Source organism: Microtus oregoni, unplaced genomic scaffold, assembly GCF_018167655.1.
Source record: "Microtus oregoni isolate MIOR12 unplaced genomic scaffold, Mior012 000002F_ref0000024, whole genome shotgun sequence".
In the NCBI taxonomy this organism is placed as follows: Eukaryota; Metazoa; Chordata; class Mammalia; order Rodentia; family Cricetidae; genus Microtus; species Microtus oregoni.
In genome coordinates, this window is record NW_024543061.1 from 7,727,623 (window position 1) to 7,871,801 (window position 144,179).

The window sequence follows — 144,179 nt, forward strand, 5'->3', positions numbered from 1 at the left end:
ACCTCCATTAAATGGAAATGTTAAGAAGGGAATCTAATACACACACACACACACACACACACACACACTACCATGTAACTCAAGGAAAAGTTCCATCCAGTTTCCAGAAGCAAGGGTGTTCCTAACCTACTTACCTTGCAATTAGTCAATTCCTCCAAGGAGGAATCAGTAGGTATTAATCCCAGTGGCCACTGAGTTCATGCCTCTCTGCCACCTGTAACATCTTTGGTGTAATGTTTCTGTGTGCATCTTTCCTTCCTGTTCCCATGGGAACCGTGCCCTGAATACACACTGTCTCACTGCATGCTCACTGGACATGTTGGCTCGTACCTGTAATTCCTCTATATAGTGAATTCTTGGCTAGCCTGGCCTACAAAGAAAGATTTTTGCCTTTAAAAAAAAATATCCTCCTGGAAACAATCATGGTCTCTCTCTAGCTTACTTGTCTACCCAGTCGGGCAGCCTGGTTGTTCCAGATAAAGTCAGCCTCCACTCTACAAAAGAGGATTTCCTGCTGATTTACAAGTCCAGTTTAGCTAAGGATATACTCTGGTTTTCTGTCTGTTAATTGTTGATCTTTAGACTTGTAGCTCCCTCAGCAGGGAGTCTTCTGTGTTTGAAGCACCAAGCTTCACTCTGAGTTCCCTATACAACCTGCCCTTTTAATTTGCTAGCTGCTCATTCAAGCAGTCAACCACAGATCAAAGCATTTGTACTGAAGACCCACAGACTTTTCTTCTATCCTACAAGCAAAAGAGTCTAGGAACTATTTTTTACAACATTTATAAGATTTGATCCATGTTGTAAGCTTAAAATACATAGGAAGAGATGCAAATCTGTTAAACAAAAGTGTTACACTATTCTACATTGAAATTTGAGTAGTCACAGAAATTGATGTCTTCATGAGGATTCTGGAACTATCCCCTGTTCACATTGATCACACTCTGAATACAGTTTCCATGTAATTATTTTGGGGCATAAGCTAGCCAGGCAGCCGGGAGTTGCTCCTCAACCTCTCTGAGCTAGTAGGTTTTCACTCCAGCCTCTGACTCCTGTGTCTTTATTGGTAAATAGAATGATAGATATTTAGTTAAAAACTACATTTGGTAGCTAAAGCAGGAGGTGGGCCCAGGGGGGATGTAGAAGTCCCATTAGGCTGCTGCTTGAGAAACAGGCCAATAACTGCACAGTCACAGTTATGGCTAATACAGCGGTAGATTCAAGTGCAGCCACTGTGCTAGTAGAAAAACAACAATCCCCCAATAATACAGCAACAGCAAATACATTTTATAACTTTACCCATTTGCTGTAAGACTTGTATCAATTATTTCACATATAAAATTAAGATGATTGAGGTTTCAATTCATGAAATAACATGTATAAAGCTTTTAGAACAGTGCATTACTCAGAGTAGGGTCTTAATAAATTTTAGCTCCCAGCATGCTTACTATTTCCTTCCAGTGCTTTGAACAATTTTTAACAAAATGCAATATGCATTTGTAATGAATAGTTCAATTTAAAATATTTTATGAATATCAAAAAACATTAAACTTAATACTAAAAGAAGAGAAAAATGTGACCTAAAAGACAGAAACATTAAATAAAATGACTTTTAAAGTGTGATGGTTTAGATAAGAATGTCTCCCCCATAGGCTCATATATTAGAGTCCTTGGTCATTAGGGAGTGGCGCGACTTGGCAAGGATCAGGAGGTGTGGTCTTGCTGGAGGAAGTGTGTTCCTAGGGGTGGTTTTGGGGGTTTCAAATTATCAAGCCAGGCTCAGTGTCTCTGTCTTCCTGTTGCCTGATAATCCAGATGAAGAACTCTTAGCCACTTCTCCAGAACCATGTCTGCCTGTGTGCTGTCATCCTTCCTGCCATGATGATAATGAACTAAACCTCTGAAACTGTAAGCCAGCCCCAATTCCATGTTTTCCTGTATAAAACTTGCTGTGGTTATGGTGTCTTTTCACAGCAATAGAACACTGCCTAAGAAATAAAGGGAGAGGTAGAAGAGGAAAAGAGGAAGGAAATGAAGAGGGAGGAGAGGTAAGAAAGGAAGGGACCATGATAATGAAGTCTAAAAACATGACTTTATTCTAATTCAAGCAATACAATTTTACAAAGATGTGCTTGTCAGAAAATCAGAACCTGGTAGAACTTGAGGCCTTGAGAGACCCTGTCTTAAAGTAAACAAGCAATACAATGAATCATAACACATGGAAAAGAAGAATAATGAAAACTCAGAGCGATGAGAAAGACTTGATGTCTGCTGTTCAGTAACATGAAGGAAAGGAACCTCCTATCTGCAATAACCAAAAAGCAGGTGCAATGTTTAAAACAAGCTTGTAAGGTTTTGTACATCAGGTAGGAAAAGATGTGATCCCTGAAAGATGGAAAGCGAAGGAGATGAGACCACCCCTCCTTAATGAACCTTCTAAGCATGTTGTTGGAACCCACAGATGTGGATTCATTCCACCTTGACCAAAGGTCAGAGAATTCAGGCCTTTTCTTGCTCTATCAAGGTTATTGACAGGAAGTTTGACCAAGGGTGTGGCTACTAATGGGATGTTTTGACCCAGAGTCTGGTTACTTGCTGCTTTGGGTATTTGAGAGGATGATCTTTTTGTTTGTTCCTTGCATTTTGCTAAACAGGTCTTTTATCTTCTCCTCCTCTTTGGTTTGGGGTATATAAAGTCTATGAAAAACAAATGTGGGCATATTCATTATTCACTGGGTTGCCCTCCTGACTCTACCCTAAGTTTCTGTCTTTTCTTTTGTATTTCCATTTTTTTCTGCCTAAGATTTCTAATCCACACACCCCTACCCTGGAATGTATGAACCTGTTGAGGCTGCACTCTGACAGATGGCTTCTCAATGTGGGACCTGAAAATGGGGGATAGACATGAAGCACCCTGACAGCCTATCATAGAGCAGAGTATAAGAAGGGTTGGTGACCTTGAATTGTGGCAGAGACAGAAAAAAAGATTAAAGCACAGAATTCAGAGGTCTAAGAACTAGAAAGAAAGAACTGTGTAGAAAGAGAACAAGTAGACTTAAAAGGGTTTTCTCAAGGACCACTTCTTCTAACAAGGCTCCACATCCTAATCTTTTAATCCTTTTAAATAGTGCCCTTCCCTAGCTATTAAACATTCAAATATATGAGACAATGGAGGGCACTTTTATTCAAATCACCATAGCCAATTTCCAGCTTCTCTGTCTGGGTTCTGAAAATGGACAAGGGCCTATACTGTTGCTCAAACTAGCATCAGTTTCCCTGCTTGCATGGTTCCTGAAAGTAGAGTTTTAATGCTGGCTATACTGACTGTGAAGAAAAAAATCTCTAACATCATCCTGTGAATCTAGAGGTTTGTTGAGTTATGTGAAAATTGTATCATGAAGGCATGGAAGAAGAGAGAGATTTGCCTGATATTTAAAATTCCACTAAGAAAGTCACTTTTATTATTTTGCCAAATATCATTAAAAATATATTCATAAATCAATCATATATGTTTATGTACCTGAAATCTGCCTTCTATGCTCAAAAAATAAAAATACATTCATGGCATCTTTTCCATGTACCTTTTCCTCGCAGGATACTGGAAATTGAGGCACTGCTACAACAGACATTTTATCTGCTTCTGTATATCATTTGGTCTCCATTTCTTGATTGGCCATTGATTGACTCCTTCAATTATGAGAAATTCATGAACTGTTGAGCCAATATATTTACCCTCTAGACAATAGTACTGGGGATTTCCACCCTCTAGATCAATGAAACCAACTTGATAATGATGCAGAAAACTCATATTGAGTTAGTAATCGATGACCAGGTCTCACTTAAGGATGGAACTATATTAAATTGCCTTCTGATCTATAGTCATCTTTGGATCATAGTTCCTTCTTGTGGCCACCCGAGTTACAACAGGTTACCTAAGGATTCTCAGGACAGTGACTGCTTCTCCTTTAGCTAATTTCTCCATGAGGTTATGGCAATCTCTGACTGAATAGAAAAACCAGTTTGTGGAACACTAACCTACTCAAAAGAAGGTAGTTCTTCATAACATCTAGTGCAGGTTCAGAGGGTAGCCATGTGCAACAGGACAAGTTAAAAACCACAAGAAGTGAAGCTGACTCCTATACAACCGTGGTTGTTCTGGTCTATGGAACCTGAGCACAGAAGGGCTCTGTTGAAGGGAGCGCAGGCTGTGTTCCTGCAGCCCGGCTCCTGCCCGCCAGCTAGCTTATGCCCCGAAATAACAACACACAAACTGTATTCATTTAAACACTGCTTGGCCCACTAGCTCTAGCCTCCAACTGGCTAATTCTCATATTTTGATTAACCCATCTCTAATAATCTGTGTGGCTTACCAGGAAAGATTCAGCATGTCTGACCTGGCGGCTAGCTGCATCACGTCTGCCCTGGAGAGCCATGGCATGGTGTCTGAGCTTACTTCCTCTTCCTTTCAGCATTCTGTTCTGTTTACTCCACCCACCTATGTTCTAACTTATCAGGCCAAGCAGTTTCTTTATTAATTAACCAATGACCTTCCTCCATCAGGGCTCACTGGCTGGCCTCACTTCCCCTACTTTTCAGAATCCTTTCCTACTGATGCTTTAGTTACAAGGATGTAATAAAAGCTTACAGAGTACTGCTATTGAACAGCAAACAAAAATCCACAATAGGTTCACATATAAACTACAATCAATTTTAAAGAGTAGCTCTCTTGGGTTATAATATCATTTATCTTGTTTGTTTCTGGAAGGGGAGAGAGCTATACAGGGGAGAAAGCCACCTCGTATATAAAATTTGGTTTTCATAGACTTGGGACTTTAGAAGTCATTCCCTTAAATGACCCCCTTTTTGATACTTCATGATGATTTATTGATTTATTTACATCCTGACAGCAAGCTCACCTCCCTCCTCTCTTCCCAGATTCCCCCCCCCAACTCCCCATCTGTCTTCACCCCCAATTCATTCCTCCTCTATTTCTCTTCAGGAAAGAACAGGTCTCCCATGGATATCAACAATGGTGTATCAAGTTGCAGTAAGACTAAGCAACTCCCATATATTAAGGCTCAGCAAGGTGACCCAGTATGAGGAGTAGGGTCCCAAAAGCCAGGAAAAATGTTGAATACAACCCCTGCTCCCACTGTTAGGAGTCCCACAAAAAGATCAAGCTTCACAACTGTCTTGTATATATAAAGAGCCTAAGTCAGACTCATGCATGCTCTCTGGTGGTTGGTTCAATCTCTATGAGCCCCTATTTGCCCGGGTTAGTTGATTCTGTGGGTTTTCTTGTGGCGTCCTTGACCCCTTTGGCTCATATAATCCATTCTCCTCATCTTCTACAGGATTCCTTGAGCTCCACAGCCTCTCCAGCATGAGCTGTCATTTGTTTTTGATCTTAGCCATTCTGACAGGTATAAGATGGATCCTCAGAGTTGTTTTGACTCACATTTTCCTGATAACTAAGAATGTTAACCATTTCTTTAGGTGTTTCTCAGCCATTAGAGATTCTTCTTTTGGAAGTTCTCTGTTTACATCTGTACCCCATTTTAAAATTGGATTATTTGGGGTTTTTTTTGATATCTAGGGTTTTTTTTTGTGTTCTTTATATACTTTGGAAATCAGCCCTTTGTCAGATGAGGGGTTGGTGAAGATCTTTCCCCATTCTGTAGGCTACTGTTTTGTCCTATTGATGGTGTCCTTTGACTTATAGAAGCTTTTCAGTTTTATGAGGTTCCATTTATTAATTGTTGATCTTAGTAGCTGCATTATTGGTGTCCTGTTCAGGAATTTGTCTCCTGTGCCAATATGTTGAAGATTATTTCCCACTTTCTCTTCTGTCAGGTTCAGTGTATCTTTATGTTGAAGTCTTTAGTCCTCTTGGCCTTGAGTTTTGTGCAGGGTGATAGATATGGATCTATTTGCATTCTTCTGCATGCCAACATCGAATTATGCCAGCACCATTTGTTTAAAATGCTTTCTCTTTTCCATTGAATAATTTTGGATTCTTTGTCAAAAATCAGGTGTTCATTGGCGTATAAATTTATGTCTGGGTCTTCAATTGGATTCCATTGTTCCACCTGTGTGTTTTTATGCCAATACTATGTGGGTTTTATTACTATAGTCCTGGAGTATATGGAGCTTGAGATCAGAGATGGTGATGCCTCTGGAAGTCTTTCTACTGTACAGAATTGTTTCAGCTTTCCTGGATTTTTTGTTTTCCCATATGAAGTTGAGTATTGTTCTTTCAAGGTCTTTAAAGAACTGTGTTGGGATTTTAATAGGGAATTGTACTGAATCTGTAGATTACTCTCTTTCAACTCCTTTATGTACACACTTAACCCCCAATCCTCCCCAATAAGACTGACTTCACCCTGCACCTCTACTGTTCTTTCACAGAAACTGATTCTTTTACAGGCAACTTATTTATTTGCTTTATTTTAGAGCCAAGGAGGGGAAGGGTGGAAAATAAAGATAACAAATGAAGGGAAAAGTTTAAAGGAAGCCTGGAAAAGAACAAAATAGAAATTCAGTTGGCCCATGATACCAGAAAAAGAATAACCAGCAATTGCCCCAGTGTGACAGAAAAATCTGAGGTTAGGCAGGCTGTTGAGATGGCTCGGAAGGTGAAGACACAGTACCTACATTTGATATCTGGAACCCATGGAAAGATGGAAGAAGTGGCTGCACACTCACCAGAGTACATGTGCCACAAACAAATAATTAATTTAAAAAATCTAAAGTTCAGCTCCATACTCCTATTATTCCTAGTCACAAACCCAAGTAGAATCTGGGAGATGTCCCACCGTGGAACCTCTCCACGGCCCTGCTGTTGGCTGGTACAGCTGCTCCCAGTTACTGAGCATACCTGTCAGTGGGCACTTCCCTAGTAATCTTCTTAGTCAAGGTGCTGCTTCTTTCTAATGATGTAAAGTATAGAGACACACAGGTCAACCCCTGCCCATACTCAAACAAACAAACAAACAAACAAACAAGCAGAAAAGTAGAACACAAAGGTCAACAGCGTGATTCAATTCAGGCCAACTCTGAAGGCCTGCCAGTTTCAGTCAGACTAGACTGTAGGCTCAGCTGAGGTTCCTACTGTCCCTATATTGAGGGGGGCTTGTCTTTCCAACCCGAGCCTCACTTCCTTCCAGGAACCTCTGTTAGCCAGTCACCATTCGAACTTCTTCAGGAAAGGTATTTCTGGGATACTCCGTCTATGACACGGCACAGAGTCACGGTGCACTTTTGTGTCAAGTCAGAATCATGACTGAAACTCATTTTCCACCTCATTCTTAATGACTATAGCTCTTTCTGCAGCCAAAGCTCTACCTATGAGAGCATAATTCTTCTTCCTATGAGGTGTGAGACACTGGTGGCTTAAACAAACAGGTCTGGAAGTAGCTAGCTGAGATTGCTGTGACGATACCAGCTGTTGTTTTTTGCTTGAGATTCTCTAGAAGTAGAGCCGGAGATGAAGAAAGACTCAAATGAAAATGATGAATCAGATCAGGCTAGCTTCACTAATGTGCAAAGGACAGTCACACACATGTGCAGTACAGGGAAACCGATGCTTGACTAATGCTCTGCTATAACATTTTGAAATTCTTAAATAATTGTGAGCATTTTGTCACTCTGTATTGAGTCACATAAATCCTATTGCAGGTACTGGTTGGGACTTACTCCCTAGAAAATGTGACAAGAGAGTTGAAAGTAGAAAAGGGAAGGCTGAGAAGGACAAGGGAAGCCGCACTAAGCAAAATACTGGGGGAAAGGGGAGACTGATGCCACTCTGCAGAGAGTGCCACCCACAGCACAGACGCAGCCTCACCACTGTCCTATTTAGGGTCAAAATGCAGTACTGTCACCTCCACCCTCCGGTCGCTGGTTATGTTAGCTACCTGGCACTTCCAGCTGTCCCGTGGCCAGCAAAGGACATCCGGAAACTGAACGTGGTAGTCTGACCATGAGATGTAGATGCTGGCAGGCAAGAAGTACACTTAGAATCAGTGTTCTTGAAACTGGAGAAGGATCATAAGGGATACCATCAAATGCTCACATAAATCACTGAAGTCGAGCATATGCTTTAATAGGAACAGGCAAAAAATGAAGGCTTTTTGATCAAACTATGTATGATTTCATGAGCAGGATTACTAACTGGAAAAGCTATATACTCATTTATATGAGACAAGGGATTCTCTATATATTATATATATATTCTATGTATATAGAATACTACACACGTGTATATCACATATATAAGATTTCTATAATATATGTAATAGGAGGCACAAACATATGGAGATGGAATGTGAGTCAGCAGAGTTCAGGGAACAGGTCCAGAACCATGGGTAAAAGCGCAAACTGTGCAAACACCCTGCGTTGAAAACTCGACCCCGGCACTTTCAGACTGAGTGGGTTAACTTTGCTGTGCCTACCTACTAGGGTTGCTAGGAGAATGAAGAGATTTAATATATGTAGGGCTCTTAAAGCAACATCTGCCACACAGGAAGTGCTAGTTAAATGTTAGCTCTGACTGCTCTTGCCTTTTGGCTACTATGATCGGAACTTCCTACCTCTCTGTAGTGCATACAGCTGTCCCCCAGTGCCCAGAGGGGACTGGCTCCAGGACCATCCTCCACTCATATACTAAATTCTAAGGATAGAAAAGTCTCAGATAAAATGACATAGTTTGTGAATATAATTTACCTACATCTCACATATGGTAATGCTTTAATTATTCCTAGATTATCTATTATGTAGTCCTATACAATGTAAATATTAATTTTGTTATACTGTATTATAAATGAAACAAAGATAAGAAAAAACATACTTGTCCAGTACAGACTCAATTTTGTCTTCAAATATTTTTAACCTGAAGCTGACTCTGAGGGTGCAGACCCCACAGACACAAATGATCAACTGTATCTTAGTCTTAATTTGTTGCAGGCTGATGAGAGAGACCGAGCAGAGACAGAGAGAAATACAAAATGGAGGACGGGGGACAAAATAAAAGGCCACACTTCAAATGACTTGATTTTAATAGATCATTTCTGCAAAAGCTTGTACAGGATCTCAGGTTTCTGTTCTCTCCTTGTGCGGACAGCTGTTTATAGATTGCTCTATAGTTCCAGTTGAAGAACACTAAACCAGGCACTCTTCACAAAGCGACTGAGGTTGTTTTTGTCATAGGCTAATGGGAGGAAAACTAAAAGGACACGAAAACAACTGAGCTCTATAATGATCAAGAGATGGAAATCACTGGAATGACCGTGATAGACACTTCTTGTGTCAGGCCATTCTGTTTAGGGTACATCTTAGAACTGTCACTATCTGAATCAGCTGAGTGTTTGTTTCCTAACCCTGTACAAAGTACGAAATAAAGGGCAGGCTGTGGTTTGCACCTCAACAGGAACATTCTCTGGAGGCTGCTCAGACCACACTTGCCAAGCAAGGCATACTTGAGTAAGTGTAAACAGAGTGAATTTAATGCTAGCTGTGGGGTTCGGTGCCTAGATCCCAGCATGCAAGGACTCACTTCTCTTCTGCAGGTGAACTCCAGCGAAAGACTCACCCAAAACTTGGACTTATTCTTTGATTTTTGTCTGATGTCTCATTTTAAAGAATATCTTTCATTTATTCTTTGGCAATTCATGCATGTACCTTTATCACACCCAACTTCCCCTCCCACTCTCCCACCACACCCCTCAACACGTTTCCTTCCTTCCTTCCTTCCTCCCTCCCTCCCTCCCTCCCTCCCCTTCTTCCTTTCTTCCTTCAACACATTGAATCCAATCAGTGCTCCCTGCTCTCACCCAATACTAACATCATTTTAAAGGGCCTGCCCATGTTGGTTATTGGTGACCTACTTTGCCTTCTATCTTGATCCTGCTAAAAGAGAAAGCAGATATCTGGGAGTGCTCTAGCAGACTGCTAAATCTTACCATTTCTGCACAACCATCTCTATTGAACTCTGGCTTTTTGAAAGCAAGCTCCCTTGGGTTGGTATCTCCTATCACGTTTAGCATAATGCTTGACACGCAACAGGTGCTTGATTTCTTTGAATGACTGTAAGCAGCAATTGTGGAAGCAAAATTGCCCCTTCAATCTACCAAACTAAATCCATACAAAACGGCGGGGGGAGGGGGGCTAGCCTGAATCAATTACTTTATTACGCTCATTTCTGTCAAGTTTGGGGGATTCGGAAGCACAAATTTCACGGAGATCAAGGGGCAAGGCATGGTAGGTGATGTACTTAACTAACATTTAGCAATCTGGTTTTACCTTCATTTCTGAGAAACAACATCCCCGTGGCTCCAGAGCCCTTTAAATATGATGGTGGCCATTTCCTCAGACTTTTCTGGATCAGAGCCTCACTTTTGTTTAGGGGTTTGGCAGAGCTAATCTTCGCAGCCCGCGGACTGCGGAGAACTTGGGTGGCGTGTGGCGGTGGCCGCGCGTGGTTGCCCGCTCGCCGCACCGCAGCAAGCTGCACCGACCATGCCACGGGCACGGGAGTCCACACACCCGACTGCCCCAGCAGAGCGGGGCGTGGGCGTCCCGGGCGGGTGAGCCGGAGCAGAGCGGGTGGCGGCAGCTGCCCCGCCCATCGGGCCGTGCGCCCCGCCCACGCGTGCGGGGAGGAGCCGGAGCGGAGTGGGGAGGAGAGGTCGGGCGGTCCCGGAGCGCAGAGAGACCGGCTCCTTGGCTGCGGCGGAGGCGGCAGTGGCAGCGGCGGGTGAGTGAGTGCCAAGCGATCGCCGGGAACCGGGCCGCGGGGACCCAAACAGGACGGGACGGGGCGCCGCCACTTCGGGGCCACGAGCGGGTCCCGAGAGTCGATTGCGGGCTGGAGCGAGGGAGCGAAGGAAGGAAGCGCGGGCTGCGGGCACCCCGGGCACCCTGGGCCGCGGGAGGGGAGTGGGAGCGAGGCCCGCCGCGGCCCACAGACGCGAGAGCCCGGGACACGAGCGACCCCCGAGGCTGTGTCTCTGCTGCCACCCAGCCCGACTTGGACCCGCCGGCGGGAGGTCACCGGGAGTCACTGCCCAGCTCGCGACTGTGCGGGAGGAGCGGCTCGGGGCGGCCACGCATGCCCCTCCTCTCCCCGCGCGGGTCTCCGGACGCGCGTGGGCTGGCAGCCTCGGTGCTCAATCCGCACAGAAGGGTGGCGGCGGGGAAGGAGAGGATCGTGGAGAGACCTCGGGTGACACTCCACGAGGGACCCAGCGAGGGTGACTCAAACAGGAAGGTCGGAGTTCATACTTGAGCCCTGCGTGATTTATTTCTTTTTTAAATGTAGCGCCGTACGCTTAGCCTGTGGGTTAGAGAAACTCGTTTTTATTTTAGTAAGGGCCTGCCAATTAAACCTCCTTTTAAGACGCCATTGCTATTGTCTGCTGACACTCATTTATCCTGGCTGTGGATATCTTGTAAACTTGACTTAAATCATTCATAACTTTCTCAAATGGAGCCGTGATTCTTGTTAAACTTTAAGCAACTGGAAATCAGCTGGAAGGATCTGCCGAGGCCTGTGGTCTCGTGGTCCTATGCGGGCGTGGCTGTGCACAAACAAGTGGGTAGGAAAGGAAGCAGCCCCATGCCTGTGCTGGAGGGGAGGTCTATGCCCATGTGCCAGGGCACGTTTAACCGCGGCTCCCAGTGGAAACACTGGGGATGTCTTAGGCCTTGTTGGACAGACTTCACATGATTCGCCTCATTCCGGTCAGTTATTTCCTCTCCCCCTCGGCTGTCTTTGGACACTGTTTATATTTCCTGGGGCGGTCGTAGCGTCTCCTGAATAGATTGTCTATAATGAATCTTTCGGATGTTGTCAGAGCCAGGCTCTGTGTCTGTGTGTTCTCAATTTTTAAAGCAATAGCTTGGGTTTGTTTTTAGAATGCTGGTCACCCTGCTGCACCAGTGCTTGGCACTTCAGACCATGGATGTAAATTACCACTGGATACAAGCCCTTTCCCAGGGAACGGGGAAAACAGGCCCCTCTAAAATGGTGGAGTTAAATCTACTGTTGTCAAGCAGTCACTTTCAAGTAAGGAGGTTCCCCGTGTTTTAGAGCAAAAAATGTATATGTCAGAAGACCATTTTTCCAGTAAATAAACTCATGGTTCTCACATATTTTAAATTTCTCTTTATTTTTGCGTGTTTCATACATGTGTACCCCCTTACTCTCTTTCAGCCTCCTCCCACTGACCACCCCTTCCTCTCAACCACATTTTCAAAAGCGATCAATTGCTGATTGCTAAGTGGAGTTTTAGATAAAATGTTCCTTAGCAGTCAACTAAACACCAGAAAGCTGTGGGTCAAGGCCAGTGAATGCTGAACAGTAGCTAAGGCGACGCGTTTGTATTCAACACAAGCGTTTGTATTCTGTTCTGCTAGGTGTAGAACCCCAGGACGGTGCACAGCACTTAGATTTGTATAGAACTGTGTGAAAACGAGGGTTTGTGCCTCACAAGAGACGGCAAGTGTGGTATGGAAAGGCAGTGTACTCACCTGTGCAGAAAGTTCTGAGCTTATTTGAAAGACAAATTCTCGTGACGGTTGGGTTACTGTTGTCACTTGTCACAGAGCATGCCTGGTGATTTGGTTGTGAGAGTGAAGGGCTTCAGAATAAAAGAGAACTCCAGAAAAGTTAGCTATGACATCTCTTACCATGCTGGGTTTTCATCAGGTGGCTTTTTTGTTATTGTTGTGTGTTTGTTTGTTCCATTTTAGTATAAGCCTTACCTAGAAGGTCAATTCTAGAAGCAATTTTTTCTGAGCCCTGACTGGAAAAAGAAGCGGTTTCACAGAGGCTTACTGTGTAGGATTTCTTGTTAGGCCAGCATGAGAATAGTATGTAGCCCTTTTCAGTCTGGCTTATAAAATAGGAGTAATAGTGGTCTCGATTTCTAGGGTGTCGATGAAAGTGTTGCAGCTAGTCTTTGGAAAACACAGTCTGAAACTAACCTATGGTAAGTGCTTAGAATGGCCACTTTTTCTTTTTTAATCTAATTTACTCAGCAGGATACTGGGTAAATTATGATAACTAGAATCTTCTGGAAATGCCAGTTATCACAGTTTTAAGTTCCAAAGAATGATGAATGTTGGCATGGTAACTCAGGAGCATCTGTAATCTTATTGGCAAAAAGGAGGCAGGAGAATTGCTGTGAGTTCACACCCAGTCTAGACAACATAGTAAGTTACAGGCTATCCTAGACTAGAGCAAGATCTTGCTCAAATAATTAGAAAGTTGACCAGATATTTGTGTGTGTGTGTGTGCGTGTAAATATGTTTTAAGCTTGTCCTGTTTCTGCCATAGTAGTACAAATAATAATGATTGATGGATCAATAATTTTCATATGCTTTTGGTGTTGTTAAATGCATACTATTTTAGGGCTAGACAATTAGAAACATAAGTTAATTTTTAAATTTAAAAAGAGTTTTTATTTCAAATAGTTATATTTATTAACCTTGGATAGGAAATGAAGTCAAAAACAGAAGCGGCATTTGTCTTTAACTAAGTATGACTTTTAAAGTCTGAAGAGATGTGATCCAAGAGTATGTTGATGTTTGCTCTTGTGTGCATGACTGTCCAAGGCCAGCAGATAAACCATGAAGAAGTGGGGACTAATTGTGTTTATTTTTGTCACAGTGCTTGGTTAGTTACTTCAGGGAATGAACTCATGAAGTCACTAAATCAGTTGCTAAAATTTGCAAAATTGAAAAAAGTTTTTACTTTAAAAACAACCCCCCCCAAGCACCTGCTTTTTCTTTAATACTTATCAGATGCATAGTGTCAAATTAGTCCGGGTTGTAGCTCATGTCAGTGGTAGTGACACGGAGATACTAGTTTATAATGATTTCAGTATAAAGGGTACAGTGTTCATTATGAATTGTTTGGGGCCCGTGACACTGTGCCCTGTTGTAGTGAAAGACTTGATTGAATAAATTATTGTTTGCTTTTATCCCTAGAACATTACAACATAATGATGGGTTGATGATCATGTTTTATTCCTAGGTGTGTAGATCAGATGAGTTGGTCAACTTCTCTGTGCTTTTATTACGGTTGTGAGGAAAAAATAAATTTGTCTACATAGACCTTGTGGAACATTGCCTGACATATAGACTATATTCAATAAGTGTTAATATTAATACGTTTTTGTACAGATAATGAATGTGTATTACTTTTAAAACAGGAAAATGACCTTACAAAATTTTCATATTTCTCTCAAATCCAAAAAGGCTATTATTATTCAAAACATCCTGCCAAGTTGTACTTAGAAAATAAGAGACTATGCAGTGATTAGGCAATAGTGTTAGGTCTCTTAAATATGAAATTGGTTGTGTTATCAACCTATTCAGCAAATGGATTTTAGATCTTAATTTTATTTTCCTTTCTAATTGGTAATTCATGCGTGAAGTCTTTTAGGTTGCACAGTTGGAAGACAGGTACAAATATAGCACATTACTGACAATGGCAGCTCGATGTATATTTTTGAAAAGGCTTGAAGGAAATCCAGACAAATGATGCCTCCTTTTTCTCCCAGTAAGCATGCACATATAACAAATCATCTGTGATAGTTGCTCAAAATAAATTCTGCTCTATAACCACATTTAGCAGAATGTTGTTGTCCCGGGGGGGAAAAAAAAACAACAACTTTTGTGACATATGAATGCCATCAAATTAAGTGTCCAAGTCTTTGCAGTAAATGGGAAGCCCTTCAAAAGATTTTAGGTTTATCTTCATAAGAGATACTCTGTGTGTGTGTGTGTGTGTGTGTGTGTGTGTGTGTGTGTGTGTGTATACATGCTTGTGCGTGTTACTGGTGATTGAATCAAGGCCTTATATATGCTAGATGGTTCTGTATACTACTACCCAGTCATGGGCCTTGTACTGCTACCTCCCAAGTACTGGGGTGATGGATCTCTGCTGCCCTAAGAGAGATAAGAAAGAGCTGCATATACACCAAGTCTGAATTCACAGAAGTTGGTACCTTCTACATCCAGGTCTTCTGCCTTGACAAGCTGCATCTATAGAGCACCTCCAGTCTGTCCTGAATGACAGGAATGAGGAAGGAAACAGGAACACTGGATAAACAAAATATTGTGTTTCTTGCCGTTGGCTATACACCCTGGGCCCTTTCTAGATCTTTTCTGAGTCCAGAGCTTGCTCAGTTCTCACCAAGGTCCACACGAATCTAGCGTTCCTTAAGTGTCCAAACCTCCTGTGGTAGAGCAATTTCCCCCAGAGTTGCCGTAATCCCATATCTGATTCAGCACTTTGCCAAGAGTCGTAGGAGAGACCCATACAGGTGAAGGAGAGAGCAGAGGACTTAATGGCGTGTGTGTGTGTGTGTGTGTTTACATTGGTAAGATGTAAATCAAGTCAAGATGGGGGGACATCTTACACGAGAGAGACTAGCAACCAGAAAAGAATTATGGGAGCCTCACCAGTGGGGCTCGCTGCCTCTTCAGCGGTTGCAGTTAGTGCCCCATATAACATCTGAGACTCAGCACGCCCGAGGTACAATCACAAGCTAGTCTTTCTGAGGCCTGTGAAGCTGTCTTCCCACAATTCCCAGCTGAAGTTTTGGCTGGGCAGGAAAGAAAATTGGCCAGCAAAGTCCCAGTGCAGAGCAGCTCCTGCCAGCAGGTGCATGGCACCCTACATTTTCTCCCAGAGGCAGGGGAGCAGTAGGCCAGCAGCTTGGAGCTGGGCAGAGGGTGGAGGTGATTTAGCTCAAGATGACTTCCAGCTGGATTCTTTCATGTGTGCCAAATCTCTCCTGAAAATCATTTCTAGTGTCACTTAAATGTTTGGTTTGTCGTGGCAGGTTTTATTGGGGGTCATAAAAATGCTTAGCTCCAGTGTCTGGTTGCTGTCCTAGCGCAGGGAGGGATTTTTTTTTTTTTGTCTTTTTTTAATAGGTCTGTATTTCCGAAGGTTACTGAACAATGAGAGAATGTTGCAGGCCTTTCAGACTTGATATTTTGAGCTGCTCCGAAGGTTGTAGCTAAAAGAATTCCATTTCTGGGTCTGTCTGAATGAGTCAGTTGTTAAGAACTTCTGCCTTTCACATTTGTTGATTTTAAGTTTGTGACTTTGGGGCCAGGGATTCAGAAATTCGTATATTCTGTATCCTTCCTTGCAGAATAGTCTGTTGTCTGGCATTCCTCTTGCAGGCAAGGTCATTTGGCTGAGAAGTGTGAGCCCAGGTTGGATTTGAGTGGCTATGGTCACCAGTGTTCACTGAAGCGTGGGCTTCATTGCTGTCATCTCACGGGAGTTTTCTCTGGAGAGCTTTCATTCAGCACGGTTGTGTGCAAGCCCCCTTGGGACAGTCACGGGGACACTTCACTGACTGAGATCTGTGCATTTCCATTGAGCTGTCGATGCTGCTGGCCAAGATATCCCTGAGCACCGGACACTAAGCCATTAGTTCCCACTGGAGTACACTGTCTCAGTTCTCAAATTCATGGTAACTTCAGATTTCGTTCCCAGAATCTCTAGCAAATTAGGAAAAAAAAAATAGACCAAACTGGGCATGACGGTATAATACCCACATTCCAGCACTTAAGGGGCAGAGGCAAAAGGATGGCTAGAAAATTGAAATCAGCCCTGTCTCCATAGTGATTTCCAGGCTTGGCAGGGCTGCACAATGAGACCCTGAATCCAAAACAAACCTCCACACACCATTAAAACAAAAGAAAGCAGAAACGGCAACAGGACAAAGCCATGTCCTGGCGCAGGGCTGCTCTTCTAGGATGGAGAGGTATCACTTTCCAGTCCACTTGGGGGTTTTGGCTAGTGGTGATGGGCTTTGTTCTCCTAAGTGGATAAGTGCAGTGCCTGGCAAGAGCTCTGCCTCTCAGAGCCTGTTTAGTTACAACAACCTTCTAAGTGCTCTGAGCTGTAGAGTGTGGCACATAGTAGGAGCTTAACAGATGCCGGGGGAATGAAGAAATAAGGCTATGGTCCCTGAATGTGTACCAGCAAGGTAAGAGAGCCACTGTCTTTTTTTTTTTTTTTTCAAACCATTTACTTGCTGGGAAGACGCTGTCAGTGGTACACAGATCCTCTAATGACTCTCGGTCTTGGGTCTTGGATTCATCATGCTAAAGGCTTGGGTGTCCTTGACATTGTCTAGCGTTGATGGCACAGTAGTATTCCAGGGATCACCTAACACTTTCTGAACTGGGGACAGCTCATACGTTCCTCTGCAATAATTTCTGCCCCTAAAGCACCCCAGTGTATGTCTGACACAGGGAATGGAGTCCTGTGAACTGCTGGGGATGTGGAGAGGGAGGGATTCCTCTAAGGTGTTACAGATGTGGGCCTCCTCTTCGGGATAAGAGGGGGACTAGGGGAGCCTTTGGGACTGCGTCTTTCAGGAAAAGCCTCTTAATTTGGGAGAAAAGTGGGGAATGCTGGTGCCAGAGCCTCCAGAAGCTAGAAAGAATTTATCTGAGTTTCCCTTAGTGCTCACTGGCTCTTAACAGTTTCTCATTGAAGCAGCTTCTTCAGGTTTTGTGTCAGAGTTAGCTTCCTCTTTCTGCATGTTTCGGGAGGCATCTGAATAGCAGCTGGGGGCAGAGCCCTAACTGATGGGTCTAGCTGTCAGGCCTTGGTGTGTGAAGGAGAAGGGGCTGGTCAGTACTCTGCTCTTCATCTCTCTTGGTTTACAGACTGACCACCTTGTGAAAAGATGCCAGCACGTTCACATGTCTAAAGTACTGAATACCTTCCACTTTTAGTTTGGCTAAACGGAGTGAGTCGTCTTCCCTCGAACTTGGATTCCCAAAGCGGACATAGCAGATGACAATTCCTCATAAAAATTTCCTATGGACTTCCTTAGAGAGCAGACTCATCGGTTGCATCTCAATGTGATCTCAGTTTTTAAAATCCTGGGAAATTCCTGTGCTACGCATCTGCTTGTGTTTTGCTTCTTGTTTAACCTACTTACTCTCTGAACAGAATGCCTCAGCTACCACTTAATCCAGATTGCAAGCAAACACTCCTGGCATGCTCCCTGGGCAGCAGGGCTAGCTAGCTTTCTGCTTTGCCTCCCATTTCCCTATGACTTCCTTCAGGCTATAATACATTAACAGAGACTCCAGGCCACCCACACCCAGAAGGACAGAAGTCGCCCTGTCCATACTCACTGTGCTCACCAGCTGAACCCTGGACTGAGTTTCTTTGATTTAAGAGAGTTTGGCCTGTGAATTTATTGCCTACACGCAGGTCCCCTAGTCCCCTTCTCAGCTGAACTGCTTGAGTTGATTTTTTGTTTTGTTTTTCTAAGCTGATTATACCCCAGTTTTTATACCTTAGGTTGTCCTCCTAAGGACAACCTCTTCATTAATATTAACAATAATAATTTATTTGTATTCCCCAAGTTTAATATTCGTATTAGAAAGAAAAAATATTGAAACTTGCTTCCATCCTGTTCTAATATAGGCCTTTCCAATACCATCCACAGGTATTAGCTTGTAAATATAAGCTATTATGAACGTATATATTGTGTTTTTTCCATTCTTTCATACAGGTGTTTTCTATACTGTTTTAAATTAGCAGTATATAAACTGCCGTGGTGCATCAGTAAGTGCCTAAAAATGGCTTCTCTTTCAGTAGCCTCCATTTGCCATTGTGTGGATTTATCTCAGACCATTGTCTGCCCCCAGAGCTGTGGGTTGTATCTAATCCGTTGATCAGACGGTGCTTTGAAGATCACTTGTTTGTCATTCTGCTTACTAAGGACAGATTCTCAGAATCTGTGGTCTGCTGAACCACGGGGCTCAGGGACCACCTTGGGTAAGTATGGAATCAAATGCTCCACATAGCCCACCAGTAAGGGGAGTGACAGCTCTTCTCTAGTCTGCTAATCTGGGTGGTGAAAAATGACAATTTAAGAGTAGTGATTTTTTTTAATAAGTAGAAATGATGTGAAGTTTGAATTAACTGTGGGTCTTTTGGACAGTGTGTAGGCTGGTAGGTTCTCCTGTAGGCCTTTCTTTGTAATCTTTCTTCCTGTGTATAGTCTGTCAGAATTTCTTAAATATAGACTTAAGAATGAGGGCCTGGGTGGAGTGGGCTGCCAAATCATTAGTACAGAATCAAGGCAAGTACAAAGTAGGGTTTTGCTGCATTTGCTAATGTCAGAGTTACAGTCTTCAGCTAATGGTGTTATTAACTTGTGGTTTCTTCAAAGCCGTGAAAAAACTATCTTCTAGCCTAGAATTTTTCCTCCTTCTATTGCTACTACTATTACTACACACACACGCACACACAAAACATATACATGTACACACATAGCTGTGTGTGTGTGTAGGAAGATTGGAAAAGAGGTTTAAACATGTAGATTCCAATGATTTCCTGCAAAATCTTTTCAGAGGTCTAGAATTCTCCACATATTTGTGTCTCTGGAAAGGTTATACAGGTCAAATTTATTTGTTTCTTTGTTCTGTGTATTGGGCTGTTCTGTTTGATTTTTGCAACCAGCAAGTTATTCAGTCCTTCCTAGGAGAGGAAAGTAAAAATGGGTTAAGACTAGCAGTCTAAAAAGATGAGAGACCAGAGCTGAGTTCTGCTTTAGAGGTGCCCCTTTTAAAAAAATGGTTCTTATCTGTTTGTCTTTCCATCCATCCATCTGCCTGTCTATTTGTGTGATAGTGGCTGTGTGAGTGTATGTCATGTGTGCACCTTGAATCTTATGGAACTGGAATTACAAGTGATGGTGGACCCTCTGGTGTGGGAGCTGGGAACTGAACTCCCATCATCTGAAGATTCATCTTAACCCCTGAACCATCTCTCTAGTCTTGTGAGATCTTCTCTTTAGTCACAGTAACCTTTTTGGGTGTTGTTAATATAAAATTAAATTTCATTTTTTAAAAAGACGGAACTCTATTGAAAGAACGGGAATCTGATTTGGTAAAGAGAAAGCATGGTCCTTTTTTTTGTTTTAAAAATTCATAAAAGGCAGTCCTATATAAAGCTAGTTTACCACTACATAAAGGATAAGCCAGCCGGGCGTGGTGACACATGTCTGTAATCCTTCAGGAAGCTGAGGCAGGATGATCGTAAGTTCTTGGTTATCCAGGGCCACAAGAGAAATTGAAGCCACTGTGAGCTGTCAGCAAGACTGTTCTCAAAAACAAACAAGAAACCTCAGGCAATGCACTTCTTCCTCAGTGTCCCCACACTAGCAGTAGTGAGGAGTGGCCTGCGAAAAGATCTCTCTCTCTCTCTCTCTCTCTCCCTCCCTCCCTCCCTCTCTCTCTCTCTCTCTCTTTCTCTCTCTCCCTCTGTCTCTGTCTCTGTCTCTGTCTCTCTCTCTCACACACACACACACACGTTATGTATTTAATATGTGCTCTAGATGTTTAGCTTTTCTTCTAGTGCTTCCTGCAATGTGACATTCTATCTCTGTGACACTGATGTGCTCTATGGTGTCCCCTCCATAAGGAAAAGGATGTGGCCTATTTATCATCCCAGTAGCTAGAAGGATACTTGGCACCTTTGGGTGTCCAGTCCTTGGTAGATGAGTGTTTCTGAGTGTAAGTACCTGTGGGTGTTTGTGTTCAACTGTATCCGGGATCCCATGTTAGATGCTGGCCTGGGCAGCTGCACTGATCATCCTTTGGCCTTTATGGTGTATCCAACCCTTGGGAGCTTTGTGGAGAACTCAAGCCTGCAGTCGGAATTACCTAATGGCTTAAACGACGGTCCGTTTACAAAGCAGTTGTGTTTCAGCTCCTCTAAGATGCTATCAGTTGTGAAATACACCTCTGGACCACTAGGGAAAGAAAGGCTGTCAGTTAAACTGTATCAGACATCAGCATGAGACAGGTAGTCTGATGGCTGCTCTAACAGATTATCATAAACTGAGCTTAAGACAACCCAGATGCTTTCTCTCATGGTGTGATTAGTGTCTCGTTGTTGGCCAGCTTGGCTCTTATTGGAGGCTCTGGGAAGAATCCACCATAGGCCCTTTTGGGCTATTGGTAGACTTCAGTTCCTTGAAGTTGGTTTCTTGATGTCTCTCGTTGGGGCCACCCTCATTTCTTAGAGACTTTTCTGGTACTTGCCATTGGACTTGACACCTCAGACCTTCCATTAAGAAACCCTTTTTTTACTGGGACTTTCCCTGCCCGCCCTCCTGTTCCCTTTTCTCTAACTAGGGAAAATTCTCCATTTCTAAGGGTTATTTGGTTATGTTGAGTAGATTTGGTCCACCTGTAGCATACTTTCTTTGCTTAAGGCCTGAGGCAAAGTCTCTTTTGCCCTGAAGCAACATTCACAGGTTCCAGGGATGAGGACTTGAACATCTGGGGAGGAATGCTCCCTGAAGAATCATCCTAGTATCAGAAGTGGCAGATGACCGTCTCTGTGTCAGGTGTGCAGGAGTGACTGATTTGTCAAAGGTGCTGGGCATGTTAGAAAGCATGCAGAGTGTTAAGTACGCTGTTACCACTGTGGTCCCACTGTGCCTTTCCCCTTTAATCTCAATACCTTTGTCAAACCCTAGTTGAGAGCATATATTTTGCTGACAGTAAACTTGAAAACTTGACAGTAACAAAGGTTACTCCTAAGTGCCAGTGGTAGGCGTGTGCCAGGGCTCTTTCTTACTCCTTGTGGGAACCTGAGGAAGGGTACACCAGCTCCATTTACAGCGGAGGAAGTAGGTTTGGAAGGGTACAATAATCAGTGATAGTGACATTCCTGGTATGAATCCACATCTATAGGATTCTGAAGTTGGTATACTTTTTATGGGTCTGTTGCGTGGTTCACTGTCCCTGACAGTAGCATATGAATAGTGCCACTGGAGAAGGTGCTCTGCTAGCTATGGAGGAAAGTAAAGGGAGGAGACATTTTCCTCTGATGTCTCCCTTGTTCCTCTACTATCAAGTGTCTGTGACAAAGGCCCCAAGTTTTCATTCTGTGAAATACCCAAATGACCTTTCCAAGTCTGCAAAGCAGTTGCCTGTTCTGTAGGGATATGGTTTTAAACACGATATGAACAGTGCCTTAGTAAAACCACACTAACAGTACTGATTCACGTCAAGATAAGTACTGTGAAGGCCGGAGACCTGGGAGTGAGGGGTAAAAGAATAGAAGGGCTGCCTGAGTGAGGAACCTCAGGGAAGACCTCTGTGCAAAGTGGTGCTTCTGCCAAGACCTGGGTGAGCAAAAGGCAGCCTGAGTAACAGTAAGCTGGGGGCAGCTGAGCACAAAAAGAAGCTCTCTCTCTCTCTCTTTCTCTTCCCCTCTCCTTCCCTCCCTCCCTCCCTCCCTCCCTCTCCCTCCCTCCCTCCATCCTTTCTCTCTCTCTCTCTCTCTCTCTCTCCCTCCCTCTCCCTCTCCCTCTCCCTCTCCCTCTCCCTCTCTTTCTTTCGAGTGCAGGAGGAGAAGTCCAAAGAGCCTGGTGTCAAGATAGGGCTGAAGCTCATTGAGACTGCCAGCCCAGCATACACAAGGCTCTGGGTGCAATTATACCACCCAAGTGGTAGCTTGAATGAGAATGGCTCCTATAGACTCATGTTTGAATTCTTTGACCCCAGTTAGTGGAACTGTTTGGGATGGATTAGGGGGTGTGGCCTGTTGGAGACGGTGTTTGGGGTGAGGGTTCTGCGGTTTCAGAAGCCTATGCCAGTCCTGGTATCTTTCTCCCTGCCTGCTGCCTACGGGTCAGGACTAACCCTCCAGAACTGTAAATAAGCCCCCAATTCAGTGCTTTCTTTTGTAAGTTTCCTTGGTCATGAGGTCTCATCACAGCAAGAGAACAGTAATGAAGATACTGGGTTTAATGAAAAGGCCAACAAGGTTTCAATAAAGAAATCGCTGTTCACTGATAAACTATAGTGATCAGGGAGCCTATATCGGGGGCGTGAGCTATGTGTTACCAAAAGGGAGAAGTTTTTGAACTGTTTTACTCTTGCCTTTAAAACTATTTTAAATGTACCAAAAGAGAGTGTATGAGTAGAAGAGCAGTTTGTAGAGCCAGATAAGAAGAGGGGATACCTGAGCTCAAAAATCCTCAGGGATCCGGGCACAGATTTTGCCGAGAGAATTACTTTCAGGTAAACATTGTTGAAGCTGATCTCATTTCTCCCCATTGAGCCTGCTTTTCTTTTCGCCTCTTTCTAGGTCATTTCAGGACCTTCCCCTCCCTGCAGGGTGTCAGGCTCTAACTTCCGGGAGTTCTCTGCATCTCCTCTCTCCCTGCACCTCTTTCTGTCTCACACAACCCTGTCCGTGTAAAACAGAGGTGACCATCGCACCTAGCGCACAGGTAGACTGTAGATTTGAGAGGAGTTAGTAGTGAGATTTAGCAGGGCCTGCTGTACAGACTCCCCGAGACCATTACCAGCAAGCTGCCCTCTGTGGGGCAGGCTCAGCTGGTCTAGCCTGCTGCTTTCATATCAGCCTCACACAATCCTTCCAGCAGGCAACAAGGTAAATACAGAAATTGAGAAGATACAATTGGTAACCTCTGTAGCAGATTCACCAGCAGTTTTCAGCTGTGAAATCCAGTTTTTTTTTAAGAACTGGATGTGCATGTTGTCCAGCTTATAGGAATTAATTTTGATTGCATTTTACAAAAATATTCTTCCATAGTGAGTTGGAAATAATAAGCGGGTCTGTTCTGTGCCTTCTGGCTCGCTGGAGTTTATTCCACCTGCATTCTTAGCACCTATCACAAAGTTTGAGTACACGAGGATAGTGCATTGCTTTTGAGAAAGTTTTCCTTAAGTTAACCAAAGGGTTCCTGCCTCTTTGACCAGCCTAATTTCGTGGATTGTTGACCCATTAAAAAGATGCGTATGAAACACCTGTGTTTGTTTGATCTCCTCTGTCCTAAGTTAGGGGAGATGAGATCTAGAGTAAGGAGTGTAAGGACAGCACAGGGGAGACTGAGCCTGGAAACCGAGGGAGAGGCTGGGGAAGGGGTTGGAGGAGTCAGGAGTGCTTTTCCAGGTGAGGCAGAGGCAGAGTGATGGAAGATGCACATGCATGTCTTAGCGCGAAGCCAGTGCAAAAGCCCTGCTGTAACACGCTAGTCATGTGTGGACCCAGTGACTTCCTCCCTCACCTTGAGACCTTTCATTTGTGCCCCGAGGCTAGCAGCATCTGCCCCTCTCTAGATTGTCCTGAGTCTCATGGGGGGGGGGGGGAGGGTTGGGCACGCGCGAGCACCTGACATAGAATTTGTAAATTACTGAATGTGACTTTGGTCTGTTTTACATTTTCTCTTGTCATATTAATATTTTTTTCTAGTCTGTGTTTACTGTAGCAAGCTAGTCAACCAGTTTGCTAATGATTACCTTAGGCTAGGTAGTTTTGCCTATATTTCTTTCTTTCTTCTAGACTTCTTTTTATCTTGAATTCAGTGCATTTTTTTTATTAATCTTTCATTGCTATTGACAAGCTGTATTTGTAGAATATAAATCTATAGAATATAAAGATAAATTATAGTATCTAGAAGTTTCTGTCTAGAGAATTTGTATTAAATTAAAATTATAACATTATTTGATAAAAGTTTCAGGAAGAATTGGGTCAAAACATTAATTTCTACTTTACAGATAGAGAAATTGAGGCACTTCTAAATAACTAAAGTAATAAAACTAGCAAGTAAATGGCAGAGAGATTACAGCCCCATTCCTCTTCTTTTCCTGGCTTTGTATTGTCTTTTCCATTCAACCCCCAGAACTAGGAGCTTTGCAGAAGCTGGTTGGGCTCTGTCCCTCTTTGTCACCTGGCTTCACCCTGCCTGGGATGGCTGAGTGGGCAAGAGCCTGGCCTGAGGGAGAGCCTTAGGAAACACTGTCTCCCCACCCAGCTCCCTGCCTGCTGCCCTGAAGGTATTTATGGGTGTGAAGGTCCACCTGGAAACCCAGGGAGAGGCTGGGAAGGGTAGCCAGCTGCAGCTGCCAGAGAGTGGAGGAAGGGAGCTGAGCCGTGGTCCCTGAGAGTGAGAGATTTGTGTCTAGGAGGAGCCAGGTGGAGCTCTGGGGATGGGAAAGCCATGTTAAGAAGTCCAAAGGGCAGTGGATCCTGTCACAGCCGACTTGGTAGTACACAGCCGTTCTGACCCTTTCAAAGCAGTCCTTTTTACCTTCTGCTGGGAGGTGTGTTCTGTGCTTACTCACTCTGTGTTGTAATCAGCATTGTGTAGGCAGACAGAGGGAAACTTGCACACAGGAAAGGCTGACCTTAACCCTCTTGTCTTGAACAAAGTTTAGCGGTTTTAGTCTGTGTTCTTTTGAAAGTATTGGTTGGTTAGAAAGAAAACAATGCTTGGAGGGCCTGGGGTCTAACAGCTTTAAGGAAGCAGATGTTCCCAGGGTGTGAGACAGACACTTGTCTGGGTGGCAGGATCAGCTGGGAGGGGCTGAAAATCATAACACCAAGCCACACCCAGACCTGTGGAGTCAACCCTTCTGGGTGTGATCCAGAGGCAGTGCCCCTGGGAAGCTCAAGCAAAGTGCGGTGTGAGAACCCTGTAAAGTCATCATGTGTAGTCTGTGTATCGGGGATCATAGACAGTGGAGTTGCCAAATGCCATTTTGTTTTCCTCGTCTACATTTGAGGTCTAAGAGGAGCCTTTCAGCCCAGGTCCACAGTCCCTGCAAGCCCCTCCCTGAAACTTATGAGCATTGTACAATCCGACCTTTAAAAGGGGGTGGAGTCAAACCAGAAACGTCCACATTTAAATTGTTGCTGCATCCTGTTGTGTGTAAACACAAAGCACAGTGCCCTCAAGAGGAATCCCTCTGTTCCCTTTTCCACAGTGTCTCTCTCTCTCTCTCTCTCTCTCTCTCTCACACACACACACACACACACACACACACTAGTCAGCATAAGTGAGGCTCATGGCTGCAGATGCTATTGGCTGAGGCCAGCCTGGGAGGTGCTTCTGCAGAGAAGTCAGGATCTTGGAATTCTGGGACATTGTTACTCTTGACCACCTTGTTGTGACATGGAGCCTGGGAGCAAACTGTGCTATGAGGGACATGTGGACCCTAATTTTTAATAGAAATGCCTTTCTTGCTCAACATATATAATTCATCCGTGGCTGCGAGGAAGGGAGCTTGGAGCATTTGTGTTCACAGGAAATCCACAGTTTTAGGTTCAGAGCCAGGTAGGCTTATTTTGTTTTCCTTAGGTTTTGAAACAAAAGTTATGCCTGTCTTGAGTTTCTAATTCATATGTGTTTTTTCCTCTCTCTGGGGAGCAAGAAGTTTCCAGAAGAACCTGAAAGTGGGCATTCCTTGAGAAATTGTATGATCATAAACCTGTTAAAAATTAAAAATGAAATCTCAAGGATATAACTTGGTTTTGAAATTTTTTATGACAGGTGATTATGAAAAGGTGTGTCATTTATTTTATCCCTCCTTCCCTTTCTCCTGCTCACCGTTTCTCCCCTCCCCCCCTTCCTTTGTCTCTGTAGCCCAGGTTGGCCTGGAACTGACCTTGTAGTCCAGGCTGGTCTTAAACTCTTGATTTTTTTTTTTTTTTTGCCTTGGCCTCTCTAATTCAAGGATTCCAGGAATGAGCCACTGTACCCATCCATGTGCCTACTCTTGACCAGCTATGTCAGTCTTCTGAAGAAAGTACAATAGATTTCACAAAAGAGAAAACCAAACCTAAGAAAGGGGCAGTAGCTTGCACAGATAATGAAACATAGTTCATGAAGAGCAGACCCCCTCAGACTTTTTGTATTGATTTTGTTGTTGAAGTTTGTTGTAATAGGAGCGGCGGGGCTGTGTCCCCAGCACCCCGGCCGCCTGCTAGCTTATGCCCCAAAATAACAACACACAAACTATTCTTTTAAACACTGCTTGGCCCATTTCTATCTAGCCTCTTCTAGGCTAATTCTCACATATTAATTTAGCCCATTTCTAATCATCTGTGTAGCACTGGTCTTACCAGGAAGATTCTAGCCTATGTCCATCCTGGGTCGGAGCTTCATCGCGTGTGTCTGCCCAGGAGCGGGGAGCATGGCGTCTCTCTGGGGCGTCTGCCCCCGAGAGGAGAGCTGTCGAGTCTGAGCTCACTTCCTCTTCCTCCCAGCATTCTGTTCTGTTTACTCCTCCCACCTATGTTTTAACCTATGAGGCCAAGCAGTTTCTTTATTACTTAACCAATGACCTTCCTCTATCAGAAGTTCATTTATTTTATTTTTGTACCTTTGAAAGACTGTCTTTTTCTGCTCACAAGATTGTTCTGAGAAGTGTATAAAATATAAAAAGTGTTTTCAAGCATTCTAAAGCCCAGAGATCAGCAGTATCAGTCTCTATAACACGGTGCCCACGGAAGAGAAAGTAGAACTGTTTCCAACAGGTCGCATGTTCCTAAGAGCCCAGTTCGTGCGGTCACATGTAAGCTGGTTTATAACAATGTGAAGGACTGGAGTTACCAGGACCCACTTGGTCTCTGTTCCCTGTAAAGTGCCCTTGCTAAGAACCCAGCTGGAATTGCAGTTCTTCTGGTGGATAATGTCCTTAGTTGATTGTTACCATGAATTCAATGGGGTTTTTTTTTTTGGTGGTGGTGGTGTTGGTGGTGGTGGTTTGTTTGTTTTGGTTATTTTACCATGCTGAGGGAGATTAAGAGTAAATGTTGAGAATATGGCAAAATTAAAAGATTGGCATTCTCTAGAACTTCTCAACAGAAAAGAGTCAAAGCTGGCAGTCTGGAAGAGTGTTAGGGACAAGTCTGCAAGCTGTTTGCTAAGCGAGCCCAATTGTTTTTTTCTTTTTGGTTGCATGTCCCTGAAATGTTTTTCAATGATTTTTTAAATGTTCATCGTCAGTATTAGAAAGGAGCTTGTATACTGGCAACATAGAAGCCTGACAGATAGGACCTAAGTCCCAGCCCTGCCACATTCTACTTGTGTGACCTTGAAGAAGTTACTTCATCTTTCCATGCCTAGGTGGCCTCTCCTGCAAAATAGAAATAATTTACTGTGAGGTGTGAGTCAATTACCAATGTGCTGTGACTGACTTGGCACTTCCTATTGCCATTTTAATTAATTAAAGCTAATTAATATAATTGCAGGACCCAGTAGAGATAATGGGGGGATGCTAAAATTGTCACAGTCCAGCCTCTTTGAATTCTCCCAGGATAAATAATTCCCTTTAGCCCAGTGATTTGAGGTTTCTGTTTTCCTTGGCCCTGAACTCTGCTTTTGAATTTCCTCAGTATAGTATGGTGAGAAGATCACCAAACCACATTAACCCGTGCTGTCCTGGAACTCACTGTGTAGACTAGGCGAACCTCAAGCTTATGGCAATTCTCCTGCTTCAACTTCCCAAGTCCTGGGATTATAGGCACAAGCCACCATTTGCCTCTTAAAGCATACTCTTGTGTAGTGATGAGGCAAGCAGGCCTGCTTTTCATCCCGCCTGGCTCCTGCACGGCTAGCTTTACACCCGAAATAACAACACACAAATTGTATTCATTTAAACACTGCCTGGCCCATTAGCTCTAGCCTCTTACTGGCTAATTCTCACACCTTGATTAACCCATTTCTGTTAATGTGTGTAGCACCACGAGGTGGTGGCTTACCGGGAAGATTCTAACCTACATCCATCTTGCGCCGGAGCTTCATGGCATCTGCCTGACTGCTTTTTTTCTCCCAGCATTCTGTTCTGTCTTCCCTGCCTACCTATGTTCTGACCTATCAGGCCAAGCAGTTTTCTTTATTAATTAACCAATGAAAGCAACAGATAGATAGAAGACTCTCCTACATCACTCTTGGCTTAGTTACTATTCTATTGATGCAAAGAAATATCATGACCAAGGCAACTTATAGAAGAAAGCATTTAATTGGGGGGTTGCTCACATTTTCAGAGGGTTAGTCCCTGATCATCATGGTGCTGGAGCAGTAGCCAAGGCTTTATATCCTGATCCATAGACAACAGGCAAAAGAGAGAGACAACTTTAGCATCCTCCCTTCCCCCCATTATCTCTCCTGGCTCCTGGAATTGCATGGCTCTATGTTTATCATCATAATGAACTGTCTGTGTCTCAGTTTCCTCATCTATCAGCTGAAGTTAACACCTAGGATGTGGGATTTTTAAACCTCAAAGGCCACCCCCAATGACACATCTCCTCTAACAAAGGCCACACTAATCCTTTTCAAACTACTAACTGGCAACCAAGCATTCAAACATATGAGCCTATAGGGGCTGTTTTCATTGAAAACATCATACTCTTATATTAATCTTCCAAGAGGTAGTAGACATAGCCTCTGCTTAAGATGTTTACCATATGTGGAGATAAAGGCCAGGAGGTCACAGCTCTGTGCTAGAGAGAAAAAAGATAGAGTTTCTGTGGAAAGGGGCTTCCTATGCTTAGGCATTGATTCATACATATATCTTACAGCCATGTTATTTTCATTCTGTGACAAATGGAAACAGGCTCATTCATCTTAACAAGACCGTGTTTTGTTTATTTTTCTGTGTATGTGTGTTTGCTTTCTTTTGATTTGTTTTGTCTTTTTCTGACCCTAAATTGTAACCTTTTCCTCCTAGGTTTATATGGAAAGGACATTGGGGTGAGCTGAGCCTCATCTCTATTTCTAGCTGGTCTTCCTGGTGAGTAGTCTTTTTGGTTTTTTTTTTTTTTTTTTTTTGACTGTTTCATATGTTAACCCTTGAAATAATTAAAGCACATAAATTTGGATTTAGTGACTGATGCTTCCGGAAAGTAGTCAACACCTAATGGCCTTTGGTCTGATTTGACAAAGGGCCCAGCATGGATCGAAGGCTAGGAGGATTCCACAGTCTCCTGTGTGGGATTGTGAGCAGAATCCTAAAATGCTCCTGCAGAGAGGCCTTTTGAAAGAGAAGAGGGAATGGAGGCTCAGATTTGCCTGTGTTCTCAGAGCTGCTTGCAAGCAGTTGCTGGACTCCCAGTCTGGCTGCAGGTGCCAGCATTGCCAGCCTTGTACCATAGGGTGCAGGCTGCCACATCTGCCTAGGAGGGCACCCTCCAGGCTTGAACTGTCCATTCTGCCTAGTGTGCTGAGAGCTGCCTGCCACACGTGGTTCTTGAACACTACAGATATGCCCAGTGTTACCAAGACATTGACTGCTTTCTTTCACTCAATCAATTTAAAATTTAAAGTGTATGGTTGTATGTCCATGCTGGACATGGCAGAGGAATGTGTCCTGCCCTCGGCTGCCTCACTGTGGTCAAGTGAAAGGCTGAACCTTCTCCCCCTTTCAGAAGGCAGCTCTTACCCAGTGAGACTGGACTAGGACTCTCTCTGAGGCCCCCACTTTGAGTGCTTTCTGAGTAGACTAGGCTTTCTACCTTCATCGTAATGACTGTTCTGTGCCTCAGTTTCCTCCTCTGTAAGCTCAAGTTAACACCTACTCCATCCCTCGGGTGCTGGGAGAAATGTGAGCTTCAAAAGTCATGGAAGGAGATTCCTTCATAAGTGTCCTTTCCTTTTCAGTGATCGTCTGTGGTGTCTGGAAGCGCTTTCATCTGGGTACTAGTTATCACTTCTCTAAGACGCTGTAGTTGTATGAACTGGGTGTTTCAGGTTGGTCCCCATTGTGGGACCAGAGATACAGCTCTGCTCTTGTGAAACATGAGCTGGAAGGCAGAGTGCTGATGAGATACAGGTCTACTTGACCAGTGAGTGCTTGTGGTCAGGCTAACACTCCTGAGCTAGGCATTCTCTGACCTGTCACCCCCATGAGCTGGTTCATCTAGAAACCAAAGCAGGTATCCTTCTACTGGGGACTTTCTTAGGGTTTCTGATGCTGTGGTAAAACATCATAGCCAAAAGCAGCTTGGGGAGGAAAGCGTTTATTTCAGTTTATAGCTTCTATAGTCATCAGGGAAGTTGCTGCAGCAACTCAAGGCAGGAATCTGGAGGCAGCAACCGATGCAGAGACACGGGAGCAATGCTGCCGACTGGTTTGTTCAGACTGCTTTCTTATACCATCCCAAACCACCGTGTGCTGTGCCTTCCAGTATTAATCATTAATGAAGAAAATGCCCTGCAGGCTTGCCTACAGACCAATCTGGTGGGGACATTTTCTCAACTACGGTTCCCTCTTCCCATGACTCTCTTTGGCTCCCTCATCTTTAGCCTTGCCAAGTCCCAGTTTCAATATTTGGTGCTGTGTGTTCTTCAGTAAGAAAATCCTTCTCTTGAGTGTCAATTTCAACAGAGCCTCAATGGCTTTCAGACTTTTATTCCAAAACAGTCATTTTTTAGTGAGTAGGACACAGCTTCACCTCCCTTCAGGAATGTGCCGCTCAGTTTTCTCTTCATAGAAGCTGCATAGACAGCTTCCTCTGCAAGGCAGGGCGGCAGCAAGCTGGGGCCAGGGAAACAGCTCTGTTAGCCTTTCTGACATGTTTGCTCTAAGTGGTAAGATAATGTAAACAGGTTTTTGTGGGAACCCTGGAGTGCTGCTCAGTGTGAAATGACAAAGTCAGGGGTGCTCCTGGAAAACCCAGGAATATTATTTTATTGCATCAGAGTCTTTTGTGTTATGTTTTATGGGTATCTGAGCTTTTTTAATCCTTCAGATGCCACCACCAAAAGTTGTAGTATTGGTTAAAAAAATAAAAAGACAGAGAAATGTTAGCGTTCACGTTTGGTGTTGCATTTTCTATGTGTTTTGAAAAAACTATAGTCTGTATTCACTATTGAAGTATTCTACACAATATTTGCATAACCCTGGAAGTACTTTGTTCTATGTGTTCATCTTCCCTCAGCTCATACCCTTACAACCACTAGCGTTTCTACTGTCTTAGGAGTTTGCCTTTTCCAGAGTGTCCGCTAGTTGAGATTGCTGTAATCTATAACCTTTCAAAATGGTTTATCTCACTTAGTAATATATGCTGGATATTTATCACCTACTAGAGGACATTCTAGTTGCTTTCAGAGTTTGGCCCTTATGGGCAAGCTGTACGGACACCTGTATACACATTTTCTTCTAAACATAAGTTCTCAGTTCATTTGAGTGAACACCAGAGAGCACAGTTACTGGAATGGTGTGGTAAGGAAGTCTGCATTTCATTCTGTGAGAAGTTAGCAAAGGGCTTTCCAAAGAGTCTGGGCCGCGTTGCATGCCCTTCATCGGCTCCTGTTGCAGGCAGGCATCCTCATTGGCATTTGGTAGCGTTTGGTTGTGGATTGGGGACATTTTAGTAGGTGTGCAGTAGATCAGATTAGTTATCTTCTTATTGTTAAAAGGTTTTAACGTTAGGACCAAATCCAGGGCACTGGACCCCTATGTAAATGTTGTACGCTTACTGTCAATTTTTAGGAGTTTTGGTAATAATCTTTTATCAGAAGTTTCTTTTGCAAATATTTTCATTCAGCCTGTGGTTTCTCTTTCCATTCTCATGACATAGTCTTTAGCAGAGCAAAAGTATTTTCTTCCTTCCTTCCTTCCTTCCTTCCTTTTTCATTTTAATGAAGGGAAACTCATTCGTTCTTTCCCTGGGTTGTCTTTCCGTTATTTCCGAGAAGCCACTGCTGCTCCTGCCATCATTGGTTTTTGTTGCTATGGTAGTCCAGCATGGCACAGAGGTAGGGGTGGCAGGTTCTCCCAGCCATAGGTCACAGCGCCCCCAGAATTTGGACAGTGAATACATGTGGAAGACCCATACAATCCAGGATCCTAGCCCATGAGCCCTCTGCAGTGGGCAGGTCTTCCCACTTGATGTAACTCAATCAGCATAGCCAAGATAATTCCCCACAAATATGCCCGGAGGCCCTTCTCCAACATGATTTTAGATTCTGTCAAGTTCTCAATTGGCATTAACCAGTATGATACCCAAGTCTCTCACATGTTCCTAGGTTATCTTCTAGTTCTGTGGTCTCCACTTTCCTAACGCTGCAACCCTTTCATACAGTTCCTCATGTTGTGGTGACCCCAACCATAACATTGTTTCACTGCTGCTCCATAACTAATTTTGCTACTGTTATGAATCACAATGCAAACATCTGATGTGCAACCCCCAGAGGTTGAGAACTGCTCTAGTTTCTAGTTTGTAATTCTGTGGTTAGATCTGCCGTTTGTGCTGAATTCTTGTGAAGGTTGTGAGGCCTGTGTCTGGGTTTGTTTTTTAATGATTTTATTGAAAAGATGCCCATGCCATTGGCTTACTTTTCTTCAGTTCTGCTGCAGTTTCCACAATTCTTGTTATTCATCTCTTGTAAGCTAGCGGTTTTATCATTTCTGCTTGTAAATGTGTTTAAATTCTGTTAAAGCAGACAATAGCTACATCATCTTCAGTTCTGTTGCCTAACACTTCTAGGTTGATGTGCAAAACATACCAATTTAGAAATATCATACGTTCTTTATTGATGAAACCCTAGGGCCACGTCGTCTTTAGTTACGTTTATCCATATTTCCAAACACTTAGAAAGTTAAATCACATACTTAGCAAACATAAAACCAGCTGGGATACCAAATGGTAGAATCCCCCTCCTAAATATATGACCTCTTCCCTTATATTTCTGTTTTCCCATTTTCTCCTAAAAATCTCAAGTTGCTTGATGTTAGCGAGGGTATATATGTTTTGAGGCTGGTTTCTGTGTTGTGTATGGGAATGGTTTCCCATGTTCTTACTCCAGGAAGGGCTTCTCAAACCACAGTGGGCTGTGCTGCATGCGTATATGAACATAGGACGCAATGGGTATCCTCACTGTTTTGTAACTGTGGATGTGACTGGATCAGTTGCTTCCCTTACACTGTCTACCTTGATTTCCTGTCATGGTGAGCTACAATCATGAACTATGGGACAAAATTATCCTGATCTCCTTTAAGCTGCCTTGGTCAGGGCATCGTGCCACATCAGGAGCATGAACTACGTGGGGTGAGCAGGGGTTCGGCAACGTGGGGAAACCCTGTCATAGGTCTCAGGGTTGACATCCTTAGGTAGAGACTGGCGGTCTGCTAGGAATACATTGTAAACGTTTCCATAGTCACAATGATGGGCTCTAACTGGCTTTCTGGGGGACTAAAAGTTCCTCTAGATGGTTTGGCTCTGATCTGTAGCATTTTAACATTTCCACATTCACGAAGTTTGGTCATTTGGCCTTGTAGAATCATTGCCCCAGGTGTGTCTTTTTTTTTTCCCCTGGAAACTTGCTTATGACTTCATAGAGTTGTGAGGGTAAAATAAATAATGAGTACAAAGCACTTTCCTTGGACGGACTTGCGTGCTGTGCCTCAGGCTTGCACACGGAGTAGCGGAGGACCGACCGCTGCTTCTTCGGCTCTTGGATGTTCTCCCACCTACTCCATAGACAGAGATTAATATGTACCTCCCTCAACATCAGTGCTTTCAGCCCGCTTTTTCATTCTTATTACACAAGGAGAAGATTTTAAAGGAATTTGAATCCAAAATTTAAATAGAAATATCTCCCTTAAAGGTGAATTGAATATTGAAAGAATAAGTAATTGTAACTGAGTCAGGTTGTGCTTTGAAAAGCTGTGCACCACAGGGATGCCTGGGACTGAGTCGGGCTGTGCTTTGGAAGGCTGTGCACCACAGTGATGCCTGGGACTCTTTGTGTCTATCCCTCCAAGAACCAGTCCTCTCCATGGTATTATAGTCCCATGCCTCTAAGTCTGGTTTCTGCAATCCACTTTGTTCTTCTACCAGCGCGAGCCCACTTTTTGCCCTGTGTGCATCAGGTGGCTCTTCCCTCTGCTTCCATCTGCTTCATTGAGCATGTACTTTGTAGAGAGCTACACATAAGGAGAGAAGGACACACAGTGGCAGCTGTGGGAGAGTTGCTGATGCTGCTTAGACTGGGCCGAGGGGAGTCTTTGGCTGGATGTGGAGGCCGCCTGGGGCAGAGCTATCCTACAGGCTGTGAGGGACCGAGACCTTAAAGGTAAATGGGCACTATTCGCTCCAGTCTGACTCATCTTTGTATATGCAGGAGTGTTTATGCATGTGTATGTATGTATTCTTCTGTGTGTGCATGTAGAGGCCGAAGGCTGATGTTAGCTGTCTTCATCAGTTACTCTCTGTCCTAGTTCGGGTTGCTGTTACAGTGATAAAACACTGTGACCAAAGCAACTTGGGGAAGAAAGAGTTTATCTGGCTTACACTTCCATAGCACTGTTCATCATCAGAGGAAATGAGGGAAGGAACTCAAATAGGGCAGAAGCCTGGAGGCAGGAGCTAATGCAGAGGCCATGGAGGAGTGCTCCTCATTGGCTTGCTCCCCATGGTTTGCTGGGCCTGTTTTTTTAGAGAACCCAGGACCTCCTCCTCCCCAAGGGTGGCCCATATCAATAAGTAAGAATCCTACAGAGGCGTTTTCTCAACTGAGACTCTAATTTGTGTCAAGCTGACATAAAACTAGCCAGCACATTCTCCATCTTATTTTTTGAGACCAAGTCCTACACTTCTGTTTGGCAAGACTAGCTGTCCAAAAAGCTCCAACAATCCTCCTTTCTCCACCTCCCAGCACTAGGATTGTAGGCATACCACCATGCCTGCTTGTTACGGGGGTGCTGGGGATCTGAACTCAGCTCCTCCTGCCATGTGGCAAACCCTGATCCACTGGTGAGCCATCACAGCCCGTTTTGCCATGCTCACATGATCTTAACATGCCACTTTTGGGTAAAGGTTGATTCTAGAGAAGAGTCGCAAGGGCAGAGTTTGGTGCCAGAAGCATCAGCCGTGGAATGGCTGGCTAGGTAACAGGGTGGGGCCTAAACACACCCAGCTGGTGAGAGTGTGGGAGCTGAGTGGTTTTACAGGTATATCTTGAGCATCTCGCCTCTCGTTCTCCATCTGGCCTCATTATCAGTGCCCCGTGTCACACAGGTGTGTCTGTCCTTGTATTCTGTACCTTTCTGTGGCTTAGCTGTTCCTTTTCTACTGTGGACTTGGGCATGCTTTTCAGAGTGCTCCTCCTTTGCAACCTCAGCACTAGCTTCCTCGGTACCTTGGACTGGATGCCCTGTGGACACCTTCATATCAGGTCATTTTTCTGATCACCTGGACTTGGACCCTTGGAATGACATGAGACTTCTTTCTTCCTCTATTAGGACAGCTCAGCAGGGCTGGCAGGTCTGCCTTGATTCACTCCTGTAGTCTGTAGAAACGCCTCCTCCCTCTCTGCCGTTTTCTTCCTTCCCCTCACCTGTTTCCCCCTTCTTCCTTTTTTCTCTCTTTCCTTTTTAAAGCAATATCTATGAAGCCAAGAACTGTATTCCTTTCCCTACATGCATTATTGCATTAAGTGCTCACAAAAGTCTGTGGGCAGTTAGTGTTGGTATCACTCTGAAACTCTGTAGTGCGGGAAAGTAAGGACCAAATGGAATAAACAACTTGTCCAAGCCCATGCAGTTCATCGTCGGAATTTGGGACAATCTGTGAGTTGGTCCAGCACCCTTCCTCATGAGCAGCCGAATCACTCCACTCCAGATTGGTCTCCTCTTGTCCCTTCTGTGCAGCCTTGGAGCTGGTTTCTTCTCATCTTCCCACAGCACACTTGTGACCCTGTCACTTCCCAGAGGACCTGTATGAACGCCCACCTCTCCCCGCTGTGTTTTTGCCATTATCTGTATTAATACTCACTCCACTCCATCCTGACTATGTTTCCTACCATTTTGAAGACATTGATTTATGGGAAACAACGTGGGCTTGGTGCCTTAGAAGGCCTGAGCTCAGCCCTGGAATTACTTCCTGTCTGTGCTACTGTAAGAGGTAGTTCATTTCTCTGAGTCATGTGTCTGTTCATTTAGTGGGTATTGACTGCATGTGTTCTCCTGCAGTCCTGCATGAGGGACTAGAATGTTCAGATGTCCCAGTCTGGCCTTCTGCTCACCTTTGACTTCTTGCTGGACTGTCTTGGGTGATCCATGTGGAGTGTAGTTTGCCTGGTACAAGGTACTCATCTCCCCAGAGCTGTTTTCTTCCCCTTCACAAAGCTCCCTGCCTCCTGCAAACTTCTTATTTCAGCTTCTTCCAGCCTTCTGTCCCTTAAAAATTACAGGCAGTCTTTACACGTATCACACAGTCCTAGCTGGCCGGAAGTTCTCTGTGAAGTCAGTTTTTACCTCCCACCTCTATATGGGTTCTGGAGATCAAACTCAGGTTGTCAGGCTTGCACTGTTGGGTGACAGAGCCACCTCACTAGCTCCATCTTGTGTTATCTACGGTTCAGCTGAAAGCTCCCTTATTCATTAAAGCTTTCTGGACCTTCTTTGCTGAGTAGAACTGTGTCATGTATGAGGGAGTTCAGCTGTTCCTGCTAATCGCTTAAAAGCAGGTGTTTGCTGTGTGTGGTCCACCAGCCCCGAGGAGTCCTAGATCATTTCCGGTGATTCACAGGTCAGATGTGTTTCTATAATAATAAGATATGACTTGGTGTTTTCACTGTTGACATTTGGAATATGATGCAAAAGAAGTGGTGGATAAACTTCTATTGCTTGATTATTAATCAGGCAATAGTCACATTCCTTACAACTGTATGCTCAGAGTGAAAAAAAAGTGCTACTTAAGGATGTCCTTGAAGCAATAAAAATTATTTATCTAAGCCTTATTTCAAGACACATCTTTTTAATTTACCCTGCGACACAATCAAGGAATAGTGCTCTTCTCCTGACCATCAAGCCTGGTGCCGTGAGGAAACACTGATTATTTTATTGCACAATTAACTATCCCCCCACCCCTTTTAAACTGGTTTCTCTGGTGAGTTCTCTTATTCGCATAGCTGATGCATCCCAGACTTGACTGAGGACAGTACAGCACTGGGTAGGATCTTCTTGCCCATCAGACTTTGGACCTAGAAGGGTGGTGCACTGTCCTAGGTCACAGTGAACAGCAGCAGAGGAGTCAACCTCTACTGAGGCATTTCGGTGACTACAACTCTTAGCATGCGTAGTCATACGGTATATGTTTCTTTTTTTTCCCTTTAGTCTCTCAAACCTTCTGACACTCCTAAAAAGTGAGAATCCCACGAGGCTTTTATTTGGTTTAATCTCTTGACATATATAATAACCACTGGCCTCTACCATAGGAAACTGAAATTGGGAAGTTTAAAAATGTTTAGTTCATTACAAATATATTTATTCCCATGGGGCCCCACCCATAGACAAAGAACTGCAGGCAGTTAAGGAATACTGAGAATGAGAGAAAGTCTTCCCAGAGATGAGCCCCCTGGTTTCTCATCCCATAATGAGTGGTCAGCCCTGGATTGTAGTGTTTACTATGCTGATGAGGAAGGCAGCCCCTAGGTAGATTCAGGATGAGGGCTGGCTACATGAAACAACAAAGCAGAACTCTACGGCAAGAACAGAGGGCTGTGGTAGAAGTCGCAACATTCCAACCTCCTTGGAGGGAAAAGCTTATGTTGGCTCATGATTTTAATTGGCCAGCCATGCCTGTGGAATGGAGACTCCACAAAAAACTGAAAAGAGTGCGTTTTGGAGAGCTTCCTGGTAGTTCCTAGAATTTGATGCTCCTGGAAAGGGCATGATAGCTCTTTGTCTCTTCCCGCAGGCCCTGTTGTAGCTCCCCATCCCTTTGTCTGGTCTTCATCCATGTCATTGTTAATATCCTGTTATATAAACCAGAAATGTTTTCTGAGTTCTGTGAACTGTTCTAGCAAATTAATTGAGCAGAAGATGGGAGTTCTAAAAAACCTGTCTTTAGCCAGTCAGTCAGAAGCATGGGTAAAAAGTCCCTGGGACTTTTGCCTAGAGTCTGAAGTCTTAGGGGATGTGCCGCAAGTATGGGATAAAATGCTTTGTCCAGATAAGACAATCTGAGAGTTAAATTGAAGGGCATCCAGCTGTATCCATCTTGTTTGCTAGTGCACACAGGAAGACCTGTACACATTTGCTTGCAGACATCTGGGCTGACCACTCAGAAAACCGAGACTGATTCTCTTCCCTGTATTTCCAGCATCCCGCTGTACCACCTGAGAGAAAGGCCCCCTTTGTGCTCTGGACGTTCAGGAAGAACAGTGGCTGTTGTCCTAACTAGTGTGTGTCCTTAGTCTACCTCTACTCCAAAGTCACAGCTGATGGAAGCTGATGACAAGGACCCTTAAATCCAAGTCGGCTCACCCCAGTCTCAGCACCAACATCGTGTACTCAAATTCTTCATATGAAGTTGAAATAGGGGATTTGCTTGTGAAGATGAAAGACACTGAGGTCAGAAGCCAGGGGACAGCTAGGGGAGAGTCACCCAGTTTCTGGGAAGACTGTTAAAGAGGCCACCAGGCAGGCTCTGAGTGAATAGAGAGAAGAAAAATTCAGCTGTAGCAGGGGCTGTAGAAGCAGTTTGAGAAAGCCTTAGATCCTCTTCAGTGTGGTCTGGCTCCTCATGCTGCCTGGAGAGCAGAGTCCAGACCTTTTATTTTTGATACCACTTAACTGTTTTTAGTTTTTGCGGGCCTTGTTGTCATGGATATTTTTATGATTCCAGTAGGGAGCCGGAGAGATGGCTTGATTGTTAAGAGCACTGGCTGCTCTTCAGAGGATCTGGGTTTAATTCCCTGTACCCACATGGTAGCTCACAACTGTAACTCCAGTTCCAAGGGCCCCGGTGCCTTCTTCGGGCATCTGTGGTCACTGCACAACCATGGTGCACATACCATACATACATACATACCTACTTATGCAAAGCATACAAATAAACTAAAATAAAATTTTGAAAAAAATTGTAATAGAAGGCTTTTCCCTTCCATAAAAGTTTAATGTATATGAAGATAAGTAGGAGTTAGTCCAGGAGAAAGAAATGTCCTTAGAGGACATGGAGCTAACTAGATCTGGCAAGACTACAGTAGACCAAGGCACTCCAGACCACAGCAGGACCAAGCCCAGAGGCAGGGGTGAAAGGAAAGGAGATCATCAGAGCAGAGTAGGAGCTAGGTTGTTAGCTCAGGCTACCTCATTGTGGAAGTGTGCTAGAAAGCACACAAAAGAGACTCACAGAGTCGTGGAGGGGAAAGAAACCCCTCAAGGTTTTTGAAGAGGGGACTGAAAATGGAGCTTGGGCAAGAGTGGACTGGTCCGGGTGGCAGAAAGGAGGTGAGGAAAGACTGGGATAGTTTCTAGGACAGCCTAAAAATCCACTGGTGACCATGACAGGGCTCCTCACCTCAGCTTTGTTTACAGGAAGTGTGGGGATCTGGGGCTGCCTGTCGCCTGGAAAAGGCCATGACTCAGGGAAAGGCTTTATAGCTAGTGATGTGTGTGCACACATGGTATGTGCCTCCCACAGGTAGCCCTGGAGCTGGACCCATGTTTCTTTTTCCCATTTCCCAACCCATTTCAGGGTTAGAACCTCTTCTGATAAAGTGTGGAAAGTCTGACTGGGAATTATTTATACAATCAGTTTGGGGGATTTTTCCAAAATTCAGAACTTTAAAAGGGGACTTTTTGCGCAGGTCACCGACCCCTTAGTTGGGCTCCCGTGGGTCCTGGTGTGCTGTTTATTTGTGTGCTTGTGTCTTGTTTTCATATTTATCTAAGTTGCTGTTTTGTGCGGCCTTAGTTGTGGTTGTCCTGCAGCCGGATGGCCGCCTACTGACTGCTCTGATACCCACGGAGATCTTAACGGAGAGAGTTTCCTTCCCCAGTCTTGGACTTCATGGCAGGACGGATTAGGTATTATTAGAAAAATAATCTGAGAATTTACTTCTAGGAACGTGACTTTTATACTTTTATCTGATACTTTTTAATTCATGAAATTGTCCAAGGGAGAATAAGCCAGAATCAGAGAACAGTGAGCCGAGAGTGGGGCTGATCACCTGTTTCGGTCAGCCCTGGCAAATTTGTTAGCTTAAAGCAACTGACTTTATCTCCATAAAATGACTGATAATTATAATGCTTCCATCAGTGGTGTGGGCATGAGAGGTACGTAAACTAAATTGCCATGCAACTAGTACCGTGTTTAGAACTTATTGGCTAAGCCAGAGTTAACCAAGAGAAGGGTGAAGAGATGCACATCACTGGCAGAAAGCATTCTGGGTGTGCCAGCTCAGCAAGGCAGAGAGCTGTGGAGTAGGCTGTCTGCATCTGGAGTGCAGTAACGTCCGGGCTTCCGTACAATGTTCATTCTGGTGAGCCTTTCGCTATTAGAAACAATGTAGCATGGCTAGTCTGTCTGTAAATGGATGTCTTCTGTCAAGAAGGCACCCTGAACCAAAGAAGAAAAAGGGAACATTCATCATGCACACAGAGACACGTCTTTTCAAGACTGGTCAAATGTTTAGCTGTGAGTGTTCAGTTTGTAAGAATTTGCAGCACTGATACATAATGACTCTAAAGATAAGCAGTAGAAAGAAGAGCCAGTTTCCATTGTTGTGTTACGTTCTAAACTTGCATTGTACACTGAAGTGTTCTTATAAGTCCGGATTCACATTTTCATGTAGATAGGAGCCTGTGTGTGCCTGTTAGTCTATCTTCATATTGACTCCTTTGTATATTATACTTCTCCTATGTCCTGATGCTCCAAATCCTTCTTTTAATGGCAGTAAAATAAATCCTGCCATGGTAAGTGACTGTCGGTTTAGTTTTTCATCAGGGTACTGGATATGTGGGTGGTTCTGGGATTTCACATCGTGCAGAGAGCTTAGTCGGCAACTTTATAAACACCTCTGGAACAGGATTCTGCCAACGCATTAGAAATGTTATCAGATCATTGCTTTAAGAGTCTCAAGACTCTTAATTTTCTCCTCATACACTTAGGCATCTGATGTGTGAAGATCTAGGAGAACCACCATGCTCCCAGGGAGTGTCCCACAAAATGGTGAGCAAGGTAGAAAAGCGCCCCACAGGAGCACGAGATGAAGCTGTTATCCCCAGTTGTCATAGCACTGCCATTCTGTAGGTATGGGTTGGTCTGAGTGCCAGGTGGAAGGAAGCCTGTGTTCTAAATGGGCCACATGTCTAGAAGTGATGAAATGCAGCTTGTGATTAGAGTAGCTGTGGGCAGTCAAGATTTAGAATATCAAAAGCAGTACAATCTCTTGTTAAATGTAAGTTAGGCAAGCAAAGCAGTGGCTCACATTTGAAGCATAGTGAAAAGCGGGAAACTTATGCATTCAGATGCTGTAGATTTGAATCCCAGCAAGGTTGCATACAGATTTTTAACGTAGAAAAAAAAATATTTAGACACTGAGAACGTCGGTGTCTTTGTCTCTAAAATGGGTATGATTGTTTTATGCCCCTGACGTGGCTTGTCTCACTTGCGCCTAATGCAGTGTCCTTTATCAAGTACTGACTCAGCCGTTAGCTGTTGGCAGAAGAGCCTGAAAGGAGACAACACTGATTGGTGGGCAAATGGTTCCATTGATGGATGGAGCAGCTGCTCTAGATGGAGGACGCCCAGGGGCTTCTGTGTGAGATGACATAAACACACCCAGAGTACGCTGTCAGCTGCAAGTGTGCTAAGCAAATGTTAATTAAGAATCTGTAAACCTCTTACATGACCATTAGGACGAACGTATTAGAAAAGCAAACTGACCAGCCATGACCCTAAACAGCTAGGGGATGTGTCATGGAGGAAGCAGCTCTTCTGTTTGTCGTTAAAGGTCTGTGCTTGTCTCAGCCCACTGAGTCACCCTCTTGGTTGTATCGCTTTTTAATTTTTGATTTCTCCTAGTCACCAAATGGCTGGCACAGCCTTCCAGCCGTTTCCAAGAACCAGTCATATGCTGCCATTTTTTGTTGCTGAGGAAATAGACTCCTTCCCTGCATCCTCCTCAGGTTTCCTCTCAGGTGTCACTGAATTGACCTCAGCTTGGTCGCCTCTCCAGAATTCCCAGCATCCTACACAGGAACCAAGGGCATGTCAGCGGGACACATTGGGAACTGTCTGCTGAGTGACTAGTAGTGGCACTGCACATAAATCAGTGGAGGAAAAAAAAAAAGACCAAAGATTGGTGTTCACCATACAGGATTTATTTGTGAGCTTCTGATGCCCATGTTAAGGGATTTGGGTGTTGTAAGTCCTGAAGAATGGCTTTGGGGTTCTCTTAGTTGTGAGGGTAGAAGGACCACTGTGTGGTCGCTCATGCCTATGATCTATCCCCCTAAAAGGGTGAGGCAGGAGGATTGCAATAAACTTGAGGTCAACCTGGGCTGCTATGTAGCAAGACACTCTCTCCAAAAAAAATTCAGAGGGGAAAACTAAGCCGTGTGAACAGAGTGATTATTTTCAACACAACTTGCATTGCCTAGAGAACTCCAGTAAAACTGGAAGCTTTGGGTCTTTTTTAAATAATTCTATTTAAGTGTGTTGTACTTTCACACTGTTTAATTAAGAACTGGGTTGGCTAGCATTGCTTTTTGTCAGAGAACAGCATCGAGGCTCACACCCCTATTCATTCTCTCTTCTTCCCAGAGAAGTGGAGCTAGATAGCGTTTACTAGGCTTCCTGGGTTGCTGCATTGGAACTAGGATTTAATAGCAGGCTGTTGGCCCTGAATGTCTCAAAAGCTTTCTGCATCTCCTTCTGGAAAGTCATTTAACCTGTTGCACATTTTACTCACTACCCTGTTGTATAAAAAGGAATACACTTGAATAGTTCTGCTGCTTTAGTTAACAGCCCTGTACCTACAGCCCAAGTCTATCCTCCATCTTATACAGAGTCCAATCAACCCAAGCTATTGGGTTGAGTACCTGGCTGTTAGTGGTTTCCTTGATCACCATTGTCTTTTATAAGGTTTCAAAATGAGGATACTAGAGATTGTGGGTTACTCCATTGCTGCAAAGTTTGCACTATGGTTCACTCGATTTAGGTTCTGCCTGATTAGTGTTTCTTAGGTAGTAAGACATCTCTCTCATCCTGACTCCTCACGGTAATCTCTTTGCAATCCCAGGAGTTTCTAAGAACTCCTTCCCTTTTCTCATTAGCTCTGGTCACTCATCACACCGTTTCCTCCCAAAAGCTTCCCATGAGCATTGTGGACTGGTACAGGCACTCTCCTGACCTTAGAAAGCATCTTGTGCTTGCTGCAGTAAGAGCGAAACCATCCCTGCTGTCATGTGACAGGGTCCTAATTGGATATCCAGGTGATTTACTGAAGCTTCTCACAGAGAAGGCTTGGAGGTTTTCTCTGTCTCATATTCCCAACATTTTTCTGCCAGGCATATAGAGATAACAGATATGCTTAGAAGAAGCCAGATAGCGGGAGAACCAACAAGCTACAAACCTTCTGCTTCTCCAGTGTGTCTGTTGTTCTCCTTCCCCTTCTCCTTGGGAGCAGATAACACTAGATCTTCTCTCAGAAGGACTCGTCTTCTCCATCAGGGGCTACTATCTAGTTCAGTTGGGTTTTCAGTTTGGCTTATAAAGCACTGTAGATTTTATGAAAATGCACACAGCCAACCAAGCCTGCCAAAGTGACATGAATACCAATGGGGGCGGGTGTAGAACCTGAGAGCCTGTTGTGTACGGTGGGTGCAGTCTTTAGCTGTATGTGCACAACCAACCAAGCCTGCACACAGCCAACCAAGCTTGCCAAAGTGACATGAATACCAATGGGGGCGGGTGTAGAACCTGAGAGCCTATTGTGTACGGTGGGTGCAGTCTTTATCTGTATGCACACAACCAACCAAGCCTGCACACAACCAACCAAGCCTGCACACAGCCAACCAAGCCTGCACACAGCCAACCAAGCCTGCACACAACCAACCAAGCCTGCACCAACCAACCAAGCCTGCACACAACCAACCAAGCCTGCCAAAGTGACATGAATACCAATGGGGGCGGGTGTAGAACCTGAGAGCCTGTTGTGTACGGTGGGTGCAGTCTTTACCTGTATGTGCACAGACTAAATACATTCTGTGGTGACAAATATTTCGTGAGATGTGACATCATCCCTTCAGTTCTGAAGATGAAATGACAGAGCAGACTCTGCTCTGTTCAGTTGTGAATTTTAAATGTTTTCCTTTCATAGATTGTTCCAGATTCTTTTGTTTTCTTGTCAGTTAATGGTAATTGCTTCCCATGAATTTTGCTTTGTTAGGAAACAGATGTTCCTATTTCTGTGAGTTCTTTCCAAATACTAACCAGGACTTTAGTACTTGTGGGATGTGTGTGTGTGCGCGCATACACACACAGACACACAGACACACACACACAGACACACACACACACACACACTGGACTTTTGAAGAACGGGTTAGATACAAATTGCAGATGAAAGTACAATAGATATATTCACAGAAAGGCACAGGTTGGGGCCAGGTTGTAAATATCTTGACACACTGTTTCATAGAACTTAGTGTTGTTTAGCTAGTGCAGACTTTGGGCCTGAGGGGACTTCAGAATTATCTCATTATAGGAGCTGGTTTGTGATGTAGCAAAGAACATACGGTTAATGTAACCTACACTTAATGTTTCTCCTTTAACTCAACTCTGCTCTTTCTATTAACCATTGCCACTTAACTGTCTAACATTCTTTTCCATCTTTGTAAAACACTGAGTTAAAATTCTTATGCACAGAGCAAGATGCTAGACAGTAGGGAAATAGAACCATAGAAACAATGGACCCTCAAGTCCCTCCCCTCCAGTTTAAGTACAGTGTGTTTTGAATTACGGTTGATAGATCTTCAGGGGGTGGAGAGGTTCCACTGCACAGAGAATGAGGAAACCCTTGTGAGAAACAGATGTTTATGCCGGGTGTGGTGGGGCATACCTGTAATTCCAGCACTTGGGAGACAGAGACAGTAAGTTCGCTGCCAGTTCTAGACTAGCCAGAGCTACATAGTGAGACCCTGCCCCTAAAGAAATAAAATAGAATAAAATCTAGATTCTGTCTAAATTATTTAAACTGTTAACTTTGTAAAAGCCTGGGTTAGGATGATAATCATTTTGGTAGACTTGCTATGTTTGCTGACATTTCTTTCTGTAATTTTCAATCTTTTCTCATTTTACCTACCAATCCCAGTTCTCTTTTCTTCCCCTCCTCCCACTCCCCCCACCTTCCACCTACCCCACCCCCCATCCACTCCTCAGAGAGGGTAAAGTTGACCTCTTCAGTACATAACATTCTCTGCTCTTGTCAAATGTGTTTATAGCCACCCTTGCTTAAAACTGACTTCTTATTTTGTCTGCATATTATTACCCTCTACAGGCCTTAGGTCGGAAACAGCATTTATCTCATCAGAACCACTTCCCTTATTCTCTGCTGCATCCCTAGTGCCTCCAGCTAGGCCCAGCACAGTATTTGCTTTATACACCTGCCAGTAAAGTGTTGTGATAGCAGAAATCAAAATAGAGATGCATGATTTGGTCCCAAGTACCAGATGACACTGATACTCATATACATGAGCAGGGAGTGCATAGTGTCCCTTCCTCGAATGGGCATCACAGTTAACTGTGTTTGTCTTTGAATGATGCACTGATGCGGTCTTTGGGATAAGCTAGAAGGAGCTCCTTCTCCTGGGGGTCTTTGCATGTCTCTGATCCTGAAGAGGAAGGACCATGTCCTTATACAAAGTTGCTTTCTGTGATTATCCAGGAGGAGTTTAGAAAGATGCTGTAGAACTCTGGGCCATTTCCTAGCAAGCAAGGAGACTTTTCATTTTGGGTCTCTTTTCTCCAGTTAAAACCGTTTGCCGGGCGGTGGTTGCGCACGCCTTTAATCCCAGCACTCGGGAGGCAGAGGCAGGCGGATCTCTGTGAGTTCAAGACCAGCCTGGTCTACAAGAGCTAGTTCCAGGACAGGCTCCAAAACCACAGAGAAACCCTGTCTCGAAAAACCAAAAAAAAAAAAAAAGCCGTTGTATGCTATTTAGGCATACTTTCCACGGAAGACCCATATGTAGGGCCAGGGAGATAGTTCAGTCTATAAAGTGAGGACTGAAGTCAACCACAAGCATGCATGTACAAAAGTTGGCTATAGTAACACACAGTAATCCAAGTGCTGCACAGAGAGTACAGCAAGGCCCTGGTGGGTAACCTCATTCAGAGTTCTAGGTTAGAGAGGGACTGTCTCAAAAATAGGTAGACAGTGCCTGAGGCACAGCACTAAGCTGCTCTTTGGCCTAGACACATGCATACACACATGCACCATATGCAAAGTAGAATCAAACGGATGGATCTCTTAGAGATATGCTTGAGTCATTGACACTCTAGTTGTTTTGTTCCCTCACGTACTGACTAGGCCTAGGAGGTAATGGCTGGAATAAAAAGATAAAGAGAAAGTATGCTTTGTTAAGGTAGCTCTCCAGTCACTCTGTATACTTTTAATGTGTTCCTGTGTCCCTTCCCTGCAGTGCTGTATATTGAACTTTTATTTATTATGTATACAACATTCCTTCCATGTATGCTTGCATGCCAGAAGAGGGCACCAGATCTCATTATAGATGGCTGAGAGCCACCATGTGGTTGCTGGGAATTGAACTCAGGACCTCTGGAAGAGCAGTCAGTGTTCTTAACCTCTGAGCCATCTCTCCAGCCCATATACTGAACGTTCTTATGATGGTCTTGGAGACACAAAATTGTGGTATAAAGGTGGTTCTTAACCTTCTAGGATTCTATAAGTCTTTAGGGAGACCACCACATCACCATCTAAAACCTAAGAGCTCCCTGTGGCAATAGGTGTAAGGGTGGTGAGAGGAGGGCCATGGAACCTCGTGGGTGGAGCTCCAGTGAGGCTGTTAGAGCGCAGGCAGGCTCTGGTGACGATGGACGCTTAAAAGAAATCCCACACTAGCTCAGAATTGAGACTAATCGAGGGTTATTTATTTAGGGGATAGACTCACAAATTAATATCTTCTGCTGGAACGGCAACAGCAACTGAATCCCACAGCCAAAAAAGAGGCCACGCCCAAGTGGGTGGGTAACTTAAAGGCTACTGGCTATAGGAATTCCTACAGCACCTCCCCTTTTTGTTTAAACAAGAGAGTTCTAAACATAATACAAAATTATATACAATAAGAACAAATATATCAAGCAAGAAACGTGTGATAAATGTTTCAATAATTATCCTATCCTAATGAGTTTAAGTCTTGTATAGTAAATAACTTAGCAAAAAAAAAAAAAAACAACTTAGCCAAGTCATGAGAGGAAAGTAACTACAACTATCTAGTCTTCAACCCCATCGAAGATCCAAGAAGGGAAATAATATTACTTGAGTAAGAAGGAAGTGCAATCAAGCAACTTCCAAAAATGTACAACAAATGACAGAGACAACTGGCTACTTGGGCAGTCACCCAAAGTCTCATTTGCTATGTTGAAACAACCGAGTTTGGCTAAGGCCTACCATAACTGACAGACCATTTCCAGAAGCAGGAAAATTTTCAAAACTGTCTTACCCTGTCTTGGCAAGATTTGACAGTCAGTCTTTTTCCTTGTGTCTTGCTTATCCATTTCCTGATACCATGTACCTTGTCAATGGTTGAGACATGGGCAGTTCCTTGCCCAAAGGCCAATTTCGCCAAGAAGAAAACAGGCTCCAAGTGGAGTGTCTTTGGTGCTCAACAATTCTCTAGGGAATAGATTAGTGCTGTCAAGAGCAATTGTGTCTCATATCAACAGAGCCCTACATTATTTAAATGCCATATTGTACAGTTCCTTGAAGTGGTTGAAGATTACCTATCTATGCAGAATACAATCTCTATGTATCTAAAGAACCTGATTAATCTAAGTGTAACTATGACAGATATAGATGACTACTGATCTATAATTCTTAATACCTATATAACTTAAAGACTAAAACTTCATATTAAAAAGATTATACAGTAAACAACTGTGCAACAAATGAGGACAATGATCTCAAAATGTAAGGAATGTATAAATATCTAGATTAGAGGTAGAAATGTATATTGCAATATGATAAATATATCCTAAAATTGTATCAGTATACAAAAATGTTTTAAGCAGAGGTAGAAGCATGCATTCATACAATATGACAAAATAACTTTGCGTAGGTATACAAATATGGTGGATGAAAATAGGAACATATTCAATATAATTTAAGTTTGTATCAATATACAAGAATCTATACTAATGCCTATAAATAATAGCTCAGAAGCATTCACTCAATTACTTACTATTATTAGTGTAAGTTCACACTAATCTATTATCCCATCCAATTCCCTCCCTTTTTTTTTCAAAGAGATCCCTAAGTCTACAAAATTTTGCTCCCAACTGCCAACTTTATACCAATTATAATCAACCCTTAAATGATGTCCCTAGTCCTGAGAACAAACTTTGTCCTTCTTACTACAATCTGGGACCAGATTGTCTGACTTTACCACCTGATGCTGTTAACCTACAAGCCCTATGACATTAGGCTTATTTATGCTTGTTTACTACCTGCTAAATGGGACAATAAAGGGTGACTTAGAATTACTAACAGTATTAAGGAATCTTGTGGTGCACTGGTACCTGGCTCCCGAAAGATCAGCTCTGACTCTGTGTGCTGGTTCCTGGGCTCAGATCAGCTGAATTGAGCAAATGCTACTGCGGCAGTGACCACAGTTAGTGCTGGGTTTGTTGGCAGGGAGGTCTCTGTGACAAGTATAACATGCCCATGGGGAATGGGAGGAATGAGACAAGTGGGAGGCTGGGTGAGTCTTCTTGCAGATCTGGGGCCCAGTGTGTGACTCTGGTGCAGCCTTAGCCTGCAGGTTCTGCAGTGTCATGGGTGAGCTAGCCGATTCATCCTGTGGATCTAAGTTTCTTCACTGCATGTGATTTCTGCCCATGCATTAATAAAGATGTATTTTTTTTTCTGCCTTAACTCTCTGCTATTGGTAAAACAGCTGCATAGATACAGAGTTGTGATTTCTTGGAGAAGGATGGAAGTGATGGACCTTGAGACTGATGACAGAGACAAAGTGTTCTGTAGATCTCATATGATCTCCTCCATTCCCTCCCTCACTTCCTCCCTCCTCCTCCCCTTCCTCCTCCCCCCTCACCAAAACAAATGCCAAACTCATTGCACTCTACTAGATTCCAGGCCTGCTTGTGGTTTTCATGTTTCAAATTGTTTTTAATTTTCAAGCATAAAGTAACTCCCATTTGCCATTGCTGTTATTTTATCATGAGAACTGATTTTGATAGTTTGTGGTTGTTATTAAAAATGAAAGGTATATTTTATTTTGAGATGTTCGGATATAATTGAGAGTGACTTGCTACAAGCATGGACTCTGGAGGCAGACCCTGCCACCCTCTTCAAGCCTTGGGTAAGCTTCAGTGCCCCGTGACATTCTTACCATGTAAAGTCACCTTGAGGATTAGTTGAGGTAAAATGAGCATGGGCAGGTCCTGCAGGCCCCTGAATGTTGCTCTGTAATATTTGCTGCAACCGATTTCTACTAAAATGAGGTAGTGGTGGATTATTTCTAGAAGGAAATAGTGGCTGCTGGCTCTCTTTTGGCAGCTGGAGAAATGTCCCTGGATAAAAGTCTTGGCTGCATAAGCTTGAGGACCTGAATTTCAGTTGCCAGCACCACATAAAAACTTAGTATAGTCTGTTACCCTAAGTTTTGTAGGGCAGAGATAAGCAGATCCCAGGGGCTCGCTGGCCAGACAGTCTAGCTGAAAGGCTCAGCTTAAGATTTGGTAAGAGAGCTTATTTCAAAAAGTATGGTGAAGAAGCTGGAGAAGTGGCCCAGAGGTTAAAGAGCATTTGCTGCTCCTGAAGAGAAGGCAGTGGTGCACATATCGAAACATAGTAAAAACATTCATATACAGAAAATAATTAATGAAAAGAATCGAGAACAATAGAGAAAGACAACTCACATCAACTGCTAATCTCAACACATGTATGCATAGGTGTGCATTCCTTTGCATAATTACACATATATGCATACATTTGCACGCATACATCCATACATTATACACACACACACACTCACACACACATTCAATTTCAGTAGATTTGCCTGGGTTTCACTGAAAGCCAAGAATATCTCTCTCAATCTGTTGTGTTCTGTGTGCAGCCACTGGCTCTCATGGACTCACGTTGTACCTTTTCTGAGTTTAGAGGCACTGGATCTTGACGATTTAATTTTGAAAATAGAGCAGGGGAGGATTGAACAGCTGCAAGTCGAAGGGCACAAAGAAGCAGATGTAAGGTGAGGAAGTAGGAGCTGTAAACACAGACTCAGATGAGTAATTTGTAGGAAGGATTTGAGCTGTTCTTATTACGAAGTAACTATGGGGTAACAGGTTAATCAGCGCTGCTGTGGGGACCATGTTCTCTGTTTATATAATTGTCAAATGATGTCATCTATAACTTCAAATATACAAAATAAAGTTTACTTAACTGAAGAAATGTAAAGTATTTAATTTTTATGTGGACTTTATGTTGCAATAATATTTTTAATCATTTAAACCTTTTGTAAAAACTTCTGTCCATTTCTTTTTACTTTTCATGTAGCTTGTATTATTTTTCTCCTGGGGCTTGCCATTATCAGTAAAGCAAAATTTTGTTATTTAATGTTCATTAGAAGCCTGGCACATCCCTTCTAGTGTCCGTCAAGTGTGTTAATCCTAGCATAAGGGGGTTGTGGGACCAGGGCAGGAGTGACAACTGAGGAGGCTTCTGCTCACTTGGAGAGTTTGGATGAAAACACTACCATTTATAGTTATGCTGGCCTAGGCCTCCAGCCACTCTGAAGCAGAGGAGGGAATGCCTTCTATTCAAGAAGTTGAAGTATGTAGGCAAAAAATCACTCCCTCCTCTAGTAGGAGCCAGGAACAAGCTCCATTAATCTTTAACTGGAAGAAGAAATACTTAGCATTACAGTCACTTGGGATAAAAGCAGATCATTTGCACATATGATTCACTGCCGGAATGTCTGTTTAATTCTCTTTCAGATTCACCACTCCCCTTTAAACCTGGAGACATTGGACTACACAAAGCCTTGTTGGTAAGGTCTCATTCATTCACAAAGTGACTGCGTGAAGTTCCTTTTGAAACGCTAGACACACTTTAAGTCAAATGCATCCCTAAACATGGCTAAATATTTGTTTTCATTTTTTTTCTCTAAATGATTTATGTATTTTCCATGCTTTAAAAAAGTCTTTTGTTTTGTTTTTGGCTGAGAATTGAGGCAAGAAGTAGATCTGTGACTGCATGCCAGATGCTAGCTATTAAAATAAAAACCCCTGTATAATGAAACCGTTCCCAGGACCGTGCTGATGTTCTTGTTTCATATAGTATCGTAAACAACAAGCTGTTCCTTGGCTGAGGAATTTGCCTTGAAGTATATTGTCGTGAAAGTGGGTGCACAGCCGCACACACTGGGCTGTATCTCTTTAATACCTTTTTATAGTTCTTCATTGTATGTGTGCATGTGTGTCTAAGGGGAGGTAAGTGCACATGAGGGCAGCTGCAGAGGCCAGATGAGGGCATTGTGTCTTCTGGAACTCTAGTTGCTGATGGTTGTGGGGACTGAGCTGGGTCCTCAGACCCTTGCAAGAGCAGCCAGTGCTCTTAACCATGAAGCCATCTCTCCAGCCCCAGGTCATCTTAGTGCTTTGTATTCTTTCCCCTCTAACCCTAGTGTGCCTGACTGTTGTACTGACAGTACCTCAGTGGTAGAAATAATTCTCTTAAGTGAACGTCTGAGGACTAATCTGGTATCACTTCCTGGTCTTGCAGCTGTATTCTGTTTGTGGTGTTAGCATTTGCTCTATAATAAGCCGCCCCAAATTTACTCCTCAAATAGCAGTTGTTTATGTATCTGCAAGTTCTGGGGGGGGGGGGAGGCGTGTTTGGGGCTCAGCTCAGTTATATGACTCTTCCGGTTCAGTTCGAACTGAGACTATTTATTCATGAGGAAAGTCCAGGTGAATGGGGCTTTGTTTCCGGCAGACACGTGGGTATTGGCTGAAGTGTTTATAATGCCTGAGCTGTGGATCCGTGCCACATTAGCTGTCCTTCAGGATGTCCCTGCTCTGAGCACAAAACATTTCTTCCCCTCCCCATCACACCGGCCCAGGCATCTCTCTCTGGTTTCTATATTCCCATGACCTAAGCCCATCCTCTCTTGCTCACTCCTGACTAATCTTTTTTTCTTTGTGTGTGGTTTCTGTGTCCAAGCCAGAGGTCAACCATGGGTGTGAGTCCTCAGGTGCCGTTGACCCTTGTGTTTTGGTTTTTTGTTTGTTTGTTTGTTTTCCTCACTGGGACTTGTAGGTGGACAGTTAAGCTAGCCTCGCTGGTCAGCTAGCCCAGGGGCCTGACTATCCCTGCATCTCCAGCATTGGAATACAAGCACATGCTGCTGCAGTGGCGTTTGACATGGTTGCTGAAGACTGACTAGAGGTCATCAGGTTTGCACAGCAAGCATTTTATCTACTGAGCCATTTCCCTAGCCCCTATGCCTTTTAACTTTGTTAGGCTAATCTGTTCACCATCACATAAGGTATCTTGTTTCATTCTGCTTCCCCCTTTTCCACCTTAAGAGCCTTTATTTTCCTTGTGTTGTGTTGTTGTTGTGTGTGTATGGTTTTGGTTTTGGTTTGCTTTATTTTTTAAGGGTCGGTTGAATCCTGCCTTATTTTAGCCTTCTGTGTGATCTCACCCGCTCCAACCTCCTCCCAAGCCAAGTAGTGCCCTCTTTTCTTTACCCTGCCTACTCTACCCTTTCTGGTGCTTTGTTAGTTTTTTGAAAGCAGTAATTTCCATATGTCTTCCATGTAGTCCAGCAGCACAAGCAGAAAATACAACAGATGCTTAGTTAACCAGAAAGCAGGAATTTCCATATGTCTTCCGTGTAGTCTAACAGCGCAAGCAGAAAGTACAACAGATGCTTAATTAACCAGAAAACAGCCCAACCAAGCACTCGTTCACACCACCCTGCATCCCAGGTTATCGGAGTCACACTAGGTTCATGTTGCTTTCATTCATCAGGCTGGGGAAGACCACAAGTAACGCTTCACAACTGGCAGCTGCTGGTTAGTGCAAGAATGAGACACTTGGGTAAAGCTTGGGCTTCGGCGCAGCTCTGGCAGTTCCCTTACAAAAGCCACCTCTCCGAGCTGCAGTCACCCTCTCTGGAAAGTGGGGGTGCTGCTTAACTCAAAGCTTACTGGAAATGGGGAAAAATAAACAAATAAGGATTGTGTGTAAAAACGCTGTGTAGACCGTAAAGTAGAACTGAAAGACATTAGCTGCTTATGGACCTCTGACTACTCAGTAGTTGAAGAGGGAGGTTACCTACAGAGTAGTAGTAGAGGGACAGACAGTGGGAAGTGGGTAGAAATGGCGGGAGTGAATGGTTTCCTAACAGGGTCAGCGGTAGAAGGTAGGGAGGGTCTGCTGTTCACTGGGTGGTACCTGTGTGCCAGGCACTGTGCTGTCTGCTTCCACACACGTTGCCTGGAACATTCCCAGCTATGTGCAGAGCCATCTTTCTCTTGAGACAGGCTCCCACTGTCTAGCCCTAGCTGAACTGGGACTCAGAAATACTGCTTCAGCCCACACATGCCAGAGTGGAGTTGTAGGTGTGGCCACCACCTCCTGCTCTCACGTGGACCATTTTTAATTTTTTTTCTTTGTATTGGTGAGTTTTTTGCGCATTTTCTTTTATATCCTTCAAAATACTGCATCGATGTACCTATCTCTGGCAAAGGTGTGATGTTGAAGTTATTGATCATTGACAGCTAGACATTCTGTAAGAATTTCATTCAGAGAAGTGATTTTACTTCAGTCAGGATTAGTATCAGAAAGGGGCCCCTAATTCCACAGTGACTGATCTACTCGTGGAAGGAAATTTACTTTGGGACTTTATTTTCCCTTCAATAAGGTTTATCGGTTACAGTTACTCTTCTCATAATCAGCAGAACTCCAACTTACACAGGTGTGACTGGCATGTTTGTCCTGTGTGAGCTTTCAGCACAGCTGTGTCGAGGAACTCCCAGAGCATGAATCCAACCATGCATGCTCTCTCTCCTGTTCTCCTGCCACCTTACCTCCGTCAGCTTCACCCTCCTCCGGGTATCACGCTCCATTGCTGTATCATGGCGGCAGACATAGCCACCAGCACCAGTGTTATAATAGGAGCGGCGGGGCTGCGTCCCCAGCACCCTGGCCTCCTGGCTAGCTTATGCTCCGAAATAACACACAAACTGTATTCTTTTAAACACTGCTTGGCCCATTTCTATCTAGCCTCTTCTAGGCTAATTCTCGCACCTGGACTAGCCCATTTCTAATCATCTGTGTAGCCCACGAGGTGGCTTACCAGGGAGATTCTAGCATCCTGGGTCGGAGCTTCATCGCGTGTGCCTGACCGGGAGCAGGGAGCATGGCGTCTCTGCTCCAGAGAGCAGAGCTGTCAAGTCTGAGCTCACTTCCTCTTCCTCCCAGCATTCTGTTCTGTTTACTCCTCCCACCTATGTTTTAACCTATGAGGCCAAGCAGTTTCTTTATTACTTAACCAATGACCTTCCTCCACCAGCACCAGCACCGTTCCCGCAGCGGAACAAGTTACAAGAGTAACTCTTCGGCCATGGTTCTAATAGTAGTACCTTGGTATTTTGACTGGCCTTCTCTGGATGGCCTATTGGAATTGGCATGATTAAAAGTGGGGAGTAGACCGCAAGCAGTATCTCTTTGAACACACTGTTCATGTGTCCCATGACCAAAGGCAAATCTACCAATACCAAATGTAGTGGGTTCCCTATGAGGGAATTTTTATAAGAGTTTTTCCCAACAGGGAACGAAGATACCAGGCAGACAAAAATCTCTAAGCACTGGTCCGATTTAGAAACTTACTAATTTGAAATCAAACTCAAAAAGTTAAAAATTTTAGCTGTAGCCTTGGTGGCACTGCTGCTAGCTTCAAGTTTGGTGTCATGATCTTGGCTACCAGTAGTAAACATAGGCAAAGACAAGATGGGTGGCCTCACTAGAGGCTTGGATGTCATGTTGGCATCCCAAGGAACCATAGAGTAGTTGGTACCTGGAGGCAGTGGTTGAGCTTCAGTGGCTCTGCAGACCTTCTGTAATGACTGCCAACTTCTATGCATGAGGGTGTGTTCCATTACTCTCGCATTGGGCCCAGCTGATAAACCATTGTTTGACTTAACTGTGGCTGTTTTAGATTTGGCTAGTTTAGTCTCTGGCATTAGTCTCTGCTGTTGGCTCACCTATCAAAATTTAGTGTCCATTGTAAACATGACTGCTTGTGGAACAGACGGTGATGTCAGTGGCTGAGCATTCTGCCTTAAATTATATATTGAGATTTTCCAGCTTTACAAAGTTTTGACAGTCATGACTGCCATTTACCTAATGCCGGGTTCCACTAAATACTTTACGTTCATTATCTGAACTGCATACTTACGCACATGACTAATTCTGGGAACCTTAAATCTGTCCCAGTACATCCTGCTGCCACTCCAGAGGCATAGGACACTGATTCTTTTCTCTCTCCCGTGTTTGCTCCTGTCGGCCCCTTCTTCACCTTCCCACCCACAGGTGACAGGATCAGAATCCCAATGTTGGAAGACACGGCTAAAATTGTGTGGTCCATTGCTTTCACAGTCTGCTCTAGACATACATTCTACACAAACCTGCTCAGCTGAGAGAATAAATAGTTTAGGCTTAGCTCTCAGACTTGGTCCGGTGCATGATCTGAGTACTCTACTTGTTTCGTGTGTGATTCTGGGCAAGCTACTTGCCTCTGAGCCAGTTTCCTTATTGGTCAGATTGTCCATGCCTGCCTTATGGAATTGTTAAAGGGGCTAGGTGAGGTTCATACCTCACCCCTAACACATATGCACACACACACATGCGTGCACGTACAAATAGAGACATGTACACATTCATTTAGTACTCTCTAGGAAAGGCCACCTGCTCTTCTACATGCATGGCTTACGGTCTCTCTGGGTGCCGTAGGAGGAAGAACACAGTATTGTCACAGTTGGCCTGAACCTAAGGACTGTGTTGTGTTAACTTTTCCTGGGAACAACAAACGAAATATAATTCCATCAGAATCCAAGTTGGCAAATTAGTGAGTTTATTGGGCTTATTTACAAAACACAAGGGAGGTACTGCTTTCAGGGCATGTTTATCCTGAATGTCCTGTGTCAGAAACAGACAACACATTTGTGTCTTTCTACAGTGACAGGATTTCTTGAATAATAATACATTCACAGGGTATGTTGGTTTCGATGAGGCAAACTGAATCTTTAATTCCAGTCTTAATTACTACTAATACTAATTCTCAGATCACACACTACATATCACACGGTAAATATCTCTCTGCACATGCAAATTTGTAGGTTATAGAGTGACTACAGAAGATTAACGAGGCAGGGAGTGGAAGGAGCTTTGGAAACTGATAGGAATACACAAGCATCTGTTGATAAAATAACCACAGAAAGATGCAGAGAAGCTGCAGCAGCAGCAGTTTGAGTGTCAGAAGCTACCACTGTAAAGGACCAAGGCCAGACAGCCTCACAGGATCATGAGCAGGTGGCAGTGGAAGAAGGTTGTGATGGAAGTGGGGCCCATGTCAAGCTGAATCGACTGTCTGGAGTCGCTGCCTGTGGGCCTTGATGCACGCATCCGGTGTCAGCTAACAAGTCACTGGGGTTATTGTTACTAACACTGCTAAATATCTTGTTGTCCAGGTTGGGGAGTTTGGTCTGTCTTGTGTGTCTGTTAAGTGTTTGGGCTTGTTTTTTTTCCCCCGATAGGATTTTAGCATGCCCATGGATGCCTGTAGTCTCCATTTACTCTGATAGATTTATAGGTGGTACCCCCTCTACTCCCAGGAGTAAGTTGGTTATCAGTAGGTGCTGTTGGCCACATAGTGCTACTCTTGTGCACACTCAAGTAAGAGTCATCTTCTGTCCTCAAAATAGAGTGAACACTGCCTAATGCAACCCAGTCTCTGCCTAATACAACAAAGTTCATCTGAATTCACACAGTGTGGGTACACAGTGCAGAGCAGAATCTTGACAGCAGCTGAGCCCAAACAGCTGCATCAGCGAAAATTCCCACCTCATCATAAATAACTGCTTCCCAGAGCCCCTCCTTCAGACAACCTTCCACTTCCTGTACACTCCAGCATCTCTCAAGATGCTTGGTAGGAATGTGGGAAACCGGAAAGAGGATCTCGTGACCTCCTGATTCTACTACGGCACAGTCAGTAGCTGTATTGCCAGTAGCATGGGCCCAGCTACCACTGTTTTGCTTTGTTGATCTCGTGACCTCCTGATTCTACTACGGCACAGTCAGGAGCTGTATTGCCAGTAGCATGGGCCCAGCTACCACTGTTTTGCTTTGTTGATCTTGTGACCTCCTGATTCTACTACGGCACAGTCAGGAGCTGTATTGCCAGTAGCATGGGCCTAGCTACCACTGTTTTGCTTTGTTGATTAGTGGTTCTTGGTACCTCCCCAAGAATAGTCTACTCCAAGATGGCATGCATGAGCTGAACATGTTATGTCTGGTGGGGGAAAAGAAGCCATACTACAGTAGGCTGATGGAGAAAGGTGATCTCTTTATTGCTTTCTTATGTGACTTTGTCCAGGACTCCCCAGGGAACCTCTGTACCTCCCAGGATCCTGCAGCATCCTCCTCCACAGCTTCTGCTTTCCAGTACCTTCATTCATCTGCTGTAGGGGACACCCAGGCTGCCCTCTAGTGCTCAAGTTCTTTGTGTTCCCTGATTTGTGTTGAACAGGGGACAAAGCCATTTAACTCTGACATTTTGAACAACCCCACTCACATTTGGTTCCCTTGGGTAGATGTTACACCCTTGTCCTGGGATTCTGGCTGAAGCTGCCTTTAAAACCTGCCTCTCTGAACTTGAATCAAAAGACCAACCTTGTCCACACCGCTTTGGGGTGGTAGAAACTGGAACATTTTCAAGGACTCTTCCTCCAACAGTATTGTCTTTTCCACTGCCCTGTTCTGTTTATGCCCTTGTTATGGCCCCTAGAACTAGCTAGATTGACTTCTTAGAAATTTCCATGTTATGGTCTGTCCGCCCCTTCCCTTGGAATTTCTTATCTGTCGCATCTTGATGCCTCAGTGGAAACTTCCACTATCGTGTCTTGTTATATTAACTCAGCTCCTGATTCAGGGCAGGAAACCCCGCTCTGGAAGCCTAAAAGGGGCCTTTTGCTCCATTCTGCCTTTCCAGGTAGAAGAGTCAAAAGCAAGGGGTGTGTGTGTGTGTGTGTGGTGCCTTATTTGTGCAGGAGGGTTCCAAGGTAAGGGTCGGACACCCACCGTGTTCTCAGTGACCACGTAGAAGCTTTTGACAGATGCCCCTGGGTGGGTGTCACTGCCCTCATATGCTTGACCTACCCTAGAGTGAGCTAATGTTCCTGTTGAAAAGGCTGTCACCATTTCTCATGCTCAGCACCTTGGCGTAGTTTCTCTTGATCAGAGATGTGATTTGCTGCAAATCATGAGGGTGTTTTGATGAGAGCTCCATGCAGCGCTTATCTGTTCCACAGAATCAAGCCTTGTGGAATATTCCACCTCTTCACTGGAAAGGAGATCCTTTTGTCGCTGCAGAAATAGCTCTCCCTCTCTTTATCGTCAGCTTACAAAGTAGTGGCGTTCATTGTATCTTTCATACACGGATTATGCTTTGTTCATACTCACCCCAGATTACTTTCCCCTGTTCTCTTTCCTTTTCCCAGGGGTCTCCTTCATCTCTCCACATACTGTTCTTGAGTGAGCTGCAGTTTCTCTGTCCTCTAGCTGAAGCACTGGGAACTCAGCCTTTTGTCTGTGACCCTGCTGCTGGATTCTCCTCAGAACTGGGAACACAGTTTAGTGGCCCCTCCTACAAGGAAGGGAGCAGCTCAGTCCAGTAAGTGACATATGTCACTGAGGTTTTCAGGTCAGCTAAAGTTGGAGTCACTTAGGGCAGAGTGGTCTAACACTCTATTAAATGCATTGTGAATGAATTCCTTCCATAAGGCTGAACAGTATGACATTCTGTGTGTGAATCATGTTGTATTCACTGGCTGTTGACAAAGGTGACACGGGATATAGTTCTCCACATCCTTCCCAAAGATCCCCCCCAAGCTGATTCTGGGAGTCAGGAGTCAGCTGAGCTGAATCTGGGAGTCAGGAGCCCAGAAAGAAGAACTGAAGTCCTCCTGGACTGCTTCCCTTCTTCTCTTAGCCTGAAAGCCTGTGGTGGTTTCCACATGACTATTTGAAGACCTGGGTACAGACGTGAAATATCACAACTCTTAGCTGAAACAGGCTGTTTATTGTAGACACAATTCCCACAACAGTTTATCCATGCTCTCGTTACTTTTCTAATGCTGTGTTAAAGCACCATGACCCATGCAGCTTACTGAAAGAAGAGTTGATTTCGGGTGTACAGTCCAGAGTGTTAACAGTCTGTGATGGCAGAGAAGAGGTAGCAGGCAGCCGGAGACTGGGGCAGCCTCGGGGAGCTCCAGCCTGCAGTGGGAGACAGTGAGTGCCAACTTAATGCTGCCTTTCAGAGCCTCAGAGCCTGTCCCTGTGGCACATGTCCTCCAAGAAGGCTGCACTTCCCAATCCTCCCCAAACTGCCATCAAATGGAGACCAGGTATTTGAATATATGGTCTTCGGGATCTGCTCTCATCCAAACCTTCACACAATGTACCTTTGAAGCAGGGAAGGGGATGCCAGACTAAGAGGTCATGAATTTCTGTTGTCTTTGGTTACTGAGACACATGAACAGTGACTTGTCCTTGTTGAGTCAGTTGCTTCATCTGTCAGTGAGATAAGTGCATAAAATACAATCGGCCGGGCGATGGTGGCGCACGCCTTTAATCCCAGCACTCGGGAGGCAGAGGTAGGCGGATCTCTGTGAGTTCGAGACCAGCCTGGTCTACAGAGCTAGTTCCAGGACAGGCTCCAAAGCCACAGGGAAACCCTGTCTCGAAAAAAACCAAAAAAAAAAAAAAAAATACAATCTCTCCACTAAAAGAAGCGCTGCCCTTCTGAGCTCAGTATAGTCGCCATCTCTGTAGTCGGTAACCAGTGTTCAGCAAGCAGTTTGTAGTATTATTGGCATGTGGCTAGTAAGTCAATTTTGAAAACCTTTAAAGTCATTTTTAAAGTAGCCCACTTCACCAGATTGTTTCTTTAAATCAAACAGGAATTTGAGAGTAGCGTAAATTATGTATGTAGTTTAGAAAAAAAAAGAAAAATCAAACTAACAAAACCTGTCTTAGGCTAGATTCATGGCTCAATGGATTAAGGCCAAAATTGATAACTTAATTTCTATCACCAGAATCCACATCGAAGGCAGAAACTGGTTCCTGAACATTTTCCTTTGACCTCCACCCAGGCACCACGATATGCTGCGCACTGTCACAGGAATAAGTGTTATTTTTAAAAAACATCTGTTTTGTGAAGTTTGCTAGTCATTTAAAGCATGAGTAGAAAGTGCTGAGATTGTAAGGCTTCTCCTCCTAGGTGAGGTGTACACGGGACAGTAGTGTCCGGTGCCATGGAAAGGATTAAATAAAACTGTTCCATGCTTGGAACAGTCATGGCACACCGGGGCATTCCAGTTGTGATGGCCATTGTGTTCCCATCACGGTGTCATCTCCGTTGTAGAGACAAGCATTTGGAGAGTGCTCTGTTCTCTGTGAGACGCTTTTATGTCTAAGAAGCTGCTGTCTGTTTTGTTTGAGAAAGATTTGGCAGTTGAGAAGCTGGTAGTACATATAAAAAGCAGCTGCACTGACCTAATTAAACAGCTTTCTGGTTTTTTTTTTTTTTAGACCTCATTTTACTTTTAAAATCTGAGAAGTTGATTTTGCTACCATATTAGGAGAATTATTGATATAATTTACCAAGATTAGGAAAATATATATTTGCAGCTATATGTAGCTGACTGCTCTAAGTTGAGATGTTTTCTTACTTTCTTTCAATAAAAGAACAGGTGCCAGCTAAAGCAAGATGAGTAGGGACTGTGGCTTCCCTTGGGAGGAAAAGGGGAGGAAGCAGGGCCTGGAACTATGGGATGATGCATACTCACCAGGACTGATGGCTGGGCAGGAAGGTGTGAGAGATGAGAGACAGATCAGAGCAGAGATGGGCCAAGCACGAAGGTGCCTGTTCACACAGCAGGTACTCACTTCCGCAGCCTGTCTCCAGGCCAGTCCAAAGCAGATGGAGTCCAGCACCATCATCCTCTGTCCTCCTGACCGGGTGCCAGTGCTGTGTCAGGTACAGGGAATGTGTGGAGTGAGGGCGGCATTATTTGGGGCTGAGCTAATTTTGTAGTTTGTGTTTTCTTACACATGCCTGTGCACTTTTGGTGAATGAATAATCAGATGAGCAAGAAAACCACGCCTGTGCTGGTCCTGACAACGCCTTTTGAGCAATAATCCTCCTTTATATGGAAGGTGAAATATGGCTAGGCAGGGAAGCGGTGAATGGGTCAGTGGCGAACTCCTGCTTTAAATGGTTGGTTAGCAAATGTGTAATGAGTATCCACCTTATACTTGAGCCTGTGGGACTTTCCAAGCTCCTTGGTGTACTCTGAATGGCCTTAGAGAAACATGAGGCCTATGGGGAATCCCTGGTCTGCATATTCCTCCACCAGCAGGCTCCACCATGAGCTGACTGGTTTGTGGGTCTAATCTCAGGTCATGTGACCTGACAATGTTGGACTCCTTGACTGTTTAGTTTTGGTGTCTGCTCTGTAGACCACACTGTCCTCAAACTTGTAATGATCCTCTACCCCTGCCTTCCAGGTCCTCTGATTGCAGGTATGCATCAACATGCTTTAATTTTATATTCTTTATTTAAAGAAGACTCTCAATGTAAAATTCAGAGCCTACAGAAACTGCATCTGAGTTCAAGTGCAGCGCAGTGGGGCCAAGTGTCAGGCCTCCAGGCCTTTCCTCTTCCCTCTGCTGTGCTGTGTGGGCGGTCACCAGCATGCCAGGACTCAGCCCTGCCTCATACCCAACAGGCCTTGGCCCTGTGTGTGCAGCTAAATCTAGATTTTCAGTGGGGATACCTGAACATTTTATAAAAGAAGAACCACCCAGTGGGGAACTGCTTTCTGAGTCATCTTCCACCCTCAGCTCGCCACCAAGCACCTTCCATGCGTCCATGGTGTGATAGAGTCCACCACTCCTCCAGGAAGAGAGGCCTTCACTCTCAAGCCTCCGGAGTAGCTGTGGTTGATTAGAAACTCCCCAGAGGAGGCTTTGCGAGGGAACCATGGAAGCATCCAGTGATTGAAACAAGCACTGTGAAAAGATTTCCTTCAAAAACAAAACCGTAGCTGCTGTGGTAAAACCATCGCCCCGACTCAAGCTTTAGAACAGTCTAGCCTGCAGGACTGTCCAGGTAAACTGTTAAAGTGGGCCTGCTCACCCTCAGCCCTTAGTTGTCTCTCCCCTTTCTGTGTAGAAGTGCGGAGGCTCTTTGCTAATCAGTCCAAGTGGTGTGTATTGGGAAGAAATGTGTTCATGACTTTGAAGCACTATGGGGAACTGGTACGACAGTGACTTTTCCAGTGCAACACTGGCCATCCTTGCCCCCTGCAGGAGGACTAGAGTGGTCTAACACATCCCAAGCATAGAGTTCTCCTTCTGCATTCTTTGAGAGTTTTATTAGAGTTGGACTCGCTTTTATAGTAGAAAAGAGTAAAATGATTAAGATGCCTTAAGTTGACGTCCCATACTTACTAAATGAACACTTAACAAAACCTCTGTTGCTACCAGAGTATCACTACTGGGATCACTACTCTCCCTCCTTAAGACTTTGCCCAAGGGGCCGCAGAGATGGCTCGGTGCTTAGGAACATGAACTGGGCCACTGGGAGATTGACCATGCCCCACTGAGTATGTGGGCAGCACAGCGTGGACTTGTGGTTTCTTTAATTTTGTTTTTTTCCTTTCTTCTTTCCTTTTTTTTTGGGGGGGGGGGCAGGGTAGGGAGGTCACAAGGGCAGGAGAGGGTGGACCAGGGAAGACTGGGAGTGAGTGTGATTGGGTACATTGCTTGAAATTCCCAAATAATCAAAATACATATATACTATGTTAACAACAACAACAACAAAAAGAACATCTGCTGCTCTTGCAGGGGGCCTGAGTTCAGTTTCTACCATCCATATCAGGTGACTCACACCTGTCTGTAATTCTAGCTCCAAGGCATCCAACCTTTGGCCTTAGCAGGTATCTGCACTAACAAGCAATTAAAAATGAAAGTAACTATTTTTAGAAGATAATTTGTCAGAGAAAGGGAGTCAGTCAGAAAATAGCAATTTTCAACTATGAATTGAATATATATATTCGTAGTCTTGAAAACAAAGTCAACAACACTGTCCTAGTTTAAATTGTTGGTATTGCTACTAGCAAATGCAGGCTCAGATTCCAGTCATAATTAAGGAGTAATCTCACTACAGCTCTCTACCTTTGTGTATTCAAAGAAGGATTCCGAATAAGCCAGGGGTGTGGATGCCTGCTATCTCATCACTTGGAGGTGAGGTAGGACCATCAGGGTTCAGGGCCATCCTCAGTTATATGGTGATGTCAAAGACAGCCTGGTCTATAGAGGCTGAAAGAGAGGGGGCAGAATTACAAAACTATTCAGAAGGATAAGGGTTAAAATACAGCAGCCTTCTCATTTATTCCTTCCTTCTTTACACTGTGATTTTGGATCCTCATAGCCACTTACCAGCTGCTTTTTTGGGGTGAGATTTGGACCGATCCTTTGGCTCTTGTTGGGTGTTTTATAAATGGAGAGCCTCCATGGTAAGAATCTCACCTATTGTCCTTTGTTCACTCCTGTACTTCCAACCTCTGGGACCATGCTGTCATCGTCATCCCCCCAAGTGAAGGGCACAGTGATGGTGTTCATATGTGTGCATGGCTTTGTTTCCTTTCCTTTAAACCTTCTTTCTCCAGAACACTGAGGTACACTTCAGTATTTGAGGGCATGGTATTGTTAAGAGATTAGGTAGTATTCCTGTATCCAATCAGATGTTTCTCTGGGTCTCTTTAACTTAAAAGAAAACGCACACACACACACTGGGAATCCCTCATGGGTACTGCAATTCTTTGTATAAGATGGCATGTATGTACCTGCATATATTGTATACACTGCTCATGTGTACTTTTTTGATTTTTGAGACTGAGCCTTGCTTTATATCTCAGGTTGACCTTGAACTCAAGCTGTTCGTGCATTGACTTCCTAAATGCCAGAGTTATAGGTATGTGTCACCACACTGGTCCCTTTCTGGATACTTTAAATCATCTTTAGATTACTTTTACTGTCAAATATAACAGAAATCCTATGTAAAATGTTTTTATGCTATGTTGTTTAGGGAATAATGACCCCCCCCAATAAAAAAGCCTGAACATGTTCACTACAAACACAGTTCCCCACGTGAAATACTTTTGCTGTCAGTTGGTCAGATCCACAGATGTGGTAAGCACTCATGGATACAAAGGCCTGCTGTGATGTAAGAAGAAACTAGTCATGCCTCAGAGGTCTCACCCTCTTCCTCCTGGGCTCCAAGCTGAGGCCTTACCTGCTTATTGGTCTTTCTTGAAGAACTAGGCTCTTCCATGTTGGTTTGGGGTACTCCTCCCAAGTATTCAGAAATCCTCGCCTATGTGTTTCATATGCCCGATCCCATTCTGTATTCCTTCGTGTTGATGCTGGAGCTCTTTGTCCCATTCCTAGAACACGTGTTCAGAGTAGACACTCGGTAAATATTAACTGGGTAAGCAAGCAAGAGAACAGACAGATGGATTCAGGGTCATGAGGGGATAGGACTTTTTGTAGCCATACTTTAGGTTAAAAAGTCACTAAAACAGCATTGTACCAGGCATAGTGGCACACACTTTTAGTCATAGCACTTGGGAGGCAGAGCCAGAGGCAGGCAGATCTCTGTGAGTTCAAGACCAGCCTGGTCTATAGTAGAGTTCCAAGACAGACAGAGCTACATAGTGAAACCCTGTCTTAAAAAAACAAACCTAAAACAAAATACATAAAAGAAAGTAAGCTGGTTGTGGCGGTGCACACTGGTAGGATTTGCCAAAAGAGGTGAAGGCAAGAGCATCATCAGTTCAAAGCCAGCCTGGGCTACACATTAAGAAAAAAGAAGAAAGTTAAAAAAAAAAAAAAAAAGGCTGGGTGATGGTAGGGCATTCTTTAATCCTAGCACTCTGAGCAGAGACAGGTGGATCTCTGTGAGTTCAAGGCCAGCCTGGTCTACAGAGCTAGTTCCAGGACAGCTAGAGCTGTTACACAGAGAAACCCCGTCTCGAAACTAACAAATAAATAAACAAAAAAGTAAAACAGCATTGCAATACTCCTTTTATAATTTTTTATCTTTCTACTTAAAATATATTTTATACCATGTCAGTATTCAGGACTAAGAAAGTACCCTAAGACAAAACTCCTTGCCAGACTGCAAACTGAAACCTACTTTAAAAAGTTGTTAATAAAATGAAATAACAGCCTTGAGCCTGATATGATGGCACATGCGCATAATCCAGCATCTGCCAGGTGAAAGGGTTCCAAGGCTAGCCATAGGGACCTCATAAATTTAAGTCCAGTCCGGCCTAAGTTAGAAACACTGACAACAATAACAAAGTAATTAATAGCCTTTAGTCTTTTAAGAATAGATAATGTTAACATCGTTGTTGTTACAGAAAGGCCAATAGATAAATACTTGATAGAGGATTCAGTTTAGAATTACAGAGAAATTATAGCACACTCTGAGATTTTTACAGGCAGGAAATATTTATCCAAACAGAGTCTCACATGCCCTTAAAAGTGATGCATATTTGAGTCTGTAGTATCCCTGCCAAAGGTGCAGGGATATGTCCTATAAGAAACAAAGCTCTGGCCATTTCAAATTGTGAGACATTCTACTTGTAACAAATATCAGCATTGTCAAGCACAAAAAAAAAAAAAAAAAAACCCACCCAGGAGGCACCCTCAGTGTGGTGGCTGAGAGAGAGTGGCTCCCATAGGCTCAGGTATTTGAGTACCTGGATCCCAGTTGGTACTATGCAGGAAGGATTAGGAGATAAAGGCCTTGTTGGCAGAGGTGTGTCCACTGTTGACCACACCAGGCCTGCCTCCCTCCCCTACTTCTCTCCCTCTCCATCCTCTTTCTCTCTCTTCCTCCCTGCCTCCCTCCCTCCTTCTCTCTTCCTTTCTCTCTGCCTGCAGCTTGCAGAGGAGCTGTGAGCTCTTGGCCACTCTCTGGCACCTTGCCTGTCTGCTCCTCGCCATGATATTCATGGAGCTACTCTCTGAAACTGTAAGCAAGCCTCCAGCTCAATGCTTGTTCTAGAAGTTGCCTTGGTCATGGTGTCTCTTCACTGCAACAGAATAGTAACTAAGACACTATTGTGTTTAAAAAACAAAAACTAAAGAGGCGTGGCAAAGGAACATATCATATAATTTTGGATTTTCTTTTTCTGTAGTAGATATTAATGGGACAGTTGCCAAATATTGGAATAAGGCTCTAGGTTAGATCTCCATTAATTTTCTGAGTTGACTAATTAAAATATGGCTATATAAGAGAAGTCCTTATTAGTAGGAAATAATGTCTGTCTGCCTGCTTGTGTTTCTTCCTTCCCTTAGGAGTAGGTTGGGATTAAAATAAGTACAGTAAGATACTGAAGGTGGAGGGATCCAACTAAGTAAAAGGCATAAACTAATCTTAGTGGTGAATACCTGCAGCTCTGCTCCTAAAGAGACGAGGTGGAAGGAACACTTGAATTGAGGCGTTTCTCCACCCTGGGCAGTATAAGGAGGTTTGCACCTCAGAAAAGTCCCATATCATGGTGTTTATGAATAATGTATTATAAAGAATCTCACATAGAGATGTCTTGACTGAAGTAAAGTAGCAAAGGAAAGATTTAAAAAATTATGTTTTGAGACAGGGTTTTGCTGTATGTCCTATATTGGCCTTGAACTCAATTCTCATGCCTTGATTTCCTAAATATTAGGATTACAAGTGTGTCTTCATCCATGGCCTCCTCCTGTGTACTTCTGTTACTTTTTTCCACTTTAATATGTTTTGCACATTTTTCTCTAATAATGTATTTCTTGAAAATTTAAGAGGAGAAATTTTATTTTTAAAAGATAAAAGAAGGGCCGGAGGGATGGCTAAGAGTTTAAGAGCACTGGTTTCAATTCCCAGCACCTACACGTTTGTGACTTTAGTCCCGGGGCTTCTGGCCCTGGCTCTCTCACACAGACACACATGTAAGCAAAACACCAGTGAGAATAAAATAAAAGTAAATATATTATTTTTTAAAAAGATAAAAGTTAGAGTTGGAGATAAATCTCTGTGCAGTGTTCACTTAGCATGCTTAAGGCCAGAGTATGATCCACAGCAAGTTAAAGAAAAGGCTGTGTCACGCAAAAAAAAAAAAAAAAAAAAAAAAAATCAGAGTGACCTGTGATCTTTGCTTCTTTTTCATTTTATTCTCCATCCTACTAAATGGAAATCATATATATACATATGTGTGTATACAAAAATTGCCTGCACATGTATGGGGTCTCAGAACCCAGGCTAACCTCAAAAGAGGACTTTGAGCTTGTGCATGAGTGGCCAGCCACTAGGTGGCACCATTGGTCAACTGATAGTTTAAAAAAAAAGACACTGCCCTGAGTGCCTGAGCCTGTGTAATTATAATTAGAGGCTGGTTTCCTCTGGTTGAGTTTGCTGGCTCGCCTTAAAGAAAGAGGCAGGAAGTTGTTTCAGGATTTGCATATGTGGACTTTCCAGCTCCGTCTGATCTAGAGCCCACAGTTCTACTTGGGGAACCTCACAGGCCTCTTGGCAGCAAATGCAAGCCCTGTGTTCAGGTCTTTGCTGGATGATAGAAGAACTGTTCATGGTCAGCAGTAATTCGGGTTACCCCTGGAGTCTGAAGTCTGATACTGTAGAACAGAGCTATTCTGGTGCCTGCCAAGTGGGCCTGCCAAGGGCCCAAAGGCTTCGGATCCTGTTCTTGTTTTGCAAAGCCAGCTTTTCAAATAGTGTCTCAGACAGTAGTGTGGTGCTGTGTCAACGTGAGGGCAAAGGGCAGCCTGAGGTAAGCAAACAGACACCCCAGATACTTGGGTGTCACCGTGTGGAGTGTAATTAGCACCCAACAGTGCTTTGCAGATAATTGGAACGGGGGGGGGGGGGGGGGGGGAGTTAATGTCTTTGGTGAAATCATTCAAGGACAGGTTCCTTTTTTTTCCTTTTGGGATGAACTATCATTTGTATCTGGACATTGGAGTTCTTTCTAATTCTGTGTCTAAAAGCTACTAGTATTTATTGCAAACTTAACAACCAGAAGGTGATACACTTATTGCTGCACGTGGTTTCTTCCAGCTCCTCCTCACAAGTTCACCCTTGGCAGAGATATAATTATCATGTTCATCTTATGGATGAGGAAACTGAGGCCTAGGAAGATTTTATTAGGTCCCATACGTGCTGCAGGTCAGCTGTGGTTCCAGGGACTTTAGCTGCCGTCCTCGTGACAACTCTGATGCTTGGGCTAGCGCTGTCGTCGTTTTAGGATGAGGAAACCCAGGCCCAGGAAGGGCGGCTTTCGCAGGATCACCTCAAGAAGGAATGGTTCAGAACACAAGTCCACATTTGACTCCAAAGTCCTTTTATAACAAACGCTTGCCACATTGTTCTTCATATGCAGTAGACACTTAACTTGGTAAATGTTGTGAAGGGAGTAGTTAAGGACCTAGAATTCCTCAATGCAGAAAACTACCCATGGAGAAGCTGTACAGGCTTACTGCACTTCTGTCTGCCACGTCAGTATTCCAGGACACAAATGCCATTCCATGCACTAGACTCCACTGTTCAGTGTCTCTTAGAAACGGCATGTCTTTCAAGTAGAAGTCAGGAAACAGCTTCCTCGCGAGAAACCTTAGCTCGTTTTATTTTATTTTATTTCTGACACAGCTATTTCCTGGACTTGTTTGCTCTGGGTTGTTGTGTCCAGCATAGTCTGTGTAGCCTCCCAGAGCCAGGGCTGGAAAATTGCCATGGTATCAGTCCATCTCTCAGTATTGCACCATCTGTGTCTACTACCACGTGCACAAAGCACCTTCCAGCCCTTGTGAGCATGTTCCATGCTTCTGGTACCATCCCAGTGCCCGGGGAAGGTTCGTTAAGGGTCATCGCTCAGGTCAGTGGGCCAGGTCTTGGTGATGCTGGGCCTGAGGAGGGAGAGGAGGATGCAGGCTTGTTCATCATTCTCAGAGTGCTCTGGTTCTTTTGATTGTGCTGCCATAGTGGGTAGTTTAAATGAAGCTGGGGAAAAACCTCATCAGGGCCTCAGGTCTGAGCCCCAGACTCGTTTGTGTGACCACTTGTCCCTGTAGCATGCTTATTTTCAGCAAACAGCCATCAAATCTGCCTCAGATCTCAGCATTTCTTTGACATCTCGGGGGACCCTGACTCTACCCTTTCAAGAAAAGCCGTACCTGTCTTTTAGAAGTTCTCCCTGTAAATGCAAGAATGCCTTCCACTGTAACCAGAAGCATAGCTGTCAGAAGTGGTAGGGAGAGTGTGCAGCTGTTGGGAGGCAGGCAGAGGAGTGTCTCCATGGAAACAGGAGGAGCAGGGTTGACAGCCCAGGTTTGATCATCACCACCTCATTAGCCCAACTGATCATTGCCCTCGAGCCCCCCTGGCCACTGTTTACCTTCCAGTATGCATAGAGAATCAGCCTCTGGGGAGCCAGTAGACGCAGGAACTGAAGGACAGACAGAGGCCAGAGGGGAGTGGGGGCTTCTGTGGATGTTTTCCTTCCTCCTTGTCTTTTCTCTCCAGATGATACACTTAGAAAATCCATAATGTTGTTTGGAGGAAGGTGCCCATGTTCTGTCTGAACTGGGCTGCCCAGGCCCTGTCCAGCCATCTGTGGCTGAGGTACATCAAAACCCACGCAAGGTGTACTGCCTGAAAAACTCTGGTCCAGAGAATTATTAAGAAAGTGTGGCGAGTTCAGTCAGCCTCGGAGGTGGACTTCTATATTGATAAGGACATGATCCATATTGCAGACACCAAAGTTGCCAGACACTACGGGGATTTCTTTATCCGGCAGATTCACGAATTTGAAGAGCTTAATCGAACCCTGAAGAAGATGGGACAGAGGCCCCGAGGATGCTCGTGCAGGAGTCGAGAACCTGTTTGATAATAGAGAGGGAAGCACTCTTGTCACCGAGAAGCCTTACCTAAGTCAGCCATCAGACCATCAGCCCATTTGAAACTTGCTCAGATTAAGGACTGGATGTTGTAGGAGCTCTCAGTAAAGGGTCTTTGTTGGGAAAAAAAAAAAAAGTGTGGACTACCCCTGCAGTCTGTTTGAGCTCAGAGACTGTGAGGCCTGGCCACTTGATGGCGCTTGTTTTATAAGTTGCTTTCATTGTCCTCAACCCCCAGCCTCTAAACCCACTGAGGTCAGTGAGTCTGGCTGATCAGTGGTCATAGTACCAGGACCTGGCACATACCAGGCCCTGAGTAGGCCGTGTGCTTCCAATTTCTGTTTCACAGTACAATGCCCAGCTCTGCTTCTGTTTAAAGCTTCAGCATCACGGTATCGAGCCTCTCCTGTGAACAAACAGAAACTTATTTCTAGGGAGGGCCGAGAACCTTCTAGTGATATTCTAGGGACCAGGATATATTTAGCATAGTTTGTTGAAGATTGTTATTCATTGTTATGACTTTAGAATATTGTAAAATTGTAAAATTCTTAAGTGCTCTTGACTCATCAGAGGTAAGTTAGATTATTCATTTAGCAAACATTGTGAGTGTGTACTTTGCACAATTGTGTGCTCGGTGTGATGGAGTATGTCAGGGTAGGCTGACAGGTTTTGCTCCTAGGATGAATCATGGGGCTTTTATATTTTCTTCCTATGTTGAACATTAGAAAGTAAAGCCAGCCTAAAGAAGGATGATCTTCAGAGTAGAATTATGTTTAATTTAAGACTGAACAACAGGGGCTGGAGAGATGGCTCAGTAGTTAAGAAAGAGCACTGGTTCCTTTTCTAAAGGATTTAGGTTCAACTCCCAGTAACCACACGGAGGCTCACAATCGTCCATAGTGGAATCCGATGCCCTCTTCTGGCATAAAGTTACATATTCAGATAGAGCACTAATATACATAAAATAAGTTTAAAAAAAAAAAGACTACATAACCGAGGTGACTCTTCACTCAGATTCAGGGTAAGATAAACCACCAGCCTTAGGGAGAAATTAAAATACATCAAGTGCAAACCTGCCCTTATGAGCCCACAGTCTAAAGGAAGCAGGAAGGGTTTTCACCCAAATACCTCAAAGACAAAACAGGATGTGAAAAACACTGTCCAGGCCAGTAGGAGTGAGAAAGTCAGTCTGTGTGTAATCTGGCTTCCGTATACTGACACAGCCAAGCAGGGCAAGATCAAGCTCTTTTCCTCTGTGACTCCATCCTCCGAGTACCATCTCTTCCCATACTTCACAGACTAGCTCCAACCTCTCATACCAGTGGCAATGCAGAATAAAGAATGACTTGTCACCTCTCCTTTAAGATGAAGTCCCCTCTTGATGCCCACCAGTCAGCTTCCCATCTTGTTTCCCTGGAGAGGATTAGGACACTTGCTCTCCCTAAACTCATCTCTGACTTAAGTGATCTACCCAAACTAGATTAACGTAGTCACATGAAGAGGGAACTTAACGTGGCTATCAGAGGAGATGACTATCAACTATTACCCAAGAAAGCAGACCACCACAGAAATCCAGAGAGTCCTTAGACACCATGGATGGCTCAGAGGAGAAATGGGACCTTCTGAGTTGTTCCTGGTAGAGAAACACGAGGAGCATGTGCCCTGTTTTCCTAGAGGAAATACAGATGCTGTGGAGTAGTCAGCAAGGCTCCTGGAAGAAGTGATGTCGATTTGTGGGAACATGGGGAGAGGCTTTCCCTTCGAAAGGTTACTCTAGTGTCAAGAGATAAACTGGGGAGGCCTGCGGGGCAGATAGAGAGAGCAGTGGAGGAAACATGGTACAGGTACCAGAGTGAGCTGTACAGGATCAACACGTACCAGGTAAGAAAGACCCAGGAGGCAGAGTGAGGAGAGCCTGGCCATGGTAGAGAGGAGGGTGTTTAGGATGGCTCTGAGGTGTCTTGGCATGTGCCCAGGCTTCTGTGCGGCTCCCTGAGCTGGAGACCATAGCAATGGCTTGAGTTCTGTTGTGGGGACAGAATGATGAGCAGAGGTGTAGCTTGTGGTCTGTGTGTGGGTCAGGATGAGCCCAGGTAGTCAGGGGCAGACATGTAGGGCCCTGGGGTTGTGCAGAGACCATCTATACATCATCCTCTTAAGAATGTGAACAGAGACAATGGTGAAGAAAGCTGGAGGGGAGGAGATGCTGAGGGCAGGTAAAGGGATCATACCTTTCAGGTCCAGGCAGGGACAGCAAGTTCTATGTGATGGTAGAGTGAACTGCACAAAGATTAGAGTACAAAGAATCTCACCAGAGTGCTAGCATTTGCCGTGAGTATTGCAACCTCGAAACTTGGCAGTCTGCTTATATACACTGTCACTTAGTGTCGGCCACTTGTCCTTTGAGTACAGGCATTCTTGCATTAACAAACATTGTAGCAGCCCATGCAAAAACTGCTCAAGGGAGTCAGGGCATTTCTGAATATGGCGCCTTGTCCCTTGTCTCAGGTCAATGCTCTGATTACTAGAGACCTCTGCAGAGAGCCTTCATTCATCACTGACCAAGCATTTCCCCAAGCATAGTTCAGTGCAGGAGACAGGGGAAGGCAGCAATACACCTGCAGAGCACAAAGATGCAAATCCCTAGAGCTGCCGTGGCCCTGGCCTATGCTATGGTCTGGCTGGCCTGCCCAGTGCTTGCTGTTGATGTAATAGCCTCTAGTGGTCACTAGATCATCTGCTCGCTGTCGAGCATGAATTGGAGCTACTAGACAAGAGCTTCCCTTCCACAACCTAAACACCCACTGTGTCTCGGCAGCATTTCAGATGCCGACTGTGCAAGATCATGTGGATCTTCCCTTCATGGCGCTAAGTCACAACAACAGAGCTTTGTGGGACAGTGAAGCAAGTACAGTAATGGAACTCTAGGAGACAGAGAGGCTTCCAGTGCCACCTCCAGTTCCCAGGGAAGCTTCTAGAACCTGTGATGACATCCGGTTCCAGCGCCCTTTGTCCCTTTGGGATCTTTCTAAGGTCATAGGGATGGATGATGCCTTTAGTGCCTAACAGTGTCTGGCACATGATCGTTTTTGGAAGCACTGGCAGATAGCTCTCATTGTAGCCTAGACAAATGGAAGAGCTTTGTGTGGTGGACTGAGGAGAATATTACTAAGATAATGGCGCTTCTGTCACTTGTCGACCACGACAGTTCATGAAATCCACCACAACAGGACAAGCGCCTGGTTATGTTTGCCATGGGTCATTAGTGGCCTGGCCTCTGTCACACTGGGTTAATGCTGAGGGGAGATGTGCTTCTCTCGGTACATGTGCTGGGCAGCTTGGGCTGGGGAGGGGCTCCTCTGACCCTGTCTACTGGGAGTTTAAAACAGAGACGTTAGCAGACGCATCCCTGGCCTGTGACCCATCGATGATACCTGACATGCCACACAGAAGAGAAAGCAGCGGCCCTGATGCCACAGATCTGCCCTGCGTAGTGTGGTGTGGTCATTCAGCCAGCTCTGATCTGACACAAAACTTGAGAGTCTCATGCCCCACTGCGCGTGACCATTTTTCAAGGACAAGGTTAAAAAACCTACTTGGAAGTCTCCTGGAACACAGCGCATTGTTGGGACCAACTCACATGCTTCTGCCTCTAGAGAGCTGCCCTCCCATCCCTGATTAGACCTGAAAGCAGAACAGCTTCTGAATTGCTGTGTTGACGATCACATCCTTGCAACGGGGAACAAACAGATATGCATTAGACTCCAAAGGACATAATCTGAGTGTTAGCAACCAGAATATCTGGTTATCCGGAACTTTGCATTAGAGGATTGCCCCAGTCAGTCAAAGGTGAGCTGTGTGGAGTTACTAAGGGGTGTGACGAAGGAGGCGTCTGCTGATTCTTGGCTCAGTCATAACTTTTGCTGACAGGCAGATGTGATACGAGTGTGATGATACTTGCCACACTTAACAGCCATTAATCTGACATCTCTTCACTCCCTGTTAATGCTGGTTTGGGTTAGAAAGGCAGTTACGTGAACTCCAAAAGATGTGGGGGAGTACACCTCATTTAGTGCATGATGCGTGGAGCAGGTTAGGTTGACGAGAGATGCTCCTGTCTGCTTGCCAACTCCGCTAAAGCCCCCAAAGTATATAGAACCTTTGCATTGGCACAGAGATAGAAAAAGACATCTTGATCATCATGCTGGAAAACTGTTTAGTTTTTCTATGGAAATGCTATGGCATGGGAAAAAGAGCATGATGCAGCTTTCTAAGTTAACACAGTGTCTGGGATGATGGTACATGAGACAGTGCCACAGGCAGCATTGTGTGCATGCCCTTTGGTTTGCAGGGTACAGACAACATAACAGCGCTAACCTGCCTGAAGTTCCTACCCTGGACAGTAGATGCTGTCGTCTGGAACTGTTTCAGCAGGCTCTGAAGGTTAGACATAGAGACTCCATGCTCTTAGGGTATTTGACCTCCTCTCTGAGTCACTGAAAACTTCTTGCCCATTGAGAAAGTCTCTGTAGACTTCCTCGTACTGAGAGTGTATGAGTTCATTCATGTGTATGAATGCAAGTCCTCACTTACATGACATACATGTGCAGGTCAGTTATTCCTCATCATCTACCTTGCCTGAGATGGCCTTTTTTGTTGACTTCTTGGTACCCAGATTTGCTGGCCTATGAGCTTCCGGGATTCTCTTCCCATCTTACCGTAGGAGCCCTGAGACCACAGGTTATGCTACTGCACCCTGCTTTTATTTGGATTCAGGGAATTTGAACTCAGCTCTTCATGCTTTCACAGTGTTACAGTTTCGACCTGAAACGTCCCTATAGGCGCACGGCTCTCAGCGGGTAGTACTGTTTGGGTAGGTGGTCGATGCTGTGGAGCCTTGTTGGAGGAAGCACATCTCTGAGCGTGGACCTAGGCTTTATGCCAGGCCCACTTTCTCTTCACCATTTGCTTCTTGGGTGTGAATGTAATGTGCTGCCCGCAGCCTCCCGCTCCTGCCGCCTTGCCTTCCCTACCAGCTCTCGTGTCTTTCTCACCAGGATGGACTCTGTCCCTCTGGAACTGGGAGCCAGAATAAACCCTCCCCGTTAAGTGCCCTTCAGGGTGTCCAGTCAGTGACAAGAGCGGTGACCACAGGGCAAGTGCTTTAAAATCTACCATGCCATTGCCCCAGCCCTTAGGCATCTCCACTTTTGAACAGCTATAGATTTTGCTTTGTTTTTTTAAGACAGGGTCTCATTGTATCCCCTATGCTGGCCTCATGGATTCTCATGTACTGGGTTAATGGGCCTTTAGCTTTTCTTTTTACAGCTATTTTTTTATTATTTATTTAATGGCTAGTAAATGTTTTTAGTACCAAGAGACATTTTTTTTTTTTTTTTTGGATTTTCGAGACAGGGTTTCTCCGTAGCTTTTGGTTCCTGTCCTGGAACTAGCTCTTGTAGACCAGGCTGGCCTCGAACTCACAGAGATCCGCCTGCCTCTGCCTCCCAAGTGCTAGGATTAAAGGCGTGTGCCACCACCGCCCGGCACCAAGAGACATTTAGAGTAAGTTGATATTACAAACAAACAAAATATGTATATAGTCAGCCTGGTGTCTTTAACTTTTACTCTTTTGGAAACAAATAAGTAAAATATAAATGTGTGTGTGTCTGTGTGCGCGCGCGTGCGCGCGCACGTGTAAATGCTTGGGAAACCCTGGAGTGGCTCAAACAATAATTGAAATTAAAAACCATTAAAAATATTTTAATATAAAAGAAAATCAAAAGCATGTACATTCTTAACTGATGAGCGGAAATGGTTCCTTGACTAGGTAAATGAACCTAGTGCATAGACTATTACCTGGCTCTGCATACATACACACTAAGAGAATACAACCAATAAAATGAAAAATCTGCAGGAGTTAATATTGCTGTAACAAACGATCGTTAAGGTAGATTTAAAGACACAAATGTGTTCGGTAGTCTGGAGGCGTCTAAAATAAGCCCTTTGCTCCGTAACCTACACAGCCTCTAAGGAGTGGTTCCCAGGGACCAGGATCACAGGTGATTTCCTCCGGACTCTTCCTTTGGATTCCATGATTTGGTTATTTGAGCACTGCCAGTTTGATGGGAGACCCGAGACAAATGATTGCTCTCAGTAAGAGGACAGATGAATATGTAAGGACATTCTGAGAACTGAGTGGCCCTGGCAACCTAAACCCCAGCTGTTTCCATGGAGAAATATGCCCCACAAGGACCTTCTTTGAAATCAGCGTTTGAACTCCTGCTGATTTATATGTTGGGGGCTAATGATATAAAGCCATCACCTACTGATGTGTAAAATTCTCAGCACTAGCCTGTCATCAAGAGTTTATTGAGTGACTTCTGGGTGGATTACACTGATAGGCATAGCAGAGAGAAACAAAAGACTGAAAGAAGCGCTATTGCCCTCCAGAAGTCTAGATGGAGAGGAAGACCTGACTGTACAGCAGCTTCTGTGGTGCCTGAGCCAAACGCCGAAGTCTGCAAGCAGCAGCAGGGAAGGGGATGTGAAGCCAGTGTGGTTAATCAGGAAAATGCAGGGTTCCACCCTGGAGCATGTTCTCTATTCATTTGTAATCCTCAGAGGCACCAAAGACTTTCCCATTCTTCCTGAAGAGCCTTGTGGGTGAAGCGGTGGCTACAGAAATCCTGGCAGGGTCAACTTGAAACCACACAGGAGAGGTTCAAGCCTACACAACACACATACACTACACACTCACCACACACAGACACCACATACACCACACACACACCACATACACCACACACACACCACATACACCACACACACACCACATACACCACATACACCACACACACACCACATACACCATACACACCACACATACCACATACACCACACACACATACATACACCACACACAAACACCACACCACACACACACACACACACACACACACACCACATACCCGTTTCCTTCTCCTGCCTCTGCCTTCTCCTTCTTATCCTCCGTCCCTCCCCCTTTTCTTTCCCTTTATTTACTTTTGGTGGTGGTTTCTACTGCTGTGTTTTGGTTTGGGGTTGGAATTATTCTGGCAGCAGGCTGAGTAGCAGGTACATCCTATCCCAGGTTCCGCCTAGTAAATCACAGTGTCCGGAGCCTGACATTTGAAGCTGCTGGTATATTAATGTCTAACTTGCAGTGAGTTTCCGAAGGAGGCTGATGCTGGCCAGTGAGAGGCAGGGGGCAGGGTAGGGACAGGGGCCCTGGTGAGGCTTAGTTGTGAGGAAAAGTCAATGTTTGAGGTTACCGGAAGGGAAAAGGGGAAATGAGAGGACAGCCACGTCAGGAGTAAAATCCACAAATGAGGGCTGTGCTCCAGCCCACTGGGAATGCTAATGGCAAAAGAAGTTTCAGAGTTGCTAGGTTGAGGTATGCAGATCAACCAGTCTGGCCTGACTCAAAGCTCCTAAAATAATCCCTTCATTCTGGTGTACACAGGGCTCCCTGAGGAGTGCTTCCCAAGGACTGTCATTAGCACGAGGAACCACCATGCAGGCCCTTCCTTAGGAATCTTTGGTGTGGCTTTTAGAAGCAGTGAGTCTTGGCTTTGTGCATTAGCAGGAAGAATGGCGTTCCACTCAAAGGGCTGACCACAGAATACCTGAGGAAAGCACTGAAAGGGCAGGAGAGAGGTCCCAGAGGTGGAGAGTTGCGCTGCTCTTGCAGGGACCCGAATTCAGTTCGCAGCACCCACATCAGGCAGTTCCAGTCCACTTGTGACTCCACCATCAGCAGGACCTGATGCCTTCCGACTTCAAGGGCACGCGACTCAGGAGCACGTGCAAACACGTACATGCATGTGCGTGCGCACGCACGCACGCGCACACACACACACACACACAATAAGGTAAAGGCAGTTTCTCATAAAGCATTTTTCCCACTTTTCTGGATTACTCAAAAAAAAAGGCATAACTTTTTCTTTTCCCCCTTACTTTTCTTTTTTTTTTTTTTTTTTTTTTTTTTTTTTTTTGGGCTAAATTTATTTATTTATTAAGGATTTCTGCCTCGTCCCCACAACCGCTTCCCATTTCCCTCCCCCTCCCCCGATCAATTCCCCCTCCCTCATCTGCTCGAAGAGCAATCAGGGTTCCCTGACCTGTGGGAAGCCCAAGGACTGCCCACCTCTATCCAGGTCTCGTAAGGTGAGCATCCAAACTGCCTATGCTCCCACAAAGCCAGTACGTGCAGTAGGATCAAAAACCCACTGCAATTGTTCTTGAATTCTCAGTATTCCTCATTGTCCGCTATGTTCAGCTAGTCCGGATTTATCCCATGTTTTTTCAGACCTAGGCCAGCTGGCCTTGGTGAGATCCCAATAGAACATCCCCATTGTCTTAGTGTGTGGGTGCACCCCTCGTGGTCCTGAGTTCCTTGCTCGTGCTCCGTCTCCTTCTGCTCCTGATTTGGACCTTGAGATTTCTGTCCGGTGCTCCCGTGTGGGTCTCTGTCTCTGTCTCCTTTCATCGCCTGATGAAGGTTAATATTCCTGAGGATGCCTATGTGTTTGTCTTTGGATTCACCTTCTTATTTAGCTTCTCTAGGAACATGAATTATAAGCTCAATGTCCTTTATTTATGGCTAGAAACCAAATATGAGTGAGTACATCCCATGTTCCTCTTTTTGGGTCTGGCTTACCTCACTCAGGATAGTGTTTTCTATTTCCATCCATTTGTATGCAAAATTCAAGAAGTCCTTGTTTTTTACTGCTGAGTAATACTCTAATATGTATATATTCCATACTTTCTTCATCCATTCTTCCGTTGAAGGGCATCTAGGTTGTTTCCAGGTTCTGGCTATTACAAACAATGCTGCCATGAACATAGTTGAGCATATACTTTTGTTGTATGATAGGGCCTCTCTTGGGTATATTCCCAAGAGTGGTATTGCTGGATCCAGGGGTAGGTTGATCCCGAATTTCCTGAGAAACCGAAACACTGCTTTCCAGAGTGGTTGCACAAGTTTGCATTCCCACCAGCAATGGGTGAGTGTACCCCTTTCTCCACAACCTCTCCAGCAAAGGCTATCATTGGTGTTTTTTATTTTCGCCATTCTGACAGGTGTAAGGTGGTATCTTAAAGTTGTCTTGATTTGCATTTCCCTGATTGCTAAGGAAGTTGAGCATGACCTTAAGTGTCTTTTGGCCATTTGAAGTTCTTCTGTTGAGAATTCTCTGTTCAGATCAGTGCCCCACTTTATAATTGGGTTGATTAGCCTTTTACGGTCTAGTTTCTTGAGTTCTTTATATATTTTGGAGATCAAACCTTTGTCAGTAGCAGGGTTGGTGAAGATCTTCTCCCAGTCAGTGGGTTGTCTTTTTGTCTTAGTGACAGTGTCCTTTGCTTTACAGAAGCTTCTCAGCCTCAGGGAGTCCCATTTATTCAATGATGCCCTTAGTGTCTGTGCTGCTGGGGTTATACATAGGAAGTGGTCTCCTGTGCCCATGTGCTGTAGAGTACTTCCCACTTTCTCTTCTATCAGGTTCAGTGTGTTCGGACTGATATTGAGGTCTTTAATCCATTTGGATTTGAGTTTTGTGCATGGTGATAGATATGGATCTATTTTCATTCTTCTACAGATTGACATCCAGTTTTGCCAGCACCATTTGTTGAAGATGCTCTCTTTTTTCCATTGTATACTTTTAGCTCCTTTATCGAAGATCAGGTGTTCATAGGTTTGTGGGTTAATGTCAGGGTCTTCTATTCGATTCCATTGGTCGACTTCTCTGTTTTTATGCCAATACCAAGCTGTTTTCAATACTGTAGCTCTGTAATAGACTTTGAAGTCAGGGATGGTAATGCCTCCAGACAATCCTTTATTGTATAAGATTGTTTTGGCTATCCTGGGTTTTTTGTTTTTCCATATAAAGTTGATTATTGTCTTCTCCAGATCTGTGAAGAATTTTGATGGGATTTTGATGGGGATTGCATTGAATCTATAGATTGCTTTTGGTAGAATTGCCATTTTTACTATGTTGATCCTCCCAATCCAAGAGCAAGGGAGGTCTTTCCATTTTCTGGTGTCTTCTTCAATTTCTTTCTTCAAAGACTTATAGTTCTTGTCAAGTAGATCTTTCACTTCCTTGGTCAGGGTTACCCCAAGGTATTTTATGCTATTTGTGGCTATCGTGAAAGGTGATGCTTCTCTGATTTCCCTCTCTGCTTCCTTATCCTTAGTGTATAGGAAGGCAACTGATTTTTTGGAGTTGATCTTGTATCCTGCCACATTACTAAAGCTGTTTATCAGCTGTAGGAGTTCTTTGGTAGAATTTTTGGGGTCGCTTATGTACACTATCATATCATCTGCAAATAACGAAAGCTTAACTTCTTCCTTTCCAATACGAATCCCCTTGATCTCCTTATGTTGTCTTATTGCTATTGCTAGAATTTCAAGCACTATATTGAAGAGGTATGGAGAGAGTGGACATCCTTGTCGTGTTCCTGATTTAAGTGGGATGGCTTTGAGTTTTTCTCCGTTTAATTTAATGTTAGCTGTTGGCTTGCTGTAAATAGCTTTTATTATATTTAGGTAGGACCCTTGTATCCCTATTCTCTCCAAGACCTTTATCATAAAGGGGTGTTGAATTTTGTCGAATGCTTTTTCAGCATCTAGTGAAATGATCATATGGTTTTTTTCTTTCAGTTTATTTATATGGTGGATTACATTGATAGATTTGCGTATGTTGAACCAGCCCTGCATCTCTGGGATGAAGCCTACTTGATCATAATGGATAATTTTTCTTATGTGTTCTTGGATTCGGTTTGCCAGTATTTTATTGAAAATTTTTGCGTCGATGTTCATGAGTGAGATCGGTCTGTAATTCTCTTTCTTGGTTGGGTCTTTTTGTGGTTTTGGTATCAGGGTAACTGTAGCTTCATAAAAGGAATTTGGCAATGACTCTTCTGATTCTATATTGTGAAATACATTAAGGAGTATAGGTATTAGCTCTTCTTGGAAGTTCTGGTAGAATTCTGCATTGAAACCATCTGGTCCTGGGCTTTTTTTCGAAGGGAGATTTTTGATAACCATTTCTAATTCTTCGCGAGAAACCGGTCTATTTAGATCATTCACCTGGTCTTGGTTTAGCTTTGGTATGTGGTACTTATTTAAAAAAATGTCCATTTCTTTTGTATTTTCCAGTTTTGTGGCATACAGGCTTTTGTAGTAAGATCTAATGATTCTCTGAATTTCCTCTGTGTCTGTTGTTATGTCCCCCTTTTCATTTCTGATCTTATTTATTTGCGTGTTCTCTCTCTGTCGTTTAATTAGTTTGGATAGGGGTTTGTCGATCTTGTTGATTTTCTCCAAGAACCAGCTTTTTGTTTCATTGATTCTTTGGACTGTTTTCTGTGTTTCTATTTTGTTGATTTCAGCCCTCAGTTTTATTATTTCCAGTCTTCTACTTCTCCTGGGCGCGTCTGCTTCTTTTTTTTCTAGAGCTTTCAGGTGTGTTGTTAAGTCCCCAATGTATGCATTCTCCGTTTTCTTTAAGTGGGCACTTAGTGCTATGAACTTTCCTCTTAGCACTGCTTTCATTGTGTCCCATAGGTTTGAGTATGTTGTCCCTTTATTTTCATTAAATTCAAGGAAGACTTTAATTTCTTTCTTGATTTCTTCCTTGACCCAGGTGTGGTTCAGTAGTTGACTGTTCAGTTTCCATGAGTTTGTCGGTTTTTTGGGGGCAGCGTGGTTGTTGCCTTCTAATTTTAATCCGTGATGATCTGATAAGACACAGGTGGACACTGATATTTTTTTGTATCTGTGGAGGTTTCCTTTGTTTCCGAGTATGTGGTCAATTTTTGAGAAGGTTCCATGAGCTGCAGAGAAGAAGGTATATTCTTTCCTATTTGGGTGGAATGTTCTATAGATGTCTGTTAAGTCCATTTGCTTCATTACCTCCAATAATTCTCTTAATTCTCTATTAGGTTTCTGTCTGATTGACCTGTCCCTTGGAGAGAGCGGTGTGTTGAAGTCTCCTACTACTAGTGTGTGTGGTTTGATGTCTGCCTTGAGTTCTAGTAATATTTCTTTTACATAAGTAGGTGCTTTTATATTGGGGGCGTATATATTCAGGATTGAGACCTCCTCCTGATGAATTGTTCCTGTTATGAGTATAAAGTGACCGTCTCGGTCTCTTCTGATTGATTTTAGTTTGAAGTCAGTTTTGTTAGAAATTAGTATGGCCACACCTGCTTTTTTCTTAGGACCATTTGCTTGAAACACCTTTTCCCAACCCTTTACTCTGAGTAGGTGCCTGTCTTTGTGGTTGAGATGTGTTTCTTGCAAACAGCAGAATGTTGGATCCTGTTTTCGTATCCAATCTTTTAGCCTGTGCCTTTTTATAGGTGAATTGAGCCCATTAATATTAAGTGATATTAATGACCAGTGGTTGTTTACTCCGGTTATTCTTATTGCTTTTGGTAGTAGAGATTGTCTCCCTTCTTTGAGATGTGCTCGTGAAGGGTCATTAGATGCCTGGATTATTGTAGGCAGTGTTGGCAGTGTTGGATTCCTTGGGTTGCGATTTTCCTTCTATTACTTTCTGTAGGGCTGGATTTGTGGCTACGTATTGTTTAAATTTGTTCTTATCCTGGAATGTTTTGTTTTCTCCATTGATAATGAATGATAGCTTGGCTGGGTATAGTAGTTTGGGTTTGCATCCATGGTCTCTTAGCTTCTGCAGAACCTCTATCCAGGACCTTCTGGCTTTCATAGTTTCCATCGAGAAGTCAGGTGTAAGTCTGATCGGTTTACCTTTATAAGTTACTTGCCCTTTTTCTTTTGCAGCTCTTAATATTTTTTCTTTAACCTGTATATTTTGTGTTTTGATTATTATATGGCGAGGAGATGTTTTTCTTTGATCCAGTCTGTTTGGTGTTCTGTATGCTTCTTGAATATTTAAGTGAATATCTTTCTTTAAGTTGGGAAAGTTTTCTTCCATAATTTTGTTGAAAATATTTTCTGGGCCTTTGAGCTGTGACTCTTCTCCTTCTTCTATTCCTATTATTCTTAGGTTTGGTTTTTTTATTGTGTCCCATAGTTCCTGAATGTTTTGTGTTGAGAATTTGTTGGCTTTGCTGTTTTCTTTGATCTGTTCGTTTATTTTCTCTATGGTGTCCTCAGCATCTGAGAGTCTTTCTTCTAGCTCTTGTATTCTATTGATTATGCTTGTTTCTGTAGACTCTGCTCGTTGGCCTAGATTTTCCATATCCAGCTGGTCCTCAGTTTGTATTTTCTTCTTTGCCTTCATTTCAGTTTTCAATTCTTGAACTGTTTCCATTACCTGTTTGATGGTTTTTTCTTGGTTTCCCAGGGTATCATGTACGTATTTACTCATTTCTTCAAACTTTTTGTTATACTTCTCATCCATTTCTATAAGGGCATTTTTTACATGTTGTTTAAGGGACTCTATTATCTTCATAAAGTCGATTTTTTCCATTTCTTCTGTGTTAGGTTGTTCAAATACTTCTGTTGTAAGATCATTGGGTTCTGATGTTTTCATGTTGTTTTTCGGATTATTGGGAGAATTCTTGCCTTGGCGCCTGCCCATCTCCTCCTATTGATCCTATCCAATGGGTCCTTTAAAAACCGGATCAGGTTTCCCTGCTGGCCAAGGGCTCCGCTTACAAAATGCCCTCACTCTCTTTCGTGGTTCCTGCTGCAGGCCAAGAACCCTCTCACCCCTCTGAAGGATCTTCAGGACAGGACCAGGCTCCCCTTGTGCCAGTGACCTGGCCAACCAAAGGCCTACCTCTTTGATTCGATTGTAGTAGGGCGATCTGCTCTCCTTATTGCACGCCTGTTCCCGCCGCTTGGGTCTGTCTCTGCGCCGGTCCCCGAAAGCCTCTTCCTGTATGCGGTGTTGCTCCGCCGCGTCTGGCCGCCGCCGCTCCGCCTCTGTGCGTCTGGCCGCCGCCGCTCCGCCTCTGTGCGTCTGGCCGCCGCCGCTCCGCCTCTGTGCGTCTGGCCCTCCCCCTTACTTTTCTAAGCAAGTTTTCATAACACTCTTTCTAAATCTCTTTGTAAAGGCCTTCTCTCTTTTTCTAACGCCCCTGCCCACCATGTGACTGACCTCTGTGACTGCAGCTGAAGTCAAAATACATGGCATTCCCCCATTTAATTCATTCTCTTTCTCTGTTGAGTTGGTGAGATTCACGGCTTGGCTGCCCTGGGGGTTTTCTTTTAGACTCTAATAAAATTATCTTCTCTGAATAAACTGGCTTTGCTTAACTTTCAATACAAGACAATTAAATAAAATATCTGAAAAAAAGGGTGATTTAAAAGGAGTTTTTATATTTTACTTATATGACATTTATATATTATATATGTAATATTACATATTTTATTTATATTGGCTTACAGCCCATTATGGCATGAATTCTTGACAGCAGGAACATAAGGTGTCTGGTCACACTGCTGCAATCAGGAGGCAGAGAGCAATGAATGCTGGTGTGCAGCTTGTGGTCGCTTGTTATTCAGTCTGCAGCTTGGCCCATGGGAAGGTACTGCCCACTTGTAGCTTATGTGGGTCTTCTGACTTCAGTTCATACAAAGCAAGAACTCCCTCCCAGACATGCCCAGAGTCTTGTTTTCTAGGTGATGCAAGAGCCTATGAAGTTGGCAGTGTTAATCCTGGTAGTTATAAGTAGCACAGAACATGTATTGAGTATTCGCTATGGTTTTAGTACTGAAATACTCTGTATATGTTTGCCTCCTTTAACATCCCTGGATGTGATTTTATGTTATCAAAATTCCTAATGATATTACCCTGAAGTAGCAATTGACCCTGTTAGCAGTTCCATTTGAAGACAAGTGAAATGCAAGGAAGATCAGTAACCTGCCAATACCTCATGCATATGGCAAACACAGGCACACACCAAGGCCTGTACCTCCAAATACAGAATTCGTCTTAGATCTCTTTTTATTGAGTGCCTTCCTGGCCTGGGCTACTAGAGGGAAAATGAAGATGGGAAGTGAGAAGAGGGAGGGGCTTCGAAAAGCAAGTCAGAGATGAAGTTCTTTCCCGAAAGGAGTGCTTGCAAGGGAATCGCTGAGTTGGCTGGCAGCTTCTAAGGAAAAGGCTCTTCTAGGCTTCTCCTTTGCTGCGGGGGGATGCATGTGTGGAGAAACAGCAAATAAACCAGGACACAGCAAGATCACAGAACGGAAATGCTGCGTCAGTCCGAGGGAGACTGCCTTTCTAAAACCCCTGCTCACCCGCTCACCTGCTCACTGCAGGTTTCTTACTTGGGGCTTTTGCTTCCAGAGTACAAAGTCAGCACATTGAATTCTGAGTTTCTATAGAGACTGGGTGGGTTCTCCATGGAGAAGAACCAGAGTGGCACTTCACAATAAGCACTTCGCCACTCTCAGAGGGACAGACCTCAGCTCTCCCTGTGCCCCTCTTCCCCTCCATTTCCAAACTCCAGCTCTTCTTCCTCTTTACTTCTTGTACTTCTACTGAAGATCCTCCATCCCTCGTGTCCCCAAGAGGATAAGAAAATGCAAGCCCACTGGAGCATTCTATGAGGGCTCTTCCCTGGAACCTATGGTAGATTAGGGGTTACTCTGACTTCTATCAGACAGAGTTGTTGCTCATAGCTGCCACCAAACCCTTCAGGCTTCGCTGTCACTACCCCTGGAAAACCAGAAACCTTTATTAATTACTCACTAAACCTCAAGAAATATTTTGCAAGCAAAAGAATCCTATGAATGTCTACTGTGGTCTGTGTTGCAGGCTCCTTCCTTGGTCCCCCCCCCCCCCCAAAAGGAAGATTATATCTTATCCTCCTCCTATCCCTGTCCCCCTTTGCAGACACTCAACAGTCTCTTGTTCAAATATAGCAAGTTCTGTAATTATTTGTCCTTTGCAGAATTGGAGAATGAAACTTTTCAGCCACTATCTGTGGGTTTACAGTTTGCTCCAAAGGGCAGATCTGAGCTCCACCGTGCTTCTCACACGCTCAAGACCCACTGTATTTCAGCTCTGGCATCAAGAGCCACGTGGTTTGCATAGCACACATTCCTAAACAATAGAAATAGCCAGTTCAACTTTCATGGCATTCCCACCAGGTTGTGGGTGTTCCGGTGAGAGGAGGAGGGACAGAGCCTTTCATGGTCCACACGTGATGCTACCCAGCCACCACACACACATGCCCAGGTCTCCAGAGGCTGGCTAAGATAGTACTGCTCTAGTTCAGGAGCAAATTCGAACTGGTAAGTCCTCCTGTCTTTCTATCCAGAGGCAGGGAGTATGAATACTTGCCTATTAAGCCATCACTCATGCACCCTGCCCTCAGTATATGAAAATAGCCCGAGTTCCTGTCTAGTTAATCTTTGTTAGTGATGCTGTCATGGCATAGTTTCAGGAATTAGCATTCTGGTGAAATGGTGCCGACTGAAGGAGACTGACGCTCTATTCCAGAGGCATGACCTTGTACCACCCAACACTTGGAAGATTCCTTACGCTAAAGCTACAAGTTAGGAGTTATTTACAGTTTTGTGTGTATGAAAACATATCCAGAAATGACATCAGGAAAAATGGAAGCAACTTACTTGAAACACCATTTTTCCCCCTGCTTCTTTGGAGTGGATTCTAGCATCCTCCCATGGAAAGCATTTCTTCGCATGCTGCTTGCTTTCCCACATCAAGCTGCCTGTCACTCGTTTCAAACTGGAACTTAGGACATCCATATCCTCCAACCCACATGCATTTCTCTCTTTCGCCTTTACCCTTCCTTCCTCAGATTCTTAAAGGTGATTACAGCCCTGGAGTTCAAATAACATTGCCAACTTTCTGAATAAATTGCTTACCAGTTTTACAGCATATTATCTGTATATAATTTATAAGTCAAAATCACCAACTTGGTTCTAAACCAAACTCTATTTTTAGAACAGCACTAAAACAAATGGCATATTTTTATTTTGAGGCACATGGTGCCCGGTCATGGGAGGCTCCTGGGTACTTCTCTCTCACTCAGTGAGAAACTGACACCTCCTCCCCTGTACAGCTGCCTCCCTCGGGGTCCCTCCCCAGTACCAGCCGCTGAGGCTGAGGCTTTGACAGTTGGTTACTGGGAAGAAGGGGTATTTTGCAACATTCCTTTTAGTTCTGGTAGATTTAAATGAGCTGGAGGGGGAAATAGAGCCTTTAAAATTAGGAATGGAGAGGGAAACTGTCCTCTGTATTCAACGTAATTACGCTGTGTCAGCAGGTAGTTTATAGGGGCCTCAGTTTCTGAAAAGAGAGGCTCTGGCCTTTAATTATCCCAGTTGGTGCTCAGCTTTAGACAGCCTGTGGACTTGCTGAGCATGTTAATTTAACCACTTTATAGTTGGCCATTCTAGAACCCAAACCACTTCCCTAGAGGAAAGAATTCTAGGATCAGGTGATATGGAGATCCCCTTTCATTTCTGTTCCTGGACCACTAGCTGTCCTTGAACCTGTAGGTAAGTTTTTAGCTCCTTCATTCATGGATTTGTGTATTCATGCCCTTCACAACTAGTCTCTTGAGTACAGGTAAAATGATGACCTCCCCAAGACCTCTGTGTTTCACAGACTTTTAGATTTTAGGTCTGAGAGATGTCAGTAATAGACACATGCAGGAGGTTATTTTGGAGGGTTATGGGCACCACAGATGTGTGACTGACTGTCCAGCAGTTACCAGGTTTAGGCCATGCCCTTGGAGAACCTCTTTTCCTCAGTGTCTCTCAAATTCAACCTATCTTAACCCCAACCCTGAAAAATAGGGAACGCTATTTCATCCATTTTATAGAAGTAAATTGCAATCTAAAGAAATGAAGCAGTTTTTCCAACCCCAAAAGTGCACTTGCTGAGATATCTGATGGCCTGAGTTTGATCCCTGGAACCCACATAGAAAGAGAGAGTCAGTTCCCCCAAGTCATCCTCTGACCTCCACACACTGGTGGCATCCACACGCACACACGTGCCATAAATGTAAAAAGAAAAATGTATTGCTAGATTCTGAGTCCAATGTAGGCAGATTTTTCTTTCCTGCTTACCAGTTCCCAAGTAACAGACACGGAGACTCAATATTAATTATAAATGCTTGGCCAATACCTCAGGCTTATTACTAAGTAACTCTTACATTTTAAATTAACCCATTTTTTTTTACTAGGCTTTGCCATGTACCTTTTCTCAGTACAGCATGCTCATCTTGCTTCTCTCTGCATTTGCTCACAACTCCAGACTGCCTTTCTCATTCCCAGCGTTTTCAATTTGGGCTCCAGCCTAAACTTATTCTGTTCAGCTATTGCCAGTCAGCTTCTTTATTAAACCAATCACAGTGACATATATTTATACAGTGTATAGGACTGTTCTGCCTTCAGGGTATCTGGACCTGTATTCTTATCCCTGAGCCTTGCTGTCTTGTCACACAGGGCTGCCTTTACCGCTGCAGGAAACATGACTGACTCCATAGGCTGTGTACCACCAGATCTGGTATTCTTTTCTTTTAAATATTTATTTATTTATTATGTATACAATATTCTGTCTGTGTGCATGTCTGCAGGCCTGAAGAGGGAACCAGACCTCTTTACAGATGGTTGTGAGCCACCATGTGGTTGCTGGGAATTGAACTCAGGACCTTTGGAAGAGCAGGCAATGCTCTTAACCACTGAGCCATCTCTCCAGCCCCCAGATCTGGTATTCTTTAGTCAACATCTCAAACCCCTGGAGGCACAGCCATATACGTTGTGGTCTTATATCTTGACCCCTGTGGAAGTCAATTGACTCAGGCACACTCCATTGATGGTCTGTCCATTGCCTCATAGGTGATCTGTGTGTAAGTTCCCGGGGGGGGGGGGGGATGGAGTTTGTTTTCTTCTTCCAAGATTCTACCCTTTATCCATGCTTAAATTTTTAACTTAATTTTTCTTTTCATATATTAATTGTGCAAAACAGTGGGTTTCACTCGTGTTTCCATGCATGTGTTCCCTCTTTCTTGACAGCATTTACTCTCCTTTTTACTGATCTCCTCCCTCTTGATCCTGCTTAACAGTCCTGCTTCTACTTAGCTGTTACGTACATTGTTTCTCCACATATGAGAAACATACTGTATTTATCTGACTCTAGCTTATTTCACTTAACAGGATATTGAATTGCATCCATTTTCCTTCAGATGACATGATTTTGTTATTCTGTGTTGTTGAATAATATCCCTTGTCGATCAATCACCTTTTCTTTATCCTCATCCTTGACGGATACCTAGGCCGGTTCTGTAACCAGCTGCTGTGAATAACACTATGCCAATGATAAGGAAATAAAAGTCTGCCTTGTGTGCTAGCTGTGACTCTGTGGGAATAGATACTCAGAAGCAGGATGACTAGATTGTATGGTAATTAAGAGAAATGTATATTTTATTTGTTTCACAATTAGGTAAACATTTACCATGTGTCCAGCACATTCTAAACACTACACACGTATTGAAATACTCATTTTCAATTAATAAATGTGCCAGTAGGATGTAAACAATTATTCTTCCCACTTCGCAGATGTGGAAAGTGGTGCAAGAACAGGAGCAGTTTCCTCTTGGTCACAGAGGAAGCAAGTTACACAGCTGCTCAAATCCAAACTAATTGGATTTGCACTTTTGTCTATGAACTTGATTCTCGCTGCTGTTTCCATTAGCGTCCCATTCCCTCTTAGCTAAGGGAGACAGAAGATCGTGAGTGAGAAAAGAACCCAGATGTTTGTGTTACTATGTTGGTGACTTAGGCATATAAACGAGGATCATGGATAAGAATTATTCCTTCCTCTGGGCCGTGAAAACTTACTCATCTTTGTAGGTTGTGGGAAGGCTAAGATTCACCTAGCGCATCTAGCTAAGACTCAGCTAACATGCATGCACCTTGCCCTTGCAGCACCTGATGGGTGGCAGCTGCGCATTCATGAAGCTGGGGGAATGCCTTTGTGCTGCCCTGTGCTGCACTGGACTGGGTACTTGGGCTCTACACTACACTGCACTCTTCTCCAGGTTTCTCTGCATGTCTTGTAGTAATATGGGCGGCGGGGCTGCATCCCCAGCACTCCGGCTGCCTGGCTAGCTTATGCCCAAAATAACAACACACAAACTGTATTCATTTAATCACTGCTTGGCCCATTTCAATCTAGCCTCTTCTAGGCTAATTCTCACATATTAATTTAGCCCATTTCTAATCATCTGTATAGCGCCCTTAGGTGCGCTTACCGGGAAGATTCTAGCCTATGTCCATCCTGGGTCGGAGCTTCATCGCGTGCATCTGCCTGGGAGCTGGGAGCATGGCGTCTCTCTGAGGCGTCTGCTCCCGAGAGGAGAGCTGTGGAGTCTGAGCTCACTTCCTCTTCCTCCCAGCGTTCTGTTCTGTTTACTCCTCCCACCTATCTTCTAACCAATGAGGGCCAAGCAGTTTCTTTTTATTTAACCAATGACCTTCCTCCATCAATGTCTGACATCTGATCCTTAAGAGAAGTGCCAGACCATAATGCAGAGCACTGTGGAGAGGAAGCATGTTCTTGGGACACCTAAGAATTTGAGGGCAAGCAGGGAGCAGAGACTTAAGCTGTTAGTCTAAGCACTCTCAGAATCAGGTAGCACTGTGTGAGTTCAAGACCAGCCTGATATACATAGTAAATTCTAGGGCATGTAGGACTGTGTAGAGAGACCCTATCGTAAGAAAGAAGGAAAGAGCCGGGTGGTGGTGGCACAATCCTTTAATCTCAGCACTCAGGAGGCAGAGGCCAGATAACACCATTCTCCCTTTTGGTACTTCCTAGAAAACTGCTTGACATCCAGCTGATATTTCCAAGTCTCTTGGGGACAAATATCTACTTTTTTTAAAAAATGGTGTTGACTAGCTAGCCTGGTAATTTACCTCGTTTCTACACATACACAATTTAATTGTTTAATCATATCTGGAACGACCTAAATATTAGAGAAGTCATATTAATTGCTGTTTGAGTTTTATAAGGCCTTGTTTATGCACAGTGCAGCTGGCTTGTTTGTGACTGCTGACATCCAAACTGCAGTCCTCATGATTGCCCGGCAGGGTCTCGTATCATCTGAGCCATCTCTCTAGCTACATAAATTATATAGAATTTTTAAGTAACTTATTCTGTGTCACACAGCTTATACAGTCATTGGAACATCTAACAATACTAGAATTCAAGAGTGGCATATACCTTTGGTGATCGGTTTCTGTTTGGAACAAAGCCAGTGAACTGGCAGCCCATGCTTGTGGCAGTATCCTGCTGATCTCCGGAAAACAGGCAGCAGATACCAGGCAGATTACACTATATGCCACTCCTCAGGGACTCTGGGTAGGATGTGATGAATTTTCTCCCAGAGTTGATGTATGTTCTTGTAGTGCAGTAGAAACAGTTTGGAAGAAAAGTCCATATAATGTGTCTTTGCCCTTCCCCAAGAAGATGTGCCTATAGAGCCCAGGCAAGTAGTCAGTTGACACAGCCAGGATCCAGCACACACCTGTAATCGTGGCACATTAGGATGTGAAGACTGGAAGGTCAGGCGTTCAAGGTCATCATTGTCTAAATGGAATTTGAGGTCAGCCTGGGTTACATGAGACATTGTCTCAAAAAAGAAGGAGCAAGCCAAGAACTCAACTGTTCTTCCCAAAAGTCCGAGTTTTCACAAACAGATACACAGAACCTCTAAGTTTTAAAAATCCTTTTCAATTCTCATTTTTTTTTTAGATTTTTTTGTTTTTTTTTCCTTTGTTGGGGGGGGGGTCTTTTGTTGTTCTTTTCACTGTATAGCCTTGGCTGTCCTGGAACTCACTCTGTAGAACAGGCTGGCCTTGAACTCAAAGAGATCCATCCACTTGCTTTTGCCTCAAGTGCTAAGATTAAAAGCTTGCACTACCATGTCCAATCCGTTCTCAGTTTAATCATTTAACATAAGAAGCTTTGGGGGGGCTGGAGAGGTTGTCCAGTGGTTAAGAGCAGTTGCTTCTCTTCTAGTGGACCAAGTTTGGCTCCCATCAAAAATGTCAGGTGGATCACAAATACCTGTAACTTCCGCTCTATATGATCTGACACATACCCTCTTCGGTCTCAGTGGGCATGTGCACACACATGACACACATTCTCACAGACAAACACAGTTAAAAGTTTTAAACAAAGAGGGATTTCTTTGTCTTTCCCCAGTCTCTGTTAGAGAAATGTAAACTGGGTCTCAACTTGGATAGTAAGCTTGTATTCCTATGTAACCTTAGATGGCACCTTCTCACTGAACCCCGAGTGTGGAGAAAGCATTGAGTTCCTCTGGGCCTGAATCCTGTTTGTGAAGATCATCACTGAGGGGCTAAGTTCCCACAAGAGCTTTGAGAAATTCAGACCACAGGTTGTATATGTGGTTGGCTTCTTGATGGAGTAGATGGTCTTCCCTTACTCTGGGTCAGGGAGGGTTCGACAAACCGTTCCACAACAGCATAGACAGTAAATACACTGACTTTGTGGACCACATGACCTCTGTCACAACTGGTCGGTTCTGTCATGGTAGGGCGGAAACAGCTGTGGATAACAGATAAGCAAACACATAACCTGTGTTCTAAGAAAACTTTATTCACAAAAGGAAACCTGACAGTAGACTCGAATCAATTCAATGGTTATAATTTATAGACCATTGCTTCTTGTGAATAGGGGAAGTTACAGACATCTTATCTTCCAGTCTTTCACTGCTTAAGCAGCATTAAAAAATAATATCCATAGTCCTCGCTAGCAAATTAACTTCACTGTTCTACCCACTCAATGTAATGTAGTTTTTATTTGCTTTGTGGATTACAGAAATGAAATTATGTGTGTGTGCGTGTATACATATGTGTTTACCTAACATAATATCCTAGACGTGTTTTATATACAATAAAATCTTCAAAATTCCTACCTTAGTGGTGCATAGTGCACTATCCAGCTGGCATGCCTTCATTTGCCATTCTGTGTTCAGGAACTATTATTTTTCAGTGATTGTCTTCATGCACATCTTTTGAATTGTTTCTGTGTGTTCGGGTTACAGAGTCCAGAGGTACACATGCTGATGTGGGTGTGACATGTGATCCTATGGCTTGAACACAGGGCCCTGGCGTTCTCGCTAGGCAGGCCTACTCCCCTGAGCCGTAGGCCTAGGCCCCAGTTTTTATGCTTTTGGAAAAGGATGAAACAGTGGCTTTGTAACAGCTGCAACTACTCCTGGCCACACGAAGGCCCAGTTCCACAGGGGTTTGTTTGCATGGTTGGGCTCTGCAACTCTGAAGTCTGTTTCCCCGACCAGAGCTGACTTGCTCTGGTTTGCAGAAATGGAAGCCAGTCTCTTTTCACCTCTGGAATTTATCCGTCTGCTGTTTGGACTGGGGGGGGGGGGGGGGGAGCATCATATGAAGTAAATCCCCAACTTCTAGGGGTGTAGAGTTGAGTCCCTTTGCTCTGTGGCATTCCAGCAAAGAGCACACCCCCACCAGGTAGACGCCTGCCTCACTGGTATGTGTGAGGGGAATGTATCCTGAGATTTGCCTTACACCCAGAGGCTTGACATCTCAAACAGGTGGAAGGAGAAGAGTGGCCAGAGCTCCAGGGGGAAGTCCAGGCTGGAGTTATAGGGAGGGTGTAGGATCATGTGTGTGTGTGTGTGTGTGTGTGTGTGTGTGTGTGTGCAAGTTAATCTGTAGCTATTGCACAATGAATTTGGCTTAGTGCAAAACAAAACAACTAACTGAAAATTTGCTTAGTTGTTACAAACAAAAAATAGAAACCTATTGTGTAGTTTCTTAGAAATAATTACTGGTTCATGGTGAAATCAGAGCGTGATCCTTCAAGACCTATTATGATAGCTGGTTACTGCCAGGAGCAGAATGTGTCTGCAGAGCACACACGAGCAGAATATCATCTTAAGCTTAAACAGCCATGACTCATGTGAAGACGTCACTGCAGCTGTCACCACATGTGATCATCAGAAGGTTCCAAGGACAGTTGTCAGGGGGGGAGGACAATTTAGCGTTTGTACGCAATTTGTATGGAAATGCGTGAGAGACGCTGATGCCCAGACCCTTCCTTTCACTGGTGCAGAAGGGGAAGAGGAAAAGATGACAAGCGACCTGCGTACATGTTCCAGCTAACTGCCAGCCGCGCCCGCCTTGGCCCCGGATCTCTTGACGGCTCTGTGTGCTCTCACTGTGCCAGCTGTCTTTTGACTCTCTTTAGACCGTAAATTTCCTGTTGCTGTAGAACAAAAAGTCATTTATAGTGGGCCTTGGAATTGTTCTAGTGATTTGCTTTGCCAAATGTTTTTATGAGCATTTTAATGAGACCTTGCTTTAGCAGATTTCAAAACCTGCTTGCAGCTTGCCAGACACTCTCCATTACTGACTTGAAAGTGTGAGATGCGCAGGAAAGGTTGCTAAAGTGGGATTGTCAGTAGTCAGTAACAGTGGTTCTCGTGCGGAAAGGTAAAACTGGATTTTAGGTACAAGCATCATTTTTTTAAAAGCTGTGTAGGATTTCAGGAGGGGACACCGTGTTTAGTTCTTGATTCAAAGCCTGGCCCCACTAAACAGAAGTTAGCCATGTTCACTCCTGCAAGCCGCAGTTTGCACATGTGCAGAACAGAGATGAGGCCCTCCCCTCGTAGCAATGGTGTGAACATTGGACGCCTGCAGGAATGACCCTGATTGAGACTGTCATCTACACATGAAGAAACAGAACCCAATTGGAAGTGACCCAAGAATTCAGCCTAGAGCCCAATCCCTAGGTTTTAATTGTCCTCCAACCCAAGCCCTGTCTCCTGAGGTTCTTGGCTGTCTCCCCAAGCTATTCTTGCCAGAGAATTGTCTGTTCTTGCCACATGGATGGGTTCCCTGGCAGAAATGGTAACCCATGAGGGTCACTGTTCCTGGAGTTGGCATCCTGAGTCTAAGCTTGAAGAGATCAGCGAGCAAGTTCCACTGAGAGGCCACCCTGGCAGTTCTGTTAGTCACAGAGCCCTGCCACGCAGCAGCTAGGTCCTGGCTCATCACCATGTGTGCTTACAATAGTAAAACTACAGAAACAGGTCAGGTGTGGGAGTTCAGCTGTCCCCACCCACTGAGGGCAGGTTACTTCGATGCCTTGGGGCCTGAGCTGGGAGCTTCCCTGTTAGCTTTGGGGAAAGTGGCCTTCTGCTGCAGCCTTCTCCCGCTTGCTAAGTGATGGACTTTCTGTTTTACTTTTCTGCGAGCTCTCACGTGTTTGCTAGGCCAAAAGAAGTGGGGGCAGGGTGGGTAGGAATGTGACATGTCTGGGAGTCAGCTCTCGTAAACAAAGCCCCAGAGTGCCCTTCCACAGTGATGACAACCATAGATGAATGTACCGCACTGTTGCCAGGCCGTTTTCTGCTCTATCCCTCCAGATTTGACACACATCTTCCCCATTCCCTGAGCACAGTAGGCCCATGAATTTACCCTTTCCCTTGAGAAGGACATCTCACTCCATCACCACACAGGACATTGGTCCGTGTCCTTGTCATCTGTCCTCTGTCCGAAGGCTGTCTTTGTCCAAAAGGAAATAAAAATTAGAACACTAAGCTCTTTTGAAAATGTTGTTTTTGTTACTTTATAACTATGTGTGTGGGCGTGTGTGTGCACATGCAGGTGCCCTCAGAGGCTCGAGCTGTCAGATCTACAGATGTTGTGAACTGCCTGACATGGATGCTAGGGATGGACGTGGGTCCTAGGGAAGAGTAGTACATGTCCACCTGTAACGGCTGTGCATCTCTCCACAGCCCTCACACCCTCGATTGTGTACCGTCGTTCTCTGTCATCCGAAGAGATTGTCTGCCTTTCACTCCAGCCCACCCCTTCTCCCCCTTCTTCCACAGAGCTTTGCCCTACACAGCGTGCCCTTGCCTTCACAGGTTCGGGACTTCCACTACACTGACCTCTGCCCCTCCAAGTAGACTGCCCTTCCCTCCTAGCCCCAAATCCTACAGAGCATTGCCACCTCCTCCACAAAGCCTGCCCAGATTTTCCTCAACCAAGCAGGGGGCATTCCTCATGAATGTAGCCTGTTTCTCTCTTCTGATGTTTTATAATTAAAATTAATTTGTAGATCTGTTGTCCTCCTGCTGTATAGAAAGCCCTCTGTGCTGAGAGATCGGGGTGGTTTACTTGCAAACCCTCATTGCCTATGACGGTGTCATACCACCCTGCGTGGGGAGCTGTGAAAGGGAGAGAGGAGTGGTTTTCTGTCTGAAGGATGAGCAGAGGCTTACAGAGTCATAACATGACGTGACCTAGAAGCCCACAGAGATGTCCACAGAGTGGGAATTGGAAAGAGAAAAGGTTTCTGAAGAAAACAAACAGAACCAAAAGCAGGAGCAAGTTGTGGCGTTAAACTTGGGGACCACTTTAAAGAGCAGGAAGTAGAGTGGGTGCTCTCTGCCTCTCTGGGCTTTCGGCCCCTCCATGAATGCTGGGATGAGGGGGTGCCTGCTGGGGACTGCTGTGATCCCCTCACAGAAAGGGCCCTCGTTTCACCAGGCATTTGGGTTATTTAAGGTTGGAGAACGCCCAAGGAACAAGAAGCCCAGAGGCCCCTTATGCCCATTTCAGCACAGAGAAGGTGTAGGGAGGAGTTAGACTGCGTGCAGTGCCCTCTCCTTGCACCACCATTTACGACTTCCCTCCATCCTGACTTCCGACAGCATCGAGAAGCCTGACCTGTTTCTATGCTGCACGTGGCTGGAACCACATGGGGCACACTCCGCTTTCTTCCTTTGTGGCTGGCTTCTCTCATTCAGCCTTGTTTACCATCCACCCATCACTGCAGGTGTTTAAGCTTGTTCTTTGCCATATTCTTTGTGTACACGAAATCCATTGAGTGACTCTCTGTGCCCAGTGGAGCTGTTCCATTTGTGACCGGCTTTGACTCGTGCTTCAGTGAGCTTTCAGATCCCTGTGTGAATGAGGCGTACACTCCGTTGTGACTACCCCTGTCTGAGATAACAATATATAAATGTTCTGTTTGCAGGGTTGCAAATGGAATTCACATTTCCATTAACTGACTGGCATAACTTATTAAAATAGAGTTCACATTCCCACCAGCCTGCTGAGTTTCAGGAAGATGGTTCTGGCTGTGGCATCTATGGTGCCTGCAGTGTGGTTTCAGTGTCCCCCTCAAGCAGGCCATGGGAGAGAAGGGAAATAAATGGTGATGCTCCAGGTTCTAATCCCACCCCTGTCAGAGCAGCACCCTTGGGTCTGCTGGGTTAGCTTTGCCACTGTCAGGATCTCTGGGTCAAGCCCAGTGGTCTCATAGTAGGACGTCGGAGAACCCAAGAAAGCTCCCATCATCCCTCAGTACATATTAAGCAAGGCTTGAATGGACAGTTGCTGGTGGGCATCTGGAGAGGGAAGCACTGAACGTCAATGGGACCAGTACAGGCCAGCTGGTCCTGTGGCTGTGAGGAGACAGCTACCGAAATAGTAGCTGTAATGAAAGAAAAACCTTGGATCGTTGGAGTACTGCTCCCTCCGGGACTTACAGGCAGCTGTGCGGCCAAAGACAGGTGGGACTCCTCAGCGTCCCCTGGGAGTGGTGGGGTGATTTGGACGGGAAAGTAGCACCAGGGCAGGTCTTGAAGAACAGCTGTGTTTAGAGACAGGAAGCGGGGCAGGCTCGGTCTGAAACATGAAGACATGCTGTCCTAGATGGCTTTCTGCGGCTGTGATAAAAACACTACAGTTAGGAAGTAGCAGCGAAATAATTTTGTGGCTAGGATGAGGAACTGTATTGAAGGGTCACAGCATTAGGAAGACTGAGAACCACTGCCTTAGAGAGACACTGCCTATGGTTTGCCCCCAGGCTAATGATCAGCTACCTTTTACAGAACAGTCCCACCTGCTGAGGGATGGTGTCACCCCCGGTGGTCTGTGCCTCCCTGCATTAATTGACAATCAAGGAAATGCCCCACAGATAACGCCCACAGGCTAGTCTGATAGAGGCAGCTCATCCTTTGAGGCTCTTTCCAGGTGTGTCAGACTGACAGACTGGGCAGGCTGCCCTCACCGCCTCAGCGCTCATCTTCCCCCGCCAGCAGGAGTTTGTCAAAACTTCAAAGCTTCTACTTTGTCTGGAATCTGATAGAAGCTCCTTCTCTCCCTCGTCCTGTGTAACAGATTTCACATGTGTGTGTCATTCCCTCAGAGACAGCTGTAGGTGTAGGGGTTTTGTTTTTAACCCCCATGGACAGCACTTTCTCTCCCAGATGCTCATTTGCCTTAGAAATCGCCCAGTACAGAATATCATCCTGCCTCACCCTTGTGTAGCCCAGTCCCCAGCTAGAAAAGATTTCAGGAGAAGCTAAGTGATGGCCTCCTGCACCTTCAACCCCACAGTCCATGGCTCCGTCTTCATAGTGAGCTGCTGTGTTACTGTGCAGTTTAGTGACATTTATAGTCTTTATCTTGACCTTGGGACAACATATATATGTAGTCAAAGCTTCTCCTGGGCTCTGGGAGTTACAAACAGAGGAAAGGAAAGTGCAGAATGCCTATGTTGTCCTGTATTAGAGACGAGGACTCTAGGTTAGGCCAGAGGGAAAAGGAAATACCTTGTCCAAGGCCACAAGGCAGAACAGTCAAAGGAACCTGCTTGTTACTAAGCAGTCCTGGTATCTCCTAGGCATATGGCTTTCAAAGAGCCGTGCCCATCAGAATCACACACAGCTTTCCCAGAATGCACCTGGGCCAGGTCCTATCCCCTGATGCTCTGAGCTTCCAAGAATAGGGTGAGGTTGGAACTTGAGTGAACTGTAGCATTTATTTAAGTGACTCTGAAAGATAAGAATATCCTCCTAGATGCTGGGTATTGATGCTTTCTTTCATGTTACAATATCCTTTGGTACTTTATGAAGAAAAGAAGTTAGCTTTGGTCCCAGTTCTGAAGCCTGGAAGCCCAGTATTTTGTGTCTCTATGGGTGACATCAGGTGAGAACATCATGACATATGTTATCACAGTAGCAGAGATACATGCAGAGGCCACAGGGGAGACAGGAAGCCAGGCCTGATTTTTTATGACTACCTGCTTTCAAGGGGAGTAGCCAGGGCTCTGTGAGAACTACATTAATTCCTCCCGAGGGAGGCGTGCCCCCAGTTACTTCAGAGTCTTTCACCAGACCTCATAGCGCTGCCACGTGGGGACCATGCTTCTTACAGATAGTCCTTAAAGGGGTCACACTCAAGTGTATCCAGTCCAAGCAAATGAGCTGATTTCAGGGGGAGGACAGACACTTCTCTGTTCACTATCCCTGGGAAACTCCTGAAAGTAAAACCATGCTAATATTTAAGAAGGAAACCCTTGATAAGCTACTTGGATATAGTCTCTTGAGGCAAAATATACATAAATAAATGTCTGGATTTTAAAAATCATCTTCAGTAAAATTAATTTAGCATAAAATCTGAATTTAGCATAAATTTGCATGTTAAATTCTAGATGTTCACAGAAGCCTACCAAAAGAAATTAAACTAAATTTTAGTAATTAGTTGACCCCACCCAGTAGAGGTAACATTCAAGAGAGTATTTTGTATTTTAAAATATGCTGATGGATTCCATCCAGCTTCCCAGAGTAGAAATTCAAGAATAGGAAGGGACCTGGGGCGAAGAGCAGCATCTGCTGTCAAGGAGACCTGCTTCCCAGCATCAAGCGGGGAATGGTCCCTCCAGCCCAGGAAAGCATAAGCACATGAGGACCAGGAGTGACAGGCATGCAGATTTAGAATGCTGGCCCAGACAGTAATGTCTGTGCAGTCCTCCTGAAATCAGCCCTATGTGTCTACAGATAATATGCACACGGTATTTAAAGAATCTCTGAAAATGCCTCCAGATCAGGCAGCATCTGCTTCAACCAACAGAAGTGACTTTGGTCACAGACAGCCAAATACTGCTTTCCTGTGACCTTGCTCATCATTGAATCCCTGGGCTCATCATTGGCCAGAAAAGCATAATTCACCCTACCGGTACATGAGTAAGTAGGACTGATGCTGTAACTCTCAGGGTTAGCTTCTTGCTGTGGTTCCTAACTGGTATTTGATTAGAATCAATGCTAAATAGTTTCCATAACTTAAACTTTGTCCAGTGGGTGATGCATTTGGGGAAGCATTCACTGGAGGAAACCTTGGGTGATGTGACACCCTCCCTTCTGGAAACTACTTGTTCTGAGAGCCCCCACTCAAAAATCCTGTGAGGGAGCCTCGTTCTGTATTCCCTACCCCTCCTCCTAGTTCAGTGAATGGCAGTCACAGGGCTTTGAAGGTGGCTTGTTTTGAGACACTCTCTAGGCCTGTCTGGCCTCAATCTCACAGAGAGCTCTGTGCTTTGAATGCTGGGATTAAAGACATGTACCACCACACCCTCGCAGCTTCTGGTGTTGCTGAGGCTGGGGTCACAGTGGCAATTTCTCCATGTACCTTTTTCTAAGCAGTTGCCTCAGTTCCTGCAGTTCTAAACTGGGATGAATAGTAACGGCTTCATACACTGTTCAAAGGATGAAGTAAATTGTGTTGAGCCCTAGAAAACAACGATCGGCAAGCATAGGTGTTGCCAAAGCACATTCCATTATCCAGACCAAAACCTCATATCTGCAGTGGGGCATGGACAACATTTAAAACCCTCTAGAATTCCTGGCACTGGCAGGAAGTACATTTTGGAGTGTCTTCCTCTTACATGCTTTCTGAGTATGTTTTCAACTACAAATACTTCTATGGCTTTAACTGCATTCCAGAAGCATTCCCTTTCTTCCGCCCTGGCTTTTCTGACACCATTGCCCCTTCTCTGCTCTTCTGAAAATGCCCTGTAAGGTAAGCACTCTCCTTATCTTGTTTTATGGAGGATCTAGGAGATTAATCTGGAGATTAAGCATCTTCACACCTTTCTGCAGTGAATATCAGGGCTGAGATTTGAACCCAGTTCTGTCTGACTGCCATACCTTATCGTGTTGGCTGCCCCTAAACCTCTCTTGAAAAGAATCTGCCTGAGCTTCTCTGCCTCTCACTTGTCTCCCGTCTGAAGTTGTCAACTCATTTTTCCATCAGCTCCCTTAGGCCTGTCATTTGTGCCAGGAAACCTTTGGTGGCCCCGTTTCACTGAGGAAATCACTCTAGGTTATTCTGTACTGTTCTTGCCATTTTGAAATCCATTTTCCTCTTCCTTCCCACCTTTAGTGCCAGTCCTTCGAGGATTGATTCATTTCAATCATCTGTATGTTCAGCCTGCTCAAGCCCTCACTGGCCGCTCCAAAGTTCCTAACTCCTACCTCTGAATGTTTCATGTCCCACTTATGCCCCTCCTAGTGGGAGCATAAGTCACTGATCTAGTAGCCCACACACTGTAGACCATGCTCAGTGCCAGATGGCAATTGTCAGAGTCAGTGAACTACACAGAGTCTTCTCAGGCCCTCCCAGCCAGATCCTTGCTAACCATCTAGCCTGTCCTCTCAAGGTGCTGGCTCCATTCAAAACAAGACAGTGGCTGCATGTCCTCTGTAATCCAAATGGATGCAGCAGAGTCTCGTTACCACATTTCAACTCTTTGGGGGTGTTTGGGGGTGAGGGACCTGTTTGGATGCACTCATGAGAGGCAAACTCCTGTTTGTTTAGCAGTGGTAGACGGCATGCCCTCAACTTCATGTAGATCAAAGGCAAGGTCTTTAAGGTTAGAATCCTCATTTTCTCTCTTTTGCACTGCCAGCTGGCCAGGAGTGGTGGTTGAACAGCTAGCTATGCTGTAGACAACATCTAGGGTAGGTAGGAGATCTTACAAACAGCCTTCAGCTCTGCTAAGCCAGGGAGATAACATGACAAAGTACCGGGGTCCCCAGGGAAGGTTGGTGGGGACAACACTAAACTGGTCACACAGATACAAAGGAAAGTTTCTGGGTTCCAGTATGGAAGAATCACAGATGACTTTATCATGGGTAATAAGTGAAGCCCCCAAATTAAGCAAGTCGGCTCTCCTGCCTCCTTCCTCAGTCAGGAAGGCTCATACCCTTGCCGCTTTTCAGGCTGTATGGAAGCTGTAAACAGCCGCGCTTAGCATTAGGAGTATGATCACGTTTGTTTAAATGAACTTGCTGTTTGTTTAGTTCATAGCCAGGTTTTCCTGCTGTTTAATGGCTCTGCTTTGAGCCTGTCCACAGTCGTGAGTGCGTCCTAAACTTTAGGGGCCTAAGGATCATCTGGGGACTTTGTTTCTTTAAAAACTAAAGTGGTTCTCAACCTTTCTAATACTTTAACCCTTTAATACACTTTCTCGTGTTGTGGTGAGCCCCACCCATAAAAGTACTTCATTTCTATTTCAGAACTCTAATTTTGCTATGTTATGAATTGTAATATAAATATCTGAGATATAGGATGTCTGATATGCAGGCCCAGGTGGGGTCATAGCCCACAGGTTGAGAACTGCCAGTTTAGATTTCTTTTTAATTTTGTGTACATGTGCATGTGTGGGTGTGAGTACATGTGAGTGTGTGACCTACAGAATTCAGAAGAGGATGTCAGAACCCTTGGAGCTAGAGATATAAGGGGTTGCAAGCCTTTCCCTCTCCCTTCCCATGTTGGTAATGAACTGAACCAAGAGTCTGAGCTATTAACCACTGAGCTATCTCTCCAGACCCTCACCTGCAGTGGTTGGCAGGGGCTTCTAGGACACACATTGACAGCGTCCATCCCAGTTCTGATTCAGTGGGTCTGGGTTGGAATCTAAGAAATTTTCAGCTAGTCCTGAGATTGCTACTGCTCATGTGGAAAGCTCAGCCGCTTGTACGAGAGAACACCCTGGCTGGAGTCTGTTACCCTTTGTGACTCCTTCCTCTCACAAATGTCTAAGTCCACCACCGCGCAGAACAGTGAGAACTGCTCTTACACCATTTGGAAGTGCTGCCGTTATTATAGTAGTGTGTGTCATGTAGTAGTCTCGGGGCAGGGTTGTGCCTGTGTGTGTATCCTTGTGTGTATATGAGTAGAAGCCAAAATGAGACAGCACCACTCTTTGCCATAATGTCTTGAGACAGAGTCTCTCACTGAACCAGAAGGTCACCAGTTCAGCTAGGCTGTCTGACCAAAGAGCTCTTGGGATCCACCTGACTAGGGGCTAAAGGCATATACAGATATATTTTTCTTAATCTGGGAGGTAGGGATTTGAATTAAAGTCCTTGTCTTAGTTCTTTACCTGTTGCTGCAACAAAATACTTTGATCAAGGAAGGTTATAAAAGAAAGTCTTTAATTGAGATTATCATTTCAGAGAATTAGAGCGGAACTCATGGTGGTAGAATACAGTCATGGCACAGGAACAGCTGATAGCTTACATCTTGATCCACAAGCAGGCAGAGCTAAATGGGAATGGCGTGGGTGCTTGAAACCTCAAAACCAGCCCCAAGCTTCAAAGCCCACTGTCCTCCCAACAAGTGACACCCCTCCAACAAGGCCAGGCCTTGTAACACTTCCCAAAACTGCTCCACCTAGAATCAGATATTCAAACAGAGGAGCCTGTGGAAGCCATTCTCATTCAGAGACTACACTCCTTGCCCTGGAGAGCAAGCACCCTCACCCGGCGAACCATCCCCAAGCCCAAGATGGCTGTGTTTTTGGTAGACCCTTTGGGGCTATCCTTAGTGTGTCTTGTGTTTATACTCCTAACAAAAATGCTGTTAATGAAATGACAGTAATTTCTTTAGGGGCGTTGTAGGTAGCAAGTAAAAACATGATATAAGTCTTTCAGGAGAGCGCGAGCACAGAAGAGCATCCTGCTGTGTTCCACACAGCATCAGAGATTGACCTGATGGGTGACAGGGAATGAAGCAAGGACAGAAAGACATAGTACAGAAAAGCGGGGACAACCCCAAACCTTATTCTATACATGTGAATCTAGGAAGTGGGCTTATTGTACACAATTGATTTTAGCTAATCTAGGTAGGTGGTCTCTGTAGGGGAGCAGTCTCAGGCTGCAGTCATCCTGGAGGAGGAAGCTGTGGTTGATAGTTTCTGCACACATTGTTCTATCTTTAGTAAATACTCCCACGTGGACCAGAGGCAGGCTTTGCCACTCTCACAGATCTGAGGCATCGTGGTCCTTGACATAGCTCTGCTCATGTCAACACATTAAGTCAAGCCTTCCTCCGCTCTCCACATTACTGCTTTTCAACATTGTAAAATTATTCCATTCATTTATTCACTCCTAGATAAACACGTGAGATGTTTAGCTATCCTAAAGCAGCCATGAAAATACAAACAAATCTTTTCTGAGCCACTCTTGGTGTACTAGGTAGCAGGTAAAACTTGTTCGTAAGCATTGTTTCTGGTGTTGACTAAACATTTGTCTGAACAGATGGATGGAGCATGATCCAGCATGAAAGGGCAGGGGCTAAGCACTACACTGCTGTAGGTTGCAGGGCACCTTCTCATGAACCGGCCTCAACAGCTGAACACTTGTTTGGCTACTTCACATGGGTACACAGTAGCATGGCCCTTGGAACCTGGGTGCCATCTCATACTGGAGGTGAAAGTTCAGAGTCAACATTTTTGTCCTAATCAAATATATGGGAAAACCAAGAATTCCACAGGCTTCTAAAGTCTGTGCCAGGAAGCATAACAGTAGGTAGGTAGTCATTGGCTCAAAATGGGCAGTTTTGCAGGATACAGATGGGAAAGACCAGCAAGATATAGCCTGTTTCTAAGATAGCAACTATCAGACATGAAAACACCCTCAGATAATGGTTTTCACACTAGCTAATGTATAGTTGCTGTGCTGTATGTCATGAACTAACCCAGGTATTAATGGAGGTCTCTTTTTCTGCATTGGTCACTGTGAAGGAGAAGGCAGAACAGGGTGCTCAGGACATTGATTTGATGTTGGAGAAATAAGGACTAAAATCTGTAGCTTTGTAATTTGGGTATTTCTGTAACTTCTTGACCTGTCTCTATGGATATGATGAATCCAGCTTCTAGAGATACTAGGTAAACCTGTATCTGCACAGAACACTGAGCAGTACTTACAGTCACTGGTACATGGTAGTAAAGACATTTAGTCATTATTTTACAGTGTTTATATAAAACCAGTTATGTAACAATATGCACTCACTAGCAAATAGTTAATCATACATAGCTTGCCCTGCCTACCCTTTGCATGCATGGGTCAGGCCCTTCAGAAGTCCTTGAACCCCTGAGCTATATGCATATATAGCAGGAATTAATTAATAAAAGGGATTAGTCGCTGCAAGTGAAAGTAGTTAGGGAAGCTTTCTTTGAAGTGGATAGCAATGTAAATAAGAACCTAAAGCAAAAGAAATTTTAAATAGAGCTAAGAAGCTGGTGGAAACTTTGAGTGGAGGCTCAGGACTTGAAAACATAACCTAGGAAGCCAAGGACTTGAACGTTATACAGCAGGGCCCTGTTTCTGTATAGTAATAAAAATACCAGGCCTAAACCCCAGAATCAGCTCAAGTCTTAACCTAGAAGTTTCTTAGCTGTTTCTTGACACATGCTAATGTCTTGTATGAAACTAGAAATAAAATGGAACCTCCTGGGGTTATTGTGAGGGCTTAGGACAGTGCCCCAAGAGGTGTATCTGTCACCTAGTGCCTGGCGTTTGGCACATGTTATATAGAAACAGTTTTCTTCTGTGATTTTGAGTTTTATTATGGATGCAGAATTTTGAGAAAGCCTTGAGTGCAAGCCCTTTGGACTTTTTGAGGGGCCCTCTGGAAAACCCCTGGATCTTGCTTAAGTCAGCTTTTCAGAGATAAAAGCTGGAACTGGACTGTACTGGTCAGGACAGATGAGTTTGGAAAGTGTTGTAACTATTGAACACTCAAATGCTGCTGATCCAATTAAGGTACAATGGGTTTCAGTGATTCAGGACCCCAAAATGTAAACCATCTCAATAATTTTATATAAACTCAGAAATAAACCATCTTGGAGTAGCAGATGGCATGCTGGGATTTTCATTTATCCAACAGCAAAAGCCCTTGATGGCTCTGCTCCACCAGTACCTCAAGACAGCATTGAAGACAGAGGGAGCATTGTCGAAAAGGTACCACTGTGTGTGGCAAGCACAGATTGTCTAGCGTTGTAGCGCTTTCCAGAAGGAACTGTCCACAAACAGACTTAGACTTTATAACAGAGGAGAATGTCAACCAATAGAACAATTTCATCCTGAAAGAAGTCAACCCTGTAGGCTACTGTCATCGCGTAGAGAATCCTCCAGGGCTTAGTCAGAGTTCTGAAAAGTCATGCGTAGACAGAAAGCAGCTTTCTTCTAAATTGACCCATTTTAATTCCAGGCGGAAGTAAAGATGGGCAGGAGCCAGAGGCAGCGTCTGGCCATCACTACTGGTATTTCAGGAAAGTCTTCCAAGGAAGCTTTTAAATTGTTTGTCTGGGCCCTGTTGCAGACCTCCTGAAGCCGATTTCTGTAGCAAGTGCCCCAGGTGTTCTTAGATGCGCTGGGAAGCCAGGGCCTTGCCAGAACGGAGCAGATCCTGCCCACCGGATTTACTATGGAGATTGGCTAGTCCTCCTGGCTCCTTCCCAGCACCTCAGCCCACACAGGATGTTGTAATCATCTATGTCCTTAGCAATAGTCTCACCTAGGAACCGAGGCGGTGGTCCTGCTCTCCTTAACCTTTCCCTTCTTGTAAATTCACTCCCTGCCACACGGCTGCTCACACTGCTGTAGGCCCAACTGTGTGAGTGTAAGGCCAGCTGACACAGGCCACTCCTTTCTGCTAGTTTCACCCTGGACTCCTGTTCAGGACAAGCCTCCCAGGGTGATGTGTAGAATAACATCTTGAGAGCCTTGTAGCGAGAGCTACAGTTCCACCATGTGGGATCTTGGGTTATATATTCTATCTGCACCATTTGAAAAAGAGAAGTGATAAAGGGTTAGGGCTCCTGATGTTGCTAAGGAAAGGAAATACAGGGATGTGTGCATCAGGTACAGACGAACTGCTGAGCAAATGGTGACAGTTATCAGAATTAACCATTTGAACTTCCTGTCTCTAGCATTGTTATTTGGAAACTTGCCTTAAAAGGCAAGTGAAGGTCAACCAAAGAAAGATATTAGAGAAGACCCTCACAGGTGGGCTCTGCTGAGGCCTTGCAAAAGATGCTCCTCTTTCTGATTGGCTGATTCCGACCTGTGCAAACATCTCTTAGAGATCTCTAGATGATCTTCCAAATCACTACAAAATACAACACCTTTGCCATACAGAATGTGCGTTCCTACTCCGGCAGACCTCCCCTATTCCTTTCTCTCCTTTTTCTCCCTCCAGACCGTCAATATAATTGTTTGTAGGCGCTGAGTGGCTGGGCAGCTTGGGTACAGGCTTGGCTTCCCTTGGCCCTTACACCCATGACCTCAGCTAGGAAAAGGAGAAGGCAAGTACTGAGGTGCAGCCCTTCCTCTGTTGAAGTCTAGGAGTCTGAGGTGGTCAGCAGTGATAGCAGGGCAGTAATAGAAATCATAGCTAATCTGCAAGCTCTTAAGGGCAGGTTAATAATTCTGGGTGACTCATACTTCAGTGACAGCCAACAGAAAGTACTCTGCTGCCGTCTGTGTAATCATCGAACGGCAGAGCAGGCCCTCACTAGAATCCCTAGGAAGGACTCCGAGCCACCTCAGAGTTGAGCCCAGGGTTCAGTGTGAAGTACAGAATCACAAAGCTGCCCTGCCATGTGGCCTCTCTGTAACTGACTGGTGACTAGACTCTGAGACAGCACACCCCTAACCTCCTCAAACAGCAGCCTGCCCTCCACCCTTCTTGTCTGCAAAAATTCCTGTCACTCTCACCTGGCAGGTCATTTCTGAATGCTTTGACCACTGTTCCAGTGGTAAGAGAACCTAGGTGTGGCCCTTTGCTATGACTACTACCCAGTTACCACAGGCCAGAGCTTAAGCAACAACAGTTTGTTTTTTATTGTTTCTGAAGATTAGAAATCCAAGATCCACGTGTTGGCCTACTTGCCTCTCCTTTGTGAACCTCTAGGCCCAAATTTCCCTTTCATAGAACAGTGTCCTGTGGGGTAAGGGTCTGCTATCATGGTCTCAGTTTAACTGTTACCTCTTAGAAGACCCTGTCTTCAGATACAGTCATACTCTGGAAGTGCTGGGATTAGACCCTCTGCATATGAATTTGAAGTGGGGAACACTTCGTTCCTGTTAACTCCTCCCATTGACATTGGGACATAGCTACTGCTTCTAGCCCTGCAGTTCAATGAGGTATGCCAGGAAGAGGGCAGAACTCTGCCAAGCACCAGGAACTACATACGGTAGGAACTACAGAGTGTGGTGCACACCACACAGTATTTTATAGGAGGATACAGGTACTAAACACTCTGCAAATCATTCTTTATATTTGTTAATCTCCATGCTTTCCCCAGTGGTAGGGATTAAGGCCAAGGCCTCTCTTAGGCTAAGCAAGCATCCTAGCAATGAACCATAACTACACTCACGCTAATTTGATCTGGTACTTTTAGCAGTCCTTTGATATAGTAAAGTAGTATTGTCTTATTTTTTTCCATGAGAAAATCAAAGCTTAAGTAGTTAGCAAGTCTTACACAAGACCTTTGCCAGGAAGAACACGAGACCTTGTTAACCCTGGAACTGCATGCAGAACAACATCCAAATTAGCAGATGTCATCAGATCCAGCTCGGTTGTCCATTTTTCTAGACATCCTCCTTCTAGAGTGAAATACCTATCTATCCATCCATCCATCCAAGACAGTTTCACTGTGCAACCTTGGCCAGCCTTGAACTCTGAGATATCTGTCTGTCTCTGCCTCCTGAGAGCTGGGAGTAAAGGCTTACACCACTGTGCCCCGCTGAAATCTCTCTTTTTCAAATAGTCACCGTCAATTCTAAGTTAAAACACACACTGTGCAGTGAACGGGGGGCCCAGTCACACCATCTGAAGCTGGCATTAGCCTTCAGGTTCTGATCTGAATGGCAAAGGCTCATGAGGATGAAGGGCTGTAGCAGCCTGCTCTATACTTCTCTGGGCTTAGGCTGTTGCTACCTCATCCCATAGCTTTGTAATTCTCCAGCAGTGATCTAATCTTGGTTCACACCAAGAACGTGGCCCTGAGCCCAGCATTTAGTAGTATGCAGATGTACGGTGTGTTGAGAGAATAGTGTGGATCCATGACCCATCTCCCACAGCCCTAAGAAGCAGGTCTTCTTGTCCCTCTTCTATAGACAGCATGGAGAGAGCAGAGTAAATGGAAGGCTGCTCTTTTGTTACAGCCACAGAAGGATGTTTGTTCTTGGAAGTTGCTTCGCCCCAGTGATTAGCTCAGGGCCAGGCCACTATGACTTGTCATTCAGACTACAGGCTTCTCTGTTCCTTCTGCTGAGAGTATGCTTGGTGACACCTTTTATGCCCACTCTCCTCTCTGGCTCAGGTCCTCTTGACACAGATTTAAATGCCTGTGTTTCCCTAATGGAACATCTTGTTCCTCGGAATTTCTAAAAACCTGAGAATTTAGGCAAACTGTAGCATCAAAACCAGTGTAAACCATTTGACTAGCTGAACGCTCCACGTTTGTTCCATTGTATTGCCCATATATGAAGCAGAAAAGAAACAATAGCCAGGTTTCGTCAGATGGACATTGGCTCAAGTTCTTGAGTTTTGACTCTACTGGGCAGAATGGAGTACTGGGATTCTAGACTATACCCACCCCCCAATACTGACCCTAGCCTTTGCCTATAAGCTACAGAGATTGTTCTTTACCTACTCCTGGATGCAAAAGTGAAGCCTGCTCTGGCTGTGGGCAGGATAAGTCTTGTGCCCCAGGAAGCGATGCATACACACAAGGCAGCCAGCAAGCGCCTACGCTGGTTTGCCGAGTGTCAAAGGTGCTCCCAGCGAAGAGCCACATTGTGGCACATTCTGCAGTGCCGCCAGTGTCCGTGAGTCACCTTAATTGGAATAGTGCCCTTTCTTTGTGGCAGGTAGGAAGGGCGACTTCCGGAAAGGAAAGCCTCACACGCAGCATAGAGCACATGGACTATGTCACCTGGAAGCCAGTCTTCCTAGTCCCAGTTGACTCACCTTTAAAACAACAGTAATGACCCCATGCAGGGTTGTAACAAGGCTTCCTGAAATGCTGTATAAAAGCAACAAGTAAGCTCCCAGTTTCCATGAGGATGCCAGGTCGCATTTACTCTGGAGGCTGTGCTTGGACAAAGCAAGCTGCTGCATAGGCTCTCCCGCACGGGATAGAAGGATGGAGACATCCCCGGTTGTTTTCCCAGTCTTTCTGTTGTCTGTCCTAGGACATTAGTTGAGCTTTTACAAAGTATCTGCAAGGAGGAAGATCATATCGTTCTCCTAGGGCTGCTCACAAGTATCCCATTGAATTGACTTCCCAAAGCTATTGCTACAGAAATACAGTAGAAGAAGCTCTTTATATTTAAGGATGAGGCAAAAATGCTTTCATCTCTAAAGGTTAACTAGTTTTTTAGGTAGGATTATCCCTGTACCAGCAGAGAGGAAGGAACTTGTTGCATTTGAACTGAGAGACTGAGAAGGGTGACAAGCAGTGTGGCAGGGTTGGGCTCCCCTGAGGCAGAAAGGGAAAGCATTTAATTACTCCCTCAGTGCCTCCTCCGTGAGGGTGAGCATTGTGTCTCTCTACTGCCCTGCCTTAGCACACCCAGCCTGGTACCACCAGTAATGCCTAACTGGAAATTGGTTGCTCTGTGTGGTATCTTAAACCTGACACTCCAGCAGTTGGGAGGGAGGCATGAGGACTCACAAGTTCGAGGCCAGCCTGAGACAGACAGGCTGTACTTATAAAACCTTGAGAAGGTCCCTCTCTTGGTGTTTAGAAAAAAACACCTACGTCTTGAGACCCTGCCTCAAGAAGGGGATAGGGAGTTGCTAGGCCCACCATGGTAGCTTGTACCTCCAGTTCCTGCTATTTGGGAGGCTTCAGCAGGAAGATTGCTTACACCTAGGAGACTGGAGCCAGCCTGGGCAACAGAGTAAAGATACCCTCCCCCACCCCCACCTCTCACCCCCATTTATAAGAAGGAATGAAGGGGATAGGGAAGGAAGAGTTGAAAGAAAAAAGCAAAAGTATGGTATGGACCACTGAGGGCCTGGGAACCAGCAGTATTCCCCTTTGGAAGGGGAATGCAAGTACGTTCAGGTCCAGTGAAGGAGCAAGAGAGGCCTAAGCTGGCAAGAATAAATTGTGAGCCTGGCAGTGGTGGTGCACACCTTTAATCCCAGCACTCAGGAGGCAAAGGTAGGTGGATTTCTGTGAGTTCGAGGCTAGCCTGGTCTACAAGACCTTGTTACAGGTCAGACTTCAAAGCTAAAGTAAAACCCTGTCTCAAAGGAGAGAGAGAGAGAGAGAGAGAGGAATGAATTGTGGATTGCTGTTTTTAATCTTTTTTCTTTTGTTTTGGCTTACAAGCTAGCTGGATTACATATTAGTTATAACACGTGGGGAAGGGGGGACGTCCTCTCCTGCTGGGTATCTGCACTGAGCAGAGTCTTCCTAGGCTTTTTAAATAGAGCTTGACTTGGGATTGTTTGCCGATGGCCACACCGGTAGGAGCAATGGATGATGTTGTCCCTATGTGACCTCTTCTTCAGTTACAAGAAAATTTTCCCTGGTTCTGGAAACTGCACCCTGAAGATTGAGAGAAAGAGAAAGCTTGGCATTGTTTTCTTGAAAAGGGAATGTAGAGAAACCCTGGGGGTGCCATCTACAAACCACTGGCCGTTCAGAAAAGCAGTCATGGTCACCTCCAGCCAACCAGCAGCTGGAAGGAGAATCCCTTTTCCTAGGCTGCAGGGACAGACTTTGTCACGATCTGGTGTGCATCAGGGCCGTGCACTCTGCAAGGTGAGGTTGCCATGCCTTGGTGGCACTTTAGATCCTGGCCTGCCCTCTCCCTTGGGCAGGGCTGCGTGACTGGAGCCTGGGGAAGAGACTGCTAGGCTGTGTACCAAATCAAGGTCACTTAAGGCCTCAGTCAAGACAAGTCCACCCTGTCCTGCCACACACTTCCCTCTCCTGTCTCCTGTACCTCTGCCCTACTGGGGCTTCCTTATTCCTCCAGTGTTCTGTTGGCTGTCATCATTCCTTTGGTTCTGACCTGATAGTAATGTGGCAGAATTGCCGAAGGACTTATTCTAAAGGGCCCTGCCTAGACCACATCAGTCAAACCCCCTGAGGTCCACTGAGCAGGTGGGGGAGGGGTGGACAGTATAAGCAGGGGATTCTAGTGTTAGCAGCTGCAGTTTATGGAGCTTCATTGTTCTGGACCCCACACTAGATATGCGTTAGGGATTTGAATTTGCTCTACACTGCAAAGAAAAGAAAAATCTTTGAGGTGGATAATGGTGTCCTTATGTTAGAAACAAAAAGATGAGCACACAGGTAAAACGGCCTACCTGGTCTCAACCTCCTCTGGAGCAGCAGTGGAGCATCCAGGCTTGGTGATTGGAAGCCCAACACCAAAGGCTTACTCTAAAGTCCTGCACACAGATCAGTGATGGGTAGTAAACCCAACACCAAGGCTTACTCCAAAGTCCTGCATACAGATTGACACGTGTTTTAGTGTTTTAGTTTGGGCTTTTTTTTTTTTTTGAGGTAGTGATTTTTGTTTCTGTACAAATGTGTAAGAATGGACATCTCTGATCATTGACTCAGGCCTTGGAGACATCTGTGTCTATGTCTGGGGCACTCATGCGGTCCGTGTTGTCTGGTCTAAGCTTTGTATAGCAGCAAGCCCTCCCAAAAAATGAGTCAGCCTGAGTTTGCTGCTGGCGCCATGGTGCCCTAGACTGCTGAGTCCTCACATAGTGCCAGGGAGGCACACCTACTGCCCACCTGCTCCCGTGAGTCATGAAGCTGCCGCCCTCCTGCCAGCTCTGCCTTTTTCTCCAATAGCCACCACTCTGGGTGTGAATGTAACCATATATGGCAAAGGCACCGGGCAGGCTCTTGCCCTGGGCCCGTCTTCCTCTTGAAATGGTGCCATTGCCTAAGCAGAGAGGTCAAAGCTCAAGGGCCAGGCTCTTTCCACTGCTTTACATCAGGTGGTTGTGAAGACAAAGCAACAGGGCAGCTTAGACACCAAGGGCGCTACCAGAGAGGAGGAGCAACACTCTGACATGTAAGGGCAGGTAACAGCATGGCCACCAGGATGAGGCAGGAAGGAATAACATTTTACTATTTGAGACTATTGTACATTTGACATTACTATAGATCTATCATGGAGAGTCCTTCTGCTGAAGCCTCCCCACCCCCACTTTGCTTGAAAATAAATTGACTTGTTTGCCTCCCAACAGTCTTACACTTGTTGCACATCTGATGACCCCTAACATTGCCTTGTGCGCAAGTTATTTTAGAGGAGAGCTTTCTCACCATTGCCCATGCCTTGAATTTTTCATCAGGCTAATAGAAATTAAGTGAAGCCTTTCGTTATGGGGGTTGTGGTGATAGTAACACACTCAGCTGGTAGGTGTTTGCTTCTGCTGTAGGTCCTTTAGCTACTGCGCGCGCGTGTGTGTGTGTGTGTGTGTGTGTGTGTGTGTGTGTGTGTGTTCTCTTAGAAAGTTCTTTAAAGGACACTTTTCTGTAGTATGTTGGGGCACACAGCTTAAACTGACAGATGCTAGATTTCTGCAGAAAGGTGCTGTAGGCACTCAAGTGAATGGCAGGCTGGCACATCCGGATCGTCACCAGAATGGCTGCAGGGCATTTCTGACTGGGATTGGGGAAATGCAGCCTTCCCCCTTCAAGTAACACATCTTAATAAATGTTTAAATAACCTAAAGGAACTGCTAGTCACCTCTCAAAAATTCTCTCCAGATTTCAGGGAGACTAATCGTCAAAGATGTCCAGCAAGACGGCAAGCACCAACAACATTGCCCAGGCTAGGAGAACTGTACAGCAGCTGCGGTTGGAAGCCTCCATCGAGAGAATAAAGGTGCGTACGAAGGGCCTGGCAGTGTGTTCTGCACAGCTCCCCACCCTCCCTGAGTAGGAACACGAGGCAGAGAAGATTGCAGCCGTATGCAGTTTGCTTCCCGCTTTTCCTGGAGCAGGCTGAGAGTAATTTAGTTTTCATTTCCTACCTAGCACAGGTGTTATTCTAAAACAGCCAAGGGACCAGTTATCTAAGCTAGCCCCCTGTCAAGCCCTAGACAACATTTCCTGAGAGCCTGCCTTTCCTGAGTGAATATGATCAAGCCTTGTCATGACTGTCTTCTGAGTGGGGACAGGATTCCCAGTGGAGTGGCTAAGCACCCTTGTTATCTTCCCGGAATTTATCAAGTATTGCAAGTCCGCTGTCCGCCCGAATCCTCCTTTTGGAAAGTGCTGTTTTTCAGTGTGTCACTTCGTGGCCCCAGATTTAGTAAAGGCTCCATTTCCAGACTCGGTACATTTTCTTAGTAATTTGACTTTGAAGGAAGTGTCCCCCTCCATTCTGAGAGGACTGGCCAGTGAGAACCCTGGAATGTGTGGTTAATGTTCAGTTCTGTTTCCTGAAATTGAAACAGTCACCTGACTGGAGATAGTCAGCTGTCTGGAAAGCATGAGGTTCCTGTGGTGGCCCTCAGAGCCCTGGTTTAACCCTCCTGAAATCTCCCTCCAGACTCCCTTGATAGGACACAGAGTTCCACATGTAACACCAGAGGAAGGCACAGGGCCTTCTAATGCCACACCAGAGGAAGGCACAGGGCCTTCTAATGCCTCACCAGAGGAAGGCACGGTTCCTTCCGGTGTCACACCAGAGGGAGTCACGGGGCCTTCTAATGCCACACCAGAGGAAGGCACAGGGCCTTCTAATGCCTCACCAGAGGAAGGCACGGTTCCTTCCGGTGTCACACCAGGGGTAGCGCCTTCCTTTGCTAGTGTGTTATGCCTTTCGCACCCCGCACTAGATCACTAAGAGTAAATCTCAAAGCTTAGTCAGGTGTGGGCTCCACAATTCAATTCTTAAACTCTGTTTTGTGTTCCAGTCTCCTTTCTCTTGGAGAGAAACTAAAATGTAACTTTCCCTTGATTCACACACCTATCTTTCTTTGTCCTTAACTTTTATTTTTAAACATTTCAAACTACAGAATGGCAAATATCTAAATACTTAACTTTTTCATTTTTTTATTACTAATTTTTTTGGTGAAGGGTGTGTGTGTGTGTGTGTGTGTGTGTGTGTGTGTGTGTGTGTGGTGGATCAGTAAAGCACACATGTAGAGGCCAGGATATAGGATTTAGGAGAGGGCTCTCTCTACCGTGTTGGTCCTGGCTGGGTGAGGAACTCAAGTCGTTGGATTGGCGGCAGGAGGCTTTGCCTACTCCTTCTCTTCACAGCACTTTATTTACACTTGTTGCCGGTGAGCACAGTTAAATGTGATTTGCCTTTCTTTTTCTCTCAATGTCTCTCTTTTGTTCCACATTTATACAGAAAACCCTAGGACTTATTCTTTAAGCCATTTGAAAACCCCTGCTATTCAGGGTTCTCTAAGAACGGTATTTAACCCTCAGTGTGTTTTATGGCGAATTAGGGCAGCTTGCTTCACCATGGTGTTGCCATCACTTAGAGTGGAGATTGGTTGTTTTGTTTCTAGTTAAATGTTTCTGCTAGCTTGCCAGTGAGGTATCCTCATACGATCATTGGGTCGAGGCAGGTCTTACCTGCCAGGACCATTTCCCTTGTACCTGACAAGTGGTCAGAAGGCTGTACACTATGACACTGATTGTTGGGTTAGGATCCTTGTCAATAAAGTCTTCTCTTTCTTATTTGTGTCCTCACCAGGTCTCAAAAGCATCTGCAGACCTGATGTCATACTGTGAGGAGCATGCCCGGAGCGACCCTCTGCTGATAGGCATACCGACCTCGGAAAACCCATTCAAGGATAAGAAGACCTGCATCATCTTATAGTAGACCGGGAAGCAACCCCTCGCCTCTTAACGCAAACCACAGCAGCAACCTGAAGAGATACCTTCAGCTTACCCGGTAACCACAGCTAATAACTAAAACACTCTTCTCTTGGAATAACAGACCCTGAAGTCTCTCTCCTCCAAGTTGTCCTTTCTTCGCCCTTTACTGATTTAATACAGAATAATAATCTTACTTTCTATTTGATAACTATAGTATCATATTGGGTTACTGTATAAGGAAAGTGGCAGGGGAGTTGGGGAAGCTTGTCTTTCAATACAAAGTTGATTAAGATATGTCAAGACCTAAACTGTCTAAGCACCAGCAAATTAAAATGTCAAGAATCACTCCGGTCCGAAACCTTTATATTATGTTCTTAATAAGACTTTTGCCAACCTGTCCCCCACACAGGGGGCCTGGAGAGGCAGGTGTCTGCGGCCATAGCTTTTTGCACTATTGCCACTAATCACACTGAAACTTCCTGCTGTAAGATCAGCCCCTCAGAGCCCCTTTATCTGGAACTCCGTGGATGTAAAAGAACAGATTCTTAACATATAATTTTTGTACAAAAAAAGGTAATGAAAGAATGTTGCAAAGCTCACATTCATTCTAATGAGCTGATCTTGTCTTCTCTCCTCTCTTGGAATCACGCTGACCCCTTAGTCTGCAATAAACTGTGCCCATTAAAACGCTAAGACAAAACTGAAAGCCTTTTGCTGAGGTATTAGTTCATATCAGTCATTTGGGCTTCTGTGCTTCTGAGGCTAAGAAAGGGAAAGAGACCCTCGGGAGGACCCTGGGCAGCTTCACACCACGGCTCGTGATGTTTGCTGGATTCTGGGGGTGGCCACCTCAGAAACTTCCACCCTCACGGCTAGAATGCAAGAAGGAAGTGTGAGCCTCGCCTTGAGGAGAGCAGGACTGTGAAAACAGCTGCTCTCCTGGGCCCAGCTTGGCAGGCAACCCTCTCTCTTTCTCCTCGCCAGCATGATACCTGTCCCTTGCTGCTAGAGCACCTCTTTTCGTGGGGACATTCTCTCCTCCCCAGCTCCAGCTGGGTGGAATGCAGTGGGAAGAAACAGTCGAGCAATATGAAGACCCTTGAGCTCTTTCCAGATGGCTGTAGTTTCATCACTGCCTTTGTCACACACCACCCAGGGCAAGGGACCCTTCCGGCGGGAGGCTTGCAGTCTGTAGGGCAGTCCTGGAGCTTCCAGCAATTGGGGATTGAGGTCATCAGTTTTACCTTGATTATGAAGATAGCCCATGTACCCTCAGAGTGTCCGGTGAGGATCCCAGAGGCAGATAACCTGCCATGACCAAGGGCGTATCTTGACTTTGTCACAATGAGAGGGTTCATTTAAAATGTTCATTTAGAAGTCCAACCCAAAGAGAAAGCCTGTGATATTTTAATTCATTTTCAGTTCATTAAGGTAACTACTAAGGAAGGATTTCTAAAAAGTATTCTCAAAAAGGACTTAGCCCCTAGGAGTTGTTTTTAGAGAACTTCCCCTACTCGTATGCAGTGTGCCCTAAGAGAAAATCTCTCTGAATGTCTAGTGCCTGGGCCTTGAGCATCATGTTTCTTGATGACAAACAGATACAGTACTATTTCTAAACAACTCAGAGACATCCAATATTTCTCCAAGTCCCCCGTCTGGCCAGCACTTGGAACTGAGCATAGAAAACCATAGCACTGCCCACAACTTTGTCTCACCTATTGCTTAGTTTCCAGCTGTATTAAAGGCACCTGTTCAGGAGAGAGAGCAAGCTTTTGCCTTGCAAAAGGTAAAAATGGAAGTGTACACCAAAAAGACAATTTTTACATTTAATGGAACATTCTTTTTTTAAAAGTATATTTTTCTACTGATGGTTTCAGAACACTAATCTTATAGTCACTCTAATTTTAAACATGTTTCTTTAAATATAAGGCAGTTTATTACAGAATATTTTTATGCAATCATGTGCACATTATTGGTAGCATAGTATATTCTTTACTACTTAAACATATGTTTGTTAATATGCTTTTAATGGTAAGAAATGAATTTGAGGTCCCAGGAGATATTGTTGCCTTTTCCTTAAAGACAGTAACCAGATCTGAACTGTGCTCACGATAAAAGTGAAATCAGATCCTTTAATGCTGGAACCAAGAGGGAAAACATTAAGCCAAATGTTGATTTACTTATGCCTAAATGTCTATGTGAGAAATTATAATATATGTATACATGTATATGACATGCAGAAGTCACTTTTATTTATCTTTGTTCACTTATAAAGCCAGATAACTGTCTGCAGCAGTATGTTGATGATCATAATGAATGGAAGTCCCATGTGGGATTTTTCCCTACACTGACAACCTGGCTTCATTTCTATATGTTCAATCTGTCTTGTCTGCAGTGAGCAATATAATGTTTATACTCTGATCACTACAGCCCATCATGAATTTTAGCCTTGGGGCTGTGGCAAGATAGAGTATGCAAGATTCCATGACTCCAAAACATTTTGAAGAAACACACATATTTAGAATCAAGGGAAATGCTTTATATATCAGGTGGTTCATAGGCTGTGGGTTGTGCTAAATATTTTGATTTTCTGAAATCATGTTTTTCAGCTTTTTGCCATATGGAAGTAAGAGTGTCATACTTAATTTTCAAGGGAAGGTTTGGCTTTTTCTGTATTTAGGTTATTTTTATACTTTGCTAATCTTTAAACTATCCACAGGGAAAATTTTATACCAATGAGTTAATAATTTGACTCATTGTTTACACAATATAAGATGCGTCAAACTGGGGCCAGCAAGATGGGCTCAGTGAGTAAAGGTGCTTGCTCCCAAGCCCAGCAACCTGTGTTTGATCCCTAGGATGTACAAGGTAGAAGAAAAGAACGATTCCCACAGGTTGTTCTCTGACCTCTACATGCTCAGTGTGTTACCCTACACACACACACACACACACACACACACGTACACACACACACACACGTACACACACAGTAACAGTAAAATAACGTTTTATAAAGATGTGCCAAATTATCTGTCCAGGTGCCTCCTCTCTACCAGCTTACCACTAAGGTAGAACTGTCAGACTCATCACTCTGAATTCGTATTAAAAACGTATCCGTGCACAGACCCAAGAGTCATTTCCATTGGAATAAATGTAATACGTGAAGTATGCTATGATGTTTGTTGTTTTCTTTCATCGTAAGCCTGTTAGTAGGGAAAATACATCAAATCAAATAGAATAGAGCACTTACCAGTGGTTGGTGGTCTGGTCATTCCTCTGCCGGATGACTTTGGACCAGGCACTTCAGCTCTCCCTTCCCCTTTGTCACAAGGGAGGAGAAGGAGATGCTGGCTGAGATCCTCCCTGTTCCCAGATGCCGTGGTTGAATGACCTGCCTCTCTGCTGGTCCTTCTAGTGAGTTGGTGCTACAAGCTGCTTCAAATCCTGGTTTGTCCATAGTGTGTGCTCACCTACTTGCATTTATGTTGCATAGTACCTGTCCTAGGTTGATGGACTTAGTTTCTGTAATGTCTCATTTTTAGCCATGTTAACTACAGACACATATTCTCTTCTGTCTCAGTAAAGTTTCAATTGGTAAATTGTTGCGATTTTGTTATTTGATTATATTCTTTGGCTACTCGTCCAGCATCTTACTCATTTTAACACTGTGATTGTTATTTTGGAACTCTGTTCTGTGGAAAAGAATAAAAGCATTTTTTTCACTTGCTAACATGCTCACAAATGTGAGAGAAGAGTCATTAAAAAGCCTGCTTTACGGACTGGGTCACTGCGTCATTGACTTCTTCCTGTGTTTTGCTCAATAAATTAATAAAAGACCATTTCTCTTCCCTTTCCCTCTATTCACTTGACATTTCCTAAGCACGCTCTGGGAGCCAGGTGCTGATGACACGCGGGCAAGCAAGGCTCACCCTGACCCTGACATCCTGAGAGTCTGGTGTGAGGAGGGTGGGACGACCATACTTACCTTCATCGTTGCAGAACCACATGTAGAGCAAGGGTCATGAAAAAGGGCATTCTGGGAGACCAGGGGAGAGACAAGTGTCACAACTAAGTCTTTTAGGAGGGTGACGAAGGTGATACGGATGCTGAGACCTAAGAAGCAGAAAAAACACTGCCATGGCTTGAGTCTCCTGAGGAAGAGAAAGTAGACTCCACGCTTGGGTGTGGGTCTCCCGTACAGTGTATCTGTTCCTGTAAGGTTTAGGAGGTGATTTGGGAGTGACACCACCCTGAGTTCCACCAGTGACCATGCAAACAGGTAACGAACGCTGCAGTTGCTGAAGACACCCTGCTTCCAACCCTGTGAACCCCTGCAGTGATGAAGGTCAGACAGCTTCTGAGAAGTTAGGAGGGAGCAGCCCACCAGGCAATGAAGAAGGTCTGCGAGGGAAGGGCCTTCCTCTGCAGAGTCCACACACACACACACACACACACACACACACAAAACATGCACGCACCTAGGCGGGCACACTCACGGTGGGACAGGAGGCGCTCAGCCTGTCTAGTAAGGACTACAGATGTCCGGTACTCTAGTCTAGAGAATGAGGCTACAACCAACACGCACTTGTACCCATTGTTACCAAATTCCCTCAAGCTATTTTTAAATTTCCCTTCTCTCATCCCTGCTACACCCCCCTCCCATAGTTGCTGTGATTCTTTGAAGACAGCTGTATTGGGGATAGTAGTAGAATTTTGTAAAGGGGAATGTTTAAAGAGACAGCAGGTGACAAAACTGAAGGGGTGGCAGTGAAAGCAACAGCTGAGTGAACCCTAAGGTATGCACCCAAGAGTGGTAGGTGAGTATACACTACCCAAAGCTGTGGGCAGGAAATACCTGCTGACGGTGGCAGTAGGAGCCTAGGTATACATGCCACCCGGGGTTTCACCTTTTCTTGACATGTGCCATCATCAGCTTTTCACTGGCAAGTGACTTACGTGGAGAGACTGGACTGTCATTTTCAGCCTTACATGAGGAACAGGAGTCGTAGGCCCGGGTCCCTCAGTCTTCCGTCTTCCAGTTCTGAGCCTGTTTGTTGAATCTGACCCACCATCTGCTCTAACCGTCTTTATGCAGCCTGATGTGGTCAGTACCTTTAGCTGATTTTCCTTTGCTTGCTGCTACCCCAGCCTGTGACTGCTAGGAGCAGCAAGTGCCCTTTGCCTGCAGATGGGTCCTTTTTGTGCTTTGTCCTGGTGTGAGTCATTCAAATCTCTGTTTAACTGGAGGCCATCCCTACACAAATATCTTAAGAAAATTCACCTCAACAGTGTTTTTTCAGAGTCCAATATTTTCTTTGACCTGTGAGAAATTGCATTCTAGGTGCCGGAGAGATGGTTAAGAGCATGAACTGCACTTGAAGACCTGAGCTAAGTTCCCAGCACATTACATCAGGCAGTGTAAAAATGCCTTCAGCTGCAGAACCAGGGGATCGGATGCCTCTGACTTCCCCAGGCACCTGCAGGCATGAGCACGTACCCCCCACTTAAATCATTCTTATACACATGACTAAAAATAACAAAACCTTCCAAGGAAATGGCAGTCTAAGTAAATTCATGCTAAGGTGTTACTGGCTTAACATGATAGTTTGTTGGCACCATAAAACAGAGTTATGGAGAAGGCAATGTTTATTAGCACAAAGGGAAGCAAGATAGTAGTAACTATTTAGGTACCACTGGAAGTGATCACAAATGCAGTATCCCAGATAATACCTTCCAGTCCTCACAGGCAGCCTGTGCTGCTATGAAGGGGGAAACAGTTAAAATACAAACTGGATGTATTTTAATCTACATCATTATGTAGATTGTGCTTCTGGTAAACCGGGCACCTCCACACACCCTGCTCAGTGACATTCACTGAGAGCGAGAGGACACAAACACAGGGACCTGGGCATCCATTAGATTCTGAGCTGCACAAACCTAAAGCAGTCACATGGGCAGGAGAACCTGCTGACCCAGGCACCGGTAACTGAGTTATTAATGTGCCCTGGGATTAGGATGAGGACAATCTTACGATGGTTGTGTGAGGCCTATAGTTCTTTTCCTTTGGCAGTGGGTATTGAAACCAGTACCTCAAGCTTCGTAAGTGCATGCTGTACTGAGGGAGACACTCCAAACTACAAATTAATCCTTTAACTCACCTGCTGAATAAGTTTACATGTCCAAGGAAGCTAGAACTAGTTTAACAAGTTAGATGAAGTCACCTTCCGAAGTACATTTTTAAAGTAAAGCAGTTTACAGTTTTTAAATGTAAGTAGCAGAGCCTGCCTTTAATTTAAAACTCTACCGAGGCCTCATGGTTGCTCTGAGCACAGGCTTACATTTCTCCTTCTAACTTTGAGATGGTCTTCCATGGCCAGTGTATTCTAAATAAGTCTCTGAGAAATGATGTCAGTGAGACACATTTCAGTATAAGCCTATAGCCTTGGGCATTTGTGCAGTTGGAGAGAGGGACCAACGGTATGCACACTGTTCATGGTCTGCCTCTGCCTCACAGCTGTTGTGCAAGAGAAAGTAAATGTGATTGAACCTCAGAGGTCAAGAAACAGGCTCAGAAAGGTTGTGTCATATCCTGTCACTCAAAAATGCTGGAGAGAGCCGGGCAGTGGTGGCGCATGCCTTTAATCCCAGCACTCGGGAGGCAGAGGCAGGCAGATCTCTGTGAGTTCGAGGCCAGCCTGGTCTACAATAGCTAGTTCCAGGACAGGCTCCAAAACCACAGAGAAACCCTGTCTCGAAAAACCAAAAAAAAAAAAAAATGCTGGAGAGATGGCTCTGCAGTCAAGATCACTTGCTGCCCTTCCTGAAGTCCTAAGTTTGGTTCCCACCACCCATATAGGGTTCCTCACTTCTGTAACTCCAGTTCAGGGAATCCAATACTCTCTTTTGGCCTCCACAGGCACTCTCATAATTCACATGAGAATGTCTTCCATAGGTGCCTATATTTGAATACTTGGTCCCCAGTTTGTGCAGCTATTTGGGAAGGTTTGGGTGGCATGGCCTTGTTGAGAAGGTGTGTCACTGGAGGCAGGGTTAGGTTTCAAAATCCATGCCATTGATGGCTTTCTCTCTCTTTGGTTCATACTTATAGATCAAGATGTAAGCTCTCAGCTACTGCTCCAGCACCATGTCTGCCAGCCTCCTGCCGTGTTCCCCTTATGGACTTTAATCCTCTGACATTGTAAACCCCAATAAGCTCTTCTCTAGGTTGCTTTGGTCATGGTGGCATCACAGCAAAAGAAAAGTAGTGAATAGAGGCAAGTGCACATGCATACACAAGTAAAAGATAAAGTGAAACCTGGCACGGTGACACACACTTTAGCCTTTAATCCCAGCACTCTGGAGATCGAGACCGGTGGATTTCTGTGAGTTCCAGGCCAAACTGGTGTACATAGTGAGACCTTGTTCCAAAATAAATCTTTTTTTTTTTTTTTTTTTTTTTTTTAGTGCAGCTGCTAAATTCATGTCATTCAAATTCTAGGTGCATGTGTGCCTCCCTGTTTTTAGTTTTGAGTAGACAATACCTAACATTTACCACTAGCTTTGAATTTCATCATGAAATTGAATTTCACCATGATGGCTGTCTCAGGTTTTTATTGCTGCAATAAACACCATGAACAAGAACAACTTGAGAGGAAAGAGTTTATTTCAGCTTGTCATTCCACACCACAGTCCATTGGTAACTGAATTCAGGACAGGAACTCCAACAGGCCCAGAACCTGGAGACTGGAGCTGATGCAGGGGCCATGGAGGAGTGCTGCTTACTGGCTTGATTCTCCTGGCTTGCTCTGCTTACTTTCTTATCGAACCCAGGAACACCTGTCCCCACCCCCACCTCCTAAAGTGAGCCCTCTCCCACTAGTCATCAGTTAAGGAAATTACTGTCCTTCTTCTAAAATGACTCTAGCTTGTGTCAAGTTGTAATAAAACCTAGTCTGCACAGTCGCCAAGGTGACTTTCCCAGGGTGAGGCTTATCCATTGCACTTCCGATGTGCCGACCCCTACAATTTCCCCAAATGTGGGGAACTTGACTGCGTAATCTGTAGTACTGATGGGTCTTCATGCTTCCCACTGCGGGAAAAAGAAAACTGGAGAGAAGCAAAGTCCAGAAGTGCGAGGCCGAGAAGAATATGAGTGTGCTGTGTACTATTAGAGGTGTTGAAGAGTCAGCTCCTGTTTTAGCTATGGACTTATATGTCTTGTCCATTCACCAGGATTAGAGAGAAGTTTTAAAGAAAAAGTGAATCGCAGAAAGGTATTTTCAGTGTTAATTGTCTCTAAGAAATATACTCTTTGTAATACACTTTAAGAAGCACACTTTTTTAGATAAACTCCAAAAAGGCAAAAACAGTTTTGCAGGGAGCTGCTGAAGTCCTGAGTGAAGGTGTTGTCGTGAGCTTGGCCATGTCAAGGACGCCAGCGCCTCAGACCCATGGGAATGGCAAGGGCTTCCCTTGATTCCGGTATGGATGTTGACAGTATGTGCTGAAAGTATCAACCACAGCTTCCTCCTCGCTGCGACTGCAGCCTGAGACTGCTCCTCTACAGAGACCCCTTATCCAAATTGGCTAACGACCTCTTTCAGCTGTATGTAGTAAACACTGAGTTTCCCAGCTACTGGTGCATCTACATCAGAGAGCATGGCCCACTAACACCAGCTTTGCTGTACAGAAGCCTGTTGTTTCTTCATTCCCCATTGCCCCAGGCAGGTCAGTTGCATCATAGTTTGTTTGGAAATAATGGAGAATGGGCAGTAGGATGAAAGTTACTACCCAGCATGGCAAGGGCTGTGTTAGCTGTTGCTTATGCCTGGAGGAATTAGCAGCAGTTTCATGGAGAAAGTATCAGTTGGACTTTGAAGGGCAAGTAGGACCTTCTTGGTGAAGACTGGGGAAAGGATTGTGGACTGGTTGCTTCTTGTCAATGATAGAGGAATCATTTATTTCGGTGCATGGTTTAAAATGATACACTGTCTTGGTGGGGAGACTTCTAGGTCAAAGTTACCTATGGCTGCGTGCACAACTCCTTATATCTTAGCAGAATCGTATGCACAGAGAACTGGAGCCAGAGCAGGGGTCAGGCTATGACCCATGAGTCCTACCTGTGGTGGTCCACTGCCTCCAGCTAGGCTTCACCTAATCAGTCCACAAAAACAGTGCTACCAGTGACAGATAAAGTATTTAAGCACATAAGCCTGTGGGGGGGGGGGGGCATTTCATACTCAAACCATAGGAGATAGGCTAACCGTAACAATAATGTATGCATAAGGTCTAGGTTCTCAAGGAGCATGGGGTGTCAGATCAACAAAGATCTTTATGGCAGAAGAATGGAAGGGGAATACAACTGAAAAGTTTGAATCAGCCACCAAAGCTGCACCCAAATGTGTTGGACATCTTCATTATGAGGATATTTACAATGAAAAGGAGACTATAGTGAGGGAAATGTGCCTGCATTGTTTCCATCTCTTCTGGGCCCCGATGGTATTTCATAATCTTTTTGTTGCTCATTGTTCAAGTCCTCCATCAGAAACTTTTCAGCGTCTTCTCCACTGTGTGAATAAGCATGTTTTACATACAAAAACTATACATGTGACTTGTTTGTGGTGGCCCATACATGTAATAATAGCTCTTGGGAGATATAAGCAAGAATATCAGAAGTTCAGGGTCATTCTCAGCTACATAGTGAGCTCAAGACAACTCCGGATTATTAAACCATGATGATGATGATGATGATGATGATGATGATGATGATGATGATGATACGTACACCTAAAATTCTAGAAACTTACCCCAAAGCTAGACATCTCTATAACTGTCAGACTCTGTGAGGACATAGCCCATTCAAAGCCACAACCTGGATATTCTCTCTCTCTCTCTCTCTCTCTCTCTCTCTCTCTCTTTCTCTCTCTCTCTCTCTCTCTCTCTCTCTCTCTCTCTCTCTCTCTCTCACACACACACACACACACACACACCCCTAGTTTCCAGATTTGGTGGAGCATTCCATCACTGACCTTCCTAACTGTGACCACTCTCTTCTCCCACCATCCTCTGTGACCTTGGACTTCCCCATTGTCCCTCCACCTCCTGTTCTTGTCTGTCTCTTATTTTCCACCATGGCCTCAGGTTTCTATTCATGACCCCCAGTGGCTTTTCTGGCTTTCCCTGTTTTTCTTAGGAGGTCACACCAGTTCTTCATACGTTATGCTCAAGGTTGGATGCTGTGGGCTTTTTTTCTTAGGGTTCCTTTGTTTTGGTGCAGAGAGCCTTTCTCCATCTCATTTTTCTTTTTCTGCTTTTGAGATGGGATCTAACTGACCTAAATCTCATTGTGTGGGTCAAGTTGGTTGAGAACATTCAGTGACCCTCTGCCATTGTCCCCCTGTGTTGAGGTCATGGGTCAGTAACACCAAGCCCAATCTAGGTTTTGTTCTGTTTGGGGTATTGGCTTTTTCCTGCTGTTTTGTGCTCAAGTAGGAATTCTACTGTTTTACCCTGATTGGTCTTGAACTCTTGGGCTCATGTGATCCCCCAGGCTCAGCTGAGGTATGTGCCACCATGTCTGCCTTATGGGACATAATTTTTTAAAGATTGACTTATTTTTAGTTTATGTGTATAAGAGTTTTACCTGGATGTAAGTGTGCAGTGCTCACAGAGTCCAAAAGAAGGTGTTGAACTGCCTAGGACTGGAGTTTCAAATGGATATAAGCTAACATATAGCGCTGGAAACTGAACCCAGGCCCTCTGAAAGAGCTGCCAGTGCTCTTCACAGCTGAGCCATCTTGACAGCTCTCTACTGGACATTTTTGACACTCATACTAGGATCTGAGATATTAATCCAAGGCTAAACTCTCCCCTCCCCAAAGTTGAGTGGGTAGCACTATTCCCACTAAGTTGTCTTATCTAAAAGCGCAAGAGGCATTCAGGAACTACCTCCCGTTCTTCAAACTGAGAACCAACTCATGGCTGCTTGAATCCCCGATTGGTCTGAGACCCCTCCCCTAGTTTCTCAGTTTTTGGAAACATTCCTACACTGAATGGACATTGGGGCTTTGTCTTGATTTACCCTACTTTTAGCTGCAAATGAAACTGGTTCAAGGACATCACTGAGAATCCCCGGGCTCACCCTCAGGTCTAGCTAAGCTCAGCTCTGCTCTCCAGCTTCTCCTCTGCCCTAAACATAAACAGCCTCCGTCTCTGGAGTCAGCAGCAATGATGCATGTGTTTATCCTCCAGATAGCACCAGAAGAAATTCTTCTTTGGAATAAAGGTGTTGGGAAAATCTCTGATTGGCTGGAGAGTTACATCCATTATCCCCAAACTGTGGTCAAGAGGATCATCGACATGACACAGTCCACCCTGAGACTAAGTGACTGATTCCAGAGGGTGGTAAAGAGCAGAACAGGGAACAAGGCAGACAGGAGCGGTAATCAGCCTACTCACTGCCTAGCAAGCCAGCCAGATCCTTGCCACTTGTTGTGACCTAGGCACCAAAAGTCGAGAAACCAAAAAGAGAGAACAAGAAAAAATTCTGATTTGAACTTTATGTGTGTGTGTGGTTGGGGGGAGGAGGGAGTATAAAAGTCCTCAAGACAAGTGTGATAGAATGTACCTGTAATCCCAGCACTTGGCAGGTGAGACAGGAAGATTAGGTTAGCCTTGGCTACAATACTGAATTCAAGGTTTACTCAAGATCTTGTCAATAAACAAACAAATAAATAATCCCTAGTCTCCTCATTGTCTGTCCCAGTAAAATTCACGCTGCTGTGACAGGCCTGCAAAGCCCCGGATGTGTCTCTGTCTTTCCACCTTGCCAATCTCTCCTCCCTTAACAACTAAGCCTGGGTCAACAGTACAGAGAGAGATCCGTGTGTACCACACCCTCCCCTTTAAGAGGATCCTAATGAGGCTTCCTGACTCAGGTCAGGCATCACCCTTTCCTGGAAGGCTTTCTGACCATCACACTGCACAGGCAAAGGGGTGCGGTTGGGAATGTTTGCCAAGCTTGCCTTGGTGCCACACTGATCTGAAAGTTGTCTGTGTGTGTCTGGCGGCTGCAGGCAGAAACCACATGCAATCAACCTTATGGAGCAAGGACTAGCACAGTGTTGAGCACACAGCTTGTGCTCCGCCCTGGATGTTTGTCTGGCTATACAGCAATCCTCCTGCCTCAATCTCCAGAATGCTGGGATCATAGGTAGCAACCCTGGACTTTGAACAAAAGTGTTCTGATAGCCCAAATGAAAGGAGAAGAACTAAGGTGAGCACTTGTATAGAGATGGATAGGTGATAAGGTGAGCGCTTCCAGCAGCTCCCCTGGTGAGGAGGAAGCAGATTAGGGAAGCACTGAATGCCTCTGGAAACTGAATTGTTGCCTTTATTTTGACTAATTTATCTAATGGATTTTTGGGTCCCTCTAGATAGTAAAGTTTCAAGAAACAATAGAAACTTGCCCATGTTCAAGTATATTCCACCTGATTTTTATGCATTATTTATTTATTTATTTATTTATGGTTTTTCAAGACAGGGTTTCTCTGTGTAGTTTAGGAGTCTTTCCTGGAACTAGCTCTCATAGACCAAGCTGACCTTGAACTTACAGAGATCTGCCTGCCTCTGCCTCCTAAGTGCTGGGATTAATGGCATGCACCACCACCGCTCGACTTTCCACCTGATTTTTTTTTTTAATTGTTAAATATTGTGTGCCCAAAATTTCAGTTGGCTGTGCTTTCTAACCTCTCGGGATCTTGCAAACCCTGCCGTCATCTTTTCCAGGCTCTCGTGGTGTGATAGCATCCTCTCTTCCCTCGGTTGTGCCACATAAATATGTGTATCATTTATATGTGTGTAGATGTTCTTTTTCCCATTGCACTGTACCACTGAGCAACAGCCCCACTGTTACTGGAGTTGCTCTGATCCCAACAAGCTACGTTTAACCACCCAGCCTCAATAGGAAATTAAAGAGACAATAGTGAAATACAGAGAAAGGAGATTCGCATTGGGAAAAGGAACAAATAAGAGGTTTAGTGACCTCCCATCCTGAAGTCCTGGCATGAGGTTTCAATTTAAATTGAGAGCAAGAAATGTGTAGTCCTGGTCAAGGGGTAGCCCTCCCCATCCTGGACACATCATTCATTGTCTTGGCTCCTGCCTCCAGGTCTTTCCTGCAAGTGTTCCACACTGTGTGACAAATCTTCCCTGCTGACTGGCGCTGCCAGCCCTTTTCTTCTCAGCATGAGACTCCTGGGGGAATTCCAGCTCCTTGGGGTCCATTGTCTGAACAGTCTGATAGCCAAAGGGAGGGGTATTCTTACAGGAGAATGTCTTCATTCCTCCCAGCATAGTTACACAGCCCAACTCTATTAGTTATCTTTAAAGAGCTTTCCATCACCAAGTCGGAAAAAGCTTGCCTTTCAACAAAACCATGGTTTGGTGCCTTCCATCTTTCCTGCCCCATTACCTATCATCAGTGGACGTGATGAATCTTGGCTTTGCCACTCACTAACGATATGTTTCTGGGCCAGTTGGTCTCCTTTCATCTCCAGCATGGGACAGTAACAGAGCCTACTGGCATAGGACTGCTGTGAGTGCTAGTGAGCTGCAATTGGTAAAGCCCTTGGCATGAGGCTGGGGTAGCATGCCCCAGGAGCTGGCCCCGAACATACCATGTGCTGTGCTTCCTCCTCCAGCAATAATGTCAACCCCACCACCTGAGCTCCTCCTTCAGCAAACTGCTTCAGTTTCGCTGGCAAATGGTTCAACCTTAGGGTCACTGGACCTGTCTCTCCTAACCTGAGGAACCCTTAGGATGGGTACCGCCCACATGACCCAGTGTTAAGGCAGCAGTCACACACACGCGCGCGCGCGCGCGCGCGCACACACACACACACACACACACACACACACCCTTGAAGGTAAGTCACGACTGCTTTTATAGCCTAGTGTCTGATAGGCATCCAATAAATCCATTATAGGAAGGTGCTTGACTTCCTTATAAATTATAAACTTCTCAGTGCCAAGAGGTCCCATAGCTACATCTCTGCAGCATCCAGCAGAGGTATATCCTGTCTGTCAGTCAAGCATTTTTATGCTGTTGGCAAAATACAGAGCTAACTCTGATCAAAGGATTTACAACCTTTTTTTCCATTCTATTCTGTTTGCCCTGAGGAAACTTCTTCCCTCCACTCTACCACAATAGTCCTCTGTGCCTCCCCTTGCTGGGCTCTGCTTTAGGCCACATCAATGGACTTTCTGTTTCACTCGACTGTGAGCTCCCTGAGGCCAAATGTCTCTTCAGTCAAGGCTAATGATGTAGTAAACACTCTGTAAATAATTCTTGATAGTTTCATAAAAAACAATTTTTCCCTCAAGTTCTTTGTTTACATAGGAATTGTTTAAAAGAAAAACAAAACCCCTAAGATTCAGCTCCTAGTTTAAGGGACCCTGAATTGGTGGTATGTCAGTTTCATCGAGTTTTGTTCATTTGAAGAAAGCAGACCTTTTACGGGCAAAGAATAAAAACACCTAGGATTGAAGGGAAAGGAAACAGCTATTTCATAAGTTACTATAGGGTAAAGCACACTAGAAGTTTCTAGTTAGGAGCTCTTTCCTGCAAACAACCCCTTTTTATTTTAGTTTGGGAAATAGTTTATTATAAAAGATTAATTACTTTCATGGACTCTTTTGATTATAAAGTTTAACTTATGGAAGACCCTGGTTAATCAGACAAGGACAGAAGCAACAATGACTCTGTAGTGGAGTCACCTGTGAAAAAATAGGTATTTTCCACCTTTCAACAAATAGCACATCCTAGGCAGGTATGTAAAGTTTTTGTTCATTTATATAAGGAGGCCAGGTGACTTGTTTGCTTTGGTTTTTAAGAGCGTACCAGGCTGGGTTGGTACTATGTGGCCCAACGGCCTTAAACTCAAAGTAACCCTCCTGCCCCCAACTTGTTTAATAGTTTTTAAAGAAATTTACTAAATATTGGCATAAGTTAGAGGCATATTTTATACATATACTTGTGTAATGATTTACAATTAGCTCATAGATTTTTTTTATGGATTTTATTAATGTGACGTGCGCACGTGCTTGCGTGTATGTGTGTGTGTGTGTGTGTGTGTGTGTGTGTGTGTGTGTAGATAGGTGTGTGCATGTCACAGCACTCATGTGGTCAGAGATAAACTTTCAGAAGTCAATTTCTTCTTTTTTGGGTTTCAGAGATCAAATCCAGGATGTCAGGCGTGGGTGACAAGCACCTATTGAACCACCACTGGCTCATAATTAGATTTTTTCCAAGTCATGTTTAAATTATGTTATGAAAGAACAACTAAGCAAAACTCAAAAGAATACCTGACTGCAGTTATTACTGAGGTCTTCAACAAATGGCGCGACTTTAAGATTGTGTCCGGCTACTTCATGTGGCTAAGCACTGTGATTTAAGTGACTCAGACTCCCCTTTAAAGGATATGTGTGATAAGTAACAGATCTCTCTGAGGCCTTAAATGTTCTCCCCCGTTGCTATCATCTGAGCAAATACCATGTACCAGGTAGTAATTATTTTTCCCAGTCTGGAGACTGTCCACGCAAGATATCATAATGCTCAATCACTAAACCACAGCCCCGGGTTTATAGTCAATATTTCTCATCATTTACTTATTTAACAAATATCAACTCAACACCTACTGTATGGATACATCGACAGGCCAGATATTAGTTCATCCTTCCAATAGATTATAAACTAAAAAAAGGCACCTCTGTAGGATGGGTAATGTGGTCTTTATTTTACAGATGAAAGAATCAGGATGGAGGAAGCCTAACAGAGACCCGGCTGTCATCAATGCTCTTTCCAGCAAACAGCTGCCTTTCTCCACTCTTCCTGCTTGATTTAACTTACTCATCCTATTTCATGAACTACAGCAGTTGTGAAAACAGATTGAGCCTGTAGTGGGAAGGCTAAAGGTCTTGCTTAAAAGTCACTGCTCTCAAATCTTCTGCTAATATAAAAAGCAAATGTTACTATTCCAGTTGTTTGGGATTAGAAGAAAAAAGGCCTGGAAACACACATATCTAAGAGCCGGAAAGCAGAGGGCTCTTAAGCCTATGAGAGATGCAGCTTGAGGGTTTTGTTGTTTCTCCTGCTCTTCCTGATTGTCACAGGAAGGGTGGCAAACAGTAGGGGGCCCAACCAGCTCCTGAGAGAGAGCTGGAAACCGGACCACAGCCTTGCCAGGCCTTGTCTTCAGCATGCACGTTTGCTTTCTTTGGCTCTGCCTGCACAGGACTGCTGCAGTTAATTATGAGGTGTAGTTCTGAACCGACACAGAAAGGCGGCAACTGCACCCTTCCTTTTGCTTCCTTCTTCTCAGCCATTTCTTCCACCTGACAAGATAGGATTCCTCACAGCAGTAGTGGAAATACAGCTAAAGGCACAACACCCTACGAAGAGACTAAGGGCAGCACCACACTGGTCCTTTGTCATGGGTCTACACTAGTATTGTACAGCCAGCCATTCACACAATTAACTACCCCCTACAGCCCCATGTTATCTTCCTACAGTACTGACCACGTCTCTTTCTTCTGCAGACTGAAGGCCTCTGCAGATTGTAGCCAGTTTACAGAGGGAAGCTCACTTACCTAAGATACAAGAATGCCTGTCAGTCTGAACCTAACCCCACCTACTCCTTCCAGCCCTTATCTTTCTACACCAGAGGCAGCAGTCGGTCCCTGTGCAGGCTGTGATCTTTCAGGCCTCCACACCTCTGCACAAACTCCTGTAGCTGTTAGCAGTATTTCTTCCCTCTTGCTAGCTACAGAAACTAAGCTCATTTCTTAAGACCCCAAGAAAATGATTTCTCCTCAACAAAAGCTCCACTCGTCTTTCAAATGGTCTTGGCTGCCCTCCTCTGTTTCCACATTTTGCATGCATTTTTTTATAGTATTAAAATAACGAATTGTAGTTATTCAGACTTTGCAAGGTGAATCTCTAAACATTATTTTTTCCCATACGCAAGCCCCTCTAAAATCGCCCATTTTCCTGGCTGGTATAAAGCAAGGCTTCAATAAAATTTCTCTTAACAGAGTCAGTGTTGTAAAACAGAAACCACACATTGATAAATGATGCAATTATTTCATACTAGTTTATTTTAGATATTGTGCTTCAAAAACTTTATCATAAATAACTTTTCATATCATAAAATAACTTAGTACGATTTATAATAAAACTTCTGAGAATTTAACCTCTCATCAAAATACATTAACCTGTGGCTTTAAAATACAATTAATCCTTTTCACTTTCCTTTTACTCGAGGGCATAAAGACAAAGAAAAAACAAACAAACAAAACACCAAACTATTGCTACACACTTAAGGTTTCAACAAAGCAATATTTGGCTTATTTTAATGTAACTCGGCCATCCTAAATTAATAGTTTTCTTTCTTGCACAGTTCTTTGTAGTTTTTGTCCCTTTTGACGTAGATTTCTGCTTCAACACAGCTTCCTTCTTTATTTCCACCTCTCTCCATCTGCAAAGTCATCTCCTAGCCCCCGTGTAGTTGAACTCACTCAGCCCCTTGACATCAGTTTCTGTAATCCTTGCATCAGCGTAGGGAGTAACTGCTTGAGTAACTACAAAGGTATTTCAAAACTTCAGTGCAATTTGGTTCAGTTATTTCCATTCAGATGCCATCACCGTTCCGGGAGGTTAATCACTGGAACCCACTGATCCATGTAGCGACTTTCCCGGCAAAAGCAAATAAGTTGACTTAAGGCAGGATCCTTCCATTGTGATGAATGTGGGTTCTGAGAACAAATAAGAAAAAAATATTTCCCCATAAAATGATTAGCTTATGCTTCTAATAGTAATACTTTTGAAAGGGCCAAAACCTGAACATTCTGTTAAACAGCATTTGGCAAATTCTAAACACCTTGTAATACACACTGAGCCGCACAGAGTTTTGCATAGTTATCTGTACCACTCTGCATGAGGTTATCATTCACAAGTCCGCCCTAACCAAGCATGCACACCAGTGGGCTCATAAGTAAAATAGTTCTGAAAAACATTCTGTGAGCACAGCTGGGAGAGTTGCAGGGCAGGCAGCTTAACACCAGTTCTTATCTTCCCTGACGGTGCAGGGCACTTTTCACTGGTAGCAAAAGTAATCAGGCTGCCACTTCCCTACACCGGTCAAAACAGAGAAAGAAAAACAAAAAGCAAAACCAAAAAACCAGAGGACCAGGACAGCACATTTCTCTCTGAAAACACTATCCATCCCAGACATTTTTAAAGGGGTAGGTGAGTGGAGAGGGACCATCTAAACAAGCACAAAGGTGCAGAGAAAAGAATTCCACTCTGTACACTCCAGAGTATCTCCAGGGAATTAATAAGGTCTGTCTGTCTCCTACACTCTTTCTATATTTAGCTTTGACAGCAAATGAAGAATGAAACTGACTTCTTAATGAAGGGTGAGCCGGGTATTTATTTGGCTTTATCTAATCTGTCCTGCTCAAAGAATTAGTCACGCGAGGTAGTGCCGAGGTAGGCAGGGGTAGCCGGGCAGCCTGCTGACTCACAGGGATATCTTCCGCCGCTGGAGGCCACCCACGAGCTTAGACACGCTCGGTACCATCAGAACCCCCGCGAGATCAGAGTCCAGCACGGCCGAGGTCCACCCCAGTAAATTCCCGGCTGCAGTCCCGAGTCCCTTACCGTCACCAGCACGCAGTGCAGGTCAGGGGGCTGCGCCGCACCCCCGTTCTCCGCCTGACTCGCGTCGGTCTCCAGCAGCAGCAGCTCAGCCAGCCGGCCCGGGTTGCTGACCCGCAGGATGTTGATATCGTTCTCGCAGCAGAATGCTTGGATGAGGGTGAAGTGGATCTGCAGAGCCACGTCCCTGTCGTCGTCCTCGTCCGCGGCCAGCAGGCACAGTACCACGTTGTCGGGGTCGCTGGGGGCAGAAGGCAGCGGTGAGTGCACGCGCTCCAGGGAGCGCGGGGACTGGGAGGCGGGGGTGCGGTCGGCCGGGGCCACTTACACATTGAGCAGCTTGGCGGCCTCGTACACGCCGACGGTGATGGTGCGCTGACTCCGCGCCTTGCTGAGCACTTCCTCCAGGGCATCTCCCACCGTGTCCATCCTGCAGACGGACGGAGCGAGAAGGGGTCAGCCGGGTCCCCGGCCGCGGGAGGGGCAGCGGCCCCCGAGTCCGCAGACACACTTACCTTTCGGTCTTCTGCTCTGCCGCCGAGAATTCCTCCAAAGTCATATTGCAAGTGCGAGTCCCTCACGCGGCGCGCGGGCTGCTCCTGCCCCCCCAGTGCGCGGCGCCTGCTCCGCGCTCGCTCCCACCCGCCCGCTTCGCTCGCCTAAGTATCCGTGGGTGACGCGACGACCGCACTGCTGCCTCTGGGCCACTGGAGGACAAAGGGCCCGAAACCCGAGTTATGGGGCTACCCCTCAACCAACCACGGCCGGCCTCATTTGCATGCCACTCAGCCATTGGCTTATGCAAATTAGCAGACTTTGACACTCCGGCCTCTGCTCCCCAGCCGAGGCTGAGTGGAGCGGAAGTAGGCGGAGCTACGCGGGAGGGAAGCCCACGGGATGAGAGTGGTGCAGAAACCGGGTTGGTGGGGTCCTGAGCCAGCTCGGGATGTTGGTGGAGCCATCTGGTGCGGAGGGCTTTGCAGGGGTTCAAGTGTCCTCAGCTCGGACTGGAACAGCCTGCCTATTGTTTTTCTAGTTGTGGACATCTTTTGATTGTCGTTTCGTGTCGTTTGTGTGAAGGGGCTGCTTTTAAATTGTTTCCAGGGTCAATGCACCCGGGCCTAGCTGTCATTAGTAAGCGGATTATATTTTAAAAAGTGTCCAGATGTGCCAGGCAGCGTTTGCTTCAGAGGTGCTGTTTCTATGTAAGTTTCAGGCAATGCTGCTTATTCACAGTAGTTTTCTTTTGGTGCCCTGATTTATTTTTAATTGGTTGCAAGAATTTGAATCACCAAAGAGAAAACCCAGCACATTGGTGTGTAGTGATGGCACAGTCTCAAGTTGGAATCTTTGCCACAAAAAAAAAAGCTGGTAAAATTTCTGCCCACTCCATGTAAGGTGGGGGGAAGTTGGTGACCTCATGCCTCATGAACCAAATTCACCTGATTCTGAACATCTTTCCCAAAGGCGCCTTTTGAGCCAGTCAGAGCTGAGACAAATGATGGTCCTCACAGGAGCCCCAGTCTAAATTCAAAGTGCTGATGCCATTCCCTGAGCTTCCCTTCACAGGCAGAAGAGGATGACAGCCAGTGCCTTCCACTGCCTATGATCTCACTCTGAATTACTGACGCTGAATCATGAAACTGTAACCATAGGACATTTTAGCCATGTGCTAAAATTTCACCTTTGAGATAATGGCAACTTGTAGGTTGGAAGGCAAACCTTCATAACTGCAAGCAGGAGTCACACATTAAAAGCAATTCTTAATGTAGACTTTTACTGAGTAGTTCAAAAGTCCCTTTGTTTTATGAGCTTATTCGATAAATAGAAAGCTTTGCCTGAACCTACTGAAGTAGCCAAAAAGTGATGAAACTGGGTTCCATATGCTTGCATTCATAACAGCGCAGCTTACAGTTACAGAAGGAAATTTTACAGGGGTACATGTGAGTTTTGCATCCTTAAGTTTTTATTCTTGTGGGCAAAATAATTTCCAATTTTCTTGATCTTAACTTAATGGAAAGGTGATAGGCTGGTTCACTTAGTGGAGATGGAATCTTATATTTGTCACCGAGAGACAGTGTTGAGTAAAGGAACAAGTGTCTGTGTATGGCTTATCCTAGGGTGTTTGTCGACCTCATGCCTGTGCCTTAAGTCTTTACATAGGATCTGCTTGTTGCATCATCGGGCCTGAGAGTCTAACTCATTGATAGAGACATTGCCTAGCATGCTCCAGGCCCAAGTTCAAACTTTGAGTCCCAGCCCTGCAAAATAACAAAAGAGACAAAATTTCAACATTGAAGCTTAGGCTTCGATTGTGACGGTTAATAGTGGTGGTCACCTTAATGGTCATCAAGAATAACCACTAACAGAAGCCTCTGGGCATGTCTGTGATGGGTCATCTACATCAGGTTAGTTGAAGTGGGAAGACCTCCCCTCTAAATGGACAGCACCATTCCATGGACTGGGGGGTCCTCTCTGTGTGTAAAAAAGAAAGTCATTCTTGACTCATTCCTGACTGGGGATGCCAGGTGAACAGCCACTTCCAGCTCTTGCTGTCAAGCCTTCCCATGACGGTCTGTACCCAGGAACTGTGAACCACAATAAACCCTTCCTCAAGCTGCCTCCAACACATACTTTGTTCCAGCAACAAGACAAGTAACTAACATAGGCGAGCACTAAAGCATTTTCAACTTTGCAAAACTAAAATTGCACAAAACTATCTGAGTCATCATTTAGAGACAGGTGAACTGTGCTCCCTAGACTCCAAGGTTCTACCCATTAGAGATTTCTTAGAAGTTCTCTGGAAGGAATTGTGGTTGCAAGCTGACAGAGAATTAGAGGATCATGTGACAGTAGAGACTATGACTTCATTAATTTTGTGTCCTCAACACCCAGCACAAGTTGTACATTCAGCAGTACAGTGGGTGTCATGAGTTGAAAAGAATCTGAACGTTAACCAAGACCTTGCAATCCCACAGTCCTGTGCATGTTCTCAGATAATCCACTTTCACATTACTTCAACAAGACAAGCACCGAACAATTCCCAGTCTATGGCCTACAAAGACTCCATGATCTAATTGTTATACACATTGTTTTAGTCAGGATTTCTTAGAGTAGCAGAACTTATAAGATGAATGAGTGCATGAATGTGTGTGTGTGTGCATGTGTGTGTGTGTACATAAATATAAAGGGGATTTATTAGAATGACTTACAGGCAGGCTATGGTCCATTTAGTCCAACAATAACTGGCTGTGAACAGGAAGTCCAAGAATCCAGAAGTTGCTCAGTCCATGAGGTCAGATGTCGCAGTTGGTCTTCGGTAGATGTTGGAATCTCGGAGCAGTAAGCTCTAATGCCAGTGAAGGAAGGGACTTGCTAGTAAGGCTAGAGCAAACAGTCAAAGAGCAAATGATTCCTTCTTCCATATCCTTATATAGGCTTCTAGCACAAGGTGCGGCCCAGATTCAAGGTGTGTCTTCCTGCCTCAAGACCTGCATTAAAGGTGTGTGCCTTGCCACCTCAAGTTTCAAATTAAAGGCATGGGTCTTCCTGCCTCAGAATCTGGATTAGAAGTGGCTCTTCCTACTTCAAATTAAGAAAAAAGAATCACCAGTGTGCCCCCCATTTTCAAAGTTTAGATATAGTCAACGTGACAACCAATAATAGCTTCACACTCATGCTTTGAGACAAAATGGTATTCACTGTCCTCAGCTAGAACTTTCTCTTTTGAATGGAAGCTGCGGGAGAGCAGAACCATGGCCTGTTTACACCAATTCAGGTGGAATATAGTGCCATAGTACCCCAGTGAAATCAGCTATGCTAACTTCAAAATGTGAATAAAATAGTAAGATATGATATTAGTCCATCAAAAATTATTCTCTATGCTATGTTTAGCCTTATTAAAGAAAAACATAGTCTCCAAGTCTTGAAGGAGTCTTCTGGTCTTCAGAAATAACCATGCCATGTGACTCAGCTCATGTTGTGCTTCCTCATTGCCGAGTCCACCCGGAGTGTTTCATCAGGGATTTTGTCTTCTGTGCCTGCTATAGGTGGAGGAAATGGGAGCTGCATTCAGGTTCCCTCTAGACTGCAGCTGTATATTAGAGACCTGGATTATAGTCGTAGATGTTTATAGTCAACATAGCCCCAATATGCAAAGATACTGCATTCGTTAGGGTTTCTTTTGCTGTGGTAAAACACCAGGACGGAAGGCTTTGGGGTGGAAAGGGCTCACTTGGCTTACACATCCTGAATCACAGTCCACTGAGGGACTCCAAGGCAGGAACTCAAACTAGGCAGGAGCTTGGAGGCAGAGGCTGATGCAGAGGCCATGGAGGAGTGCTGCTTACTGACTTGCTCCCATGGCCTGATCAACTGCTTTTTTATAAAACTCATGGACAGCCCAGGGGTAGCACCACTTATAATGGGATGAGCCCCCTTCAAAATAAGTCACGAATTTAAAAATGCACTACAGACTTGCCTATAGCTCAATCTTTTTTTTATTAAAAAAAAAAAAACCACCATCTTATCTCATTTTACATACCAATCCCAGTTCCCACTCTCCCCCATCCTCCTGCTTCCTCTACCCCACCCCCATCCACTCCTCAGAGAGGGTAAGGCTTCCCACGGGGAGTCAACAAAGTCTGGCACATCACTTTGAGGCAGTACCAAGGCCCTCCCCACTATATCTAGGCTGAGCAAGGTATCCCTCCAAAGAGAATGAATTCCAAAAGACTGGTATGAGCAGTAGAGATAAATCCCGGTCTCACTGCCAGCGGCCCCACAGTCTGCCCCAGCCATACAAATGTCACCCACATTCAGAGGGCCTAGTTTGGCTGGTTCCTTCATTATCAGATCAGAGTTGGTGGGCTCCCATTAGCTCAGGTAAGCTGTTTCAGTGAGTATCCCCGTCATGGTCTTGACATCTTTGCTTGTATTCTCACTCCTCCCATTCTTTGGGAGCTTAGCCCAGTGCTCTGCTATGGATCTCTGCTTCTGCTTCCATCAGTTTCTAGATGAAGGTTTAATGATGACATTTAAGATAGTCGTCAATCTGACTGCAGGGCAAGGCCAGTTCAGGCACCCTCTCCACGATTGCTTAGGGTCTTAGCTGGGGTCATCCTTGTGGATTCCTGGGAATTTATCTAGTGCCGGTTTCTTGCTAACGTCATGATGGCTCCCTCAATCAAGATATTTCTTTCCTTGCTCTCCATTTCTGTCCTTCCTCTATCTCGACCATCCCTTTCCCATTTCCTCAAGTTCTCCTTCCCCTCCTCTTATCCCCTCCTCTATGCCTTCTACCCTCCCTTCTCCCCCCACCCACAGGCTCTCAATTTTCTCAGGAGATCTTGTCTATTTCCCCTTCCCAGGGAGAGCTATATATGTTTCTCCTGGAGTTCTTCTTGTTACATAGCTTTTCTGGGGTCATGGACTATAGGCTATGTACTCACTCATAAGTGGATACTAGCTGTACAGCTCAATCTTATGGAAGCATTTTCTCAATTAAAGTTCCATCCTCTCAGATGACTCTAGCTTGTGTCAAGTTAACCAGCCAGCACAGTTACTATTTTGTGACAGGGCCTCAAGCTCTCAATCCTCCTGCCTCAGCATCCCACATGCTGGAGTTCTAGGTATGTACCATCACCATCACACCCTCCTAAAGTTATTTTTAGACTATTCTAGGTAGTCCCAGGTATTGAAGTACAGATGATTAGAGTGACATTTTAATTATATTTATAAAAAATCTAAGTGATTGTATCTGGGAGTTATGGGAAAATATGTACCGAAGAATTGATTATTAAGTTATTTTGCTATTTTGCATATTAAAATCTTTGTGGCATCATCCTCAATCTCATCCTATGTGCATTTCTATTACTGGTTCTATAATAGAGAATTAGAATGTTTCCTTCTTTCAAAAGGTAACCAGTACTACTGAAAGAAAAGTGCTTGTTATTTCAGAGTAAGACAGGTCACCATCCCCTGCTCCGAACTGAAAATCATAAGTTATAAAATCATGAGGCTTCAACTTTTTGTTGCTCTTCTTTATCTGCATAGGAATGATTAGGTTTTCTTTCAAAGCAAGTCTCTGAGTTTGCTTCTACTTTTCTTTTCTTTTTTTTTGTTTATTTTTTTTTAGTTGTTGAAAAAACTTTCTGCCTCCTCCCATTTCCCATTTCCCTCCCCCTCCTTTCACACATCGCCCCCTCCTCCCACTCCCCTCCCCCCCACTCCATCCCCCTCCCTCTCGAGACTGAAGAGCAGTCCAGATTCCCTGCCCTGCGAGAAGTCCAAGGTCCTCCCACTTCTATCCAGGTCCAGGAAGGTGAGCATCCAAACAGGTTAGGCTTCCACAAAGACAGTTCGTGCATTAGGATGGAAACCTAGTGCCATTGTCCTTGGCTTCTCATCAGCCTTCATTGTCCGCCATGTTCAGAGAGTTTGGTCTCATCCCATGCTTATTCAGTCCCAGTTCAGTTGGCCTTGGTGAGTTCCCAATAGATCAGTTCCACTGTCACAGTGGGTAGGTGCACCCCTCGTGGTCCTGACTTCCTTGCTCATGTTCTCCCTCCTTCTGCTCCTCATTTGGACCTTAGGAGCTCGGTCCGGTGCTCCAGTTTGGGTCTCTGTCTCTATCTCGATCCATCGCCAGATGAAGGTTCTAAGGTGATATGCAAGATATTCATCAGTATGGCTATAAGATAGGGTCATTTCAGGTTCCCTCTCCTCAGTTGCCCAAGGTACTATCTGGGGACATCTCCCTGGACACCTGTGAGCCCCTCTAGAGTCAAGTCTCTTGCCTTGACTCCATCCAAAGATGGCTCCCTTTATTAGGATATATATTTCTCTGCTCCCGTATCCACCCTTCTTACAGATTATTTAGACATGATTTATTGTCACCTACAACTGTGTCTTTCCTTAGAATCATCATTTCCCCTTGAATTTGTTGTGGCTAAGATATGATAGGCGCTCCTCCATCCCAAAGCTCAGGTGTCGAAGGCTTGGTCTAAAGTTGGTGGTACTACTTTAGAAGGCAGCAGAAACTTTAGGATCGTGGGGCTAAATGAAGAAGTAGGCAATTGGGGACATGCTTCTGAAGGATATATCTAGTTCCTGGTCCCTTCCCCTCTCTTGCCTCCTTTCTATGAGAAGGTAAGTAAGCAGCCTCTGCCTCATGTTCCCATGCCATGATGGTTTCAGAACCGGCCGCAGTCATCAGAGTCTTGGAAACTCTGAGCTGTACCAAGTCTTTCCCTCCTTCTTGATGTCAGGTGTTCTGTTTTCGCTAGAGCAAAGATAAGTGTATCTAAAATAGAATGTAACATGAAGGTTTTATTTCTTGGACCATCACAGTGATGGGAAAAAGTCCAAGACGGTCTCTACCTTAAGCATGAGTAAAACTTGTGACTTGATTAACTGATAAAATATGACAATAGGGTTTTACATTCCATTGCAAAGAGGAAAGGATTTTGTAGGTGTAATTAAGGTCCCTAATCAGTTGACTCTGGATGAAAGAAAGGGAAATTCTCCTGAACAGCCCTGACTCAGACAGATAAACTGTGTGGGTACATGTTCATGTGTGTGTACATGTGTGTACCTGCCTATGTTGTATTCAGGGAACCACCTGAGGAGCCGGACACCTTGTTTTTTGGGATAGCTGTTTCCTTGGCCCAGAGCTGACCACACAGGGGAGGTTGGCCAGCCTGTAAGCCACAACAGCTTGACTGGCTCGCCTTCCCTGTGCTGAGATTATTATGTATACAGCACTGTATTCAGCATTTATATGACTCCTAAAAGACCAAGCTCAGGTTCTCATGTTTGCATCAGAAGCACTTTACCAGTGAAATTCCCTTTCCAACCCCAGCTGAGGTCTTTAGAAGAAAACTAGACCTTCTCTAAAGAGAGACTGAATATCCTTTTCCATTGCTGACTTGAAAGACACGAACTACATTAACAAGAAAGTTAATTATTCTAATAGTTTATGAAGCTTAGAAACACATCCTTCCCCATCAGGCTTCTAGGTAGGAATATAGCCTGGCCAGCACTGATTTAATCATGCTGTGATTTAGAAAGCAAGACCCAGTGATCTCTTGTGGCTAGACTACTAGTACTGCTACATACTGTTAATATTAACCTATTAATTTGTTTTAGACAGTTTCACACATACACAAAGTACGTATTGACCACTCTCATCCCTCCGCTTCCCGACCACCCCATCAACACCTGTTGTGGAATATTAGTTTAAGATGTGTTATGTAGTAGGAGCTGTGGGCTGCATTCCTGCCACCCAGCTCCCGGCCACCTGGCTAGCTTATGCCCCAAAATAACAACACACAAACT

The 144,179-nt window shown here is 44.6% G+C and overlaps 2 protein-coding genes and 1 pseudogene across 3 annotated transcripts; 2 read left to right on the forward strand and 1 right to left on the reverse strand.

Annotated features, from left to right (window-relative positions):
* The first annotated feature begins 10,662 nt into the window (after window positions 1-10,662).
* Window positions 10,663-120,907, forward strand: Gng12 (G protein subunit gamma 12). 2 transcript variants are annotated; one of them, XM_041632898.1, is made up of 6 exons: window positions 10,663-10,750; window positions 29,551-29,613; window positions 51,815-51,867; window positions 65,093-65,148; window positions 115,055-115,172; window positions 117,003-120,907. In XM_041632898.1, exons 5-6 carry the CDS (start codon window positions 115,080-115,082, stop codon window positions 117,126-117,128), a joined length of 219 nt encoding a protein of 72 aa, XP_041488832.1. In that variant the 5' UTR covers window positions 10,663-10,750; window positions 29,551-29,613; window positions 51,815-51,867; window positions 65,093-65,148; window positions 115,055-115,079; the 3' UTR covers window positions 117,129-120,907. The 2 variants fall into 2 exon arrangements, with proteins under 2 accessions (XP_041488832.1, XP_041488824.1); XM_041632890.1 differs by lacking the exon at window positions 65,093-65,148.
* Window positions 120,908-125,070: 4,163 nt separating this feature from the next.
* On the forward strand, window positions 125,071-125,219 carry LOC121443695 (annotated as a pseudogene).
* A 9,032-nt stretch (window positions 125,220-134,251) lies between these two features.
* Window positions 134,252-136,557, reverse strand: Gadd45a (growth arrest and DNA damage inducible alpha). Its single transcript, XM_041638713.1, has 4 exons — window positions 136,358-136,557; window positions 136,171-136,272; window positions 135,846-136,083; window positions 134,252-134,938 (listed from the first exon to the last, which is right to left on the reverse strand). The coding sequence occupies exons 1-4, from the start codon at window positions 136,399-136,401 to the stop codon at window positions 134,825-134,827; spliced, it is 498 nt and encodes a 165-aa protein (XP_041494647.1). The 5' UTR covers window positions 136,402-136,557; the 3' UTR covers window positions 134,252-134,824.
* Between the last annotated feature and the right edge of the window lie 7,622 nt (window positions 136,558-144,179).

What these genes read in the sequence shown, in the direction of transcription:
- Gadd45a (XM_041638713.1), bottom strand. Translation starts at nt 136,401, where the DNA reads ATGACTTTGGAGGAATTCTCGGCGGCAGAGCAGAAGACCGAAAG. An exon ending in GCAGAGCAGAAGACCGAAAG is followed by an intron (nt 136,273 to 136,357) that starts GTAAGTGTGTCT and finishes GTCCGTCTGCAG; the next exon opens with GATGGACACGGTGGGAGATG. An exon ending in TGCACTGCGTGCTGGTGACG is followed by an intron (nt 134,939 to 135,845) that starts GTAAGGGACTCG and finishes ATTTGTTCTCAG; the next exon opens with AACCCACATTCATCACAATG.
- Gng12 (XM_041632898.1), top strand. Translation starts at nt 115,080, where the DNA reads ATGTCCAGCAAGACGGCAAGCACCAACAACATTGCCCAGGCTAGGAGA. An exon ending in CCTCCATCGAGAGAATAAAG is followed by an intron (nt 115,173 to 117,002) that starts GTGCGTACGAAG and finishes TGTCCTCACCAG; the next exon opens with GTCTCAAAAGCATCTGCAGA.